The 127,010-nt window shown below is 49.7% G+C and overlaps 2 protein-coding genes across 3 annotated transcripts; both read left to right on the top strand.

The window, feature by feature from the left end:
• Positions 1 to 12,822: 12,822 nt before the first annotated feature.
• LOC116958349 (uncharacterized) lies at positions 12,823 to 59,585 on the top strand. Of its 2 annotated transcripts, none has more exons than XM_032980906.2 (8): positions 12,823 to 12,922; positions 22,538 to 22,679; positions 25,891 to 26,066; positions 34,480 to 34,552; positions 50,030 to 50,114; positions 51,446 to 51,580; positions 55,344 to 55,454; positions 58,596 to 59,585. In XM_032980906.2, the coding sequence occupies exons 1-8, from the start codon at positions 12,862 to 12,864 to the stop codon at positions 58,668 to 58,670; spliced, it is 858 nt and encodes a 285-aa protein (XP_032836797.2). In that variant the 5' UTR covers positions 12,823 to 12,861; the 3' UTR covers positions 58,671 to 59,585. The 2 variants fall into 2 exon arrangements, with proteins under 2 accessions (XP_032836797.2, XP_032836798.2); XM_032980907.2 differs by lacking the exon at positions 12,823 to 12,922 and adding an exon at positions 22,355 to 22,442.
• A 3,950-nt stretch (positions 59,586 to 63,535) lies between these two features.
• On the top strand, positions 63,536 to 121,396 carry LOC116958337 (uncharacterized). The gene is made up of 11 exons (XM_032980892.2): positions 63,536 to 63,611; positions 76,354 to 76,450; positions 94,813 to 94,883; positions 96,380 to 96,674; positions 97,728 to 97,842; positions 100,456 to 100,581; positions 101,195 to 101,321; positions 108,054 to 108,167; positions 110,899 to 111,435; positions 112,663 to 114,315; positions 115,679 to 121,396. The coding sequence occupies exons 3-11, from the start codon at positions 94,844 to 94,846 to the stop codon at positions 116,341 to 116,343; spliced, it is 3,672 nt and encodes a 1,223-aa protein (XP_032836783.2). The 5' UTR covers positions 63,536 to 63,611; positions 76,354 to 76,450; positions 94,813 to 94,843; the 3' UTR covers positions 116,344 to 121,396.
• The last annotated feature ends 5,614 nt before the right edge of the window (positions 121,397 to 127,010 follow it).

Here is a 127,010-nt window from a genome sequence, read left to right as displayed (position 1 = left end):
TATGGGTCTCTGTGCGAGTCTATGGGTCTCTGTGTGAGTTTGTGGGTCTCTGTGTGAGTCTATGGGTTTCTGTGTGAGTTTGTGGGTCTCTGTGTGATTCTGTGGGTCTCTGTGTGATTCTGTGGGTCTCTGTGTGAGTCTATGGGTTTCTGTGTGAGTCTATGGGTCTCTGTGTGAGTCTATGGGTCTCTGTGTGAGTCTGTAGGTCTCTGTGTGAGTCTTTGTGTGAGTCTATGGGTCTCTGTGTGAGTCTATGGGTCTCTGTGTGAGTCTCTGTGTGAGTCTATGGGTCTCTGTGTGAGTCTGTAGGTCTCTGTGTGAGTCTCTGTGTGAGTCTATGGGTCTCTGTGTGAGTCTATGGGTCTCTGTGTGAGTCTATGGGTCTCTGTGTGAGTCTATGGGTCTCTGTGTGAGTCTGTAGGTCTCTGTGTGAGTCTCTGTGTGAGTCTATGGGTCTCTGTGTGAGTCTATGGGTCTCTGTGTGAGTCTCTGTGTGAGTCTATGGATCTCTGTGTGAGTCTGTGGGTCTCTGTGTGAGTCTGTAGGTCTCTGTGTGAGTCTCTGTGTGAGTCTCTGTTTGAGTCTATGGATTTCTGTGTGAGTCTATGGGTCTCTGTGTGAGTCTATGGGTCTCTGTGTGAGTCTATGGATCTCTGTGTGAGTCTATGTGTGTCGGTGTGAGTCTGTGGGTCTCTGTGTGAGTCTGTAGGTCTCTGTGTGAGTCTATGGGTCTCTGTGTGAGTCTATGGGTCTCTGTGTGAGTCTATGGGTCTCTGTGTGAGTCTATGGGTCTCTGTGTGAGTCTATGGGTCTCTGTGTGAGTCTCTGTGTGAGTCTATGGGTCTCTGTGTGAGTCTATGTGTCTCTGTGTGAGTCTCTGTGTGAGTCTATGGATCTCTGTGTGAGTCTGTGGGTCTCTGTGTGAGTCTGTAGGTCTCTGTGTGAGTCTCTGTGTGAGTCTCTGTGTGAGTCTATGGATTTATGTGTGAGTCTATGGGTCTCTGTGTGAGTCTATGGGTCTCTGTGTGAGTCTATGGGTCTCTGTGTGAGTCTATGGGTCTCTGTGTGAGTCTATGGGTCTCTGTGTGAGTCTGTAGGTCTCTGTGTGAGTCTATGGGTCTCTGCGTGAGTCTATGGGTCTCTGTTTGATTCTGTGGGTCTCTGTGTGAGTCTATGGATTTCTGTGTGAATCTATGGATTTCTGTGTGAGTCTATGGGTCTCTGTGTGAGTCTGTGGGTCTCTGTGAGTCTATGGGTCTCTGTGTGAGTCTATGGGTCTCTGTGTGAGTCTATGGGTCTCTATGTGACTCTGTAGGCCTCGGTGTGATTTTATGGGTCTCTGTGTGAGTCTATGGATTTCTGTGTGAGTCTATGGGACTCGGTGTTCTTCTGTGGGTCTCTGTGTGAGTCTATGGGTCTCTGTGTGAGTCTATGGGTCTCTGTGTGAGTCTGTAGGTCTCTGTGTGCGTCTGTAGGTCTCTGTGTGAGTCTATGGGTCTCTGTGTGAGTCTATGGGTCTCTGTGTGAGTCTATGGGTCTCTGTGTGATTCTGTAGGTCTCTGTGTGAGTCTATGTGTCTCTGTGTGAGTCTGTAGGTCTCTGTGGGCACTGAGAGCCACCAGAGGGCATCACGCAGCCGTGTGCTGTGTAACTTGTCGTACTGTGCGTTTACTGAATGCCATTTTTGTTGAAAACTCATTTGTCCCCAAAAAAGATTGCAAATTTGCTTTATAACTAATAAAATATTGGAAATATTGCTGCCCGGATCTCAATGTGAGTCTATGGATTTATGTGTGAGTCTATGGGTCTCTGTGTGAATCTATGGATCTCTGTGTGAGTTTATGGTTTCTGTGTGAGTCTATGGGTTTCTGTATTAGTCTATGGGTCTGTGTGAGTTTATGGGTTTCTGTGTGAGTTTATAGGTTTTTGTGCGAGTCTATGGGTTTCTGTGTGAGTCTTTGGGTTTCTGTGTGAGTCTGTGGGTCTCTGTGTGAGTCTGTGGGTCTCTGTGTGAGTTTGTGGGTCTCTGTATGAGTCTGTGGGTCTCTGTGTGAGTCTGTGGGTGTCTGTGTGAGTCTGTGGGTCTCTGTGTGACTCTATGGATCTCTGTGTGAGTCTGTCGGTCTCTGAGTCTATGGGTCTCTGTGTGAGTCTGTGGGTCTCTGTGTGAGTCTGTGGGTCTCTGTGTGAGTCTGGATTTCTGTGTGAGTCTATGGATTTCTGTGTGAGTCTATGGGTTTCTGTGTGAGTCTGTAGGTCTCTGTGTGATTCTGTCGGTCTCTGTGTGAGTCTATGGATTTCTGTGAGTCTATGGGTCTCTGTGTGAGTTTGTAGGTCTCTGTGTGAGTCTGTGGGTCTCTGTGTGAGTCTATGGATTTCTGTGTGAGTCTGTAGGTATCTGTGTGAGTCTGTAGGTCTCTGTGTGAGTCTATGGGTCTCTGTGTGAGTCTATGGATTTCTGTGTGAGTCTATGGGTCTCTGTGTGAGTCTATGGGTATCTGTGTGAGTCTGTAGGTCTCTGTGTGAGTCTGTAGGTCTGTCCTCCAGACAGTCTCGTCCCTTCACCTGATGAAGGCCGCTTGTGTTGTGGCCGAAACGTCGTGATTTTTGTTGTTTTATTTTTTACCTACGTGACTTTACCCAATAGAACCAAAGAGTATGGATCCTAGCAGTCACGAAAGCTTTAAATCTAGAATTCGTGATGGGAGTTGACTCGATTTAGATCATTTTGCCGCTGTTATGAATGCCCGAATGATTTCAGACACTTTGTTGAGCGGCGGTCATTATTTGTGGTGGCCAGGTCGCTTGTTAACAATCGATTTAATTAAAGACCTTAATCTATACGCCTCAAAAATCCCTCTGGGGTACTTCCCGACAAGGTAAGAAAGCTGACATTTGCTACACAGGCAGCTTGTAGGACACAAACAACAGCGAGAAACATCAAAAAATCTGGGAGTTTTCATTTTAAGACCCCCAAATGTCGATGTTTAAGTGTCCCGTAAACACGTTTGTGCCTGGTGTCATTCGGAAACCGTTCAAAATACAACATTGCAGGGTTTTTTCGTTTGATAGAGCCTGAGACGGCAAATAAAATTAAAGCGAGAACCACCACACTGGGGTTGTATCTTTTATTGTTTTTGAGATATTTCGGATCCAAGTGAGTGTTTGAACGAAAAAATGCACGGCGTTTAAGATGATGTTCACATTTGAATAATTCGAAAACAGTAAAAGAAAGAGCAGAGCTTCCGCTCCTATAGGTGGGTGGACGTCGTTAAATAGAAGTCCATCGAGTCGTCAACAGTCTTTTGATTTGTGGATAGATACCAAATGTTGTGCAGTAGTTGATAGTGGTCTGGTCGTAGGTAAGCAATTGTAACACAAACTAATATCAGCTTCATTGCTATAGTTATTGACAACTTTAGCCTGGCGAAGATAGCCCTTTATGAACGAATACGAGTTTTGAAACTGATACTCCAGCTGTTATGGAGTGACTAATGCTGCCAGCTATGGCTGCAAAGTTTGGTCGTACATGTTATGTAAATCGTTTATTGTTAAATTTGAATCACAGTTCCTGTGATCACTATTACGTTGTTTTTATAGCTTTATTTTGGTGATTTTTAAAACGTTTTGGATTAGCCATATTTGTTTGTTGTAGTACAGAGTTAGACTGATAACTTGAATTTAAATTGTCTCATGGTTGTTATTGTTTGACTTGCATCCCGCTGGGATTTTTGCACACAGCATCGATACGCGGTGCTTTCTCTGGAAGACTTTGCTGCTTTTTTTCCTGGATTGTTCTGTTTGCGCGTCGTCACTTTAAGACGTTTCTTGTTCATGTTTTTGTTTGTTGCGGTTGCACCCGAGCCAAGAGCCGAATGGCTCACAGGGCTACACCTAATACATGAACTGAACTGAATAAGTTAACAGCCCAGTAGGTTTTGCCTGGTGGGATATTCTTGTGCGGGGAAATTGAGTTATCACGTCCACACGGCGTACAGCCGTTTCAATACGGGCAACAAAAACATTCTCTCTCACCTGAAGACGATTGCTTGTGTTGCGATCGAAACGTCGCGATATTTTTTATTATTATTTTTCTATCTACGTGACTTTACCGAAAGACCCATAGAACATTAATTCCTGCAGTCACGGAAGCTTTAAGTCAAGAAAAAACTGTTGTGTCTACGTGTTTGTGTTTCTCCATTGTCGTGAAGCTTTGTAAATGAACGTTGAGATTTATAAGGGCACGGCGTGACCCAATACGGTCTGAATTGGTCTGTAATAGGGTAGGGCACTGATTAAGGGTTGACAGGTTTGTAGTATTTTGATTTAAAGCTTTCGTGACTGCAGGGATTCATATTCTTGATTCTTTAGGTAAAGTCACGTAGAAGGGAAACAATAAAATAATAAAAGTATAAAACAATAAAATTATCACGACGTTTCGACCGCAACACAAGCAATCATCATCAGGTGTGAAAACCACAGCAAGAAAATTTGAAAAAAAAGTGGCGGTTTTTTAACGTTATCACCACGGAGAGCGATTTGACAGTTTGTTCAGATGGACGAGTCCATCTATGTTCGGAAAAAAGGAGGGGGGAGACGAAAAATAATGGATGCCGTCTGAAAGCCACCTTAAGCGTGAACAATCAATTAAGACCTGAAATGGTTTATCAAATCCTTCCAATGATTGCTAAGCCAGAATCCATCTTCTCGGTTGAAATTGTCTCTGTGTTTGCATATGTGGATAGCCTCATGAACGAATCTCTCATGGTAGCCAGATGGCTTGCAAAGAACCTCCGTCTTGGAGAAGTCAATGTCATGTGAGCCTACTGAATTATAACAATGATCTGCCATGGCCGAGGTGTTGGTCCTACCGTGTTTAAGGTCTGCTTTGTGTTCACGAATGCGGTCCGAGACATGTCGTTTGATTTCTCCAATGTAACTACTACCACAGAGGCAACTTAGTTTGTAGACGCCAGGGTACTGTATGTCCGGAATCACATCTTTTACAGACGGAACCAGTTCACGGATTTTATGTAATGTGTTGAATCGGACCTGGATCTTGTGTTTATTCAAGATTTTGGAGATCTTTTTTTGTGATCCCGGCAATGTAGGGTAAAGTGATGGTTTTTAAAGGCTCCTCAAGAGGGTCCTTCTTCATGGTTGGAGTGATAGCTTTACGGATTGTGTAGTCGGAATAACCATTAGCCTTAAGAGCTTGGTGTACGTGCTTGAGTTCACTGGCTATGTGTTTCTGGTCGGATATGCATTGGGCTCTATGGTGCAGAGTCTTGATGAGGGAATTCTTCTGGGATGGATGGTGGTGGGAATCCGGTTTCAGATAAGCATCCATATGGGTAGCTTTCCTGTAGACAGAGTGGCTCATTGAACCATCAGGTCTCTTTTTTATTAGGACATCCAAAAAAATAAGCTACCTTTACAAACTAAGCTGCTTCTGTGGTAGTAGTTACATTGGAGAAACCAAACGACATGTCTCGGGCCGCATTCGTGAACACAAAGCAGACCTTAAACACGGTAGGACCAACACCTCGGCCGTGGCAGATCACCGTTATAATTCAGTAGGCTCACATGACATTGACTTTCTAAGACGGAGGTTCTTTGCAAGCTATCTGGCTACCAAGAGAGATTCGTTCATGAGGCTATCCACATATACAAACACAGAGACAATTTCAACCGAGAAGATGGATTCTGGCTTAGCAATCATTGGAAGGATTTGATCAACCATTTAGGGTCATAATTGATTGGTCACGCTTAAGGTGGCTTTCAGACCGCATCCATTATTTTTTGTCTCCCCCCTCCTCTTTTCCGAACATAGATGGACTCGTCCATCTGAACAAACTGTCAAATCGCTCTCCGTGGTGCTAACGTTAAAAAAACGCCACTTTTTTTTTCAAATTTTCTTGCTGTGGTTTTCACACCTGCTGACGATTGCTCGTGTTGCAGTCGAAACGTCGTGAGAATTTTATTGTTTTATATTTTTATTATTTTATTGTTTCCCTTCTACGTGACTTTACCGATAGAACCAAGAATATAGGTTTGTAGTAGTGTAGAGTATAGTGTAGTGTACAGTAGTGCAGTGTATAGTAGTGTAGTGTACAGTGTAGTATACAATAGTGTTGTGTATAGTGTAGTGTACAGTATAGGATGAACGTTGAGATTTATAAGGGCACGGGGTAACCCAATATGGTGTGAAGTGGTCTGTAATAAGGTCGGGCGCTGATACGGGGCTGACAGGTATGTTGTAGTGTAGTGTATAGTGTAGTGTATAGTCGTGTATAGTGTGGTGTATAGTATAGTGTAGTGTACAGTATAGTGTATAGTGTAGTGTATAGTAGTGTAGTGTATAGTGTAGTGTATAGTAGTGGATAGTATAGTAGTGTAGTGTATAATGTAGTGTATAGTAGTGTAGTGTATAGCATAGTGTATAGTGTAGTGTATAGTGTAGTGTATATAGTATAGTGTAGTTTATAGTGTAGTGTATATAGTGTAGTGTATAGTGGTGTAGTTTATAGTAGTGTAGTGTATAGTATAGTGTATACAGTGAGGGAAAAAAGTATTTGATCCCCTGCTGATTTTGTACGTTTGCCCGCTGACAAAGAAATGATCAGTCTACAATTTTAATGGTAGGTTTATTTGAACAGTGAGAGACAGAATAACAAGAAAATCCAGAAAAACGCATGTCAAAAATGTTATAAATTGATTTGCATTTTAATGAGGGAAATAAGTATTTGACCCCCTCTCAACAGAAAGATTTCTGGCTCCCAGGTGTCTTTTATACAGGTAACGAGCTGAGATTAGGAGCACTCCCTTTAAGAGTGTGCTCCTAATCTCAGCTCGTTACCTGTATAAACGAGTGTACTCCTAATCTCAGCTCGTTACCTGTATAAACGACACCTGTCCACAGAAGCAATCAATCAATCAGATTCCAAACTCTCCACCATAGCCAAGACGAAAGAGCTCTCCAAGGATGTCAGGGACAAGATTGTAGACCTACGCAAGGCTGGAATGGGCTACAAGACCATTGCCATGCAGCTTGGTGAGAAGGTGATAACAGTTGGTGCAATTATTCGCAAATGGAAGAAACACAAAAGAACTGTCAATCTCCCTCGGCCTGGGGCTCCATGCAAGATCTCACCTCGTGGAGTTGCAATGATCATGAGAACGGTGAGGATTCAGCCCAGAACTACACGGGAGGATCTTGTCAATGATCTCAAGGCAGCTGGGACCATAGTCACCAAGAAAACAATTGGTAACACACTACGCCGTGAAGGACTGAAATCCTGCAGCGCCCGCAAAGTCTCCCTGCTCAAGAAAGCACATATACATGCCCGTCTGAAGTTTGCCAATGAACATCTGAATGATTCAGAGGACAACTGGGTGAAAGTGTTGTGGTCAGATGAGACCAAAATGGAGCTCTTTGGCATCAACTCAACTCGCCGTGTTTGGAGGAGGAATGCTGCCTATGACCCCAAGAACACCATCCCCACCGTCAAACGTGGAAGTGGAAACATGCTTTGGGGGTGTTTTCCTGCTAAGGAGACAGGACAACTTCACCGCATCAAAGGGATGATGGATGGGGCCATGTACCGTCAATTCTTGGGTGAGAGCCTCCTTCCCTCAGCAAGGGCATTGAAAATGGGTCGTGGATGGGTATTCCAGCATGACAATGACCCAGAACACACGGCCAAGGCAACAAAGGAGTGGCTCAAGAAGAAGCACATTAAGGTCCTGGAGTGGCCTAGCCAGTCTCCAGACCTTAATCCCATAGAAAATCTGTGGAGGGAGCTGAAGGTTCGAGTTGCCAAACATCAGCCTCGAAACCTTAATGACTTCGAGAAGATCTGCAAAGAGGAGTGGGACAAAATCCCTCCTGAGATGTTTGCAAACCTGATGGCCAACTACAAGAAACGTCTGACCTCTGTGATTGCCAACAAGGGTTTTGCCACCAAGTACTAAGTCGTGTTTTGCAGAGGGGTCAAATACTTATTTCCCTTATTAAAATGCAAATCAATTTATAACATTTTTGAAGATTGCTTTTTTCTGGATTTTTTTGTTATTCTGTCTCACTGTTCAAATAAACCTACCATTAAAATTATAGACTGATCATTTCTTTGTCAGTGGGCAAACGTACAAAATCAGCAGGGGTTCAAATACTTTTTTCCCTCACTGTAGTAGTGTAGTGTATAGTTTAGTGTAAAGTAGTATATAGTGTAGTGTATAGTGTAGTGTATAGTAGTGTATAGTGTAGTGTATAGTGTGTAGTGTATAGTGTAGTGTATAGTGTAGTGTAAAGTAGTGTATAGTGTAGTGTATAGTGTAGTGTATAGTGTAGTGTATAGTGTAGTGTAAAGTAGTGTATAGTGTAATGTATAGTGTAGTGTATAGTAGTGTATAGTGTAGTGTATAGTAGTGTAGAGTATAGTGTAGTGTATAGTATAGTAGTGTATAGTGTAGTGTATAGTAGTGTACTGTATAGTGTATAGTAGTGTGTAGTGTATAGTGTATAATAGTGTAGTGTATAGTAGTGTATAGTGTAGTGTATAGTAGTGTAGTGTATAGCGTAGTGTATAGTATAGTGTATAGTGTAGTGTATATAGTGTAGTGTATAGTGGTGTAGTGTATAGTAGTGTAGTGTATGGTGTAGTGTATATAGTGTAGTGTATATAGTGTAGCGTATAGTGCAGTGTATAGTGTAGTGTATAGTGGTGTAGTGTATAGTGTACTGTATAGTGTAGTGTATAGTGGTGTAGTGTATAGTGTAGTGTATAGTGGTGTAGTGTATAGTGTAGTGTATTGTATATAGTGTAGTGTATATAGTGTAGTGTATAGTGGTGTAGTGTATAGTAGTGTAGTGTATATAGTGTAGTGTATAAAGTGTAGTGTATAGTGTAGCGTATAGTGGTGTAGTGTATAGTGTAGTGTATAGTTTAGTGTATAGTGTAGTGTATAGTGTAGTGTATAGTAGTGTAGTATAGTAGTGTAGTGTATAGTAGTGTAGTGTATCGTGTAGTGTAGTGTATAGTGTAGTATATAGTAGTGTGTATAGTAGTGTATAGTAGTGTAGTGTATAGTAGTGTAGTGTATAGTAGTGTAGTGTATAGTAGTATAGTATAGTAGTGTATAGTAGTGTATAGTAGTGTAGTATAGTAGTGTAGTGTATAGTAGTGTAGTGTATAGTGTAGTGTATAGTAGTGTAGTGTATAGCAGTGTAGTATATAGTAGTGTAGTGTATAGTAGTGTAGTGTATAGTGTAGTGTATAGTGTAGTATATAGTAGTGTGTATAGTAGTGTAGTGTATAGTAGTGTAGTATAGTAGTGTATAGTGTAGTGTATAGTAGTGTAGTGTATCGTGTAGTGTATCGTGTAGTGTATAGTGTAGTGTATAGTAGTGTAGTGTATAGTGTAGTGTATAGTAGTGTAGTGTATAGTAGTGTATAGTGGTGTAGTGTATAGTAGTGTAGTGTATAGTAGTGTAGTATAGTAGTGTATAGTAGTGCAGTATAGTAGTGTAGTGTATAGTAGTGTATAGTACTGTAGTGTGTATAGTAGTGTAGTATAGTAGTGTAGTGTATAGTAGTGTAGTATAGTAGTGTAGTGTATAGTAGTGTAGTGTATCGTGTAGTGTATAGTAGTGTAGTGTATAGTGTAGTGTATAGTGTAATATATAGTAGTGTGTATAGTAGTGTAGTGTATAGTAGTGTAGTGTATAGTAGTGTAGTGTATAGTGTAGTGTATAGTAGTGTATAGTAGTGTAGTGTATAGTAGTGTAGTGTATAGTAGTGTAGTGTATAGTGTAGTGTATAGTAGTGTATAGTAGTGTAGTGTATAGTAGTGTAGTGTATAGTAGTGTAGTGTATAGTGTAGTGTATAGTAGTGTATAGTAGTGTAGTGTATAGTAGTGTAGTGTATAGTGTAGTATAGTAGTGTAGTATAGTAGTGTAGTGTATAGTAGTGTAGTAGTGTATAGTGTAGTGTATAGTGTAGTGTATAGTAGTGTAGTGTATAGTAGTGTAGTGTATAGTAGTGTATAGTGTATAGTAGTGTAGTGTATAGTTGTGTAGTATAGTAGTGTAGTGTATAGTAGTGTAGTATAGTAGTGTATAGTGTAGTGTATAGTAGTGTATAGTGTAGTGTATAGTAGTGTAGTGTATAGTAGTGTAGTGTATAGTAGTGTATAGTAGTATAGTAGTGTATAGTAGTATAGTAGTGTAGTATAGTAGTGTAGTATAGTAGTATAGTAGTGTAGTATAGTAGTGTAGTGTATTGTAGTATAGTAGTGTAGTATAGTAGTGTAGTATAGTAGTATAGTAGTGTAGTGTATAGTAGTATAGTAGTGTATAGTGTAGTGTATAGTGTAGTATAGTAGTGTATAGTAGTGTAGTGTATAGTGTAGTGTATAGTGTAGTATAGTAGTGTAGTGTATAGTAGTGTAGTATAGTAGTGTAGTATAGTAGTGTATAGTGTAGTGTATAGTGTAGTGTATAGTGTAGTATAGTAGTGTAGTGTATAGTAGTATAGTAGTGTAGTAGTGTATAGTAGTATAGTAGTCTAGTAGTGTATAGTATAGTAGTATAGTATATAGTAGTGCATAGTATAGTAGTATAGTAGTGTATAGTAGAGTATAGTAGTGTAGTATAGTAGTGTATAGTAGTATATTAGTGTATAGTAGTATAGTAGTGTATAGTAGTATAGTAGTGTATAGTAGTATAGTAGAGTATAGTAGTGTAGTAGTGTATAGTGTATAGTAGAGTATAGTAATGTAGTGTAGTAGTGTATAGTATAGTAGTGTATAGTGTATAGTAGTGTATAGTAGTGTAGTAGTGTATAGTAGTGTATAGTATAGTAGTATAGTATATAGTAGTGCATAGTAGTATAGTAGTGTATAGTAGAGTATAGTAGTGTATAGTAGAGTATAGTAGTGTATAGTAGAGTATAGTATAGTAGTATAGTAGTGTATAGTGTAGAGTATAGTAGTGTAATAGTGTATAGTAGTATAGTAGTGTATAGTAGTGTAGTGTATAGTAGTATAGTATAGTAGTATATAGTAGTGTAGTATAGTAGTGTATAGTAGTATAGTAGTGTATAGTGGTATAGTAGTGTATAGTGGTATAGTAGTGTATAGTATTGTAGTATAGTAGTGTATAGTATAGTGTAGTTGTGTATAGCATAGTAGTGTAGTAGTATAGTAGTGTATAGTATAGTGTAGTAGTATAATAGTGTATAGTATAGTGTAGTAGTATAGTAGTATAGTAGTGTATAGTAGTGTAGTATAGTAGTGTATAGTGTATAGTAGTGTTATAGTATAGTGTATAGTGTAGAGTATAGTAGTATATAGTAGTGGTATAGTATAGTGTATAGTAGTGTCGTGTATAGTAGTGTAGTATAGTAGTAGTGTATAGTAGTGTAGAGTATAGTAGTATATAGTAGTGGTATAGTATAGTGTATAGTAGTGTAGTGTATAGTAGTATATAGTATAGTAGTGTAGTAGTGGTGTATAGTAGTGTATAGTAGTATAGTAGGGTAGTAATGTATAGTGTAGTGGTGTATAGTAGTATAGTATATAGTAGTATAGTAGTGTATAGTAGTATAGTATATAGTAGTGTATAGTAGTAGTATAGTAGTGTATAGTGTAGTGGTGTATAGTGTAGAGTATAGTAGTATATAGTAGTGGTATAGTATAGTGTATAGTAGTGTAGTATAGTAGTAGTGTATAGTAGTAGTGTATAGTAGTGTATAGTAATGTATAGTATAGTAGTATAGTAGTGTATAGTAGTATATAGTAATGTATAGTGTAGTAGTGGTGTATAGTGTATAGTAGTGTAGTATAGTAGTAGTGTATAGTAGTGTAGTGTATAGTAGTGTAGTAGTGGTATAGTATAGTGTAGTGGTGTATAGTAGTGTAGTGTATAGTGTAGTGGTGTATAGTGTAGTGGTGTATAGTAGTATAGTAGTAGTGTATAGTAGTGTAGTGTATAGTAGTATATAGTAGTGTATAGTAGTATAGTAGTAGTGTATAGTAGTGTAGTGTATAGTAGTATAGTAGTGTATAGTAGTATAGTATATAGTAGTGTATAGTGTATAGTAGTGTAGTAGTGGTGTATAGTATAGTAGTGTATAGTATAGTAGTGTATAGTGTAGTGGTGTAGTAGTGTATAGTAGTAGTGTAGTAGTGGTGTATAGTATAGTAGTATAGTAGTGTATAGTAGTATAGTATATAGTGTATAGTAGTGTATAGTAATGTATAGTGTAGTAGTGGTGTATAGTGTATAGTATAGTGTATAGTGTAGTAGTGGTGTATAGTAGTATAGTATATAGTAGTGTATAGTATAGTAGTGTAGTAGTGGTGTATAGTATAGTGTAGTGGTGTAGTAGTGGTGTATAGTGTATAGTAATGTATAGTATAGTAGTGTATAGTGTAGTAGTGGTGTACGGGATGAACGTTGAGATTTGTAAGAGCACGGGGTGAGCAATGCGGTGTGAAGTGGTCGGGCTCTGATTCGGCGTTGACGAGTTTGTGATGGTTCAATGGTTGTCTATTTGTGTCTGAGTAGCTCTCTCTCCCCCCCCACCTCTACTGGACATCTGCGGCACGCAAAGAGCTTCATAGCTCTTCGGATTCCCGCTGCGTTGCGAGGCCTGCAGATTCCCAGATTCTGTGATCGCTGAAAGAATCGATCCGTTAAGATAAATCGGCACAGAGAGAATCGAGCCGATACATAAAATCGAATCGGCACCGCCGAAACGTGCACGAGAATTGATTTTTTCTTTACAGGAAACGATACAGACATTGAATGACTCGAGAGTCGATACAGCTCCGGTGCGAATCGAGAATCGGTACGGCGAATGTGGGAATCGTTAATCGATTCCTCAGTGGAGGTGCCGCCGAATTTGAAGGCGTTTGGCGGTAAGCGGAGAGCGATGTAGAAAATAGTTAGTGAGGTAGTTAGTGAGGTAGTTAGTGAGGTAGTTAGTGAGGTAGTTAGTGAGGTAGTTAGTGAGGTAGTGAGGTAGTTAGTGAGGTAGTTAGTGAGGTAGTTAGTGAGGTAGTTAGTGAGGTAGTGAAGTAGTGAGGTAGTTAGTGAGGTAGTGAGTGAGGTAGTTAGTGAGGTAGTTAGTGAGGTAGTGAAGTAGTGAGGTAGTTAGTGAGGTAGTTAGTGAGGTAGTGAAGTAGTGAGGTAGTGAGGTAGTTAGTGAGGTAGTTAGTGAGGTAGTTAGTGAGGTAGTTAGTGAGGTAGTTAGTGAGGTAGTGAAGTAGTGAGGTAGTTAGTGAGGTAGTGAGTGAGGTAGTTAGTGAGGTAGTTAGTGAGGTAGTTAGTGAGGTAGTTAGTGAGGTAGGTAGTGTGGTAGTGAGGTAGTTAGTGAGGTAGTTAGTGAGGTAGTTAGTGAGGTAGTTAGTGAGGTGGTGAGGTAGTTAGTGAGGTAGTTAGTGAGGTAGTTAGTGAGGTAGTGAGGTATTTAGTGAGGTAGTTAGTGAGGTAGTGAAGTAGTGAGGTAGTTAGTGAGGTAGTTAGTGAGGTAGTGAGTGAGGTAGTGAAGTAGTGAGGTAGTTAGTGAGGTAGTGAGTGAGGTAGTTAGTGAGGTAGTTAGTGAGGTAGGTAGTGTGGTAGTGAGGTAGTTAGTGAGGTAGTTAGTGAGGTAGTTAGTGAGGTAGTGAGGCAGTTAGTGAGGTAGTTAGTGATGTAGTTAGTGAGGTAGTTAGTGAGGTAGTTAGTGAGGTAGTGAGGTAGTTAGTGAGGTAGTTAGTGAGGTAGTTAGTGAGGTAGTGAGGTAGTTAGTGAGGTAGTTAGTAAGGTAGTTAGTAAGGTAGTGAGGTAGTTAGTGAGGTAGTTAGTGAGGTAGTTAGTGAGGTAGTTAGTAAGGTAGTTAGTAAGGTAGTGAGGTAGTTAGTGAGGTAGTTAGTGAGGTAGTTAGTGAGGTAGTTAGTGAGGTAGTTAGTGAGGTAGTAAGGTCTTTAGTGAGGTAGTTAGTGAGGTAGTTAGTGAGGTAGTTAGTGAGGTAGTTAGTGAGGTAGTGAGGTAGTTAGTGAGGTAGTGAGTGAGGTAGTGAAGTAGTGAGGTAGTTAGTGAGGTAGTTAGTGAGGTAGTTAGTGAGGTAGTTAGTGAGGTAGTTAGTGAGGTAGTGAGGTAGTTAGTGAGGTAGTTAGTGAGGTAGTTAGTGAGGTAGTGAGGTAGTTAGTGAGGTAGTTAGTGAGGTAGTTTGTGAGGTAGTTAGTGAGGTAGTTAGTGAGGTAGTGAGGTAGTTAGTGAGGTAGTTAGTGAGGTAGTTAGTGAGGTAGTTAGTGAGGTAGTGAGGTAGTTAGTGAGGTAGTTAGTGAGGTAGTTAGTGAGGTGTTTAGTGAGGTGTTTAGTGAGGTAGTTAGTGAGGTAGTTAGTGAGGTAGTTAGTGAAGTAGTGAGGTAGTTAGTGAGGTATTTAGTGAGGTAGTTAGTGAGGTAGTTAGTGAGGTAGTGAGGTATTTAGTGAGGTAGTTAGTGAGGTAGTTAGTGAGGTAGTTAGTGAGGTAGTGAGGTATTTAGTGAGGTATTTAATGAGGTAGTTAGTGAGGTATTTAGTGAGGTAGTTAGTGAGGCAGTGAGGTATTTAGTGAGGTATTTAATGAGGTAGTTAGTGAGGTAGTTAGTTAGGTAGTGAGGTAGTTAGTGAGGTAGTTACTGAGGTAGTTAGTGAGGTAGTTAGTGAGGTAGTGAGGTAGTTAGTGAAGTAGTTAGGTAGTTAGTGAGGTATTTACTGAGGTAGTTAGTGAGGTATTTAGTGAGGTAGTTAGTGAGGTAGTGAGGTCTTTAGTGAGGTATTTAATGAGGTAGTTAGTGAGGTAGTTAGTGAGGTATTTAGTGAGGTAGTTAGTGAGGTAGTTAGGTAGTTAGTGAGGTAGTTAGTGAGGTAGTTAGTGAGGTAGTGAGGTATTTAGTGAGGTAGTTAGTGAGGTAGTGACGTATTTAGTGAGGTAGTTAGTGAGGTAGTTAGTGGGGTAGTTAGTGGGGTAGTTAGTGAGGTAGTTAGTGAGGTAGTTAGTGAGGTAGTTAGTGAGGTAGTGAGGTAGTTAGTGAGGTAGTTAGTGAGGTAGTTAGTGAGGTAGTGAGGTAGTTAGTGAGGTAGTTAGTGAGGCAGTTAGTGAGGTAGTTAGTGAGGTAGTTAATGAGGTAGTTATTGAGTTAGTGAGGTAGTTAGTGAAGTAGTTAGTGAGGTAGTTATTGAGTTAGTGAGGTAGTTAGTGAAGTAGTGGGGTCGTTTGTGGGGTAGTGAGGTAGTGAAGTAGTGAGGTAGTTAGTGGAGTAGTTAGTGAGGTAGTGAGGTAGTTAGTAAGGTAGTGAGGTAGTTAGTGAGGTAGTTATTGAAGTAGTTAGTGAGGTAGTGAGGTAGTTAGTGAGGCAATTGGTGAGGTAGTTAGTGAGGTAGTTAGTGAGGTAGTTATTGAGTTAGTGAGGTAGTTAGTGAAGTATTGGGGTCGTTTGTGAGGTAGTGAGGTAGTGAAGTAGTGAGGTAGTTAGTGGAGTAGTTAGTAAGGTAGTGAGGTAGTTAGTGAGGTAGTTAGTGAGGTAGTTAGTGAAGTAGTTAGTGAGGTGGTGAGGTAGTTAGTGAGGTAGTGAGGTAGTTAGTGAGGCAGTTAGTGAGGTAGTTAGTGAGGCAGTTAGTGAGGTAGTTAGTGAGGTAGTGAGGTAGTTAGTGAGGCAGTTAGTGAGGTAGTTAGTGAGGCAGTTAGTGAGGTAGTTAGTGAGGTAGTGAGGTAGTTAGTTAGGTAGTTAGTGAGGCAGTTAGTGAGGCAGTTAGTGAGGTAGTTAGTGAGGTAGTTAGTGAGGCAGTTAGTGAGGTAGTTAGTGAGGTAGTTAGTGAGACAGTTAGTGAGGTAGTGAGGTAGTTAGTGAGGCAGTTGGTGAGGTAGTTAGTGAGGTAGTTAGTGAGGTAGTTATTGAGTTAGTGAGGTAGTTAGTGAAGTATTGGGGTCGTTTGTGAGGTAGTGAGGTAGTGAAGTAGTGAGGTAGTTAGTGGAGTAGTTAGTAAGGTAGTGAGGTAGTTAGTGAGGTAGTTAGTGAGGTAGTTAGTGAAGTAGTTAGTGAGGTGGTGAGGTAGTTAGTGAGGTAGTTAGTGAGGCAGTTAGTGAGGTAGTTAGTGAGGTAGTTAGTGAGGCAGTTAGTGAGGTAGTTAGTGAGGTAGTGAGGTAGTTAGTTAGGTAGTTAGTGAGGCAGTTAGTGAGGCAGTTAGTGAGGTAGTTAGTGAGGTAGTGAGGTAGTTAGTGAAGTAGTTAGGTAGTTAGTGAGGTATTTACTGAGGTAGTTAGTGAGGTATTTAGTGAGGTAGTTAGTGAGGTAGTGAGGTCTTTAGTGAGGTATTTAATGAGGTAGTTAGTGAGGTAGTTAGTGAGGTATTTAGTGAGGTAGTTAGTGAGGTAGTTAGGTAGTTAGTGAGGTAGTTAGTGAGGTAGTTAGTGAGGTAGTGAGGTATTTAGTGAGGTAGTTAGTGAGGTAGTGACGTATTTAGTGAGGTAGTTAGTGAGGTAGTTAGTGGGGTAGTTAGTGGGGTAGTTAGTGAGGTAGTTAGTGAGGTAGTTAGTGAGGTAGTTAGTGAGGTAGTGAGGTAGTTAGTGAGGTAGTTAGTGAGGTAGTGAGGTAGTTAGTGAGGTAGTTAGTGAGGCAGTTAGTGAGGTAGTTAGTGAGGTAGTTAATGAGGTAGTTATTGAGTTAGTGAGGTAGTTAGTGAAGTAGTGGGGTCGTTTGTGGGGTAGTGAGGTAGTGAAGTAGTGAGGTAGTTAGTGGAGTAGTTAGTGAGGTAGTGAGGTAGTTAGTAAGGTAGTGAGGTAGTTAGTGAGGTAGTTATTGAAGTAGTTAGTGAGGTAGTGAGGTAGTTAGTGAGGCAGTTGGTGAGGTAGTTAGTGAGGTAGTTAGTGAGGTAGTTATTGAGTTAGTGAGGTAGTTAGTGAAGTATTGGGGTCGTTTGTGAGGTAGTGAGGTAGTGAAGTAGTGAGGTAGTTAGTGGAGTAGTTAGTAAGGTAGTGAGGTAGTTAGTGAGGTAGTTAGTGAGGTAGTTAGTGAAGTAGTTAGTGAGGTGGTGAGGTAGTTAGTGAGGTAGTGAGGTAGTTAGTGAGGCAGTTAGTGAGGTAGTTAGTGAGGCAGTTAGTGAGGTAGTTAGTGAGGTAGTGAGGTAGTTAGTGAGGCAGTTAGTGAGGTAGTTAGTGAGGCAGTTAGTGAGGTAGTTAGTGAGGTAGTGAGGTAGTTAGTTAGGTAGTTAGTGAGGCAGTTAGTGAGGCAGTTAGTGAGGTAGTTAGTGAGGTAGTTAGTGAGGCAGTTAGTGAGGTAGTTAGTGAGGTAGTTAGTGAGACAGTTAGTGAGGTAGTGAGGTAGTTAGTGAGGCAGTTGGTGAGGTAGTTAGTGAGGTAGTTAGTGAGGTAGTTATTGAGTTAGTGAGGTAGTTAGTGAAGTATTGGGGTCGTTTGTGAGGTAGTGAGGTAGTGAAGTAGTGAGGTAGTTAGTGGAGTAGTTAGTAAGGTAGTGAGGTAGTTAGTGAGGTAGTTAGTGAGGTAGTTAGTGAAGTAGTTAGTGAGGTGGTGAGGTAGTTAGTGAGGTAGTTAGTGAGGCAGTTAGTGAGGTAGTTAGTGAGGTAGTTAGTGAGGCAGTTAGTGAGGTAGTTAGTGAGGTAGTGAGGTAGTTAGTTAGGTAGTTAGTGAGGCAGTTAGTGAGGCAGTTAGTGAGGTAGTTAGTGAGGTAGTTAGTGAGGCAGTTAGTGAGGTAGTTAGTGAGGTAGTTAGTGAGACAGTTAGTGAGGTAGTGAGGTAGTTAGTGATAAGTGAGATATTTAGTGAACTAGCGAGCTGGTTAGTGAGATGGTGAGCTAGTTAGCAAGCGGGTTAGCTAGCTAGTTAATGAGCTAGTTGGCTAGCTAGCTGGGATAGCTAGCTAGTTAGTTAGCTAGTTAGAGAGCTAGCTATGATAGCTAGCTAGTTATCAAGTTAGGTAATGAGCTAGTTAGCGAGCTAGTTAGCGAGCTAGTTATCGAGTTAGGTAATGAGCTAGTTAGCTAGCTAGTTAGCGAGCTAGTTAGCGAGCTAGTTTTCAAGTTAGTTAATGAGCTAGTTAGCTAGTTAATGAGCTAGTTAGCGAGCTAGTTATCGAGTTAGTTAATGAGCTAGTTAGCTAGCTAGTTATCGAGTTAGTTAATGACCTAGTTAGCGAGATAGTTAGCGAGCTAGCTAGGATTGCTAACTAGTTATTGAGCTAGTTATTGAGCTAGTTAGCGAGTTGGTTAGCGAGTTAGCGAGCTAGCTAGGATAGCTAGATAGTTAGCGAGCTAGTTAGCGAGCTATTTATTGAACTAGTTAGCGAATTAGTTATTGAGCTAGTTATTGAGCTAGTTAGCGAGTTGGTTAGCGAGCTAGTTATTGAGCTAGTTAGCGAGCTAGTTTTCAAGTTAGTTAATGAGCTAGTTAGCTAGTTAATGAGCTAGTTAGCGAGCTAGTTATCGAGTTAGTTAATGAGCTAGTTAGCTAGCTAGTTATCGAGTTAGTTAATGACCTAGTTAGCGAGATAGTTAGCGAGCTAGCTAGGATTGCTAACTAGTTATTGAGCTAGTTATTGAGCTAGTTAGCGAGTTGGTTAGCGAGTTAGCGAGCTAGCTAGGATAGCTAGATAGTTAGCGAGCTAGTTAGCGAGCTAGTTATTGAGCTAGTTAGCGAGCTAGTTATTGAGCTAGTTATTGAGCTAGTTAGCGAGTTGGTTAGCGAGCTAGTTATTGAGCTAGTTAGCGAGCTAGTTAGCGAGTTGGTTAGTGATCTTGTTAGCTAGTTAGCGAGCTAGTTAGCGAGCTAGTTAGCGAGTTGGTTAGCGAGTCGCGCAACGTCGTGAAGCTTACGCAGCTTTGTGTATAAGTTGTGAACGGTTTAGACGCGGATACGACAGGCCTCGTGACGTGCGGTCAGTCACGTCTCTGTCTCTCTGTGTCTCTGTCTGTGTCTCTCTGTCTGTGTCTCTGTCTGTGTCTCTCTGTGTCTCTCTGTGTCTCTCTGTCTGTGTCTCTCTGTGTCTCTGTCTGTGTCTCTCTGTCTATTTCTGTCTGTGTCTCGCTGTCTCTGTCTCTCTGTGTCTCTATCTGTCTCTCTGTCTGTGTTTCTCTGTGTCTCTCTGTCTGTCTGTGTCTCTCTGTCTGTCTGTGTCTCTCTGTGTCTCTCTGTCTGTGTCTCTCTGTCTGTGTCTCTCTGTCTGTCTGTGTCTCTCTGTCTGTGTCTCTCTGTCTGTGTCTCTCTGTCTGTCTGTCTCTCTGTCTGTGTCTCTCTGTCTGTGTCTCTCTGTCTGTGTCTCTCTGTCTGTGTTTCTCTGTCTGTGTCTCTGTCTGTGTCTCTCTGTCTGTCTGTGTCTGTCTGTGTCTCTCTGTCTGTGTCTTTCTGTCTGTGTCTCTCTGTCTGTGTCTCTCTGTCTGTGTCTCTCTGTCTGTGTCTCTCTGTGTCTCTGTCTGTGTCTCTCTGTCTGTCTGTGTCTCTCTGTCTGTGTCTCTCTGTCTGTGTCTTTCTGTCTGTGTATCTCTGTCTGTGTCTCTCTGTGTCTCTGTCTGTGTCTCTCTCTGTGTCTCTCTGTCTGTGGCTCTCTGTCTGTCTGTGTCTCTCTGTCTGTGTCTCTCTGTGTCTCTCTGTCTGTGTCTCTCTGTGTCTCTGTCTGTCTGTGTATCTCTGTCTGTGTCTCTCTGTGTCTCTGTCTGTGTCTCTCTGTCTGTGTCTCTCTCTCTGTCTGTGTCTCTCTGTGTCTCTCTGTCTCTCTGTGTCTCTGTCTGTCTGTGTCTCGCTGTCTCTGTCTGTGTCTCTCTGTGTCTCTGTCTGTGTCTCTCTGTCTGTCTGTGTCTCTCTGTCTGTCTGTGTCTCTCTGTGTCTCTGTCTGTGTCTCTCTCTGTCTGTGTCTGTCTGTCTGTGTCTCTCTGTCTGTGTCTCTCTGTGTCTCTCTGTCTGTCTGTGTCTCGCTGTCTCTGTGTCTCTGTCTGTCTGTGTCTCTCTCTGTCTATGTCTCTCTGTCTGTGTCTCTCTGTGTCTCTCTGTCTGTGTCTCGCTGTCTCTGTCTCTCTGTGTCTCTCTCTGTCTGTCTGTGTCTTTCTGTCTGTCTGTGTCTCTCTGTCTGTGTTTCTCTGTGTCTCTCTGTTTGTCTGTGTCTCGCTGTCTCTGTGTCTCTCTCTGTCTGTCTGTGTCTCTCTGTCTGTGTCTCTCTCTGTCTATGTCTCTCTGTCTGTGTCTCTCTGTGTCTCTCTGTCTGTCTGTGTCTCGCTGTCTCTGTCTCTCTGTGTCTCTGTCTGTGTCTCTCTGTCTGTCTGTGTCTCGCTGTCTCTGTCTCTCTGTGTCTCTGTCTGTGTCTCTCTGTCTGTCTGTGTCTCTCTGTCGGTGTCTCTCTCTATGTCTCTCTGTCTGTCTGTCTGTGTCTCGCTGTCTCTGTCTCTCTGTGTTTCTCTCTGTCTGTCTGTGTCTCTCTGTCTCTCTGTGTCTCTGTCTCTCTGTGTCTCTCTGTCTCGCTGTCTCTGTCTGTCTGTGTCTCTCTGTCTGTCTGTGTCTCGCTGTCTTTGTCTCTCTGTGTCTCTGTCTGTGTCTCTCTGTGTCTCTGTCTGTGTCTCTCTGTGTCTCTTTGTCTGTCTGTGTCTCTCTGTCTTTGTCTCTCTGTATCTCTCTCTGTCTGTGTCTCTCTGTCTGTGTCTCTCTGTGTCTCTCTGTCTGTCTGTGTCTCGCTGTCTATGTCTCTCTGTGTCTCTCTCTGTCTGTCTGTCTCTCTCTGTGTCTCTCTGTCTGTCTGTGTCTCGCTGTCTCTGTCTCTCTGTGTCTCTCTCTGCCTGTCTGTGTCTCTCTGTGTGTGTCTCGCTGTCTCTGTCTCTCTGTGTCTGTCTGTGTCTCTGTCTGTCTGTGTCTCGCTGTCTCTGTCTCTCTGTGTCTCTCTCTGTCTGTCTGTGTCTGTCTGTGTCTCTCTGTCTGTGTCTCTCTGTCTGTGTCTCTCTCTCTGTCTCTCTGTGTCTCTCTCTGTCTGTGTCTCGCTGTCTCTGTCTCTCTGTGTCTCTCTCTGTCTGTCTGTCTCTCTCTGTGTCTCTCTGTCTGTCTGTGTCTCGCTGTCTCTGTCTCTCTGTGTCTCTCTCTGCCTGTCTGTGTCTCTCTGTGTGTGTCTCGCTGTCTCTGTCTCTCTGTGTCTGTCTGTGTCTCTGTCTGTCTGTGTCTCGCTGTCTCTGTCTCTCTGTGTCTCTCTCTGTCTGTCTGTGTCTGTCTGTGTCTCTCTGTCTGTGTCTCTCTGTCTGTGTCTCTCTCTCTGTCTCTCTGTGTCTCTCTCTGTCTGTGTCTCGCTGTCTCTGTCTCTCTGTGTCTCTCTCTCTGTTTGTGTCTCTCTTTCTGTGTCTCTCTGTGTCTCTCTGTCTGTGTCTCTCTGTCTGTGTCTCTCTCTCTTTCTGTGTGTCTCTCTGTCTCTCTGTCTGTCTGTGTCTCGCTGTCTCTCTCTCTGCCTGTCTGTGTCTCTCTGTGTGTGTCTCGCTGTCTCTGTCTCTCTGTGTCTCTGTCTCTCTGTGTCTCTGTCTGTGTCTCTGTCTGTCTGTGTCTCGCTGTCTCTGTCTCTCTGTGTCTCTCTCTGTCTGTCTGTGTCTGTCTGTGTCTCTCTGTGTCTCTCTGTCTGTGTCTCTCTCTGTCTCCCTGTGTCTCTCTCTCTGTCTGTGTCTCGCTGTCTCTGTCTCTCTGTGTCTCTCTCTCTGTTTGTGTCTCTCTTTCTGTGTCTCTCTGTGTCTCTCTGTCTGTGTCTCTCTGTCTGTGTCTCTCTCTCTTTCTGTGTGTCTCTGTGTCTCGCTGTCTCTCTCTCTCTGTGTCTCTCTCTGTCTGTGTCTCTCTGTCTGTCTGTGTGTCTCTCTCTCTGTCTGTGTCTCTCTCTGTCTGTCTCTGTCTGTCTCTCTCTGTGTCTCTCTGTTTCTTTCTGTCTTTCTGTTTCTCTATCTCTCTCTGTCTGTCTGTGTCTCGCTGTCTCTCTGTGTATCTTTCACTCTCTATGTGTCTCTCTCTCTGTGTGTCTCTCTCTGTGTCTCTCTCTCTGTCTCTCTCTGTGTCCGTTGTCTCTCTCTGTCTCTCTGTGTCTCTGTCTGTCTCTCTGTGTGTCTCTCTCTCTGTGTCTCTCTGTGTCCGCTGTCTCTCTCTCTGTCTCTCTCTGTATCTCTGTGCCTCTGTCTCTATCTACCTCTGTCTCTCTGTCTCTCTCTCTGTCTGTTTCTCGCTGTCTCCCTGTGTCTCTGTCTCTCTCTCTCTGTCTCTCTCCGTGTCCGCTGTCTCTCTCTGTCTCTGTCTGCCTCTATCTCTCTGTCTCTATCTCTGTCTGTCTGCCGTTCTCTGTCTCTCTCTGCCTCTCGTGGCCGTCAGGTTCATGATGGCCACGTCACATTCGTAGTGACCGTCAGGCATCGCCAGAGGTCGGGATCGAACCCACGACCTCCTGTACACCAGGCGAGGTAGTTAACATCTCCTAGCCGCCGTGGCACCCACGCAGCCGACGACGATTCGGTTCGCGATGGCGCTGCCATCCGCGCCCTCTTTGCCCTCCCAGGTCACGCCCGGGAGGTGCAAACGATGACGACGCCGGGGAGATGCGCCGCACGCCACTCCCGGCTGCGCAGACGCCTGGCCCAGCTGGGCTACGACCAGCACCTGGGCGAGGAGAGCCTGCGGCTGGCGGAGTGCCTCTTCAGGTACCACCTCGCCCGCCCGCCCGCCCGCCCGCCCGCTCGCTCGCTCGCCCGCTCGTCCGCTCGCTCGTCCGCTCGCTCCGTCACGCCACGACGATCTTTTTGGAGCGCTCCGTCGGTTCGGTGACGTTGCACTTCCGATATCCCCTCGCCCGCCGCAGGTGTCGGGAACAGCGGCTGTTGGAGCAGAAGGGGGTTGCGTGCGGATGCTCGGGTTCGCCCACCCGTTCGGGACTTGCACTCCAACCTGTGGTTTTTCATTTGGGCTTGCGCACAGGAGCATCGACTCCTAAGGGAATCGATAGACTCGTAGACGCACGCAGGCACGGCATGCAGACCCTAAGTCTCATCCTCCGGTCTCCACGCCTTTGTGTCTCTGTCTCCATATGCGTGCCTCCGTGTCTGTGTATGTGTCTTCGTGTCTTCGTGTCCGTGTGTCTCTGTTCTTCGTGCTTTTGGAGTGATGATTGATATCCTCTTCATGCTTTCGGAGTCCGTCACTCTCTGCTCACGATCATTAGGGACCTTCATGATGGTGAGCAGGCCCAGGTAAAAATATGAGGCCGGGAGTCAGAGCCATTCCCTGTTCAGCTTGGGGTTGTGACAGAGTTGTACTCTGGCTCCCACATTATTTAACATCTATTTTGACCACGTAATTCGTGAAGCCTTCGATGGCTGTACCGGAGGAATTTCCATCTGGTACAGATACAATGGGAGGCTGATTGATGCCTGGGTGCGGTCAAGGGATGGCTCCCTGTTGCTCAACCACGTTATGTATGCCGATGATTTGGTAATAGCTGCTCATTCAGACGAGGAGTTGGAGACGCTGCTGCTGAGACTGGAGCGTGCCACTAAGAGGTGGGGTTTTACCATCAGCCCCACCAAAACTAAGCACCTGCCTGGGTATTTTGTACCATCGGACACTCCACCCCCACAACTCCCAATCGGTGATGGGGCAGTTGTGGAGAGAGTGGAGAGTTTCCCATACCTGGGCAGTGTGCTCATGACCGGCTCCGGTTTGACAGCAGAGGTCTCACTCCGAATCAGTCGAGTGGCATCTTTTCAGCTACCTGGCCTGTTGCTCCACATGAAGGTTTGGGTCTTCTCGGCCATGGTCATGCCCTCTCTTAATGCTTATGAAACGTGGACCCGCCTAATGTAAAATCTTCACCGGTTAGAAGCATGCAGGCTGGCCTGCCTACGATCCATCCTGGGTTTAACCAGGCTGGATTGTGTGAGGAGCTCACAAATCTTTGAAAGATCTGGGCAAGGTCCCATCAGTGAGCTCCTCCGGCAGGCAAGGCTGCGTTGGCTGGGTCATGTAGCCCACATGCCCAGCCACCGCATGCCTAAACAGTTTTTGTTCTGCTGGATAGAGGGGGCTAAACGGGCGCGGCACGGGCTAGAGAAGAGATGGAGTGATGTGGTACAGGAGGACGTGGAGCTGAGCGGACTTGCTGATGACTGGTACCAGCGGTGTCAAGATCGGTCTCTTTGGAGGGCAGAGGAGCGATGCTCACAACAACGAGCGGAGCGCCGGGTTGCTAAAGCACAGCAGGTTGGCACAGTAGTGGGCACAGGTGGTGCATCAGCCAGTCATCTCAGTCAGTCGACCCGTGGCACCTGCTGGGTCTGCCCCGTGACCTCCTGCCAGCGGGCGTTCGACACTTCACGTGGCCTCAAGGTGCACATGGCCTGGCACAAGCGTCGTGGTGATGTCACCGCCACTTAGTGGCGAATGGCGGTTGTTGTTGTTGTGTCTGTCCATGGCTCCGTGTCTCTGTGTGTCTGTCTCTTTATCTCTCACCGTCTCTCGGTCTCTCTGTGCCTCCTCGTCCCTGCGTCTCTACATCGCCCGTCTGTCTCTCTGAGTTTATCTCTGGGTCTCCGTGCCTCCATCTGCCCCCTCTCGGTATGTCTCCGTGTCTCTCTGTGTGTCTCTCTGTGTGTCTCTCCGTGTGTCTCCGTGTCTCTCTGTGTGTCTCTCCGTGTGTCTCCGTGTGTCTCCGTGTGTCTCTCCGTGTGTCTCCATGTGTCTCCGTGTCTCTCCGCATGTCTCTCCGTGTGTCTCCGCATGTCTCTCCGTGTGTCTCCGCATGTCTCTCCGTGTGTCTCCGTGTCTCCGTGTGTCTCCGTGTGTCTCTCCGCGTGTCTCTCCGTGTGTCTCCGTGTCTCTCCGTGTGTCTGTCCGCGTGTCTCTCCGTGTGTCTCTGTGTGTCTCTCCATGTGTCTCCGTGTGTCTCTGTGTGTCTCCGTGTCTCTCCGTGTGTCTGTCTGTCCATGCCTCCATGTCTCGTGTGTCTGTCTCTTTATCTCCACGTGTCTCTCCACGTGTCCCTCCACGTGTCTCTCTGCGTGTCTCTCCACGTGTCTCTGTGTGTCTCTCCACGTGTCTCTCCGCGTGTCTCTCCACGTGTCTCTCCGCGTGTCTCTCCACGTGTCTCTCCACGTGTCTCTCCGCGTGTCTCTCCACGTGTCTCTCCACGTGTCTCTGTGTGTCTCTCCGCGTGTCTCTCTGCGTGTCTCTCCACGTGTCTCCACGTGTCTCTCCGTGTGTCTCTCCGCGTGTCTCTCCACGTGTCTCTCCGTGTGTCTCTCCGCGTGTCTCTCCGCGTGTCTCTCTGCGTGTGTCCGCGTGTCTCTCCACGTGTCTCTCCGCGTGTCTCTCCGCGTGTCTCTCTGTGCGTCTCTCCACGTGTCTCTCCGCGTGTCTCTCCGCGTGTCTCTCCGCGTGTCTCTCCACGTGTCTCTGTGTGTCTCTCCGCGTGTCTCTCCGCGTGTCTCTCCGCGTGTCTCTCTGCGTGTCTCTCCGCGTGTCTCTCTGCGTGTCTCTCCGCGTGTCTCTCTGCGTGTCTCTCCGCGTGTCTCTCCGCGTGTCTCTCTGTGCGTCTCTCCACGTGTCTCTCCGCGTGTCTCTCCGCGTGTCTCTCCGCGTGTCTCTCCACGTGTCTCTGTGTGTCTCTCCGCGTGTCTCTCCGCGTGTCTCTCCGCGTGTCTCTCTGCGTGTCTCTCCACGTGTCTCTCCACGTGTCTCTCTGCGTGTCTCTCTGCGTGTCTCTCCGCATGTCTCTCCGCGTGTCTCTCCACGTGTCTCTCCGCGTGTCTCTCCGCGTGTCTCTCCGCGTGTCTCTCCGCGTGTCTCTCCGCGTGTCTCTCCGCGTGTCTCTCCACGTGTCTCTCCGCGTGTGTCCGTGTGTCTCCGCGCGTGCCGCAGGGATCTCGTGCGCACCACGGAGGCGCTGGGAGCGGAGCGCGAAGCGGCGCGCCTCGCTGAGGAGCAGCTGCAGCGCGAGAGGGAGGAGCGCGAGAGGGAGGACGACGACGAGGTGGCGGAGGAGGTGGAGCGGGAGATGAACGTGCGGAGGGCCACCTCCGATCGGCATCACAAAGGTTCGCGGGAGCCCATTCCCAACCTTGGCAGCCGCGTGACCCTGCGTCTGGTCCACGTTGAAGGTGGCCCTGGTCGTAGCTGGGATCCGTCCCGAGGTCGGTCTGCTCAGGGCAGACTCCTGCTGCAGGGAATTTCATTACGAAAAGAACGAGCATGGGTTTGTTAAGCTTTGCAGCAGGAAAACAGCAGGAGTTAGCTGTGTTAAGATGTTCAAACAGCAAAGGGATTCAACCTTTCGCAAGGATTCATCTGCTTGGTTCTTTCGCTAAAGTTCACGTAGAAGGGAAATAATAAAATAATAAAATAATAAACAGTAAAATTACATTTCCATTTAAAGCTTTCGTGACTGCAAGGATTCATCTTCTTTGGTTCTTTCGGTAAAGTCACCACCACGTAGAATGAGAATGAAATAATAAATTGATAAAATAAAATAACACAATAATATTCTCACGACGTTTCGGCCACAACACAAGCGGCCTTCATCAGGTGAAGGGACGAGACTGTCTGGAGGACAGCGCTGGAGCGACAAGCCACGCTCAGATCGCGACCTTTAAGCTGTGTCAGAAGAAACAAAGCGCCTTGACAAAGGAATTAGCATATAATTTAGCATTGAAATGGCCGAGTGACCAGTCACTAGCTAATCACTCAGTTATTTCAATGCTAAATTCGCCTAGTTATTTCAATGCTACATTCTCCTGTTTGATTTGTACTAGGTGCCTCGGTGAATGTGTATGCTCTGACTTTAAACATAGCTATTTCTGTGACCAGTTACAAGCTAATCACTTAGCTATTTCAATGCTAAATTCTATGCTAATTCCTTTGTCAAGGGGTGCCTCTGCGGATGTGTATGCTTTAACTTTAACATAGCCATTTCTGTGACCAGTCACAAGCTAATCACTCGGCCATTTCAATGCTAAATTCAATGCTAATTCATTTGTCAAGGCGCTTTGTTTCCTCTCACACAGCTTAAAGGTCGCGATCTGAGCGTGGCTCTTTCACTCCAGCGCTGTCCTACCAGACAGTCTCGTCCCTTCACCTGATGAAGGCCGCTTGTGTTGTGGCCGAAACGTCGTGAGAATTTTATTGTGTTATTTTATTTTACCGATTTATTATTTTATTCTCATTCTACGTGGTGGTGACTTTACCGAAAGAATCAAATAAAATAAAATTCTCACGACGTTTCGGCCACAATGCAAGCAGCCGTCCGGCTGAGAATTTTATTTTTTGTTATTTTATTGTTTCCCCTTCTACGTGGCGGTGACTTTACCGAAAGAACCAAAGAAGATGAATCCCTGCAGTCACGAAAGCTTTAAATCGAAACTTGCGCAAGGAATCATGGTTACTGCATTGACCACACACAGTGCTTGAGGTGAACATGCAAACAAACATGGCTCTGATGATGTTTGATGCATTGTCTTTGAAGCTGATTGGCCTACATTAGAGCCAGTAGCAGACTTCTTCATGGCCTAGTCTGACCAGCAGTGTCTCACCATCAGTGTCTCACCAGCAGTGTCTCACCACCAGTGTCTCACCACAAGTGTCTCACCACAAGTGTCTCACCACCAGTGTCTCACCACCAGTGTCTCACCAGCAGTGTCTCACCAGCAGTGTCTCACCACCAGTGTCTCACCACCAGTGTCTCACCACCAGTGTCTCACCACCAGTGTCTCACCACCAGTGTCTCACCACAAGTGTCTCTCCACAAGTGTCTCACCACAAGTGTCTCACCAGCAGTGTCTCACCAGCAGTGTCTCACCAGCAGTGTCTCACCACAAGTGTCTCACCACCAGTGTCTCACCAGCAGTGTCTCACTACCAGTGTCTCACCAGCAGTGTCTCACCACCAGTGTCTCACCACCAGTGTCTCACCACCAGTGTCTCACCACCAGTGTCTCACCAGCAGTGTCTCACTACCAGTGTCTCACCACAAGTGTCTCACCACCAGTGTCTCACCACCAGTGTCTCACCAGCAGTGTCTCACCAGCAGTGTCTCACCACCAGTGTCTCACCACCAGTGTCTCACCAGCAGTGTCTCACCACCAGTGTCTCACTACCCAGTGTCTCACCACCAGTGTCTCACCACCAGTGTCTCACCAGCAGTGTCTCACCACCAGTGACTCACCACCAGTGTCTCACCACCAGTGTCTCACCAGCAGTGTCTCACCACCAGTGTCTCACCACCAGTGTCTCACCACCAGTGTCTCACCACAAGTGTCTCACCACCAGTGTCTCACCAGCAGTGTCTCACCACCAGTGTCTCACCACCAGTGACTCACCACCAGTGTCTCACCACCAGTGTCTCACCAGCAGTGTCTCACCACCAGTGTCTCACCACCAGTGTCTCACCACCAGTGTCTCACCACAAGTGTCTCACCACCAGTGTCTCACCAGCAGTGTCTCACCACCAGTGTCTCACCACCAGTGTCTCACTACCCAGTGTCTCACCACCAGTGTCTCACCACAAGAGTCTCACCACCAGTGTCTCACCACAAGTGTCTCACCACCAGAGTCTCACCACCAGTGTCTCACCACCAGTGTCTCACCAGCAGTGTCTCACCACCAGTGTCTCACCACCAGTGTCTCACCACCAGTGTCTCACCACCAGTGTCTCACCACCAGTGTCTCACCAGCCGTCTCACCAGCAGTGTCTCACCACCAGTGTCTCACCACAAGTGTCTCACCACAAGTGTCTCTCCACCAGTGTCTCACTACCCAGTGTCTCACCACCAGTGTCTCACCAGCAGTGTCTCACCACCAGTGTCTCACCACCAGTGTCTCACCACCAGTGTCTCACCACCAGTGTCTCACCAGCAGTGTCTCACCACCAGTGTCTCACTACCAGTGTCTCACCACAAGTGTCTCACCACAAGTGTCTCACCATCAGTGTCTCACCACAAGTGTCTCACCACAAGTGTCTCACCACCAGTGTCTCACTACCAGTGTCTCACCACCAGTGTCTCACCACCAGTGTCTCACTACCCAGTGTCTCACCACCAGTGTCTCACCACCAGTGTCTCACCACCAGTGTCTCACCAGCAGTGTCTCACCACAAGTGTCTCACCACCAGTGTCTCTCCACCAGTGTCTCTCCACCAGTGTCTCACCACCAGTGTCTCTCCACCAGTGTCTCACCAGCAGTGTCTCACCAGCAGTGTCTCACCAGCAGTGTCTCACCAGCAGTGTCTCACCAGCAGTGTCTCACCACCAGTGTCTCACCACCAGTGTCTCACCACCAGTGTCTCACCAGCAGTGTCTCACCACAAGTGTCTCACCACCAGTGTCTCACCACCAGTGTCTCACCACCAGTGTCTCACTACAAGTGTCTCACCACCAGTGTCTCACCACCCAGTGTCTCACCACCAGTGTCTCTCCACCAGTGTCTCACCACCAGTGTCTCTCCACCAGTGTCTCACCACCAGTGTCTCACCAGCAGTGTCTCACCACCAGTGTCTCACCAGCAGTGTCTCACCACAAGTGTCTCACCACCAGTGTCTCACCACCAGTGTCTCACTACCAGTGTCTGACCAGCAGTGTCTCACCACCAGTGTCTCACCAGCAGTGTCTCACCACCAGTGTCTCACCACCAGTGTCTCACCACAAGTGTCTCACCAGCAGTGTCTCACCACCAGTGTCTCACCACCAGTGTCTCACCACCAGTGTCTCACCACCAGTGTCTCTCCACCAGTGTCTCACCACCAGTGTCTCACCACCAGTGTCTCACCACCAGTGTCTCACCAGCAGTGTCTCACCACCAGTGTCTCACCAGCAGTGTCTCACCACCAGTGTCTCTCCACCAGTGTCTCACCACCAGTGTCTCACCACCAGTGTCTCACCACCAGTGTCTCACCAGCAGTGTCTCACCACCAGTGTCTCACCACCAGTGTCTCACCAGCAGTGTCTCACCACCAGTGTCTCACCACCAGTGTCTCACCACCAGTGTCTCACCAGCAGTGTCTCACCACAAGTGTCTCACCACCAGTGTCTCACCACCAGTGTCTCACTACAAGTGTCTCACCAGCAGTGTCTCACCACAAGTGTCTCACCACCAGTGTCTCACCACAAGTGTCTCACCACAAGTGTCTCACCACCAGTGTCTCACCACCAGTGTCTCACCACAAGTGTCTCACCACCAGTGTCTCTCCACCAGTGTCTCACCAGCAGTGTCTCACCACCAGTGTCTCACCACCAGTGTCTCACCACCAGTGTCTCACCAGCAGTGTCTCACCACCAGTGTCTCACCACCAGTGTCTCACTACCAGTGTCTCACCACCAGTGTCTCACTACCCAGTGTCTCACCACCAGTGTCTCTCCACCAGTGCCTCACCACCAGTGTCTCACCACCAGTGTCTCACCACAAGTGTCTCACCACCAGTGTCTCACCACCAGTGTCTCACCACCAGTGTCTCACCACCAGTGTCTCACCACCAGTGTCTCACCAGCAGTGTCTCACCACCAGTGTCTCACCACCAGTGTCTCACCACCCAGTGTCTAACCACCAGTGTCTCACCACAAGTGTCTCACCACCAGTGTCTCACCACCAGTGTCTCACCACCAGTGTCTCACCACAAGTGTCTCACTAACCAGAGTCTCACCACCAGTGTCTCACCACCAGTGTCTCACCACAAGTGTCTCACCACCAGTGTCTCACCACCAGTGTCTCACCACCAGTGTCTCACCACCAGTGTCTCACCAGCAGTGTCTCACCACCAGTGTCTCACCACAAGTGTCTCACCACCAGTGTCTCACCACCAGCGTCTCACCACCAGTGTCTCACCAGCAGTGTCTCACCACCAGTGTCTCACCACCAGTGTCTCACCACAAGTGTCTCACCACCAGTGTCTCACCACCAGTGTCTCACCACCAGTGTCTCTCCACCAGTGTCTCACCACCAGTGTCTCACCACAAGTGTCTCACCACCAGTGTCTCACCAGCAGTGTCTCACCAGCAGTGTCTAACTACCAGTGTCTCACCACCAGTGTCTCACCACAAGTGTCTCACCACAAGTGTCTCACCACCAGTGTCTCACCACAAGTGTCTCACCACCAGTGTCTCACCACCAGTGTCTCACCACCAGTGTCTCACCACCAGTGTCTCACCAGCAGTGTCTCACCACCAGTGTCTAACTACCAGTGTCTCACCACCAGTGTCTCACCACCAGTGTCTCACCACCAGTGTCTCACTACCCAGTGTCTCACCACAAGTGTCTCTCCACCAGTGTCTCACCACCCAGTGTCTCACCATCAGTGTCTCACCACCAGTGTCTCACCACCAGTGTCTCTCCACCAGTGTCTCACCACCAGTGTCTCACTACCCAGTGTCTCACCACAAGTGTCTCTCCACCAGTGTCTCACCACCCAGTGTCTCACCACAAGTGTCTCTCCACCAGTGTCTCACCACCAGTGTCTCACCACCAGTGTCTCACCAGCAGTGTCTCACCACCAGTGTCTCACCAGCAGTGTCTCACCACCAGTGTCTCACCACAAGTGTCTCACCACCAGTGTCTCACCACCAGTGTCTCACCACAAGTGTCTCACCACCAGTGTCTCACTACCCAGTGTCTCACCACAAGTGTCTCACCACCAGTGTCTCACCAGCAGTGTCTCACCAGCAGTGTCTCACCACCAGTGTCTCACCACCAGTGTCTCACCACCAGTGTCTCACCACCAGTGTCTCACCACCAGTGTCTCACCAGCAGTGTCTCACCACCAGTGTCTCACCAGCAGTGTCTCACCACCAGTGTCTCACCACAAGTGTCTCACTACCAGTGTCTCACCAGCAGTGTCTCACCACAAGTGTCTCACCACCAGTGTCTCACCACCAGTGTCTCACTACCAGTGTCTCACCAGCAGTGTCTCACCACAAGTGTCTCACCACCAGTGTCTCACCACAAGTGTCTCACTACCAGTGTCTCACCACCAGTGTCTCACCACCAGTGTCTCACCACAAGTGTCTCACCAGCAGTGTCTCACCACAAGTGTCTCACTACCAGTGTCTTACCACCAGTGTCTCACCACCAGTGTCTCACCACCAGTGTCTCACCAGCAGTGTCTCACCAGCAGTGTCTCACCACCAGTGTCTCACCACAAGTGTCTCACCACCAGTGTCTCACCACCAGTGTCTCACCACCAGTGTCTCACCAGCAGTGTCTCACCACCAGTGTCTCACCAGCAGTGTCTCACCACCAGTGTCTCACCACCAGTGTCTCACCAGCAGTGTCTCACCAGCAGTGTCTCACCACCAGTGTCTCACCACAAGTGTCTCACCACAAGTGTCTCACCACCAGTGTCTCACCACCAGTGTCTCACCACCCAGTGTCTCTCCACCAGAGTCAGACCAGAAACCAATGCCAAGGGTTAGCGCAGGAACTTGATTCCTTGCAAAATCTATTATCCATTTAGTGTTTGAACATTTGAACACAACTCCTGCTGTCTTATTGCCATAAAGGGTAAAGCCTCTGCACTTCTCTCGCTGTATTTGTTCCACCTGAGGACCATTGCTTGCGTTGCGATCGAAACGTCGTGATAATTTTATTATTTTTCTATCTACGTGGCTTTCCCAGAAGACCCAAAGAATATCAATTCCTGCAGTCACGAACACTTTAAGTGAACAGGTCACAAACCAATTCTTATTTTTGGTTCTATTGGGTAAAGCCACGTAGGTGAAGATAAAATAACAAAAAATCACGACGTTTCGGCCACAACACAAGCGGCCTTCATCAGGTGAAGGGACGAGACTGTCTGGAGGACAGACTGTCTGGAGGACAGTCTCGTCCCTTCACCTGATGAAGGCCGCTTGTGTTGTGACCGAAACGTCGTGATTTTTTGTTATTTTATTTTCACCTACGTGACTTTACCCAATAGAACCAAAGAGTATGGATCCTAGCAGTCACGAAAGCTTTAAATCTAGAATTCTTATTTTTTCATACTTTGATAACTGCCGTAAAAGGTCCCAGGGAATTGAATGTTTTTCATTTAACTTTGGTTGACCGTAAACTTTTGTTGGCGGAGTATTCTCGATTCCTCGTGTGATGCCTTTATGCTCATTTATCTTTGCTGCTGTTGCACTTTGCTGCTGTTGCACTTTGCTGCTGCTGCTGCAATTCGCTGCTGCACTTTGCTGCTGCGCTTTGCAGTTGTGCTTTATATTATTATTTTTTGCCACTATTGGAAATGCCAGGTCAGTGACTCTTGCAGAGGGCACTCCGTCCTTGAGGCCTCCAGAAGAGACCGCACCTGGTGAAGCACAATGAGCCTGAACCGCTACTGACGATGATGCAGCTACTGCTGCTGATGATGCTGCTGCTGATGATGATGATGCTGATGATGATGATGCAGCTACTGCTGATGATGATGCAGCTACTGCTGATGATGATGATGCTACTGATGATGCAGCTACTGCTGATGATGATGCTACTGATGATGCAGCTACTGCTGATGATGATGCTGCTGATGATGCAGCTGCTACTGCTGATGATGATGATACTGCTGATGATGATGATGCTGCTGATGATGCAGCTACTGCTGCTGATGATGCAGCTACTGCTGATGATGATGATGCTGCTGCTGATGATGCAGCTACTGCTGATGATGATGCAGCTACTGCTGATGATGATGCAGCTACTGCTGATGATAATGCAGCTACTGCTGATGATGCAGCGACTGCTGATGATGATGCAGCGACTGCTGATGATGATGCAGCTGATGATGCAGCTACTGCTGATGATACTGCTGATGTGATGCTGATGATGATGCATATACTGTTACTGATGCTGCTGCTACTGCTGATGATGATGCTACTGCTGATAATGATGCTGCTGCTACTGCTGATGATGAGGCAGCTGATGATGCATATACTGCTGATGATGATGCTACTGCTGATGATGATGCAGCTACTGCTGATGATGCTGCTGATGATGCATATACTGCTACTGATGCTGCTGCTACTGCTGATGATGATGCTACTGCTGATAATGATGCTGCTGCTACTGCTGATGATGAGGCAGCTGATGATGCATATACTGCTGATGATGATGCTACTGCTGATGATGATGCAGCTACTGCTGATGATGCTGCTGATGATGCATATACTGCTACTGATGCTGCTGCTACTGCTGATGATGATGCTACTGCTGATAATGATGCTGCTGCTACTGCTGATGATGAGGCAGCTGATGATGCATATACTGCTGATGATGCAGCTACTGCTGATGATGATGCTACTGCTGATGATGCTGCTGCTACTGCTGATGATGATGCTACTGCTGATGATGCTGCTACTGCTTATGATGATGCTACTGCTGCTGATGATGATGATGCTACTACTGCTGATGATGATGCTACTGCTGATGCTACTGCTACTACTGATGATGCTGCCACTGCTGATGATGATGCTGCTTCCGTGTTGATGCCGCACAGTGGGGAGCCTCGCGGCCTCTGGAGGCCCCGATGTGGACCGCGTCGCCACCCTCCTGGAGAAGACGTGCATACGGTAACGCGGGGGGCGGTGAGACGCGGCCCTGGAGAAGGCTGCTGCTGTCTTTGGTGTAGGCCAATCAGTTGCCAAGGACACTGGCGTCACAGATTCATTGTCATGCAAAGCGACCGTGGGCACGTGAAGAGACCGAGGTTTACGATTACTGAGTAAAACTCCACTATCTACACAATGTACATCATCGACGTGAAATGTAATAACTTAAATATCTTGGGAACGGTCGCCAGTCAGTTGTTGTAATTGTCATTTGAATTCAGCAAATCCATGATAGACAGAAGCAGACATCTAAAAAATTGTAGACCACTTTCATACACTACATCATACACTACACTACTACACTACACTATACACTACACTACTATACACTACACTATACACTACACCACTATACACTACACTATACACTGCACTACTATACACTATACTACTATACACTACTATACACTACACTACTATACACTACACTATACACTACACACTATACACTGCACTACTATACACTACACTACTATACACTACACTACTATACACTACACCACTATACACTACACTATACACTACTATACACTGCACTATACACTACACTATACACTACACTACTATACACTACACTACTATATACTACACTAATATACACTACACTACTATACACTACACTATAGACTACACTACTACTATACAATACACTACACTACTATACACTACACTATACACTACACCACTATACACTACACTGCTACACTACACCACTATACACTACACTGCTACACACTACATCACTATACCACTATACACTACACCACTATAAACCCTTCACCTGATGAAGGCCGCTTGTGTTGTGGCCGAAACGTCGTGAGAATATTGTGTTATTTTATTTTATCAATTTATTATTTCATTCTCATTCTACGTGACTTTACCGAAAGAACCAAAGAAGATGTGTGAGCTCCTCACACAATCCAGCCTGGTTAAACCCAGGATGGATCGTAGGCAGGCCAGCCTAAATGTTTCTAACCAGCGAAGATGTTGCATTAGGGGGGTCCACGTTTCGCAAGCGTAGAGAAGGGAGGGAATGACCGTGGCCGAGAAGACTTGAAGCCTCGTGCGGAGCGACAGACCAGGTAGCTTCCACACAGCATTACGCAACCGATGAAAAGATATTGCCGCTCGACTGATTCGGAGTGAGACTGGAGCCACTATACACTACACTACTATACGTACACTAATTATACACTGATTATACACTACACCACTATACCACTATACAGTCATAACACATTTCTTTAGAGCTGCTTTATGTGCTTAGTTTGTTGTCCTTCCCCCGCACCTCCGGTGAGCTACGGTCGACTCCGTAAGGCGGTACCGGTCCCAGCGTACGCACAGACGAAGAGTGGAGTTTCTGAACGCTCACCCCACTCAGCACCCACGGCTGTCCACCGCAGCAGCATAACGGATAGGGGCACGTGTGGTGGGGATGGTGGGGTAAAGTGTGGGTAAGTTCCGCATCTTCCAAGACCTTCCGGTCGGCGTTGCAAGTGGGAGCGATTTTTATGCCACTCGCTGCAGAGCCAGTCGTGGGCGTTCCACGTTCCTATGGCCGGGACCGAGTCTATCCGTGGGACAACCAGTGGGCTCATTGTATTGACGCTGGAGGGATGACGTTGACTTGTCGATGGTGAGGGTGGTGAGTGCAGTCTATGGTGAGTGATGCTGTGTGTAGTCTATGGTGAGTGGTGCTGTGTGTAGTCTATGGTGAGTGATGCTGTGTGTAGTCTATGGTGAGTGGTGCTGTGTGTAGTCTATGGTGAGTGATGCTGTGTGTAGTCTATGGTGAGTGGTGCTGTGTGTAGTCTATGGTGAGTGGTGCTGTGTATAGTCTATGGTGAGTGGTGCTGTGTGTAGTCTATGGTGAGTGATGCTGTGTGTAGTCTATGGTGAGTGATGCTGTGTGTAGTCTATGGTGAGTGATGCTGTGTGTAGTCTATGGTGAGTGATGCTGTGTGTAGTCTATGGTGAGTGATGCTGTGTGTAGTCTATGGTGAGAGTGGTGAGTGGTGCTGTGTGTGGTCTATGGTGAGTGATGCTGTGTGTAGTCTATGGTGAGTGGTGCTGTGTGTAGTCTATGGTGAGAGTGGTGAGTGATGCTGTGTGTAGTCTATGGTGAGTGATGCTGTGTGTAGTCTATGGTGAGAGTGGTGAGTGGTGCTGTGTGTAGTATATGGTGAGAGTGGTGAGTGGTGCTGTGTGTAGTCTATGGTGATAGTGGTGAGTGATGCTGTGTGTAGTCTATGGTGAGTGGTGCTGTGTGTAGTCTATAGTGAGAGTGGTGAGTGATGCTGTGTGTAGTCTATGGTGAGTGATGCTGTGTGTAGTCTATGGTGAGAGTGGTGAGTGGTGCCGTGTGTAGTCTATGGTGAGTGATGCTGTGTGTAGTCTATGGTGAGAGTGGTGAGTGGTGCTGTGTGTAGTATATGGTGAGAGTGGTGAGTGGTGCTGTGTGTAGTATATGGTGAGAGTGGTGAGTGGTGCTGTGTGTAGTCTATGGTGATAGTGGTGAGTGATGCTGTGTGTAGTCTATGGTGAGTGATGCTGTGTGTAGTCTATGGTGAGTGATGCTGTGTGTAGTCTATGGTGAGAGTGGTGAGTGGTGCTGTGTGTGGTCTATGGTGAGTGATGCTGTGTGTAGTCTATGGTGAGTGGTGCTGTGTGTAGTCTATGGTGAGAGTGGTGAGTGATGCTGTGTGTAGTCTATGGTGAGTGATGCTGTGTGTAGTCTATGGTGAGAGTGGTGAGTGGTGCTGTGTGTAGTATATGGTGAGAGTGGTGAGTGGTGCTGTGTGTAGTCTATGGTGATAGTGGTGAGTGATGCTGTGTGTAGTCTATGGTGAGTGGTGCTGTGTGTAGTCTAAAGTGAGAGTGGTGAGTGATGCTGTGTGTAGTCTATGGTGAGTGATGCTGTGTGTAGTCTATGGTGAGAGTGGTGAGTGGTGCCGTGTGTAGTCTATGGTGAGTGATGCTGTGTGTAGTCTATGGTGAGAGTGGTGAGTGGTGCTGTGTGTAGTATATGGTGAGAGTGGTGAGTGGTGCTGTGTGTAGTATATGGTGAGAGTGGTGGGTGGTGCTGTGTGTAGTCTATGGTGATAGTGGTGAGTGATGCTGTGTGTAGTCTATGGTGAGTGATGCTGTGTGTAGTCTATGGTGAGAGTGGTGAGTGGTGCTGTGTGTAGTATATGGTGAGAGTGGTGAGTGGTGCTGTGTGTAGTCTATGGTGATAGTGGTGAGTGATGCTGTGTGTAGTCTATGGTGAGTGGTGCTGTGTGTAGTCTATAGTGAGAGTGGTGAGTGATGCTGTGTGTAGTCTATGGTGAGTGATGCTGTGTGTAGTCTATGGTGAGAGTGGTGAGTGGTGCCGTGTGTAGTCTATGGTGAGTGATGCTGTGTGTAGTCTATGGTGAGAGTGGTGAGTGGTGCTGTGTGTAGTATATGGTGAGAGTGGTGAGTGGTGCTGTGTGTAGTATATGGTGAGAGTGGTGAGTGGTGCTGTGTGTAGTCTATGGTGATAGTGGTGAGAGATGCTGTGTGTAGTCTATGGTGAGTGATGCTGTGTGTAGTCTATGGTGAGTGATGCTGTGTGTAGTCTATGGTGAGAGTGGTGAGTGGTGCTGTGTGTGGTCTATGGTGAGTGATGCTGTGTGTAGTCTATGGTGAGCGGTGCTGTGTGTAGTCTATGGTGAGAGTGGTGAGTGATGCTGTGTGTAGTCTATGGTGAGTGATGCTGTGTGTAGTCTATGGTGAGAGTGGTGAGTGGTGCTGTGTGTAGTATATGGTGAGAGTGGTGAGTGGTGCTGTGTGTAGTCTATGGTGATAGTGGTGAGTGATGCTGTGTGTAGTCTATGGTGAGTGGTGCTGTGTGTAGTCTATAGTGAGAGTGGTGAGTGATGCTGTGTGTAGTCTATGGTGAGTGATGCTGTGTGTAGTCTATGGTGAGAGTGGTGAGTGGTGCCGTGTGTAGTCTATGGTGAGTGATGCTGTGTGTAGTCTATGGTGAGAGTGGTGAGTGGTGCTGTGTGTAGTATATGGTGAGAGTGGTGAGTGGTGCTGTGTGTAGTCTATGGTGATAGTGGTGAGTGATGCTGTGTGTAGTCTATGGTGAGTGGTGCTGTGTGTAGTCTATAGTGAGAGTGGTGAGTGATGCTGTGTGTAGTCTATGGTGAGTGATGCTGTGTGTAGTCTATGGTGAGAGTGGTGAGTGGTGCTGTGTGTAGTATATGGTGAGAGTGGTGAGTGGTGCTGTGTGTCGTCTATGGTGATAGTGGTGAGTGATGCTGTGTGTAGTCTATGGTGAGTGGTGCTGTGTGTAGTCTATAGTGAGAGTGGTGAGTGATGCTGTGTGTAGTCTATGGTGAGTGATGCTGTGTGTAGTCTATGGTGAGAGTGGTGAGTGGTGCTGTGTGTAGTATATGGTGAGAGTGGTGAGTGGTGCTGTGTGTAGTATATGGTGAGAGTGGTGAGTGGTGCTGTGTGTAGTCTATGGTGATAGTGGTGAGTGATGCTGTGTGTAGTCTATGGTGAGTGATGCTGTGTGTAGTCTATGGTGAGAGTGGTGAGTGGTGCTGTGTGTGGTCTATGGTGAGTGATGCTGTGTGTAGTCTATGGTGAGTGGTGCTGTGTGTAGTCTATGGTGAGAGTGGTGAGTGATGCTGTGTGTAGTCTATGGTGAGAGTGGTGAGTGGTGCTGTGTGTAGTATATGGTGAGAGTGGTGAGTGGTGCTGTGTGTAGTCTATGGTGATAGTGGTGAGTGATGCTGTGTGTAGTCTATGGTGAGTGGTGCTGTGTGTAGTCTATAGTGAGAGTGGTGAGTGATGCTGTGTGTAGTCTATGGTGAGTGATGCTGTGTGTAGTCTATGGTGAGAGTGGTGAGTGGTGCCGTGTGTAGTCTATGGTGAGTGATGCTGTGTGTAGTCTATGGTGAGAGTGGTGAGTGGTGCTGTGTGTAGTATATGGTGAGAGTGGTGAGTGGTGCTGTGTGTAGTATATGGTGAGAGTGGTGAGTGGTGCTGTGTGTAGTCTATGGTGATAGTGGTGAGTGATGCTGTGTGTAGTCTATGGTGAGTGATGCTGTGTGTAGTCTATGGTGAGTGATGCTGTGTGTAGTCTATGGTGAGAGTGGTGAGTGGTGCTGTGTGTGGTCTATGGTGAGTGATGCTGTGTGTAGTCTATGGTGAGTGGTGCTGTGTGTAGTCTATGGTGAGAGTGGTGAGTGATGCTGTGTGTAGTCTATGGTGAGTGATGCTGTGTGTAGTCTATGGTGAGAGTGGTGAGTGGTGCTGTGTGTAGTATATGGTGAGAGTGGTGAGTGGTGCTGTGTGTAGTCTATGGTGATAGTGGTGAGTGATGCTGTGTGTAGTCTATGGTGAGTGGTGCTGTGTGTAGTCTATAGTGAGAGTGGTGAGTGATGCTGTGTGTAGTCTATGGTGAGAGTGGTGAGTGGCGCCGTGTGTAGTCTATGGTGAGTGATGCTGTGTGTAGTCTATGGTGAGAGTGGTGAGTGGTGCTGTGTGTAGTATATGGTGAGAGTGGTGAGTGGTGCTGTGTGTAGTCTATGGTGATAGTGGTGAGTGATGCTGTGTGTAGTCTATGGTGAGTGGTGCTGTGTGTAGTCTATAGTGAGAGTGGTGAGTGATGCTGTGTGTAGTCTATGGTGAGTGATGCTGTGTGTAGTCTATGGTGAGAGTGGTGAGTGGTGCCGTGTGTAGTCTATGGTGAGTGATGCTGTGTGTAGTCTATGGTGAGAGTGGTGAGTGGTGCTGTGTGTAGTATATGGTGAGAGTGGTGAGTGGTGCTGTGTGTAGTATATGGTGAGAGTGGTGAGTGGTGCTGTGTGTAGTCTATGGTGATAGTGGTGAGTGATGCTGTGTGTAGTCTATGGTGAGTGATGCTGTGTGTAGTCTATGGTGAGTGATGCTGTGTGTAGTCTATGGTGAGAGTGGTGAGTGGTGCTGTGTGTGGTCTATGGTGAGTGATGCTGTGTGTAGTCTATGGTGAGTGGTGCTGTGTGTAGTCTATGGTGAGAGTGGTGAGTGATGCTGTGTGTAGTCTATGGTGAGTGATGCTGTGTGTAGTCTATGGTGAGAGTGGTGAGTGGTGCTGTGTGTAGTATATGGTGAGAGTGGTGAGTGGTGCTGTGTGTAGTCTATGGTGATAGTGGTGAGTGATGCTGTGTGTAGTCTATGGTGAGTGATGCTGTGTGTAGTCTATGGTGAGAGTGGTGAGTGGTGCTGTGTGTGGTCTATGGTGAGTGATGCTGTGTGTAGTCTATGGTGAGTGGTGCTGTGTGTAGTCTATGGTGAGAGTGGTGAGTGATGCTGTGTGTAGTCTATGGTGAGTGATGCTGTGTGTAGTCTATGGTGAGAGTGGTGAGTGGTGCTGTGTGTAGTATATGGTGAGAGTGGTGAGTGGTGCTGTGTGTAATCTATGGTGATAGTGGTGAGTGATGCTGTGTGTAGTCTATGGTGAGTGGTGCTGTGTGTAGTCTATAGTGAGAGTGGTGAGTGATGCTGTGTGTAGTCTATGGTGAGTGCTGCTGTGTGTAGTCTATGGTGAGAGTGGTGAGTGGCGCCGTGTGTAGTCTATGGTGAGTGATGCTGTGTGTAGTCTATGGTGAGAGTGGTGAGTGGTGCTGTGTGTAGTATATGGTGAGAGTGGTGAGTGGTGCTGTGTGTAGTCTATGGTGATAGTGGTGAGTGATGCTGTGTGTAGTCTATGGTGAGTGGTGCTGTGTGTAGTCTATAGTGAGAGTGGTGAGTGATGCTGTGTGTAGTCTATGGTGAGTGATGCTGTGTGTAGTCTATGGTGAGAGTGGTGAGTGGTGCCGTGTGTAGTCTATGGTGAGTGATGCTGTGTGTAGTCTATGGTGAGTGATGCTGTGTGTAGTCTATGGTGAGTGATGCTGTGTGTAGTCTATGGTGAGAGTGGTGAGTGGTGCCGTGTGTAGTCTATGGTGAGTGGTGCTGTGTGTAGTCTATGGTGAGTGGTGCTGTGTGTAGTCTATGGTGAGTGATGCTGTGTGTAGTCTATGGTGAGTGATGCTGTGTGTAGTCTATGGTGAGTGGTGCTGTGTGTAGTCTATGGTGAGTGGTGCTGTGTGTAGTCTATGGTCAGTGATGCTGTGTTTAGTCTATGGTGAGTGGTGCTGTGTGTAGTCTATGGTGAGTGATGCTGTGTGTAGTCTATGGTGAGTGATGCTGTGTGTAGTCTATGGTGAGTGGTGATTAGTGATGGTGTGTGGAGTCTATGGTGAGTGGTGCTGTGTGTAGTCTATGGTGAGTGATGCTGTGTGTAGACTATGGTGAGTGATGCTGTGTGTAGTCTATGGTGAGTGGTGCTGTGTATAGTCTATGGTGAGTGGTGCTGTGTGTAGTCTATGGTGAGTGGTGCTGTGTGCAGTCTATGGTGAGTGATGCTGTGTGTAGTCTATGGTGAGTGATGCTGTGTGTAGTCTATGGTGAGTGGTGCTGTGTGTAGTCTATGGTGAGTGGTGCTGTGTGTAGTCTATGGTGAGAGTGGTGAGTGATGCTGTGTGTAGTCTATGGTGAGTTATGCTGTGTGTAGTCTATGGTGAGAGTGGTGAGTGGTGCTGTGTGTAGTCTATGGTGAGAGTGGTGAGTGGTGCTGTGTGTAGTCTATGGTGAGAGTGGTGAGTGATGCTGTGTATAGTCTATGGTCAGTGATGCTGTGTGTAGTCTATGGTGAGTGATGCTGTGTGTAGTCTATGGTGAGTGATGCTGTGTGTAGTCTATGGTGAGTGATGCTGTGTGTAGTCTATGGTGAGTGGTGCTGTGTGTAGTCTATGGTGAGTGATGCTGTGTGTAGACTATGGTGAGTGATGCTGTGTGTAGTCTATGGTGAGTGGTGCTGTGTGTAGTCTATGGTGAGTGATGCTGTGTGTAGTCTATGGTGAGTGGTGCTGTGTGTAGTCTATGGTGAGTGGTGCTGTGTGTAGTCTATGGTGAGTGATGCTGTGTGTAGTCTATGGTGAGTGGTGCTGTGTGTAGTCTATGGTGAGTGATGCTGTGTGTAGTCTATGGTGAGAGTGGTGAGTGGTGCCGTGTGTAGTCTATGGTGAGTGATGCTGTGTGTAGTCTATGGTGAGTGATGCTGTGTGTAGTCTATGGTGAGTGATGCTGTGTGTAGTCTATGGTGAGAGTGGTGAGTGGTGCCGTGTGTAGTCTATGGTGAGTGGTGCTGTGTGTAGTCTATGGTGAGTGGTGCTGTGTGTAGTCTATGGTGAGTGATGCTGTGTGTAGTCTATGGTGAGTGATGCTGTGTGTAGTCTATGGTGAGTGGTGCTGTGTGTAGTCTATGGTGAGTGGTGCTGTGTGTAGTCTATGGTCAGTGATGCTGTGTTTAGTCTATGGTGAGTGATGCTGTGTGTAGTCTATGGTGAGTGATGCTGTGTGTAGTCTATGGTGAGTGATGCTGTGTGTAGTCTATGGTGAGTGGTGATTAGTGATGGTGTGTGGAGTCTATGGTGAGTGGTGCTGTGTGTAGTCTATGGTGAGTGATGCTGTGTGTAGACTATGGTGAGTGATGCTGTGTGTAGTCTATGGTGAGTGGTGCTGTGTGTAGTCTATGGTGAGTGGTGCTGTGTGTAGTCTATGGTGAGTGGTGCTGTGTGCAGTCTATGGTGAGTGATGCTGTGTGTAGTCTATGGTGAGTGATGCTGTGTGTAGTCTATGGTGAGTGGTGCTGTGTGTAGTCTATGGTGAGTGGTGCTGTGTGTAGTCTATGGTGAGAGTGGTGAGTGATGCTGTGTGTAGTCTATGGTGAGTTATGCTGTGTGTAGTCTATGGTGAGAGTGGTGAGTGGTGCTGTGTGTAGTCTATGGTGAGAGTGGTGAGTGGTGCTGTGTGTAGTCTATGGTGAGAGTGGTGAGTGATGCTGTGTATAGTCTATGGTCAGTGATGCTGTGTGTAGTCTATGGTGAGTGATGCTGTGTGTAGTCTATGGTGAGTGATGCTGTGTGTAGTCTATAGTGAGTGGTGATTAGTGATGGTGTGTGGAGTCTATGGTGAGTGGTGCTGTGTGTAGTCTATGGTGAGTGATGCTGTGTGTAGACTATGGTGAGTGATGCTGTGTGTAGTCTATGGTGAGTGGTGCTGTGTGTAGTCTATGGTGAGTGGTGCTGTGTGTAGTCTATGGTGAGTGGTGCTGTGTGCAGTCTATGGTGAGTGATGCTGTGTGTAGTCTATGGTGAGTGATGCTGTGTGTAGTCTATGGTGAGTGGTGCTGTGTGTAGTCTATGGTGAGTGGTGCTGTGTGTAGTCTATGGTGAGAGTGGTGAGTGATGCTGTGTGTAGTCTATGGTGAGTTATGCTGTGTGTAGTCTATGGTGAGAGTGGTGAGTGGTGCTGTGTGTAGTCTATGGTGAGAGTGGTGAGTGGTGCTGTGTGTAGTCTATGGTGAGAGTGGTGAGTGATGCTGTGTATAGTCTATGGTCAGTGATGCTGTGTGTAGTCTATGGTGAGTGATGCTGTGTGTAGTCTATGGTGAGTGATGCTGTGTGTAGTCTATGGTGAGTGGTGATTAGTGATGGTGTGTGGAGTCTATGGTGAGTGGTGCTGTGTGTAGTCTATGGTGAGTGATGCTGTGTGTAGACTATGGTGAGTGATGCTGTGTGTAGTCTATGGTGAGTGGTGCTGTGTGTAGTCTATGGTGAGTGGTGCTGTGTGTAGTCTATGGTGAGTGGTGCTGTGTGCAGTCTATGGTGAGTGATGCTGTGTGTAGTCTATGGTGAGTGATGCTGTGTGTAGTCTATGGTGAGTGGTGCTGTGTGTAGTCTATGGTGAGTGGTGCTGTGTGTAGTCTATGGTGAGAGTGGTGAGTGATGCTGTGTGTAGTCTATGGTGAGTTATGCTGTGTGTAGTCTATGGTGAGAGTGGTGAGTGGTGCTGTGTGTAGTCTATGGTGAGAGTGGTGAGTGGTGCTGTGTGTAGTCTATGGTGAGAGTGGTGAGTGATGCTGTGTATAGTCTATGGTCAGTGATGCTGTGTGTAGTCTATGGTGAGTGATGCTGTGTGTAGTCTATGGTGAGTGATGCTGTGTGTAGTCTATGGTGAGTGATGCTGTGTGTAGTCTATGGTGAGTGGTGCTGTGTGTAGTCTATGGTGAGTGATGCTGTGTGTAGACTATGGTGAGTGATGCTGTGTGTAGTCTATGGTGAGTGGTGCTGTGTGTAGTCTATGGTGAGTGATGCTGTGTGTAGTCTATGGTGAGTGGCGCTGTGTGTAGTCTATGGTGAGTGGTGCTGTGTGTAGTCTATGGTGAGTGATGCTGTGTGTAGTCTATGGTGAGTGGTGCTGTGTGTAGTCTATGGTGAGTGATGCTGTGTGTAGTCTATGGTGAGAGTGGTGAGTGGTGCCGTGTGTAGTCTATGGTGAGTGATGCTGTGTGTAGTCTATGGTGAGTGATGCTGTGTGTAGTCTATGGTGAGTGATGCTGTGTGTAGTCTATGGTGAGAGTGGTGAGTGGTGCCGTGTGTAGTCTATGGTGAGTGGTGCTGTGTGTAGTCTATGGTGAGTGGTGCTGTGTGTAGTCTATGGTGAGTGATGCTGTGTGTAGTCTATGGTGAGTGATGCTGTGTGTAGTCTATGGTGAGTGGTGCTGTGTGTAGTCTATGGTGAGTGGTGCTGTGTGTAGTCTATGGTCAGTGATGCTGTGTTTAGTCTATGGTGAGTGATGCTGTGTGTAGTCTATGGTGAGTGATGCTGTGTGTAGTCTATGGTGAGTGATGCTGTGTGTAGTCTATGGTGAGTGGTGATTAGTGATGGTGTGTGGAGTCTATGGTGAGTGGTGCTGTGTGTAGTCTATGGTGAGTGATTCTGTGTGTAGACTATGGTCAGTGATGCTGTGTGTAGTCTATGGTGAGTGATGCTGTGTGTAGTCTATGGTGAGTGATGCTGTGTGTAGTCTATGGTGAGTGATGCTGTGTGTAGTCTATGGTGAGTGGTGCTGTGTGTAGTCTATGGTGAGTGATGCTGTGTGTAGACTATGGTGAGTGATGCTGTGTGTAGTCTATGGTGAGTGGTGCTGTGTGTAGTCTATGGTGAGTGATGCTGTGTGTAGTCTATGGTGAGTGGTGCTGTGTGTAGTCTATGGTGAGTGGTGCTGTGTGTAGTCTATGGTGAGTGATGCTGTGTGTAGTCTATGGTGAGTGGTGCTGTGTGTAGTCTATGGTGAGTGATGCTGTGTGTAGTCTATGGTGAGAGTGGTGAGTGGTGCCGTGTGTAGTCTATGGTGAGTGATGCTGTGTGTAGTCTATGGTGAGTGATGCTGTGTGTAGTCTATGGTGAGTGATGCTGTGTGTAGTCTATGGTGAGAGTGGTGAGTGGTGCCGTGTGTAGTCTATGGTGAGTGGTGCTGTGTGTAGTCTATGGTGAGTGGTGCTGTGTGTAGTCTATGGTGAGTGATGCTGTGTGTAGTCTATGGTGAGTGATGCTGTGTGTAGTCTATGGTGAGTGGTGCTGTGTGTAGTCTATGGTGAGTGGTGCTGTGTGTAGTCTATGGTCAGTGATGCTGTGTTTAGTCTATGGTGAGTGATGCTGTGTGTAGTCTATGGTGAGTGATGCTGTGTGTAGTCTATGGTTAGTGATGCTGTGTGTAGTCTATGGTGAGTGGTGATTAGTGATGGTGTGTGGAGTCTATGGTGAGTGGTGCTGTGTGTAGTCTATGGTGAGTGATGCTGTGTGTAGACTATGGTGAGTGATGCTGTGTGTAGTCTATGGTGAGTGGTGCTGTGTGTAGTCTATGGTGAGTGGTGCTGTGTGTAGTCTATGGTGAGTGGTGCTGTGTGCAGTCTATGGTGAGTGATGCTGTGTGTAGTCTATGGTGAGTGATGCTGTGTGTAGTCTATGGTGAGTGGTGCTGTGTGTAGTCTATGGTGAGTGGTGCTGTGTGTAGTCTATGGTGAGAGTGGTGAGTGATGCTGTGTGTAGTCTATGGTGAGTTATGCTGTGTGTAGTCTATGGTGAGAGTGGTGAGTGGTGCTGTGTGTAGTCTATGGTGAGAGTGGTGAGTGGTGCTGTGTGTAGTCTATGGTGAGAGTGGTGAGTGATGCTGTGTATAGTCTATGGTCAGTGATGCTGTGTGTAGTCTATGGTGAGTGATGCTGTGTGTAGTCTATGGTGAGTGATGCTGTGTGTAGTCTATGGTGAGTGGTGATTAGTGATGGTGTGTGGAGTCTATGGTGAGTGGTGCTGTGTGTAGTCTATGGTGAGTGATGCTGTGTGTAGACTATGGTGAGTGATGCTGTGTGTAGTCTATGGTGAGTGGTGCTGTGTGTAGTCTATGGTGAGTGGTGCTGTGTGTAGTCTATGGTGAGTGGTGCTGTGTGCAGTCTATGGTGAGTGATGCTGTGTGTAGTCTATGGTGAGTGATGCTGTGTGTAGTCTATGGTGAGTGGTGCTGTGTGTAGTCTATGGTGAGTGGTGCTGTGTGTAGTCTATGGTGAGAGTGGTGAGTGATGCTGTGTGTAGTCTATGGTGAGTTATGCTGTGTGTAGTCTATGGTGAGAGTGGTGAGTGGTGCTGTGTGTAGTCTATGGTGAGAGTGGTGAGTGGTGCTGTGTGTAGTCTATGGTGAGAGTGGTGAGTGATGCTGTGTATAGTCTATGGTCAGTGATGCTGTGTGTAGTCTATGGTGAGTGATGCTGTGTGTAGTCTATGGTGAGTGATGCTGTGTGTAGTCTATGGTGAGTGGTGATTAGTGATGGTGTGTGGAGTCTATGGTGAGTGGTGCTGTGTGTAGTCTATGGTGAGTGATGCTGTGTGTAGACTATGGTGAGTGATGCTGTGTGTAGTCTATGGTGAGTGGTGCTGTGTGTAGTCTATGGTGAGTGGTGCTGTGTGTAGTCTATGGTGAGTGGTGCTGTGTGCAGTCTATGGTGAGTGATGCTGTGTGTAGTCTATGGTGAGTGATGCTGTGTGTAGTCTATGGTGAGTGGTGCTGTGTGTAGTCTATGGTGAGTGGTGCTGTGTGTAGTCTATGGTGAGAGTGGTGAGTGATGCTGTGTGTAGTCTATGGTGAGTTATGCTGTGTGTAGTCTATGGTGAGAGTGGTGAGTGGTGCTGTGTGTAGTCTATGGTGAGAGTGGTGAGTGGTGCTGTGTGTAGTCTATGGTGAGAGTGGTGAGTGATGCTGTGTATAGTCTATGGTCAGTGATGCTGTGTGTAGTCTATGGTGAGTGATGCTGTGTGTAGTCTATGGTGAGTGATGCTGTGTGTAGTCTATGGTGAGTGATGCTGTGTGTAGTCTATGGTGAGTGGTGCTGTGTGTAGTCTATGGTGAGTGATGCTGTGTGTAGACTATGGTGAGTGATGCTGTGTGTAGTCTATGGTGAGTGGTGCTGTGTGTAGTCTATGGTGAGTGATGCTGTGTGTAGTCTATGGTGAGTGGCGCTGTGTGTAGTCTATGGTGAGTGGTGCTGTGTGTAGTCTATGGTGAGTGATGCTGTGTGTAGTCTATGGTGAGTGGTGCTGTGTGTAGTCTATGGTGAGTGATGCTGTGTGTAGTCTATGGTGAGAGTGGTGAGTGGTGCCGTGTGTAGTCTATGGTGAGTGATGCTGTGTGTAGTCTATGGTGAGTGATGCTGTGTGTAGTCTATGGTGAGTGATGCTGTGTGTAGTCTATGGTGAGAGTGGTGAGTGGTGCCGTGTGTAGTCTATGGTGAGTGGTGCTGTGTGTAGTCTATGGTGAGTGGTGCTGTGTGTAGTCTATGGTGAGTGATGCTGTGTGTAGTCTATGGTGAGTGATGCTGTGTGTAGTCTATGGTGAGTGGTGCTGTGTGTAGTCTATGGTGAGTGGTGCTGTGTGTAGTCTATGGTCAGTGATGCTGTGTTTAGTCTATGGTGAGTGATGCTGTGTGTAGTCTATGGTGAGTGATGCTGTGTGTAGTCTATGGTGAGTGATGCTGTGTGTAGTCTATGGTGAGTGGTGATTAGTGATGGTGTGTGGAGTCTATGGTGAGTGGTGCTGTGTGTAGTCTATGGTGAGTGATTCTGTGTGTAGACTATGGTGAGTGATGCTGTGTGTAGTCTATAGTGAGTGGTGCTGTGTGTAGTCTATGGTGAGTGGTGCTGTGTGTAGTCTATGGTGAGTGGTGCTGTGTGCAGTCTATGGTGAGTGATGCTGTGTGTAGTCTATGGTGAGTGATGCTGTGTGTAGTCTATGGTGAGTGGTGCTGTGTGTAGTCTATGGTGAGTGGTGCTGTGTGTAGTCTATGGTGAGAGTGGTGAGTGATGCTGTGTGTAGTCTATGGTGAGTTATGCTGTGTGTAGTCTATGGTGAGAGTGGTGAGTGGTGCTGTGTGTAGTCTATGGTGAGAGTGGTGAGTGGTGCTGTGTGTAGTCTATGGTGAGAGTGGTGAGTGATGCTGTGTATAGTCTATGGTCAGTGAAGCTGTGTGTAGTCTATGGTGAGTGATGCTGTGTGTAGTCTATGGTGAGTGATGCTGTGTGTAGTCTATGGTGAGTGATGCTGTGTGTAGTCTATGGTGAGTGATGCTGTGTGTAGTCTATGGTGAGTGATGCTGTGTGTAGTCTATGGTGAGTGGTGCTGTGTGTAGTCTATGGTGAGTGATGCTGTGTGTAGACTATGGTGAGTGATGCTGTGTGTAGTCTATGGTGAGTGGTGCTGTGTGTAGTCTATGGTGAGTGATGCTGTGTGTAGTCTATGGTGAGTGGTGCTGTGTGTAGTCTATGGTGAGTGGTGCTGTGTGTAGTCTATGGTGAGTGATGCTGTGTGTAGTCTATGGTGAGTGGTGCTGTGTGTAGTCTATGGTGAGTGGTGCTGTGTGTAGTCTATGGTGAGTGATGCTGTGTGTAGTCTATGGTGAGTGATGCTGTGTGTAGTCTATGGTGAGTGATGCTGTGTGTAGTCTATGGTGAGTGATGCTGTGTGTAGTGTATGGTGAGTGGTGCTGTGTGTAGTCTATGGTGAGTGGTGCTGTGTGTAGTCTGTGGTGAGTGGTGCTGTGTGTAGTCTATGGTGAGTGGTGATTAGTGGTGCTGTGTGTAGTCTATGGTGAGTGGTGCTGTGTGTAGTCTATGGTGAGTGGTGATTAGTGATGCTGTGTGTAGTCTATGGTGAGTGGTGCTGTGTGTAGTCTATGGTGAGTGGTGCTGTGTGTAGTCTGTGGTGAGTGGTGATTAGTGATGCTGTGTGTAGTCTATGGTGAGTGGTGCTGTGTGTAGTCTATGGTGAGTGGTGCTGTGTGTAGTCTGTGGTGAGTGATGCTGTGTGTAGTCTATGGTGAGTGGTGCTGTGTGTAGTCTATGGTGAGTGGTGCTGTGTGTAGTCTATGGTGAGTGGTGCTGTGTGTAGTCTATGGTGAGTGATGCTGTGTGTAGTCTATGGAGAGTGGTGCTGTGTGTAGTCTATGGTGAGTGGTGATTAGTGATGCTGTGTGTTGTGCCCTCCAGCATTCGCGACCTACAGGGAGAGCTTCAGCGCTTGAGGGCAGAGCTGAGAAGGTCGGAGACCAGAGCCGCTGACCTTGACTCCCAGGTTCGCCTCGACTCCCAGTCCATTTTGCCCTCACAACGACGGAGATCCCCAGGGTGGCCCGGGGCAAGAGCTGTGAGCGAGCAGCACCGTTGAAGGCCGGAACGGCACACGAGGGGGAGGGTGGCCAGCACCACACCCGGCCGCCTTTGTCTCCCCCGGTGGCGATGCACCGGATACTGATTTGAGGCTGCGGCGACCTAGGGGAGACCCAGGACTGGGTTCGTAGCGCTAACCGCTGATGAAGGCTGGAACGGCGGCAACTGTGGGAGGGGGGGAGGGGTGCCGTGGCCGAGCGCCCCTTCCGCCCGGCCGCCTTTGTCTCCCCCAGCGTCAACGCGTTTTGCACCCTTGCAGCAGGAACTCACCTGTGAGGCCGAGTCATCCGAGGGGAGGCCGAGTCATCCGAGGGGAGGCCGAGGTCAGTTCGGGAATTCGCTGTCACTGTGTACAAGGGACAGCAGCAAGGAAGCAGCCCCAGGCCACGCCAATACAATTTGACATGAAAGAGAAAGGTGGTGATGGAGACTCCATGTTAACCACAATCGTGACGACGGAGATCATTTTGATGGCTAGGGTTGGTAGTGGTGATGTGGGTTGGCCATGATGATGAAGATGACTACGATGACAAATGATGATCAATACATTAATGACCGCTAAGACGATGATGATTAGGATGATGAGGATGATGATGATGACGACGATGATGACGACGATGATGACTACGGTAATAACGATGATGACGACGGTGATGATGACGATGCTAGATTTAAAGCTTTCGTGACTGCTAGGATCCATACTCTTTGGTTCTATTGGGTAAAGTCACGTAGGTGAAAATAAAATAACAAAAAATCACGACGTTTCGGCCACAACACAAGCGGCCTTCATCAGGTGAAGGGACGCTGTTCTCCAGACAGTCTCGTCCCTTCACCTGATGAAGGCCGCTTGTGTTGTGGCCGAAACGTCGTGATTTTTTGTTATTTTATTTTCACCTACGTGACTTTACCCAATAGAACCAAAGAGTATGATGACGACGATGATGACTACGGTAATAACGACGATGACGACGGTGACGACGGTGATGATGACAATGATGACTACGGTAATAACGACGATGACGACGGTGATGATGACGATGATCACTACGGTAATAACGATGATGACGACGGTGATGACTACGGTAATAACGACGATGACGACGGTGATAATGACGACGATGATGACTACGGTAATAACGACGATGACGACGGTGATGATGACAATGATGACTACGGTAATAACGACGATGACGACGGCGATGATGACGACGATGGTTACGACGACAACGCCGCCAGGTGCGATTCCTGACGGTGGCCAAGGAGGAGGCATCGTCGCGCTGCGAGGCCGACCTCCGGGAGCGAACCGCGGCGCTGCGACGAAGCGAAGCCTGCGCTCGTCAGCAGGCCGAGAAGCTCGCCGCTCACGTGGAGGTGAGGCCCCCGGCCCCTTGCCTGGCCCCTTGCCCGGGGGCAGCTGCCGGCACGCAGCGGGCGTGCGACCAACGGACTCGACCACTTCTGGCGTGAGAAGGGCCCCCGCCACTGCGCTGGGGCGAACGACAGCAGCTCGACCAGGTGGCCGTCATCATCATCATCATCTAACCTCGCAGTGCACCTATAGCCACCTCGACCCTATAGGTCAGCCCTATAGCCCTAACCCTGTAGTGCACGGGTCCCCGACCCCCGGGCCGCGGACCGGAACCGGTCCTTGGCCTGTTAGGAACCGGGCCGCACAGCAGGAGGTGAGGGCGGTGAGTCTGCGCGTGGCCCGCCCGTGATTTTATTTACCACTTCCGTCCGCGCCTCTTTCCCGCACTGTGCCCTTGTCTCAGTCAAGTGGTATTGGTAAGCCCACAAGCTCTAACCCCTAGTAGCCACAATGAGTAAGCCCACAAGCTCTAACCCCTAGTAGCCACAATGAGTAAGCCCACAAGCTCTAACCCCTAGTAGCCACAATGAGTAAGCCCACAAGCTCTAACCCCTAGTAGCCACAATGAGTAAGCCCACAAGCTCTAACCCCTAGTAATCACATTTAGTAAGCCCACAAGCTCTAACCCCTAGTAGCCACAATGAGTAAGCCCACAAGCTCTAACCCCTAGTAGCCACAATGAGTAAGCCCACAAGCTCTAACCCCTAGTAGCCACAATGAGTAAGCCCACAAGCTCTAACCCCTAGTAGCCACAATGAGTTAGCCCACAAGCTCTAACCCCTAGTAGCCACAATGAGTGAGCCCACAAGCTCTAACCCCTAGTAGCCACAATGAGTAAGCCCACATGCTAGAACCCCTAGTAGCCACAATGAGTAAGCCCACAAGCTCTAACCCCTAGTAGCCACAATGAGTAAGCCCACAAGCTTTAACCCCTAGTAGCCACAATGAGTAAGCCCACAAGCTCTAACCCCTAGTTGCCACAATGAGTTAGCCCACAAGCTCTAACCCTAGTAGCCACAATGAGTAAGCCCACAAGCTTTAACCCCTAGTAGCCACAATGAGTAAGCCCACAAGCTCTAACCCCTAGTAGCCACAATGAGTAAGCCCACAAGCTCTAACCCCTAGTAGCCACAATGAGTAAGCCCACAAGCTTTAACCCCTAGTAGCCACAATGAGTAAGCCCACAAGCTCTAACCCCTAGTAGCCACAATGAGTAAGCCCACAAGCTCTAACTCCTAGTAATCACAATGAGTAAGCCCACAAGCTCTAACCCCTAGTAGCCACAATGAGTAAGCCCACAAGCTCTAACCCCTAGTAGCCACATTGAGTAAGCCCACAAGCTCTAACCCCTAGTAGCCACAATGAGTTAGCCCACAAGCTCTAACCCTAGTAGCCACAATGAGTAAGCCCACAAGCTCTAACCCCTAGTAGCCACAATGAGTAAGCCCACAAGCTCTAACCCCTAGTAGCCACAATGAGTAAGCCCACAAGCTCTAACCCCTAGTAGCCACAATGAGTAAGCCCACAAGCTCTAACCCCTAGTAGCCACAATGAGTAAGCCCACAAGCTCTAACCCCTAGTAGCCACAATGAGTAAGCCCACAAGCTCTAACCCCTAGTAGCCACTATGAGTAAGCCCACAAGCTCTAACCCTAGTAGCCACAATAAGCAAGCCCACAAGCTCTAACCCCTAGTAGCCACAATGAGTAAGCCCACAAGCTCTAACCCCTAGTAGCCACAATGAGTAAGCCCACAAGCTCTAACCCCTAGTAGCCACAATGAGTAAGCCCACAAGCTCTAACCCCTAGTAATCACAATGAGTAAGCCCACAAGCTCTAACCCCTAGTAGCCACAATGAGTAAGCCCACAAGCTCTAACCCCTAGTAGCCACAAGGAGTAATAAACAAACGTTGCTGGAGAGCTTCTTTGAAAAGGGAGAAAGACCCAATGATGACTCTCCTCCCCGCCCATGAAAAAAATGTCTTCCACGAAACCGGTCCCTGGTGCCAAAAAGGTTGGGGACCGCTGCTGTAGTGCACCTATAGCCACCTCGACCCTATAGCGATGGACCCTATAGCCCTAACCCTGTAGTGCACCTATAGCCACCTCGACCCTATAGCGATGGACCCTATAGCCCTAACCCTGTAGTGCACCTATAGCCATCGTCATCATCGTCATCATCATCATCATCGCGTGGGAATTCATAGCAGCAGGCAACTACTCTGAGCGCGTGGTGATGTTGATTCTAAACGCGGAGGGAAAATCCGGCGGAGGAGCCGGAGACAAATCCACGCAGGGACCACCACGGGGAGAGAGACGCAGACTCCAAATATACAGCAGCAGCAGCAGGCATCGTCAGGGTTGGGGTCGAATCTACGACCTCCTGTACACCAGGCGAGGTAGTCAACATCTCCTAGCCTCCATGATGATGAGAGAGAGAGAGAGATTCAGACTTCAAATATACAGCAGCAAGCATCGTCAGGGCCCGGAATCGAACCCAGGACCTCCTGTGTACCAGACGAGGTAGTTAACATCTCCTAGCCACCGTGATCATGATGAGAGAGGGAGACACAGACTCCAAATATACCGCAGCAGCAGGCATCATCATGTTTGGCATTGAACCCACGACCTCCTGTGTACCAGGCGAAGTAGTTAACATCTCCTAGCCACCGTGATGATGACGAGAGAGAAAGATGCAGACTCCAAATATACAGCAGCGGCAGGCATCATCAGGGTTGGGGTCGAATCTACGACCTCCTGTACACCAGGAGAGGTAGTTAACATCTCCTAGCCACCGTGATGATGAGAGAGCGAGACGCAGACTCCAAATGTACAGCAGCAGGCATCGTCAGGGTTAGGCTGGAACCCACGACCTCCTGTATACGAAGTGAGATAAGTAAACATCTCCTAGCCACCGCATACGTATGTTCAACTTCTTTCGCAGCGTCCATAGCCAACCGAAGCTACGTTGGCTACGTACGGCGGTGCAACAGAAGCTCTACAAACACACACACACGGCAACAAACTAAACACAAAAAAAGCAGCAAATTGGGTTATCAATTTTAGATTCGAAAGTGCACAGCAGTATACAATTATGTCTGTCGCCTGATGAAGCTGGTTGCAATGACTGGCGAAACGTCGTTCTCAGATTGTAAATGTCGTTTCTTGGCTCTCCAACACACTACCAGTTAGTGCTCTACTCGTAACGAATTGGCAATGCTCTGTTTACGTAACACGGCACTTTACTAATTGGCCATGTCGGGCGGTGGCAGGATTAACGACACAATATTCACGCGATCTTACCCAACGAAACCTGCATTATGGAGTATGCCTGGGTTCAACCACAGGTTGGTCTTTCATTCTTCCAGGTGTTAGTGCGACTCGCGCTATTTGTTATTTGCCAGGCAAGGCCCACCGAGCCCGCTGCGGCGCTTGTTCAGAGTCGACCTGGCTCCCACCGCGTGGTGACGGTAGTTCATCGTCGATCATGGCTGATACTGCCGCCACCGCCGCCACCACCACCACCACCACCACACGTGGGGATCATTTGTAGTAGCAGCAGCTGCTGCTATAAATGATCGAACCCAGGGCCTCCTGCGTATCGGGGGGTGGGGTAAAGCGGTGGGCACTGCGGCCTCCTCAAAGGCACGTGGCGACCGTTGGAAGAGAGCGCACGGGTCCGGAGCTCGCTCCACGGAGTTGTCTCCGGCGAGCGAGCTATCGCAGGGCTGTGCAAATCGTCATCAACGTCGCCCTTTGCCCCCAGACTCTGAAGGGAGAGCTGCTGGAGTCCAAGGAGCAGAACGAGACGCTTCGGATGAGGATGCAGGACTTTGTCACCGAAATCTCGCATGTGGAAGGCATGCTGGGCGTGCGGGTGAGTGGGTGGGTGAGTGGGTTAGTGGGTGAGCGAGTGGGCTAGTGAGTGGGTGCGTGAGCGAGTGGGTGCGTGAATGAGTGAGTGAGCGAGTGGGTCAGTGAGTGGGCGAGTGGGTGCGTGAGCGAGTGGGTGCGTGAATGAGTGAGTGAGCGAGTGGGTCAGTGAGCGAGTGGGTGCGTGAGCGAGTGGCCTAGTGAGTTGGCGAGCGAGTGGGCGAGCGAGTGGGTGCGTGAGCGAGTGAGTGAGCGAGTGGGTCAGTGAGTGGGCGAGTGGGTCAGTGAGTGAGCGAGTGCGCGAGAGAGAGTGGGTGAGCGAGTGGGTGGGCGAGTGAGCGGGTAAGTAAGTGGGCGAGTGAGCGAGTGGGTTAGTGAAGTAGTGGGTGAGCGAGTGGGCTAGTGAGTTGGCGAGCGAGTGGGCGAGCGAGTGGGTGCGTGAGCGAGTGGGTGCGTGAGCGAGTGGGCGAGCGAGTGGGTGCGTGAGCGAGTGGGTGCGTGAGCGAGTGAGTGAGCGAGTGGGTCAGTGAGTGGGCGAGTGGGTCAGTGAGTGAGCGAGTGCGCGAGAGAGAGTGGGCGAGCGAGTGGGCGAGCGAGTGGGTGGGCGAGTGAGCGGGTAAGTAAGTGGGCGAGTGAGCAAGTGGATTAGTGAAGTAGTGAGTGAGCGAGTGGGTTAGTGAGTGAGTGAGCGAGTGGGTGAGTGTGTGGGCGAGTGAGTGAGTGAGTGGGCGAGTAGGTGATCGAGTGGGTGAGTGAGTGAGCGAGTGGGCGGGTGAGCGAGTGGGCAGAGCGTGAGTGAGTGAGTGATAGAGTGAGTGAGTGGGCGAGTCGGTCAGTGAGTGTGTGCAAGTGAGTGGGCGAGAGAGTGGGTGAGTGAGTGGGTGAACGAGTGGGTGAGTGAATGACCGAGTGGGTGAGCGAGTGGGCAGGCGAGTGGGTGGGCGAGTGAACGGGTGGGTGAGCGAGTGGGTAAGTGAGCAAGTGGGCGCGTGAGTGAGCGAGTGGACAAGTGAGTGGGTGAGCGAGTGGGTGGGCGAGTGAGCGGGTGGGTGAGCGAGTGGGTAAGTGAGCGAGTGGGCGCGTGAGTGAGTGAATGAGTGAGCGAGTGGATGAGTGAATGACCGAGTGGGTGAGTGGGCGAGTGAGTGAGTGGGTGAGTGAGTGAGTGAGCGAGTGGATAAGTGAATGACCGAGTGGGTGAGTGGGCGAGTGAGTGAGTGGGCGAGCGAGTGAACAAGTGAGTGAGTGAGCGAATGGGTGAGTGAGTGAGTGAGCGAATGGGTGAGTGAATGACCGAGTAGGTGAGTGAGCGAGTGGGTGAGTGAGTGAGTGAGCGAATGGGTGAGTGAATGACCGAGTAGGTGAGTGGGCGAGCGAGTGGGTGAGTGGGCGGGCGAGTGCGTGGGCGAGTGAGCCCGTGGGTGAGCGAGTGAGTGTGCGAGCGAGTGGGCACATGAGTGAACGAGTGGGCGAGCGGGTGGGCGAGTGCGTGGGCTAGCGAGTAGGTGGGCGAGTGGGTGAGCGAATGGGTGAGTGAGTGAGTGAGTGAGCAAGTGGATGAATGAATGACCGAGTGGGTGAGTAGGCGAGTGAGTGAGTGGGTGAGTGCGTGAGTGAGTGAGTGGGCGAGCGAGTGGACAAGTGAGTGAGTGAGTGGATGGGTGAGTGAGTGAGTGAGTGCGCGAGTGGGTGAGTGAATGACCGAGTGGGTGAGTGGGCAAGCGAGTGGGCGGGCGAGTGGGTTAGTGAGTGAGCGAGTGGGCGAGCGAGTGGACAAGTGAGTGAGTGAGCGAATGGGTGAGTGAGTGAGTGAGTGAATGACCGAGTGGGTGAGTGGGCAAGCGGGTGGGCGGGCGAGTGGGTTAGTGAGTGGGCGAGTGTGGGAGAGCGAGTGGACAAGTGAGTGAGTGAGCGAATGGGTGAGTGAGTGAGTGAGCGAGTGGGTGAGTGAATGACCGAGTGGGTGAGTGGGCGGGCTAGTGGGTGGGCGAGTGAGCCCGTGGGTGAGCGAGTGGGTAAGCGAGTGAGTGGGCGAGCGAGTGGGTGAGCGAGCGGGTGGGCGAGTGCGTAGGTGAGTGAGTAGGTGGGCGAGTAGGTGGGCGAGTGAGCGAGTGAGTGGGTGGGCAAATGAGTGAGTGGGCGAGTAGCTGGGTGAGTGGGTGAGTGAGTGAGTGGGCGAGTGAGTGAGTGAGCGAGCGAGTGAGTGAGTGAGCGAGTGGGTGAGTGAATGACCGAGTGGGTGAGTGGGCGAGCGAGTGGGTGGGCGAGTGAGCGGGTGGGTGAGCGAGTGGGTAAGTGAGTGAGTGGGCGAGCGAGTGAGCGAGTGGGTGCGTGAGTGAGCGAGTGGGTTAGTGAGTGAGCAAGTGGGTGAGCGAGTGGGCGAGCGGGTGGGCGAGTGAGCGAGCGAGTGGGTGAGTGCGTGGGCGAGCGAGTGGGCGGGCGAGTAGGTGAGCGAGTAGGTGGGCGAGTGAGCGAGTGAGTGGGTGGGCAAGTGAGCGAGTGAGTGAGCGAGTGGGTTAGTGAGTGAGCAAGTGGGCGAGTGAGTGAGCTAGTGGGCAAGTGGTTGGACGAGTGGGCGAGTCAGTGGCTGGGTGGGTTAGCAAGTGAGTGAGCAAGTGGGTGAGTGAGTGGGCGAGTGAGTGGGCGAGTGAGTGGGCGCGTGGGTGAGCAAGTGGGCGAGCGGGTGAGCGGGTGAGCGAGCGGGTGGGCGGGTGGGTGAGCGGGTGAGCGAGCGGGTGAGCGAGCGGGTGAGCGGGCGAGCGAGCGGGTGAGCGAGCGGGCGAGTGAGCGGTGGAGCGAGTGGGTGAGCGAGTGAGCGAGTGGGTGTAGTAGGTAAACGAGTGGGTGAGCGGATGGGCGAGTAGGCGAGCAAGTGGGTGAGTGAGTGGGCGAGTGAGTGGGCGCGTGGGTGAGCAAGTGGGCGAGCGGGTGAGCGGGTGGGTGAGCAAGTGAGCGAGTGGGTTAGTAGGTAAACGAGTGGGTGAGCGGATGGGCGAGTAGGCGAGCAAGTGGGCGAGCGAATGGGCTAGTAAAGGGCGAGCTTGTGGGTGAGCGGGTGAGCGAGCAAGCTGGTGGGCAGGCGAGCGAGCACGCGAGTGGGCGAGTGAGCGAGTGAGTGACCAAAATCCTCACGCTGTCTTTTCAGGAGGAAGAGCACTCCCACCTGCTGGCTTGTTACGGCGATGCCACCTTTCCAGACTCGCTACTGACCAACGTTTAGCCGTCGAAGGTCTCCAACGTGACACGATTTCGGCTCGCGCCGCGTTACGTCGTGCTAGACATCGTCCCACGGGGAATTCACCACGGTTCATTTTGGTTGCCATTAGAGAATTCACCACATTTCGTTTTCGTTGCCATGGAGAATTCACCACAGATCATTTTGGTTGCCATTGGAGAATTCACCACAGATCATTTTGGTTGCCATTGGAGAATTCACCACAGTTCGTTTTGGTTGCCATTGGAGAATTCACCACAGATCATTTTGGTTGCCATTGGAGTATTCACCACAGTTCGTTTTGGTTGCCATTGGAGAATTCACCAGAGTTCGTTTTGGTTGCCATTGGAGAATTCACCACGGTTTGTTTTGGTTGCCATTGGAGAATTCACCACAGTTCGTTTTGGTTGCCATTGGAGAATTCACCACAGTTCGTTTTGGTTGCCATTGGAGAATTCACCACGGTTTGTTTTGGTTGCCATTGGAGAATTCACCGCAGATCATTTTGGTTGCCATTGGAGAATTCACCACGGTTTGTTTTGGTTGCCATTGGAGAATTCACCACGGATCGTTTCAGGCAGAGGAACCCCATTGCAAGCGTTGCACAAACATCAAATTCCCGGTGGGAATTTGTAACGAACCAACTAAGAACGGAACGTGAGCTTGAAGTGTCACCTCCTGAGGCCAGTTCTTCAGATTGGAGTCTTGAGTGCGGGCCTCGGGACCAGAGTCTTAATTGAGAGCCAGATTCACGGTCTGGACCGGTGCTCTCCACCAAAGGCCACCGGCGGGGTCCCCCCCCCCTACCCAGTGGTCGCCCCCGCGGTTGCCTTGCGGTGAGGAGCACCGCCGTCGATTGTGGCTCGGGTCTTGGAACGTGATTTAAGATGGCGCGCTATGTGGCGGCGGCGGTGGTGGCGGCGGTGGTGGTGGTGGTGGTGGTGGCGGCGGTGGTGGTGGTGGTGGTGGTGGCGGCGGTGGTGGTGGCGGCGGTGGCGGTGGTGGTGGTGGTGGCGGCGGTGGTGGTGGCGGTGGTGGCGGTGGTGGTGGTGGCGGCGGTGGCGGCGGTGGCGGCGGTGGTGGCGGCGGTGGTGGTGGTGGTGGTGGCGGTGGCGGTGGTGGTGGTGGCGGTGGTGGCGGTGGTGCGTGTCGATAAGGGGGTGGGCCACGTCTGGTGGCGCACTGCAACGCCGCGCCAGCTGCTACCACGCCAACGCTTGTTCACGGAGACGCGTCGTGGCGTTTCCGCTGCTTCCCGAGTGGATTTTTTTTTTGCTTGTTTGCAGACTGCTTTGAGATTTAAAATCGATTGCTGTAAAAGCGGGTGAATGCGTTTGAAAGAATTGCCGATTCTTTGAATAAACAAAAAGTGCGCTGTGATTTGCAATGTCGTTGATTTCCTGATCGCAGTTTTCGTTTTACCGTCGCAAACCCGGTGGGACTGAACAGAACTAAAAGTCGAGCGTGGATCTTACCTCCTCGGAAGCGCCTTGGCCCGAAACGTCGCCTCTTGTTACGTCTTTCCTTTGAAGGCCACACAAAGACAAAGGTCCCCCGTATAGCCTGTGACATACTGTAGGGGCAAGTGCTGCCAGCAAGCACCTATGGAGGCCGGCACCGTGGCACACGAGAGGGTGGGTGGCCAGCACCGCGCCCGGCCGCCTTTGTCTCCCCGGTGGCGATGATTTTACGCACCGCACCGGGTCGACTGTGTGCTGCGTGCGTGCTGAGATCTCGAGTCGATCATTCGGCGGGCGCCGGATTTGTAGAAACGGATGATCGCCAAATCATTGCACATTATTGTATGACGTTCATTGCTTTTTGACGCGTTACGTGTCATTTTTGTTCAGCGTTCTTAAACGTGCGCTATTTTCTTTAAACCTATCTACGCGACTCCACCGAAAGACCCAAAGAACAAAGGATATGTGTGTGGATACTCTTGTATTCTTTCGGTAAAGTCACGTAGGTAGAAATAATAGTCGTTTCGATCGCAACAGCAAGCGATCGTCTTCAGGTGAGAGAATCAGGCTGTAGGGCATCTCTCGCAACCGCTGGCCCCCATCTTGCCCGATGCGGCCACCGCCCACTCCCTCCCTCCCTCCCGGGTCAATATAATGCCTCGTCCACAGCAGTCTGATTCTCTCACCTGAAGACGATCTTTTGTTTTTTTCTACCAAAGTGACTTTACCGAAAGAATCAAAGAGTATGGATCCATACTCTTTGGTTCTATTCGGTAAAGTCACCACGTAGGTAAAAAGTAAAACAACAAAAATCACGACGTTTCGGCCACAACACAAGCGGCCTTCATCAGGTGAAGGGACCAGGCTGTCTCGAGGACAGCGCTGGAGTGAAACACAGCCACGCTCAGACCGCGACGTTTAAGCTGTGTGCGAGGAAACTAGGTGCCTTGACAAAGGAATTAGCATAAAAATTAGCATTTGATTGGCCGACTTAGCACATGCCGTTTGGCGCGGGGGGGGGGGGAGTTTACCTATTGATGGTGTGAAAAGGGAATTTTTAAGAGCTGCGAAAGTTTGGGGTAGCTCTTAAAAATTCCCTTTTCACACCGTCAATAGGTAAACTCCCCTTCGCCCCCCCGCGCCAACCGGCAAGTCCACCCGCACGTACACCACCTCTATGCTAAGTCGGCCAATCAAATGCTAATTTTTATGCTAATTCCTTTGTCAAGGCACCTTGTTTCCTCGCACACAGCTTAAAGGTCGCGGTCTGAGCGTGGCTGTGTTTCACTCCAGCGCTGTCCTCGAGACAGCCTGATCCCTTCACCTGATGAAGGCCGCTTGTGTTGTGGCCGAAACGTCGTGTGATTTTTGTTGTTTTATTTTTTACCTACGTGACTTTACCGAATAGAACCAAAGAGTATGGATCCTTGCAGTCACGAAAGCTTCAAATCTAGAATTGAGTATGGATTCCTTAGGTCACGAAAGCTTCAAATCAACGTGTGTACTGTGTGACATTGGCATAAATCAACACAAATGGACAACAAAAAAGAAATATCCCGCTTTAAAAGAGTTGCTGTGTTTACTGTACCCTTACCACGCCAATCTCGACGCCGACTCCTCATCACGGGGGTGATGCAAGGCTGTAATTGTAATATATGTTGGTGGGGGGGAGACACATCAATGTTCAAAATGTCCCCCCAAATATGTTGCTGTAAAATAGATTTCTGTTTATATGATTGTGATTATGGTTGTATTAATCCCTAATCTCTGCCCATTACATACAACGAAACAAGAAAATGTAAAAAAAGAAAACACAGCAATGTAATACAATACATATTAGACATTGTTAATAATAAATAAAATTCAATCCCATGTGTTAGTGAACTTTTTTTTATATTTTAGGCAGGAAATGGCAGGAAATTCGTTTTCAAATTTAGATTTTGATTTCTGGGGGGGGGACCCCAAGACCCCATGGAAGATTTGGGCCCCCCCCCACCAATGTTGACTCCATGGCTATGGCCTTGGGGTGATGTGTATCTACGTGCAGTATTTTCATTGTTGGAAGTTGAATGTATGTAGTGTAGAATATACCCTGTATAATATTTGACGCTGAAATCGAGCTTAGCTCCTCCACGCACACGGTGGCTGGGATCGCGGGACCTGGTCACAGCCTTTGCAGCGGATTTGCCGGATCCGCCCGGGATCGCCGGATAATGTTGGAAGTGGCAGCCGGATAATCGACGGTGATCGACCGTATTCTGGGACGGGAACACGCGGATTAGAGAACACAGGTTAGAGACATCATCATCATCATCCACAAGTGGATAGACCTTGGTGGTGACGTCGGCAGGCACACTGCGTGACGCTGCCGCATGCGGGTGACATCACAGATGTGATGTCACCGCTCATTTGCCGTACAAAATATATCCATTATTGCGCGCCCCCCGCCCCCACCAAAATACAAAAGTCTATTTTTATAATTGTTGCATGGTGTACAGTCTGGAAGCTACCCACATGGCAAATTTCAAGTTTGTTGCATGTCGGGAAGTACGCTAAACATTTAGAACAGGCGCGCATTCACAAATTTCCCTTATATATGTTGATAAACATAGTGAATAGTTTAAACTATAAACACTCAATTGTAGATTTAAAGCTTTCGTGACTGCAAGGATCCATACTCTTTGGTTCTATTGGGTAAAGTCACGTAGGTAAAACATAAAATAACAAAAATCGTGATTTTTCCCATGTGTTAGTGAACTTTTTTAATATTTTAGGCAGGAAATAATAAAAATCGTGATTTTTGTTATTTTATTTTTTACCTACGTGACTTTACCCAATAGAACCAAAGAGTATAAACGCTCAACTGTAAACTATGCATATAGTTTCGTGACTACGTCACTATACACATCGTCAGGGACTTGGGGACTTGTGACCTAGCAGTGGATAGAACCCGGCTAGGTGGTGGTGATTGTCCACGTGGTACCCACGTGGTTCTGGGGGCCAGGGGGGCGTCTCAGACCTGAAAGGGGAGGGGCGGGAGAGAGTGGGTTTGATGACGTCATGTAACTTTTTAATGGGTTCGGGGGGCTCAGACCTTAAGGGGGGCGGGAGCGTGTTGAGGTCGCATGACGTCACATGCCCTGTTATGGGCCGGAGGGGGTGACTTGATGGAGGTGAGGTAGGGGCGTGATGACGTCACACGTCCTTTTATGGCGAGGGGGGGGCGGTGGAGGTGATTGGGGAGGTGGGGGAGGGGGTGGGGCGGGGTGGGGTAGGTGAGGGAATAGGGGGCGGTGTGTTAGAGGGGGCGGGGCGGTGTGGAAGAGGGGGCGGGGCGGTGTGGAAGAGGGGGTGGGGCGGTGTGTTAGAGGGGGCGGGGCGTAGTGGGAGAGGGGGGGGGGCCTATGGTGGTGGTGGCGAGGATTTTGTTTTTACCTCACAACCCCGCGGCGTTCGTCCGCTCGCGCGCTCCTTCCTCACGCCGGGGGTGAGTTCACAATCATAAACTTTGTGTTTATAATCATGCTGCGTGTTAAACTACTCTGATGATAAACTTTGTGTTTATAATCATGCTGCGTGTTAAACTACTCTGATGATAAACTTTGTGTTTATAATCATGCTGCATGTTAAACTGCTCTGATGATAAACTCTGTGTTTATAATCATGCTGCATGTTAAACTACTCTGATGATAAACTTTGTGTTTATAATCATGCTGCATGTTAAACTGCTCTGATGATAAACTTTGTGTTTATAATCATGCTGCGTGTTAAACTACTCTGATGATAAACTTTGTGTTTATAATCATGCTGCGTGTTAAACTACTCTGATCATAAACTTTGTGTTTATAATCATGCTGCGTGTTAAACTACTCTGATGATGAACTTTGTGTTTATAATCATGCTGCGTGTTAAACTACTCTGATCATAAACTTTGTGTTTATAATCATGCTGCGTGTTAAACTACTCTGATGATAAACTTTGTGTTTATAATCATGCTGCGTGTTAAACTACTCTGATGATAAACTTTGTGTTTATAATCATGCTGCGTGTTAAACTACTCTGATCATAAACTTTGTGTTTATAATCATGCTGCGTGTTAAACTACTCTGATCATAAACTCTGTGTTATAATATAGTAGATTAACACAGAGTAGCAGCAGTATTAACGTTGTGTTAATAATCATAGTAGTTTAACACGCAGCAGTATAAACTTTGTTTATAACCATAGTGGTTTAACACGCAACATTAGCAGCAGTATAAACTTTGTGTAGTTTAACAGAGCAGTGAGAGCTTTCGCCACCAATATTATCGATAATAAGCGATAATCTATTTGTGTTTGTCTGGGTTAGATCGCGTATCAATATAAATGTGTCTTTAAAACCGCCGCCACCCGACACAGCCAATTTAGTAAGCTAAGTTACATTGTTAAGTTTAACTTAATTAAGTTTAACTTAGTTAAGCACTAACCGTCTGTTGTTGTTGTTGTTGAGTGTTAGAGAGTTGTTAAATAGTCCACGACGTTTCGCGGGTTATTTGGAAGCCGCCTCAAGCAGGCAACAGAGTTGTGGAGAAATTCCTCCGCCCGCCACTTTAAACTTCATTTTATAAATAACCAAATATTTTTATATATATAGTTTTAAACCCGCAATTGCTTGCGCTTTAACAAATTGCATATCTCGTCGATGCGAGACGTTAGTTCGTTATTTACGGCTCGGATAAATTTAATTTTTACGTCGTTTGTGTAACAACGGGCGCCGCTTGGCATTCTGAGGCGAATAATTTCTGGGAAAAAAAATTTAGTTTAAATTTTTTGTGACTTGACGAGAATAAATGTGTAAAGGCAACGTGGTTGTCGTGGTGTCGTTTTACTTGTTTCAAATAATTGTGCAAAAAAGTGATGAAGTCGAGGTAAAGGCGCAGCCCCTGCAAGCTGTTAGCCCGCACTCAGTGATGCGTGTACTTGGTCTACTCTTCCACGCCCACGTGATGCCATTGGAAGGGAGTTGGCCCCCATACCTTAAACCCCACCACCACCAATACCCGGCGCCTGTGCCAGGCTAGGTGCACTTTGAAGGAGCCACGTGAAGTGTCAAAGGCCGGCAGGAGGTCACGGGACAGACCCTGCAGGTGCCATGGGTTGACTGCTGTGCCAGGCTAGGTGCAGGTCACGGGACAGACCCAGCAGGTGCCATGGGTTGACTGCTGTGCCAGGCTAGGTGCAGGAAGAGGTCACGGGACAGATCCAGCAGGTGCCATGGGTTGGCTGCCGTGCCAGGCTAGGTGCAGGAGGAGGTCATGGGACAGACCCAGCAGGTGCTATGGGTTGACTGCTGTGCCAGGCTAGGTGCAGGAGGAGGTCACGTGACAGACCCAGCAGGTGCCATGGGTTGACTGCTGTGCCAGGCTAGGTGCAGGAGGAGGTCATGGGACAGACCCAGCAGGTGCTATGGGTTGACTGCTGTGCCAGGCTAGGTGCAGGAGGAGGAGGTCTCGGTACAGACCCAGCAGGTGCCATGGGTTGACTGCTGTGCCAGGCTAGGTGCAGGAGGAGGAGGTCTCGGTACAGACCCAGCAGGTGCCATGGGTTGACTGCTGTGCCAGGCTAGGTGCAGGAGGAGGAGGTCTCGGTACAGACCCAGCAGGTGCCATGGGTCGTCTTACTGAGACGACCGGTAGATGCACACCAGCTGTACCCACTACTGTTCCAGTTTGCTGCGTTGTAGCCGCCCGGCGCTCCGCTCGTTGTTGTGAGCGTCGTGCCTCTGGCCTCCGTTGTTGCTGGAGGGCGACTACCTCCATCCAATTACCCCACCATCACCATCACCACACCGAGACCTGCCGATCACAGAACCCATTTACAATATAGGTGGTGGTAAAAGGGGGGATGATTTAATTAACTTATCCCATGCCTCTAAACTTGTGACCTCTGGATTGCAAGTCCAGCATGATACCGACCATTATCATCACTGTGGCCACCTCTCGGCACATGTTACATGCATGTTACGTGCACGCGATAAAGCTTACTTCGTTTTTGCATCTTTTTGATCTACGGTGTCGGTGCATTTCACGTTTTGCCTTCTGAGTAGGCAAACGAAGAATTTCCACCACGTGGCTCAGAGGGCTGTCACACAGGAGACGAATGGAAAAAGGCATTTTGCGTTACAAAAAATTACGATAACAACGTAGCGCCACTGACCTGCGTGGGGAAGTATGGTCAAACGACCCCCGTTTACCAACAGGCATGGGAAGGCCTTCATCCAGCAGTGGATTGGCAAGGGCCCACGATTCATTATTACACCAATATTGAATATACTTTGCATAACCTTGTTTTTTTACATTGTATTTGCAAAAGTAATATTTAAGTTAGTTTAACATGTAGCAGGCTTTTCACGACCAATATCCATAATCCAGTTTTTTTTCAATGGTTTTACTTAACCTGATTCCTCTTTGGGTCAAATCTTGTGATCAAAATTTCGTCCACTTCCCATTGTCCAATCAATTCCACATTTTGCACACGTACTCAGATCCGGTGACAATGCATGCCTATATCAAAATCGGAATCAATTAATCAATTAATTCGCTACTTCAAAGGAATTAACAGTTTGTATGGACGCCTTTTTATTTATATATATTTGTGTAGGTCAAAAACGCAGCGGTCCCTAAACTGTAGAATCGGCTCGCAAAAAAACGCAGGCGCCGCGTGTCTCAGGCGCCATTGACGCACTTCTCGACCGTGAGTTAAACGAAGTTAATAAAACCGTTGTTTTTAAAAAAAACCTTCTTAAACGAGTTTATTTTGGGTTAAACCCACCACCATCCAACACAGCCAATTTGTGAGTTTCGACATGTAAACAAAACGTGGGCAATTCGTTGCTTGCTCAGCATTAACCGATTGTGTGTTGGGAGTGTAAAATTGTAAATGTTGTGAGTTTACCCTGTAACACACCGGTGTGCTGAACTGGTAACGAATTGGCACGTTTTGTTTATGTGTCAAACCTTACTAATTGCCTGTGTCTGGTGGTGGTGAATTTTGGGGAGCGATAGTGTAGCGGTGGTGGTGAGTTTTGTGGAGCGGTAGTGTAGCGGTGAGTTTTGTGGAGCGATAGTGTAGCGGTGGTGGTGAGTTTTGGGGAGCAGTAGTGTAGCGCTGGTGGTGAGTTTTGGGGAGCGGTAGTGTAGCGGTGGTGGTGAATTTTGGGGAGTGATAGTGTAGCGGTGAGTTTTGTGGAGCGATAGTATAGCGGTGGTGGTGAGTTTTGTGAAGCGATAGTGTAGCGGTGGTGGTGAATTTTGGGGAGCGATAGTGTAGCGGTGAGTTTTGTGGAGCGATAGTATAGCGGTGGTGGTGAGTTTTGTGGAGCGATAGTGTAGCGGTGGTGGTGAGTTTTGTGGAGCGGCAGTGTAGCGGTGGTGGTGAGTTTTGTGGAGCGATAGTGTAGCGGTGGTGGTGAGTTTTGTGGAGCGGCAGTGTAGCGGTGGTGGTGAGTTTTGTGGAGCGATAGTGTAGCGGTGGTGGTGAGTTTTGTGGAGCGATAGTGTAGCGATGGTGGTGAGTTTTGTGGAGCGATAGTATAGTGGTGGTGGTGAGTTTTGTGTAGCGGTGGTGGTGAGTTTTGGGGAGCGGTAGTGTAGCGGTGGTGGTGAGTTTTGTGGAGCGGCAGTGTAGCGATGGTGATGAGTTTTGTGGAGCGATAGTATAGTGGTGGTGGTGAGTTTTGTGGAGCGGTAGTGTAGCAGTGGTGGTGAGTTTTGGGGAGCGGTAGTGTAGCGGTTAGCGCGCTGCGCTATGAACCTGCGAACAGGGTTCGATTCCCGCTCATGGCCAACACCGGTGACGATTATCTGAACCGGTCCCGGGCCTCCCCTAGGTCGACTCATCCTCAAATGAGTACCTGGTGTGGTGTGTAAACATCGCCACTGGGGAGACAAAGGCGGTCGGGCGTGGTGCTAGCTACCCACCCCCTCGTGTACCGTTCGAGCCTTCATAGGTGCTCGCTAACAGCACTTGCCCCTACAGTCGGTTAAGGCTATACGGGGGATCTTTGTCTTTGTTTTTTTAGTTTAACGACACATTTATGTTTACGGGATCTAGCCCAAAATACCTCTTGTGGATAATTTTTGAGTTCCTTTTTAAAGTTAACAATCGTAGTGTATACGCGTGGCCCCTTTCTCAAGCCACTGCTGGATGAAGGCCCTCCCCAGGCTGTGTTGAGTCACGTTGAGTCACCGTGCTGTAAGCACGTAGTGTGAATGGTTGGTGGGTGGGTGGGGGAGTAAAAAATCCAGGACCTTGGCCTGGAATTGAACTCGGGCTGCCGAATGTGTGCCGCGTATTTCGGGCTGTCGGATCCGGGAAAGAACGCGAGTTTCGGCAGACGTCTCGTTCAACAGGGGCCGTGTCTAAGTGGAGCGGAGGTTTCCGTGCAAGGGAGACTCCTTGCAGTAGATGGGAGCCCACATCAGAGTGCGTGGACCCAGGGCGGATGTCGGACGCGGACCCCCGGGGGTCGAATTGATGGAATAAAGAGGTGGATTGGAGAGAGCCGGGTGGGAGGGCTCCCTTTGGGAAGAGGAACTTCACGAGGAAAAGTTACGGGCGGTTCAGTTCTCTTCCTCGTGAGGAGGAACTTCACAAGGAAAAGTTACGGGCGGTTCAGTTCTCTTCCTCGTGAGGAGGAACTTCACCAGGAAAAGTTACGGGCGGTTCAGTTCTCTTCCTCGTGAGGAGGAACTTCCCGTGGAACAGTTACGGGCGGTTCAGTTCTCTTCCTCGTGAGGAGGAACTTCACCAGGAAAAGTTACGGGTGGTTCCGTTCTCTTCCTCGTGAGGAGGAACTTCCCGTGGAACAGTTACGGGTGGTTCCGTTCTCTTCCTCGTGAGGAGGAACTTCCCGTGGAACAGTTACGGGCGGTTCCGTTCTCTTCCTCGCGAAGAGGAACTTCACCAAGAAAAGTTATGGACGGTTCAGTTCGGCCGGGTTTTTTGTCCGTCAAGGCCCATTGAGCTCGGCAGCTGTTCTGCAATGGCTACCCAAGGATACCTTAAACAAAGTCGTTGTTTTTTTTTGTATCAGTGCGTACCGCCTGCTACGGCAATTCTCGTCTTTTTTCATGGCAGAAAAATGCCAATGTTTGCGGTCTCCTTGCCGCGACGAGAGGGGCTTCAGAGGAGCGTTGGTGTCGTGTTGCTGTCCCATTGAAGGAACAGACTACAGCGGTGTTCTGTATGGTCAATAGATTGGTTAGCAAGGCCACAATCGCATCACTGTCTTGTGTATTTCACGTATCTCTGTGAGGCTCTATGTATCTTTGTGTCTCTGGGTTTACTGTGTGGTCCATTGATTTTGTGGCAAGGCCACAATCGCACTACTTGTGGCTTGTGTCTTTAATTTTCCATTTATGTATGTGCGTGAAGTATGTTGAACTTCTTTCACACCGTACATAGCCAACCACGCTAATCGGAGGTCAAGGAGATGGGCACATCGCCCTGGTGATGTTCTAATGTGGTTGATGGTTCTACTACCGGTATCTTCGAGGAGAAATATCAAAGGCAGCAGGTACGATGTTTGGATCACTAAAAATGTAACAATTAAAAGTAACATTGCAGTCAGTTTATCTCGGGCAATGTCCATTGAGCTCGGCAACTCTTTAAATGGTGACCCAACACCGTGCTTTCTAAGGTAGGTCTTGGTTTTTTCAATCCGTGCGTACTGCCTGTACTGTATGGTGGTTCATTTGTGGCAAGCACTTTGTGCATGTGTAGTGAGCGCGACCTTACAACATATTTGTTCCAGAGACTGCTGTACCACGCTGCAGCTCGACGATGTGTTTGCCAGACATCCCGTAGAGTGGCGAGTTGCAATAATCGAGCAATGATAATGCAGTGGCGGCCGAGGAATAGTGTGCATCTGAGAGGGCTGTCTGCTGAGGAGGAGATGGAGCAGTGAAATCAGCCTGTTGTGCAGGCTCCGGGTGGATTCTTACATCGCAGGAACGTGACAGATGGCAGTGGCTTGGGAGAGATCTTCATCCAGCAATGGATTGACCGTGGCTCATGGTTATGGTGAAAATAAACTCGGGGAAAGCTTTGGTGTAAGTGCGAGGCTTTTATGGGCAAAGTCAGGACTTATTATTTCATTGATCATAATTCCATAAGTTAAAGTTAACCTTTGGGCAGTTCAACACTCATTTTACTGGATATTATTAGAGTAGTGGCAATACAAATCCTCGTTTAAACGGCATGAGATGATTATCATGATAGATTAGTGACCTTGAAAATTGGCTTAGAGTCCACGGAGATCCAATTATATATTTTTTGTCCTATGGAGAAATGGGGACCGTATCCACGTCAGAGTGAGTTGACATCGGTAAAATAAGAATCTACGCAGAAGAGCCCCCCTGAAAAAGAGTGATGTAGGCTCAGAGCTATACCTGGCCAAATAAACATAGTTGTTAGAGTGGTTTCGTTTCGTTTTTGGGAGACCTTGAGCAGTGAGTGGACTGATGGACGGCTAGCATAGCGTAGTAACGGATCAGAGTTAGCCGTCAGTGGGTATAGCTCACCCTATACGATCGCTGTATCCACAGAGTAAAATGTAACCTTTGCACGCAGCCCGTTAGTGTAAGGCTGTGTGTGCAATAAGTCAAATGCGCCAACATGCTGCGATAGAAAGATCGGGCATCCACTTCCGACTTTGAATAATGCCTCAACAATAACTCTGTGTGTGTTCACCGTACAGCAGCCAACAGTGTGACGCGCGTTGCGTGTGAGCGACGGACAAAGTATTTAATGGGGAGTTTTGTGCCAGCTGAGAAGGGTTTTAGCTGGAGCATCCATGTTGTGTTTGTTGTTCTTCCCCCGCAAGTCGGATTAGCCGCGGTTGGCTACATACAGTGGTGCCGACATAAGTTCAGCATACAAAAAAAACATCTGGGGTACAGATTGATCCCGGACACCTGATCTCCAGCATTTCGACCCTGAAGTCTGGTCTCAAGACTCCGATGATGAAACCCAGTCCCCTTGATTATCAGTCTCAGTCTCACAGGGTCACTTGATGGTGTCTTGCAGGTAGCTCTGTGGTATCTGCTCCTCCGTGGGGCCGTTCTATCACACAGGGGAGGGTCGCGCTGCTCTGAGAGAACCGAATGGACTCTTCGTGACGCTTATAAGAGTGAAATTGGGATAGAATCCTTTTTTTAAAGACTCTTGATTCTAAAACACAATCACCCCGACCAAGCCTCGACGAAGACTCTCATTCTGAACCTCAGTCCTCCTATTCTTGCGTAATCATTGTTGGGGGTGGGTGTGGTGGGATGAGATGTAAAGGCCAGCTGTCCGTTATGTGCGAGTTGCACCACAGAACGGCTGGCAAACAGAGTTGAATGGAGGAGTCACCTTTCCTTCGACAAATACTTGTTACGTCCGACGGGAAGATGGGAACGTACGCTGAACTCGAGCCGTAGGTGGACCCAACCCTTTGGCAACACTTGACGTTCGGCCACTTCAGTTACGCCAAGGAAAGTGTACTCTCAGGGTGGGTGGCAGGGGTGGTTCGTAATGACTGTGTCGGCAAGTCAGCGAGCAACTGTTCAGGTCCTTAGTAAGGCATCAAGCCCTGGGGCTTGATGAGTAATGTTTGTCGTCTAACAGTCAAACCTCTGTTTTAATTCTCAAAGCTTGAATATTTGTCCCAAATTTTAGTGTAAAGTGTAAAACTAAATTTGGAGTAACTGGTCTGAGACCATCGATTCGCTACACCCGGGGACCCGGTTTAATCACAACTCAGTCTGTGTGAGTCTATGCGTCTCTGTGTGAGCCTATGGGTCTCTGTGTGATTCTGTGTGTCTGTGTGAGTCTATGAGCCTCTGTGTGAGCCTACGGGTCTGTATTAGTCTGTGTCTCTATGTGAGTTTGTGTGTCTCTATGAGTCTGTGTGTCTCTATGAGTCTGTGTGTCTCTTTGTGAGTCTACAGGCTCTATTGGTCTCTGTGTGAATTTGTGTCTGTGAGTCTATGGTCTCAGTGTGAGTCTATGGGTCTCTGTGAGTCTATGGGTCTCTGTGTGAGTCTATTGGTCTCTGTGTGAGTCTATTGGTCTTTCTAAGTCTATGGGTCTCTGTGTGAGTCTATAGGTCTCTGTGTCAGTCTATGGGTCTCTGGGTCTCTGTGAGTCTATTGGTCTCTCTGAGTCTATGGGTCTCTGTGTGAGTCTATGGGTCTCTTTGTGAGCCTATGGGTCTCTGTGTGAATCTTTGAGTCTCTATGCGAGTCATTGGTCACCATCAACTCTAAAGTTTAGAACCCGGTTTACTCGCAGGCGCCTGCCCGGATTAAAACTCAGGCTCTGAGTGGTGCCTGCTCTCTCTGAGTAGCCTGGCTGCCTCCTACTGTCACAATTATCAGCCATGTTTAGTCTGTTTCTGGATCCAGGCCTCATCAACCCATTGGCAGCTCGCTGTATTCTTCTCCGCTTGCTCCGGTTTCGTCCTAAATGTAAACATTAAGTTATCGGCGTCTTCTTACCGTGTGGCTGCTGATGTAGATGCAGAGCAACACCTCCAATTTCACATTCGGGTGGCCGAGCCAGACAACCACGGCACCAGGAGCGGCAGCGGCAGAGTATGCCTCCATGATGTCTCCTTCGTATTTGTGGATGGGGGTGTTGCGTCGTTATACGTTGCACTGCGGTGTCTGTTCTGGATGACCACAGTCGCCATACTAATGCATCAGGTATCCGCATCTACTGCCACGGTTTGTGCGGTGGATGCGGGTTTAGGGTGGACCATGAGTAGCTTCGTGAAAGATCAGAACCAGGGTTCTTAATTGGCTGAGGACACCTTAATGCGTAGAAGATAGAGCTCCAGATGTTGCGGACTCGGTAGTAGCGGAGCGGTGTGTCTCTTCGATCCCTCCCACCCCTCCCTCCCCCTCCCTCCCTCCCTCCCTTCTCTCCCTCCCTCCCTCCCCTCTCTCTCCCTCCTCCCCTCCCTCCTCCCCTCCTCCCTCCCCTCCCTCCCTCCTCCCCTCCTCCCTCCTCCCTCCCCTCCCTCCCCCTCTCCCCTCCCCTCCCTCCCTCCCTCCCTCCCTCCCTCCCTCCCTCCCTCCCCTCCCTCCCCCCTCCCTCCCTCCCTCCCTCCCTCCCTCCCTCCCTCCCTCCCCTCCCTCCCTCCCTCCCTCCCTCCCTCCCCCTCCCTCCCCCTCCCTCCCTCCTCCCTCCCTCCCTCCCCTCCCTCTCTCCCTCCCTCCTCTCCCCTCCCTCTCTCCCTCCTCCCTCCTCCCTCTCTCCCCCCCTCCCTCTCTCCCCTCCCTCCCTCCCTCCTCCCTCCCTCCCTCCCTCCCTCCCTCCCTCCCCTCCTCTCCCTCCCCTCCCTCCCCTCCCCTCCCTTCCTCCCTCCCCTCCCTCCCTCCCCCCTCCCTCCCCTCCCTCCCCCCTCCCCTCCCCTCCCCCCTCCCTCCCCTCCCCTCCCCCCTCCCCTCCCCCCTCTCCCCTCCCTCCCCTCCCTCTCTCCCTCTCCTCCCTCCCTCCTCTTCCCCTCCCTCCTCCCCTCCTCTCCCCTCCCTCCTCTCCCCTCCCCTCTCCCCTCCCCCTCTCTCCCCCCTCCCTCTCTCCCTCCCTCCCTCCCCTCCCTTCCTCCCCTCTCTCCCTCTCCCCTCCCCTCCCTTCCTCCCCTCCCTCCCCTCCCTCCCTCCCCTCCCTCCCCCTCCCTCCCCTCCCTCCCTCCCTCCCTCCCCCCTCCCCTCCTCCCTCCCTCCCTCCCCTCCCTCCCTCCCCTCCCTCCCTCCCCTCCCTCCCTCCCTCCCTCCCCTCCCTCCCTCCCTCCCCTCCCTCCCTCCCCCCTCCCCCCTCCCCTCCCTCCCCCCTCCCCTCCCTCCCCACTCCCCTCCCTCCCCCCCTCCCTCCCCTCCTCTCCCCTCCCTCCTCTCCCCTCCCTCCTCTCCCCTCCCTCCCTCTCTCCCTCCCTCTCTCCCTCCTCTCCTCCCTCCCTCCCTCCCCTCCCCTCCCTCCCTCCCTCCCCCCTCCCTCCCTCCCTCCCCCTCCCTCCTCCCCCCCTCTCCCTCCCCCCCCTCTCCCTCCCTCCCCCCCCCCCTCCCTCCCTCCCCCCTCCCTCCCTCCCTCCCCCCCTCCCTCCCTCCCTCCCCCCCCTCCCCTCCCCCCTCCTCCCTCCCTCCCCTCCTCTCCCCTCCCTCCCCTCCCGGGCACCGAGTCCACGTCGCGATGCCCGCACGAGTTCTCTTCTGGGCGGTGAGCGTCAAACGCCGTGCACCAACCCTCACGGTTTGTACACTCCACAGTTGTGCGTCAAGCAAGCCGCGTCTGCCCGCCGGCCTCGGTTCGCGTGGTTGCTTTGTGCGTGGTCGTGCCAATTGATCGGCCACGGCTTTGCAGCCGTCTGCTAGAGAGAGAGAGAGACACTTGAATTTTGCCTCGTTAAGCACAAGAGCCACTTCGATGTATGGCAGCTGATGCGGACACTTGATGATGATGATGATGACGCTATAAATTTCCACACGATAAGCCACTTTGTTGAGCTAGCATTTGTGGTGGTCGGGTTGCGCCTGAAAAGTTAGTTAATATCTCGGTGGGCTTTGCCTGGAAGGACGGGGATGGTTTAGTGTTGTGTTTGTATGTTTTTGGTGATTTGTGTTACCTGTCCTGTACTTCTCACTACTACTATCGTGTTGTAGTACTGTTGTTGTAACATGCTTACCTGCTCCCTGCTGGAAATCGGTGAAAAAGAGTCCTTCATAGCTGATCGGATTACTCTCGTATAAATAAATATTCTGATTCTGCGCGGCAGACTGTGGTCACCACCCGAAAGAAAACCATGGACCGTTGTGATGCACCCTCGGTTGTCACACAGACGGCTCGATTGTAGCGCAAACTTGGTTGTAAAGCAAACTCGATTGTAGCGCAAACTCAGTTGTAGCGCAAACTCAGTTGTAGCGCAAACTCAGTTGTAACGCAAACTCGATTGTAACGCAAACTCGGTTGTAACACAAACTCAGTTGTAACACAAACTCGGTTGTAACACAAACTCGATTGTAGCGCAAACTCAGTTGTAGCGCAAACTCAGTTGTAAAGCAAACTCAGTTGTAACACAAACTCGGTTGTAACACAAACTCGATTGTAGCGCAAACTCAGTTGTAACACAAACTCAGTTGTAACACAAACTCAGTTGTAAAGCAAACTCAGTTGTAACACAAACTCAGTTGTAACACAAACTCGGTTGTAACACAAACTCGATTGTAGCGCAAACTCAGTTGTAGCGCAAACTCAGTTGTAAAGCAAACTCAGTTGTAACACAAACTCGGTTGTAACACAAACTCGATTGTAGCGCAAACTCAGTTGTAACACAAACTCAGTTGTAACACAAACTCAGTTGTAAAGCAAACTCAGTTGTAACACAAACTCAGTTGTAACACAAACTCGGTTGTAACACAAACTCAGTTGTAAAGCAAACTCAGTTGTAACACAAACTCGGTTGTAAAGCAAACTCGGTTGTAACACAAACTCAGTTGTAACACAAACTCGGTTGTAACGCAAACTCAGTTGTAACACAAACTCGGTTGTAACACAAACTCGGTTGTAACACAAACTCGGTTGTAACGCAAACTCAGTTGTAACACAAACTCGGTTGTAACACAAACTCAGTTGTAACACAAACTCGGTTGTAACACAAACTCAGTTGTAACACAAACTCGGTTGTAACACAAACTCAGTTGTAACACAAACTCGGTTGTAACACAAACTCAGTTGTAACACAAACTCGGTTGTAACACAAACTCAGTTGTAACACAAACTCAGTTGTAACACAAACTCGATTGTAACGCAAACTCGGTTGTAACACAAACTCAGTTGTAACACAAACTCAGTTGTAACACAAACTCGGTTGTAACACAAACTCAGTTGTAACACAAACTCGGTTGTAACGCAAACTCAGTTGTAACACAAACTCAGTTGTAACACAAACTCAGTTGTAACACAAACTCAGTTGTAACACAAACTCAGTTGTAACACAAACTCGGTTGTAACACAAACTCAGTTGTAACACAAACTCAGTTGTAACACAAACTCGGTTGTAACGCAAACTCAAGTTGTAACACAAACTCAGTTGTAACACAAACTCGGTTGTAACACAAACTCGGTTGTAACACAAACTCAGTTGTAACACAAACTTGGGTTGTAACACAAACTCAGTTGTAACGCAAACTCGGTTGCCCGGTTCACAGAGGAGGAGGTGTCATCATCATCATCACAGCCAGACACAGCTGCTCCGCTATTCCTGTCTCCGCAGCCATCTGGCTCAACCAACCACCTCAGCGCAAGGTGACAGCCATTGTCTCCACACCCTACGTCAGCCACACGAGGCTCACACCGAGACCCATAGACTCGCATAGAGACCCATAGACTCGCATAGAGACCCATAGACTCGCACAGAGGCCTGTAACTTTACGCACTGGAGCGTACACTGAAAACTTCTGTGTCAATAACCTGCGTGGCCTTAAAGGAAAAATAAATAGACAACGTTTCGGGCAATGGCCCTTCCCACAAGACGGGCAGGTTTACAAACCCACTCGGGAGCGATCCACCAACCCTCCTTGGGCATCGCGTTACCACCCACAGTGCCAACGCGCGAGAGCGCGAGAGCGAGCGTGGACTCGTCGGTAGAATGCGTCCCTCCCTCTCCTCCTGGGTCGGGTGCTCCCAATGCAAAACGACGCTTGGCAATGAGCCCGGTATTGGGAATTCCACATTTACTGCCGTGGATCGGGCGGGCAAGTCCGTCTTGTAACGCAGACACTGCCGACTTCCCACAAAGTGGTACTGATTTTATCTCCTTTGGAGTGATGGGTGGTCTGAGTTGAGTCCACACCCTCCCCTGTTCCAATGTCTGGCGCTGGTGCAGTCCCACTGAGGGCCCTGAGTGGGAATAATAATTGAAGGCCACTTCCTTTCAATCCTATAAAGTCCGAGTGAGAAGGCAGACGAGATATCGACAAGAGGCAGTGACGAGAGCGATGTGAGGTGAGAGAAGAGATGTGGACAGGACAGAGGGGGTGTAGCTAGACCGTGGACACGTGGACGATGATGGAGATGGGGAGAGAGGTGATTACAGCAGGCACGCTGGAGATGAGAGTGGCGCATTTGGAGTTTTTGTTGCTTTTTTTTAATCGGTTCAGTTGTAGGTTTTAGCATTTCGTTTTTAATGCCGGGTTTGACTGCCATGCGACAAGCATCATTCTCAAATTTTGACTTAAAAACTTTCGTGACTGCAGGAATTCATATTCTTTGGTTCTTTCGGTAAAGTCACAGATTAAAATAAAATAAAAAATATATTTAAAAAACCACTAATGTAGACTCTAGCCTGGTTCTTAATCGGAGTGAGTGTACTGGCAATCTATAATGTTGACTGTAGCCTGGTTATTATGTTTGGTGAGTGTACTGTTAGTCTGTAATGTAGACTGTAGCCTGGTTCTTAACCTCCGTGAGCGTACTGGCAGCCTATAATGTAGACTTATTATTGGTTCCTTCAGAAATAAAAATAAAATAAAGGAAGGAGCCATCTGAGGATCCCATCAAAACCATCACCTTGCCATACATAGCAGGAGTAACCAAAAATATTTCCAAAATCATGAGCAAACACAAGATCCAAGTCCGATTTAACACAGTGCATAAAATTCGTGATCTGATCCCATCTGTGAAGGACAAGATTCCTGACATGCATTACCCCGGCGTCTACAAACTAAGCTGTATCTGCGGCAGCAGTTACATTGGGGAAACTAAGCAACATGTCTCGGACTGTGTTCGTGAACACAAGGCAGATCTGAAACACGGTAGGACCAATACCTCGGCCGTGGCTGATCATTACTTTAATGCGGCTGGCTGACACAAAATTGATTTCTCTAAGACAATGGTACTTTGCAAGCCTACTGGCTTGCAACAAAGATTCGTTCATGAAGCCATCTATTTTTACAAATACAGAGACAATTTCAACCGAGAGGCAGGTTATAAACACGGCAATCATTGGAAAGATGTCATCAACCACTTTGGGTCATGACTTGATTTGTGTTTTCTTGTCAACCTCCACCATCAGCAGTGTGGCTGTGTGGAGCGAGGTGCAATGATTGCCTGGTGGCCCTTTGATTGGTGTAGTTGTTTGTTTTCTCCAACATTAATATTAGCTGCCCGCCCATGCTGCTGACACACTTTGACTACGCCCATCTCTAAACCTTTATGAACAGTTTGCCTTTAGAGGCTAACCCCCTTTTTCTGATGACGACCGCTTGTGTTGCGATCGAAGCGTAGTGGTTTTTATTTGTATTACTGAAAGACTCCCAGTACACTCGCTCAGGTTAATAACCATTGCTACAGTCTACATTATAGACTGCCAGTACGCTCACCGAGGTTAATAACCATTGCTACAGTCTACATTATAGACTGCCAGTACACTCACTCAGCTTTATAACCAGGCTACAGTCTACATTATAGACTACCAGTACACTCACTCAGCTTAATAACCAGGCTAGAGTCTACATTATAGACTACCAGTACACTCACTCAGCTTAATAACCAGGCTACAGTCTAGATTATAGACTACCAGTACACTCACTCAGCTTAATAACCAGGCTACAGTCTACATTATAGACTGCCAGTACACTCACCGAGGTTAATAACCAGGCTACAGTCTACATTATAGACTACCAGTACACTCACTCAGCTTAATAACCAGGCTACAGTCTACATTATAGACTGTCAGTACACTCACTCAGCTTAATAACCAGGCTACAGGCTACATTATAGACGACCAGTACACTCGCTCAGCTTAATAACCAGGCTACAGTCTACATTATAGACGACCAGTACACTTACTCCGATTAAGAACCAGTCTACAGTCTACATTAGTGTTTTTTTAGTTAAAAAAATGTGTATTCACTTTATTTTTTTATTTTCTATCTACGTGACTTTACCGAAGGAACCAAACACTAAGTATCACTCTCACATGCAGAGCGGGTGGAGGAGCACCGTCCTCCAAAAGTGGCAGTGCTCAGCAACCGGTGTGCTCTGCCAAAGGCTCTCAGCAGCAAGGGTTGTACTGCGGTAAATGTCAGTGATAGGATGGAGCAGCGGTTCCTCTTAGCCTAGAGTGCACGCACTCCAAGGGGGTGCATGATGCCCTTTCTGGGGGTGCGAGACATGGCCCGAATTTATTTAGAAGGCAAAATATCAAAACACAAGTTAAGCATGGTGCCACGTAAGTACAACTTACTTTGTTTCATCAAACCCTAAATATTTATGAACATTGTCCACTTTTTTTTTTACAATCGAGAACCAAAAGGGGGGTGGCAGTAAAGGTTAAGAACCACTGGGGTAGGGTGAGAACTCGACAGCTCGCACGCCGGGACAGACCGAAGTCTCCCCCTCTCCGGCAGATACCCATCGGACCCCCACGCCCCCCCATGCCCCCCACACCTCTCAGCTCCCCTAGCAGTGGAACCCACAAACGTCAAGCAAGCACTGAAAGTGTGCGCGATAGAGTGAGCTCGCTCGCTCACTCACTCACGAGAAGGAGGTCGGGAGCTCTGTGTGTGTGTGTACTTATGCGGCGGTAGTGTAGCGGTTAGCACTCTGCGCTACGAACCTGGCGACCCGGGTTCGATTCCCGCTCACGGCCAACACCAGTGACGATTATTTGAACCGGTACCGGGCCTCTCCCCTAGGTTGGCTCGGCCTCAAATAAGTACCTGGTGCGGCGTGTAAACATCGCCACTGGGGAGACAAAGGCGGTCGGGCGTGGTGTTGGCCACCGACCCCCTCGTGTGCCGTTCCGGCCTTCATAGGTGCTCACTAACAGCACTTGCCCCAACATTATGTTAAAGGCTATACGGGGGACCTTATTCTTTATACTGTGTTAAACTTCTGTTCCACCGTTCTTAGTCTGCCGTGCTAATGTGTTGTGTGAACTCGTGGCCACTTTAAGCGACTCTTAGATGGTAGCCCTCTTGCACAGACCAATCAGTTTCCACGACAGCCCACAGATTATCAGAGCGTGTTTTACCACAAGCTTAATGCAGAGACGCGATGCCTTGCAAAATGTTTCTATTTGGTTTTTGAACATCTTAACACAACTCCTGTCTCATTGCCAGCAAGGGTAACAAAACCTCTTCTTTGTTTTTCATAATTTTGACAGTACTGGCCAAAAATGTCCCATAGATGTAACTGCTCTCCCCGTGCTGTCCGCCTTTTGGCGTTGTTCTCTGGTCTGACACTGGTGGTGAGATAACCCACAAAGAAGGCTGCTGTCTCTGGTGTAGGCCAATCAGTTTCAAAGACAATGCATATAACATTATTATTATCAGACCTACGTTTTGTTTTCCGTTTTGCCCCAAGTAATGTGTGGCCAATGTAGACACTTGATGTCTTGCAATCGGGGTGTGTGTGTGTGTGTCTGTGCGTTTAAACATCAATACGCAACTCCTGTTTTAGTGCCGGAAAGGTTACAGATGCCGTTTCTTATTTTGTTCATCGTTTGACTGCACTGACGCAATATTGTTGTTATTTGTAACCCGTGCTCAAGGTGGCCTTTGTTTGCTCGTGCGAGTCGCAGTGACAACTTTGGTCTCCGCAGACATCGGTTCGACTGTCGCGGGACAAACGCCGCTGGCGGTGGCTGGGTTGGTGGAGGTCCGAGCGGCACCACGGCTACCACCGCCTCCATCTCCACCACCACCTCCACCACCACCATCTCCACCACCACCACCTCCATCTCCACCACCACCACCACCATCTCCACCACCACCACCTCCATCTCCACCACCACCACCGCCTCCATCTCCACCACCACCTCCATCTCCACCACCACCACCATCTCCACCACCACCACCACCTCCATCTCCACCTCCACCACCACCACCACCTCCATCACCACCACCACCACCACCACCTCCATCTCCACCACTACCACCACCTCCATCTCCACCACCACCTCCATCTCCACCTCCATCTCCACCACCTCCACCACCACCTCCATCTCCACCTCCATCACCACCTCCACCACCACCTCCATCTCCACCTCCATCTCCACCACCACCGCCACCACCACCACCACCTCCACCACCACCGCCACCACCTCCATCTCCACCTCCATCTCCACCTCCATCTCCACCACCTCCACCACCACCTCCATCTCCACCTCCACCACCACCATCTCCACCTCCACCACCACCACCACCTCCATCTCCACCACCACCGCCACCACCACCACCTCCACCACCACCACCTCCATCTCCACCACCACCTCCATCTCCACCACCACCACCTCCATCTCCACCACCACCACCTCCATCTCCACCACCACCACCTCCATCTCCACCACCACCACCACCTCCATCTCCACCACCACCTCCATCTCCACCACCACCACCACCTCCATCTCCACCACCACCTCCATCTCCACCACCACCACCGCCACCTCTCTCCCCCCACGTGAGAACGCGAGAGCACGGCATACAACAATGCGCAGTGAAACGAAATCCTCCTCGCTCCTCGGCCGAGCGACTCGCACTGAGCCCCCGCGCTAAGTGGCGGGGGGTAGAGGGGGGGGAGCCATGAATGATTGATGCACCGACTCGTGCATAATTTATTGCCATCTGTGCGGCGTGCGTTCGTGTGTGTGTTTGTGTGTGTGTGCGTGTGTGTGCGTGTTTGTGTGTTTGTATGTGTGTGTGTTTGTGTGTGCGTGTGTTTGTGTGTGTGTGTTTGTTCGTGTGTCTGTGTTCGTGCGTGTGTTTGTTCGTGTGTGTGTGTTCGTGTGTGTGTTTGTTCGTGTGTGTGTTTGTTTGTGTGCGTGCGTTTGTGTGTGTTTGTGTGTGCGTGTGTGTGCGTGTGTTTGTGTGTGTTTGTGTGTGCGTGTGTGTGTGTGTTTGTTCGTGTGTGTGTTTGTTCGTGTGTGTGTTTGTTCGTGTGTGTGTTTGTTTGTGTGCGTGCGTTTGTGTGTGTTTGTGTGTGCGTGTGTGTGTGTTTGTGTGTGCGTGTTCGTGCGTGTTCGTGCGTGTTTGTCCGTGTTTGTCCGTGTTCGTGCGTGTGTTTGTGTGTGTGTGTTTGTGTGTGTGTTTGTCCGTGTTCGTGCGTGCGTTTGTGTGCGCGCGCGCGCGCATGCGTGTATTTGTGTGTGTGTTTGTGTGTGTCTACGAACCTGGCAACCCGAGTTAGATTCCCGCTCACGGCCAACACCAGTGATTGCGATGATCTGAACCGGTCCTGGGCCTCTGCTAGGTCGACTCAGCCTCAAATTAGTACCTGGTGTGGTGTGTAAACATCGCCGCTAGGGAGACAAAGGCGGCCGGGCGTCATGCTGGCCACCCACCCCCCTCGTGTGCCACAGTGACGGCCTGCATAGGTGCTCGCTAACAGCACTTGCCCCTGCAGTCTGTTGAGGCTGTAACCGGGGGGATCTTTGTCTTTGTACGTGCGGGGAGTGGTGGCACAGCGGTTAGCGCCCTGCGCTCCGAACCGAGCCAATTTAATTTGACCCGGGGTTAGATTCCCGCTAGCAACTCGGTGGCGAGTTACATCTTCTCAACTCGCATCGCTGCCCCAGACATCTCCCCGGGGGCGAACCGGACCATAAGTGCGTATCTGGCGCGGTGCGTATTAAACATCATCGCCGGGGAGACAAAGGGGGCCGGGGATGAGGGGTCCCCCGTCACCACACCCGACGCAGGTGAGCTCCGTTGCCAACCATCACGGCGGCCGCTTGCTAACACAACGCGCCCCCTCCCCCCACGCATTGTAAGGCTACACGGGCGAGCTTTGTCTTTGTGACGTGGTGGTGGGGGTGGTGAGGGTAGAGGGGTGGTGGTAGGGGGGTGCTGGTGAGGGTAGGGGGGGGGGTGGTGGTAGGGGGGTGCTGGTGAGGGTAGGGGGTGAGGTTAGGGGGGGTGGTGGTGAGGGTTGCGGGAGTAGGGGGGTGATGGTGAGGGTAGGGAGGGCTAGGGGGGTGAGGGTAGGGGGGGGGGTGGTAGGGGGTGCTGGTGAAGGTAGGGGGGTGGTGGTAGAGGAGTGGTGGTGAGGGTAGGGGGGGGTGGCAGGGGGGAGCTGGTGAGGGTAGGGGGGTGGTGGTGGGGGGGGTGGTGGTGAGGGTAAGGGGGTGGTGGTGAGGGTAGGGGGGATGGTGGTGGGGTGGTGGTGGTAGGGGGATGCTGGTGAGGGTGCGGGGTGCTGGTGAGGGTAGGGGGGTGGTGGTAGGGGGGTGCTGGTGAAGGTAGGGGGGTGGTGGTAGAGGGGTTCTGGGGGGCACGGTTTCTGACAAATCATTGCGTCTCTCGTCTCTCCCCCTCGCTCGTGGCGGTTTTCCTTTTGAGGGGCAATCTCGCGATTGTGAATCTCCGGCTCGGCGGTTAGCGCCCGGGGGTTGCCGTCTTATAGAGTCAGCTGATATGTGGGGAGGAGGAGGGGGGGGTTAAAGGCGCGAGCCCCCACCACCTCTTGCGACGTGCTCGCTTCACGCCGCTCCCAAGTGCCACCAGGTCGGGGGCCGTCCGCCACAGTGGCCACGTGCCGCCCCGACACCCCCCCCACCCCCCCATGAATTCAGTGACCTGCATTCGATTCGTTTCTGAACGCGAGTGGCCGGGGCGACACCTGAACCACCGCTTCTACCCCCCCCACTCCCCCCCCCCACTCCCCCCCCCACTACCCCCCCACACCCCCCACTATTTTACCACCAACCCGCGCTGACCGTTGTGGTGAAGTATGCTCCAAATCCCCCCATAGAGATATCTTAAGAGACGGAGGCCACAGTGGTTGTAACGGGCGATTTGGTTCAATTCCCACTGTTGAAACAATGGCGCGGGAGGCCTCCATCCAGCAGCGGATTGACAAAAGGGGCGTGGGTGTTAGGACGTAATGGGATAATGGGGAGACACTGTTAATGAATAGCGGTCTCTTAAACCGGGGGCGGGTCCGGGTCTCATGTTGCCACCCAGGTACGGTTTCCCTGGCTCCTGATAGCAGATCGCCTCCTCGTGTTGCTGTCTAAATGCCCGGCTATTTATAGCCCAGACGATTGCGGGGACGCCACGGACGCCGCCGCCCGCGACCCTCGATGTCCAGCGCGATCTGGACTCGAACCGCGGCGGTCTCAAAGGCGGTTCCTGTTACCGGCACGCTCACGCACATTCACAGGCGAGCTGTGATTCAAAGCAAGTCATCTTATTCGTAATAAAGGCTTTTGGGTTTGAGCGCTTAAGTATAAATGCGTCGCAAACCCTCCACCACCCAAAACGGGCCAGCAGTAAGAAATTGTGTCACGTTAACAAAACGCCAATTAGTTACTTCTTCAGCGCCAGCGGTGTGTTTGAAGACTGAATCCACAACATTTAGAATTTGAGTTGTACGACGTTTCGCAGGTAATTACATCCAGCATCTTCGGACGATTTGCCAGACTAGTGAAGCCATCCACCTGCTTCCGGTCTTAGTGCAGGACGACGTCATCATTGAACCCCATCAGGTTTCGAGATCAGAGGCGGAGGTGGGGGGTATTGTAATTATATAAGCCTACGTGTGAAACAAGTCATCTTAGTTCACCCGCAACGTGTAGCTCGGCTCACGCACCACTGGAATCCTCCCCCCTTCCCCCATACTTTGTAAACAATTCCCGTGCAACTGGCTAAACGAGATTCACCTTCATCGTCATCGAGTGTAAACAAACGTAAACATGAACTCAATACCGTGGTAGAGTAGGGGGGGGGGGGTTCAGCTAGCGGTGCATCCCCCGGTCATCTCAGTCAGCCAACCCATGGCACCTGGGTCTATCCCGAGACCTACAGTCAGCGAGCCTTTGACACTTTACGTGGCCTCAAAGTGCACCTGGCCTGGCACGGGCGCCGTGGGGATGTCACCGTCACTTAGTGGCGAATGGCGGCTGTATTGGTATTGACCTTTAAAGGAAAAAAAAATAACACAATAGGCGAGGTCTCGTTGCAATGTTCCCCTTCCGCATAGCGCACTCATCACAATTTATCTGTCTGTGCTCTGTGTTCCATTGGCAATGCAGCAGCAGTAGCAGCGTCACCGCCCAGCAATGCGCTTGAACCTGGCTTTCAGGTGTGGGTGAGGTTGGTAATAGCCTTGGCCCGGTCACTCAATCAATAACCGCACACACACAAATATTGCAGCGAAGGTGGTACAGTTGATCATCATCGATTATCCGACGGTCTCGGGCCAAGCTGGCAAAATCGTCAAAACCGCTCCAAAGGCTGTAACCGGTCCGGCGATCGTAAAACACACATCATGGTTGTGTTGACACAACAAAGCAGTAGTACTACGACTAGTTGTAGTACGAGAATACAACCATGATACTAGTAGTACTAGTAGTCGTACTGCTACGTACTACTGCTAGTACTACTGCTAGTAATACTATGTAGTACTAGCAGTAGGTACATGATGCAGAGTCTTCGAGATTGGAGTGGCAAGTACGGTACAGTAAATAAGATTAACTTTTTACAGTAGCATACCTATTTTTGTCAATTCGTATGTTCATTCATGCCAATTCCATATATAAGAATGCGCAAAAAAATGTAGCTATTACAAGTTATGGTTTAGCGATTATCCGGCATAAAAAATAATCGGATTCTTTCAGCCTCCAAAAATGACGACAATTACAGTTTTTTGTGACGAGCCACGGATCACCCCGCGGCACCCCGTGGCACCCCGTGGGACGGGTCGTCAGTATCCAAGAGGTCACAGGAGGCAATGTAACCAAGACATCTTCTTGAATAACTATTGACATATAGCGAAGGGTGTTATACAAAGAGGCAGAGTCGTGTCAATCGTTTTTTTTTGTCGTAAGGCGAGAGATAAATTAACCACCAGAGGTTCACATTTCGAGAGATTTTTTGTTTTCCCCCAACAGAGAGTGGCATTGCAAGGGAATGCAAAGCGGCGTTGTTCTCCGATGCTTGATCGGAGACAGTTTGTATTTTAATCAGCTTCAGCTGGGCAGGGCCTACAATAACCTGAATCCCAGTCCTGGGCCGTGGGGAGGGATTTATTGAATATACAGGGTGCTTAAAAATAATTTTAACACTTCTGAGAATTTGCAACAATACCACGAGAAATGTGCCTCCGGGCTCTGTAGACCACCTGGAGAAGATTCCAGGCACGTGTTGACAATGTTGGCGAACAAGTGGGAGACTCTTTGACTTTTTGAAGCTATTAATATTACATTTGTTATCATGTTACAGCGTATTATTAATTATCAGGTTTTTTTTCTCATTAAAAACGATAGTTCCAAATAAGTGGTAAATATTTTTGTGAGCACCCTGTATATAGAAGGCCGATTGAAGAAGGCCCTGGCAACCGTGGTTCCATGGTGTTCACCTGCTCACGCGTTACAGGTGAACAACTCAACACTGCGCGTGCGTGTGTGGCCTTACAAGGTAAAGCGTACGATAGGCGACGTTTTGGGCAACGACCCTTCGTCAGGGCGCACTCGTCAAACACTGGACTTGGAGGGAAAGGTGTTTGGTCGGCCACGTTTCGGTGCTATGCCACACACACACACACACGTTGTGTTGTTATTGACACGGGACGTGTTGAGTTGTTATTGTTGTTGGCTGTGTTGGTGCGCCGCTGCCATCGCAGCAGCAGCAACTAGTTTGCTCAATTACTGTACTCTGAATATTTTTTTGCTTTTAGAATCTGAATATTTATTTGGATCGGAGGAGGAATCCGATGAGCTATGAAGATCTCTTGTCACAGATGTCCAGAAGGGGCACGGGGTCAGAACGTTTGAACAACAAACACAATACTCACAGACACGCAAAGCCCACCGAGGTATTAACTCACTTCCATACTTGACATTAAGTGCCGAGACAATAGAACAATTATTTTTACCTTCTTTGGTTCTTTCGGTAAAGTCACGTAGAATGAGAATAAAATAATAAATTGATAAAATAAATATTCTCACGACGTTTCGGCCACAACACAAGCGGCCTTCATCAGGTGAAGGGACGAGACTGTCTGGTAGGACAGACAGACAGTCACAACACAAGCGGCCTTCATCAGGTGAAGGGACGAGACTGTCTGGTAGGACAGACAGACAGTCTCGTCCCTTCACCTGATGAAGGCCGCTTGTGTTGTGGCCGAAACGTCGTGAGAATATTATTGTGTTATTTTATTTTATCAATTTCTTATTTTATTCTCATTCTACGTGGTGGTGACTTTACCGAAAGAACCAAAGAAGATGAATCCTTGCAGTCACGAAAGCTTTAAATCGAAATTTATTTTTACGATTTTCCCTTTCCTTTCCTCCAGCCGACCCCCTGCCGTGGTGTTTAAATTAATGAAGAGGCGATGCAGTTGCCACCGCAGCATCTGTGGCCCCGCTGTGCTTGCGCCAGGCCAGGAGCGCCGGTTCCGTTTTTCCATTCGAATGCAGATGGTCTCGTTGACGAGCTGAGATTTGCATGATAAAGGATCCCCCCCCCCCCCACTCTTCACCCCTTCGGGGGGCCGGCGCCCGTTGACATCTGCTACCGCGTTTTTAAATACACCTCCAGCGCCACCACGGCCAGGCCCTGACTCCTCCTGGCGCCTCCGAGCCCTTTCCTTCCTTAGAGAACGGAGAAAACTGTGCACGTTACAAGTTGAGATCATCATCATCATCAGCTGTACCATCATGACCAACACTACCACCTTCCGCACCACCATCATCACCAATACCAGCTGCTCACCATGACCATAATAACCACCACCAGAACAACACCAACCACTTTCATCACCAACATCAACATCTCACTGTCACCACCACCATCGTCACCACCACTGCTATCATCACCACCTCCCCCCATCACCACCACCACCTCCCCCCATCGCCACCTCCCCCATTACCATCACCACCACCACCATCATCACCACCACTGCTATCATAACCAACTCCCCCCATCGCCACCGCCACCTCCCCCCCATCACCACCACCACCACCACCTCCCCCATCGCCAACACCACCTCGCCCATTACCATCACCACCACTTCCCCCATCACCACCGCCACCTCCCCCATCACCACCATCAACACCCCCCCCATCCACCTCCTCCCCCCATCGCCGCCACCACCACCCCCTCCACCCATCTCTCACCTCATTCTGAATACACATTTCGCCTGCTCTGGCCTCCACTGAGCAGTTGTAAAGGCATCAAGTTGCGTAGCTCTTTGCGGTTGTGTTAATCTAGAAAGCTGTCCCATTTCCTGGAGAAGCTCCCAGGACGTGGGGCGAAACATCGGACGTCGTGCCGAACAACAACACACAGTACAACCTGAAAACGCATCGGTGAGCTTCACAGCCGTGAGGGAGTTTGCCTTTGCGCGTGCGTGGGGAGCGGTGGCGCAGCGGTTCGCGCGCCGCGCTATGAAACCCGGTGACCCGAATTCGATTCCTGCTCCGTGTCTTCTATTTGCACCGATCCTAGGTCGACTCGGCCTTTAATTAGTTCCTGATGCGGTGCGTTAACATCGCCACTTGGGAGACAAAATCTGCCGTGTGGGGGTGTTGCTGGCCACTGACCCTTTGGTGTGCCGTGCCGGCCTTCAGAGGTGCTCGCTTAACAGCCCTTGCCCCAACAGCATGCTAAAGGCTATATGGGGGATCTTTGTCGTGGAGGGTATATATATTCTGATTGTGGTAAGTGGTGGTGTTGAAAGTTAGAAAACATGTACCGTGCTTCAAGGCAGGCTGCTCGAACTAAATTCCTGGCCATGGATCTTTCTCCCTTACTCCCTCTGCTTCCACGCGTCTCTCTGCTTCCACGCGTGTCTTTGCCTCACTGGCCCTGCGTCCCTCTGTTTCCATGTCCCGCTGTGTGTCTACGAGTCTCAATGTGCGTCTACGAGTCTGTATGTCTACGAGTCTCAATGTGTCGTTACGAGTCTCAATGTGTGTCTACGAGTCTCAATGTGTGTCTACGAGTCTGTGTGTCTACGAGTCTCAATGTGTGTCTACGAGTCTCAATGTGTGTCTACGAGTCTCAATGTGTCGCTACGAGTCTCAATGTGTGTCTACGAGTCTCAATGTGTCGCTACGTGTCTCAATGTGTGTCTACGAGTCTCAATGTGTCACTACGAGTCTGTGTGTCTACGAGTCTCAATGTGTCACTACGAGTCTCAATGTGTCTACGAGTCTCAATGTGTCACTACGAGTCTCAATGTGTCACTACGAGTCTCAATGTGTGTCTACGAGTCTCAATGTGTCACTACGAGTCTCAATGTGTGTCTACGAGTCTCAATGTGTGTCTACGAGTCTCAATGTGTGTCTACGAGTCACAATGTGTCGCTACGAGTCTCAATGTGTCGCTACGAGTCTAGATGTGTCACTACAAGTCTAAATGTGTCACTAAGAGTCTCAAAGTGTGTCTACGAGTCTCAATGTGTCACTACAAGTCTAAATGTGTCGCTACAAGTCTAAATGTGTCACTACAAGTCTAGATGTGTCACTACGAGTCTCAATGTGTGTCTACGAGTCTCAATGTGTCACTACGAGTCTCAATGTGTGTCTACGAGTCTCAATGTGTCGCTACGAGTCTCAATGTGTGTCTACGAGTCTCAATGTGTCTACGAGTCTCAATGTGTCACTACGAGTCTCAATGTGTGTCTACGAGTCTCAATGTGTGTCTACGAGTCTCAATGTGTCGCTACGAGTCTCAATGTGTCGCTACGAGTCTGTGTGTCTACGAGTCTCAATGTGTGTCTACGAGTCCCAATGTGTGTCTACGAGTCTCAATGTGTGTCTACGAGTCTCAATGTGTCGCTACGAGTCTCAATGTGTCGCTACGAGTCTCAATGTGTGTCTACGAGTCTCAATGTGTGTCTACGAGTCTCAATGTGTCTACGAGTCTGTGTGTCTACGAGTCTCAATGTGTCGCTACGAGTCTCAATGTGTGTCTACGAGTCTCAATGTGTCGCTACGTGTCTCAATGTGTGTCTACGAGTCTCAATGTGTCACTACGAGTCTGTGTGTCTACGAGTCTCAATGTGTCACTACGAGTCTCAATGTGTCTACGAGTCTCAATGTGTCACTACGAGTCTCAATGTGTCACTACGAGTCTCAATGTGTGTCTACGAGTCTCAATGTGTCGCTACGAGTCTCAATGTGTGTCTACGAGTCTCAATGTGTCTACGAGTCTCAATGTGTCACTACGAGTCTCAATGTGTGTCTACGAGTCTCAATGTGTGTCTACGAGTCTCAATGTGTCGCTACGAGTCTGTGTGTCTACGAGTCTGTGTGTCTACGAGTCCCAATGTGTGTCTACGAGTCCCAATGTGTGTCTACGAGTCTCAATGTGTGTCTACGAGTCTCAATGTGTCGCTACGAGTCTCAATGTGTCGCTACGAGTCTCAATGTGTGTCTACGAGTCTCAATGTGTGTCTACGAGTCTCAATGTGTCTACGAGTCTGTGTGTCTACGAGTCTCAATGTGTCGCTACGAGTCTCAATGTGTGTCTACGAGTCTCAATGTGTGTCTACGAGTCTCAATGTGTCGCTACGAGTCTCAATGTGTCTCTACGAGTCTCAAATGTGTGTCTACGAGTCTCAATGTGTCGCTACGAGTCTCAATGTGTCGCTACGAGTCTCAATGTGTCGCTACGAGTCTCAATGTGTCGCTACGAGTCTCAATGTGTCGCTACGAGTCTCAATGTGTCGCTACGAGTCTCAATGTGTGTCTACGAGTCTCAATGTGTGTCTACGAGTCTCAATGTGTCGCTACGAGTCTCAATGTGTCTCTACGAGTCTCAATGTGTGTCTACGAGTCTCAATGTGTCGCTACGAGTCTCAATGTGTCACTACGAGTCTCAATGTGTGTCTACGAGTCTCAATGTGTGTCTACGAGTCTCAATGTGTGTCTACGAGTCTCAATGTGTCTCTACGAGTCTCAATGTGTGTCTACGAGTCTCAATGTGTGTCTACGAGTCTCAATGTGTGTCTACGAGTCTCAATGTGTGTCTACGAGTCTCAATGTGTGTCTACGAGTCTCAATGTGTGTCTACGAGTCTCAATGTGTGTCTACGAGTCTCATTGTGTCACTACGAGTCTCAATGTGTCACTACGAGTCTCAATGTGTCGCTACGAGTCTCAATGTGTCGCTACGAGTCTCAATGTGTCGCTACGAGTCTCAATGTGTCGCTACGAGTCTCAATGTGTCACTACGAGTCTCAATGTGTGTCTACGAGTCTCAATGTGTCACTTCGAGTCTCAATGTGTCGCTACGAGTCTCAATGTGTCGCTACGAGTCTCAATGTGTCACTACGAGTCTCAATGTGTCACTACGAGTCTCAATGTGTCGCTACGAGTCTCAATGTGTGTCTACGAGTCTCAATGTGTGTCTACGAGTCTCAATGTGTGTCTACGAGTCTCATTGTGTCACTACGAGTCTCAATGTGTCACTACGAGTCTCAATGTGTCGCTACGAGTCTCAATGTGTCGCTACGAGTCTCAATGTGTCGCTACGAGTCTCAATGTGTCACTACGAGTCTCAATGTGTGTCTACGAGTCTCAATGTGTCACTTCGAGTCTCAATGTGTCGCTACGAGTCTCAATGTGTCGCTACGAGTCTCAATGTGTCACTACGAGTCTCAATGTGTGTCTACGAGTCTCAATGTGTGTCTACGAGTCTCAATGTGTCACTACGAGTCTCAATGTGTGTCTACGAGTCTCAATGTGTCACTACGAGTCTCAATGTGTTTCTACGAGTCTCAATGTGTGTCTACGAGTCTCAATGTGTGTCTACGAATCTCAATGTGTCGCTACGAGTCTCAATATGTCTCTACGAGTCTCATTGTGTGTCTACGAGTCTCAATGTGTGTCTACGAGTCTCAATGTGTCGCTATGAGTCTCATTGTGTGTCTACGAGTCTCAATGTGTCGCTACGAGTCTCATTGTGTGTCTACGAGTCTCAATGTGTCACTACGAGTCTCAATGTGTCACTACGAGTCTCAATGTGTGTCTACGAGTCTCAATGTGTCACTACGAGTCTCAATGTGTGTCTACGAGTCTCAATGTGTGTCTACGAGTCTCATTGTGTCACTACGAGTCTCAATGTGTGTCTACGAGTCTCAATGTGTCGTTACGAGTCTCAATGTGTCACTACGAGTCTCAATGTGTCGCTACGAGTCTCAATGTGTTGCTACGAGTCTGTGGGAAATAGTTGGGTGGCCAGCTATACGGGAGCATCATCTGTGCAACAAATCGGATCAACTCAAAACTCATGATGCGCTCACAGTGTTGCGTAACGAGTGTGTGTGTGTCCCGTTGGCAGGTGATTATCCACTGTAGTGAACGATTAGTAAGAGCCCCCTCTGTTGTGCGTGGAGATGAATGGCCTGCCTTGTGAGCCGCTGCGTGCGTTGTAATAACATACATACATACACGCACGTGCGTGCGTGCTTGTGTGTGCGCGTGTACGTGTGTGTACGTGCGTGTATGTGTACGTGTGTGTGTACGTGTGTGTGTACATGTGCGTGTGTGTACGTGCTTGCGTGCGTGTATGTGAGCGTGTGTGTGTGTGTGTATACGTGCTTGCATGTGTGTGTCCGTGCTTGCGTGCGTGTATGTGAGCGTGTGTGTGTACGTGTGTGCGTGCGTGTATGTGAGCGTGTGTGTGTACGTGTGTGCGTGCGTGTATGTGAGCGTGTGTGTACGTGTGTGTGTACGTGCTTGCGTGCGTGTGTGTGTACGTGCTTGCGTGCGTGTATGTGAGCGTGTGTGTGTGTGTACGTGCTTGCGTGCGTGTATGTGAGCGTGTGTACGTTCGCGTGTGTAAAGAAATGCACGATGAAGAGGAAAAAACGGCATATAGGAGGTCGTGGGTTCGATCCCGACCCTGACGCCTGCTGCTGTATATTTGGAGTTTGCGTGTCTCTCTCTCTCATCATCAAGGTAGTAAGATGTTAACTACCTCGCCTGGTATATAGGAGGTCGTGGGTTCCATCCCGACCCTGACGCCTGCTGCTGTATATTGGAGTTTGCGTGTCTCTCTCTCTCATCATCAAGGTAGTAAGATGTTAACTACCTCGCCTGGTATACAGGAGGTCGTGGGTTCGATCCCGACTCTGACGCCTGCTGTATATTTGGAGTTTGCGTGTCTCTCTCTCTCTCATCATCAAGGTAGTAAGATGTTAACTACCTCGCCTGGTATACAGGAGGTCGTGGGTTCGATCCCGACTCTGACGCCTGCTGTATATTTGGAGTTTGCGTGTCTCTCTCTCTCATCATCAAGGTAGTAAGATGTTAACTACCTCGCCTGGTATACAGGAGGTCGTGGGTTCGATCCCGACCCTGACGCCTGCTGTATATTGGAGTTTGCGTGTCTCTCTCTCTCATCATCAAGGTAGTAAGATGTTAACTACCTCGCCTGGTATACAGGAGGTCGTGGGTTCGATCCCGACTCTGACGCCTGATGCTGTATATTTGGAGTTTGCGTATCTCTCTCTCTCTCATCATCAAGGTAGTAAGATGTTAACTACCTCGCCTGGTATACAGGAGGTCGTGGGTTCGATCCCGACCCTCATGCCTGCTGCTGTATATCTGGAGTTTGCGTGTCTCTCTCTCTCATCATCAAGGTAGTAAGATGTTAACTACCTCGCCTGGTATACAGGAGGTCGTGGGTTCGATCCCGACTCTGACGCCTGCTGTATATTTGGAGTTTGCGTGTCTCTCTCTCTCATCATCAAGGTAGTAAGATGTTAACTACCTCGCCTGGTATACAGGAGGTCGTGGGTTCGATCCCGACTCTGACGCCTGCTGTATATTATAGTTTTCGTGTCTCTCTCTCTCATCATCAAGGTAGTAAGATGTTAACTACCTCGCCTGGTATACAGGAGGTCGTGGGTTCGATCCCGACCCTGACGCCTGCTGCTGTATATTTGGAGTTTGCGTTTCTCTCCCTCTCTCTCATCATCAAGGTAGTAAGATGTTAACTACCTCGCCTGGTATACAGGAGGTCGTGGGTTCGATCCCGACCCTCATGCCTGCTGCTGTATATCTGGAGTTTGCGTGTCTCTCTCTCTCATCATCAAGGTAGTAAGATGTTAACTACCTCGCCTGGTATACAGGAGGTCGTGGGTTCGATCCCGACCCTGGCGCCTGCTGCTGTATATTTGGAGTTTGCGTTTCTCTCCCTCTCTCTCCGCCCGTGGTCGTGTGGATTTTCCTCCAGGTCCTCCGTTTGTTTTTCTCAACATTTAGAAACGTGCTCTAAGAGCATTTGGCTGCTATAAATTTCCATGTGACGACGATGAGCCACTTGTTTGAGATTTCGTTGTGTTGATAGGCCAGGTCGCTTCTGAAAAAGAGCCTATATCGGTATGCGGGGCCTTGCCTGGGAAAATACTTTACCGAAAGAACCAGAGGGAATGGATTCCTGCAGTCACGAAAGCTTCAAATCAAGAAAGAAATAGGAAAGTTTTTAGTTTTAGTTGCCCTGTTGGGCAGTCGCAGTAAAGGGGATCGCCGAAAGGGTGCGAGCCGAGGTGAAGGTTTTGCTGTTGCTAGTTTTAGATATTTATTTATTTTGCCGAGGGAATTAAAACCGAGAGCCCCCCCCTCCCATTCTCTTGGCGCGAGGAGGAATTTGGTTCTCTCACTCTCCCTCCCTCTGTCTCTCCCCCCCCCCTCCCGTCTCTCCTTTCTTATTGCAGTGAAGCCGATGTCGCTGTAGCAACGGCTGCCATGGAGACACGGGCCGGCCCTTGTGAAGCGGAGACCCCGAGTGAGCGAAGGGGGCAGTGGCGTCGGCACTCCAGCGCACGGCCCCACCGCCACCCACCCTCATGGGGATTTTCATCAATTGCGGCGTTTAATGTGATGCCCACTCCTCGCCCCCCCCAGCAGTTTCGTACAAACAACAACAACAACGGCCCCTCTGCCGGCGTGTCGTCGTGTGTGTGTGTGTGTGTCTGTGTGTGTGTGTGTCTGTGTGTGTGTGTCTGTGTGTGTGCGTGTCGTCTGTGTGTGGCATCGTCTGTGTGTGTGTGTGTCGTCGTCTGTGTGTGCGTGTCGGTAGCGTAGTGTTCAGCGCCGCTGCGCGACAAACCTGGCAGAGGCCCGAGTTCGATTCCAGCTCACGGCCCTCTCTTAGGTCGACTCGGCCTCAAATGAGGACCCAGTGCGGTGCGTAGTAAACATCGCCACTTTGGGAGACGACGGCAGCCGGACGTGGTGCCGGCCACTCGCCCCCCTTCGTGTGCCGTGCCAGCCTTCATCGGTGCTAATCCCTGACAGCACTGGCCCCAGCAGTTTGTAAAGGCTATACGGGGGGGGATCTTTGTATTTGTCCGTGGACGGTGCTGGCCACTCATCTTCCTGTGTGCCACAGTGCCGGCTTTCATAGGCGCTGCTACTCGCGAACAGCACTTGCCCCAACAGCCTGTTAGGGATATAAGGGGGCGATCGTTGCTTGCCTGGTATAGGGAGCGGTGGCGCAGCGGTTAGTACACTGCACTACGGATCCGGCGATTCCCGCTCACTGCCACCAGTACACCGGCGATGATTGCCTGAAGCGGTCCTGGGCCCTCCCGCCAGGTCAACTCGGCCGTAAATGAGTAGCCGGTGCGGTGTGTAGCCCGTGTCACTCGCCGACAAGCAACTGGCCCCAACAGCCTGTGCCAGGCTACATAGTGGGGGGCTCGCACCGAAGACTCGGCGCCTTGGTCATTAACACCGCTGTCCAAGTTGTGTCCGATAGACCTTGGGTTTCAGGATATTTTTTTGCAGCGGTAATCGCGATTGCCGTGGATGGCACACTGTGCTGCCTGGCCCACGGCCGGCGTTATCGGCGAGGTACAGCTCAGCGTTCACACCCCGAGATATTGGAGAAGCTCATCCCTCGAGATTCTACGGCTTCCACGCCACGACCCATTGCTTAGCAACCTCGGTGCCAAAAAATAATGATCATTGATTTGAGTTTTGAATTGTTGCGTATGGGGTGAATCGCTACAGTTTTCACTCTCGCTCTCCCTCTCTCCTCCTCTTGTTCTCCCTTTCACACCCCCCCACCTCTCACTGTCCCCTTTACACTCTCCCCCTTTCTCTCTCCCCCTCTCACTCTCCCCCCGCTCTCCCTCACTTTCCCCTTCACTCTCTCCCCCTCTCACTCTCCCCTTCACTCTCTCCCCCTCTCACTCTCCCCTTCTTCACTCTTCCCCTCTCTCCCCCGCCCTCTCTCCCCCGCGTCGCTCGCTCGCTCGCTCCCTCCCGGGTTCCCAGCCAAGAAGAAGCGCTTCCTCTCGTTCAAGCGCCTATTCCGAGGGAGCGGTGCCTCCCGGGACGATGAGGCCGCAGCGGCGCCGGCGTCCTCCTCCTCCTCGTCATCAGCCGTGGTGTCTCAGCTCCGCCGGCTCAAGAAGAAGCACAGGGCGGGTGACGCGGCGCTCCCGCCGCGGTCGGCCTCTGTGGCCGCCGGAGACGTGAGGCTCCGGCCGAGCCACTCGGCGGGCGACGTGAACCACGCCGAGGTCCGGGAGCACGGCTCGGCCGGCTCCGGGGACGTCTCACACGTGGGGTCCGTGGCACCTCCAACGCCCTCCCTCCCTCTCCCCCTCCCTCTCTCTCATCACTCCCTCTCCTCCCTCCCTCTCCCCTCTCTCCCCCCTCCCTCCCTCCCTCCCTCTTCTCCCTCCCTCTCCCTCTCCCTCCCTCTCCCCTCTCCCTCCCTCTCCCCCATCCCTCCCTCTCCCTTCTCCCTCCCTCTCCCCCCTCCCTCTCATCCCTCCCTCTCCCCCCTCCCTCTCATCCCTCCCTCCTTCTCGTTCCTCCCACTCCTACCTCCCTCTCCCCCCTCCCTCCCTCTCCCCCCTCCCTCTCGTTCCTCCCTCCCTCTCCTCCCTCACTCCCACTCATGCCTCCCTCTCGTTCCTCCCTCCCTCACTCTCCTCCCTCTCCCCCCTCCCTCTCGTTCCTCCCTCCCTCTCCTCCCTCACTCCCACTCATCCCTCCCTCTCATTCCTCCCTCTCATCCCTCCCTCCCTCACTCTCCTCCCTCTCATCCCTCCCTCTCGTTCCTCCCTCCCTCACTCTCCTCCCTCTCATCCCTCCCTCTCGTTCCTCCCTCACTCTCCTCCCTCACTTCCTCTCCTCACTCCCTCCCCTCTCCTCCCTCCTCCTTTCCCCTCCCCTCTCTCTGCTCCCCTCTCTCTGCTCTCCTCCCTCCTTTCCCCCCTCCCTCCACCACCAAGCAACAAAGCCTATCAAATCCTTCACAATCAGAATCTTTATCCTGGAGAAATCCGATGAGCTATGAGGCTCTTTTTCACGAACGTCCATTAGTGGGCACGGGGCCGCAAAGTGACGAGCCAATATGCCGTTTGGTTGATCTAATCAGCATTAATGGAGCAACGTCTGAAAGCGAGCGACCGTCTGACACATTTTCCCCGCCGTTCCACTGGAGGTCGCGACCGGCATCGCCTTCGCGCGTGCCCACAGAAGCTCGGCTACTCGAGAGAGCGGCCGCTTCTGTTGATAAACCAGATCCGTGGGCAAAGATACTCGCCGCAGAGTAGCCGACGATGACAACTTTCCTAACCCTGACCCTCCTCCTCCCACTCCCTGCGCCCAGGTCTCCGAGTCTGGGCAGCCGAGCTCTGTCTCACGACAGCGTCTTCTTCTTCTTCGCAGACACTTCTCCTGGTGGCAACCAGGACAGCGTCTACACTGGCTCGAGGACCACGGAGGTCTTGCTCGCTCTCACTCGCTCACTCGCTCATTCACACGCTCACTCGCTCATTCACACTCACTCACATGCTCACTCACTTAAACACGCTCGCTCAGTCGCACGCTCATCCGCTATCTCGCTCACATGCTCACTCACTCACAAAGCTCTCGCTCGCTCACTCAAACACGCTCGTTCACTCGCCTGCTCTCACTCGCTCGCTCATCCACCCGCTCACTCGCTCATCCACCCGCTCACTCGCTCACTCACACGCTCTCACTAAAACACGCTCGCTCACTCACCCGCTAACTCAAACGCTCGCTCACTCACCCGCTCACTCACTCACACACTCGCTCACTCGCCCACTCGCCCACTCACTCACGCATGCGCTCGCTCACTCAAACACGCTCACTCATGCTCTCGCTCACTCACACGCGCACACTCACGCGTGCACACTCACTCGCTCTCAATCATGCTCTCACTCGCGTTGTCACTCAAACTCGCTCACTCACTCGCTCACTCGCTCACTCACACTCTCACTCAAACATGCTCGCTCAAACACGCTCACTCAAATATGCTCACTCACACACTCTCACTCACACGCTCACACTCACTCACTCACACTCACTCACATGCAATGACTCACTCAAACACGCTCACTCGCTCATTCACTTGTTCACACGCTCTCATTCATGCTGTCACTCAAACATGCTCAATCACTCGCTCACTCACTTACACACTCTCAGTCACACGCTCACACTCACTCGCTCACACTCACTCACATGCGATGACTCACTCAAACACGCTCACTCACTAACTCGCTCACTCACTCGCTCACTCACTCGCTCACACGCTGTCACTCATGCTGTCACTCAAACATGCTTGATCACTCGCTCACTCGTTCACTCACATGCTCACACTCACACTCACATGCTATGACTCGCTTAAACACGCTCGCTCACTAACCTGCTCACTCACTCACTCGCTCTCACTCATGCTGTCACTCAAACACACTCGCTCACTCACCCGCTCACTCACTCACTTGCTCACACGCTCTCACTCACGCTGTCACTCAAACATGCTCGCTCACTCACTCACACGCTCTCGCTCACTCGCTCGCTCACATTCACTCGCTCACACACCCTCACGCTGTCACTCAAACTCGCTTGCTCACTCGCTCGCTCACACTCACTCGCTCACACACTCTCACGCTGTCACTCAAACTCGCTTGCTCACTCGCTCGCTCACACTCACTCGCTCACTCACTCAAACATGCTCACTCACTCACACGCTATCGCTCACTCATACGCTCCCACTCACTCGCTCACACACTCTCACGCTGTCACTCAAACACGCTCGCTCATTCACTCGCTCACTCACTCACATGCCCTCGCTCACTCACACGTCCTTGCTCACTCGCACGCTCACACTCGCTCACTCGCTCACACTCGCTCACTCGCTCACTCACTCACTCACTCGCTCTCACTCAATGCTATCACTCAAACATGCTCGATCACTCACTCGCTCACTCACTCGCTCACTCACTCACTCGCTCACTCACTCGTTTACTCACTCCCTCGCTCACTCGTTCACTCACACACTCACTCACTGACACGCTCACATTCACTCGCTCACATGCTCTCACTCACGCTCTCACTCACGCTGTCACTTAAACCCGCTCGCTTATTCACCCGCTCGCTCACTCAGACACGCTCACTCAAATACGCTCACTCAAACACGCTCACTCACACGCTCACTCATACGCTCACACTCACTCACATGCTCGCACTCACTCGCTCACATTCACTCACTCACATGCTTTCACTCACACTCACTCACATGCTCTCACTCACTCACATGCTCTCACTCACTCACTCACATGCTCACTCACTTACATGCTCACTCACTCACATGCTTACTCACTAACACGCTCACTCACACACTCTCGCTCACGCTTTCACTCAAACAATCTCGCTCACTCACTCATTCACTGGCTCGCTCACTCACTCACTTGGTTGCTCACTCACCCACTCACTCACTCACCCACCCACTCACCCACTCACTCACTCACCCACCCACCCACCCCCTCACTCACTCACTCACCCACCCACTCACTCACTCACCCACCCACTCACCCACTCACTCACTCACCCACCCACCCACCCACTCACTCACTCACCCACCCACTCACTCACTCACTCACCCACTCACTCACCCACTCACTCACTCTGTCACTTGCTCACTCACTCACTCGCTCACCCGCCCGCTCTCACTCACTCAAACGCTCTCACTCAAACATGCTTACTCACTCGCTCATACACTCTCACTCATGCCCTCGCTCAAACACGCTCGCTCACTCACCCGCTCGCCCGCTCGCTCGCTCATTTGCTCGCTTGCTCACTCACTCACTCAAACTCGCTCGCTAAAATATGCTCACTCACTCACCAGCTCTCGCTCGCTCACTCACTAACTCGCACGCTCACATGCTCATTCACTCAATAACCCACATGTTGACACACTCTCGCTCACTCACGAGCTCGCACACTCTCATACGTTCTCTCTCGTTCACTCACTTGCTCACATGCTCTCATGTTCTCACTCAGTCACTCACTCGCTCACTCGCTCACTGTGCCAGGGCGCCGCCCCCCCCGCAGCGCCGGCTCTGGCCCACCTCCTGCTGGACAGCAGCGCCGCGCGCCACAAGATGGCCGTGCGGCCGCGCAACCAGAGGGCGTCCTCCAAGCACCGCGCGGCTGCACGGGTGAGCAGGGGGGGGGGCCCCGAACAATGCTGGGAACGACGTTTGTGAGTGGCGCTTGCGGGTGACGCTCATGAGTGACGCTCGTGATTGACACCCATGAGTGATGCTCGCCAGTGCTGCTAGCGGTGCTCATGAATGGCGCTGGTGAGTGACACTCACCAGCGACGCTCGCCGGTGCTGTTGGCGACGCTCGTGAGTGGCGCTCGTGAGTGACGCTGAGGAGCCGTGCTCGACACTACCGTGAGCTACGCCCTTGAGTGGCGCTGGTGAGTGACTCTCGTGAGTGACACTCATCAGTGACACGCGACGGTGCTGTTAGCTACGCCCTTGAGTGGCACTGGTGAGTGACTCGTGAGTGACACTCATCAGCGACGTGCAACGGTGCTGATAGCTACGCCCTTGAGTGGCGCTGGTGAGTGGCGCTGGTGAGTGACACTCATCAGCGACGCGCGACGGTGCCGTGAGCCACGCTCGTGAGTGGCGCTGGTGAGTGACACTCATCAGCGACGCTTGGACCTGGCTTGGAATGCAGGCAGCTACCACTTAGGGGTTCACCTGCCCCAGACGTGACGGGATGGCAGCGACGATGACGATGATTCATTTGTGTCGCCAGAATTTGCCCAAGAGCTCCGATCGAGGCTTCAGCGAGATGGAGGATGAGGAGGTGTTCCAGCTGGTCAGCACTCCTGTGATGAGACCCACGGATTCCAAGGCCACGTCGGCAGCCTCCACCCAGAGAGGTTTGTGAGGATGTCTCCCTGCGAGCCTGAGCGGCCAAACCAAATGCATTCCGACGGCGGTGCTGGTGGTGGTGGTGGTTGTGTCCACTGCCGCTGTGGTGTAGTGGTCTGAATTATTTTTATTTTATTTTACCAGGTAAGGCCCCACAGAGCTTTGTAGCTCTCTTGAAGAAGCCGCAAATGATTGCTCAACAAAGTGGCTCATCGTGAAGTGGAAATTTATAGCAGCCAAATACTTGAAGCGCACGATGTTGATTCGAAGTGTGGAAGGGAATACCTGAGGACCTGGTGAAAAATCCACACGACCACGGGGACAGAGACACGCAAACTCCAAATACAGTGAGGGGAAAAAGTCTTTGATCCCCTGCTGATTTTGTACGTTTGCTCACTGACGAAGAAATGATCAGTCTGTCATTTTAAAGGTAGGTTTATTTGAAGAGTGAGAGACAGAATCACAACAACAAAATCCAGAAAAACGCATGTCAAAAATGTTATAAATTGATTTGCATTTTAATAAGGGAAAGAAGTATTTGACCCCTCTGCAAAACATGACTTAGTACTTGATGGCAAAACCCCTGTTGGCAATCAGAGGTCAGACGTTTCTTGTAGTTGGCCACCAGGTTTGCACACATCTCAGGAGGGATTTTGTCCCACTCCTCTTTGCAGATCTCCAAGTCATTAAGGTTTCGAGGCTGACGTTTGGCAACTCGAACCTTCAGCTCCCTCTACAGATTTTCTATGGGATTAAGGTCTGGAGACTGGCTAGGCCACTCCAGGACCTTAATGTGCTTCTTCTTGAGCCACTCCTTTGTTGCTTTGGCCGTATGTTCTGGGTCATTGTCATGCTGGAATACCCATCCACGACCCATTTTCAATGCCCTGGCTGAGGGATGGAGGTTCTCACCCAAGATTTGACGGTACATGGCCCCGTCCATCGTCCCTTTGATGCGGTGAAGTTGTCCTGTCCCCTTAGCAGAAAAACACCCCCAAAGCATAATGTTTCCACCTCCATGTTTGACGGTGGGGATGGTGTTCTTGGGGTCATAGGCAGCATTCCTCCTCATCTAAACACATCGAGTTGAGTTGATGCCAAAGAGCTTCATTTTGGTCTCATCTGACCACAACACTTTCACCCAGTTGTCCTCTGAATCATTCAGATGTTCATTGGCAAACTTAAGACGGGCATGTATATGTGCTTTCTTGAGCAGGGGGATCTTGCGGGCGCTGCAGGATTTCAGTCCTTCACGGCGTAGTGTGTTACCAATTGTTTTCTTGGTGACTATGGTCCCAGCTGCCTTGAGATCATTGACAAGATCCTCCCGTGTAGTTCTGGGCTAATTCCTCACCGTTCTCATGATCATTGCAACTCCACGAGGTGAGATCTTGCATGGAGCCCCAGGCCGAGGGAGATTGACAGTTCTTTTGTGTTTCTTCCATTTGCGAATAATCGCACCAACTGTTGTCACCTTAAATTTTGATTTAAAGCTTTCGTGACTGCAGTAATTCATATTCTTAGTTTTTTCGGTAAAGTCACGTTGAAGAGAAACAACAAAATAACAAAATATATATAAAACAATAAAAAATTCTCACGACGTTTCGACCATAACTCAAACGGTCATCATCAGGTGTGTCGGTTTGCATAAATTTATTTTGAAAACGGCATATTTATTTATTTATATATATAAAAATAACGTTTGCGTCACGCGCAACGGTTGGCTGTTTGCCAGGACTAGTCCATCTATTTTTTGAAAAGAGGAGGGGGGAGACGAAATTTGTTTTTATGTATGCTGTCTGAAAGCCACTGTAAGCGTGAACAATCAATCAAGAACTGAAATGATTTATCAAATCTTTCCAATGATTGCTAAGATAGAATCCATCTTCTCGGTTGAAATTGTCTCTGTGTTTGTATATGTGGATAGCCTCATGAACGAATCTCTCATGGAAGCCAGATGGCTTACAAAGAACCTCCGTCTTGGAAAAGTCAATGGCATGTGAGCCTACTGAATTAGAACAATGATCTGCTACGGCCGAGGTGTTAGTCCTACCGTGTTTAAGGTCTGCTTTATGTTCACGAATGCGGTCCGAGATATGGCGTTTGGTTTCTCCAATGTAACTACTACCACAGAGGCAACTTAGTTTGTAGACACCAGGGTATTGTATGTCCGGAATCACATCTTTTACAGACGGAACCAGATCACGGATTTTATGTAATGTGTTGAAACGGACCTGGATCTTGTGTTTATTCAAGATTTTGGAGATCTTTTTTGTGATCCCAGCAATGTAGGGTAAAGTGATGGTTTTGAAAGGCTCCTCAAGAGGGTTCTTCTTCATGGTTTGAGTGATAGCTTTGCGGATTGTATAGTCGGAGTAACCATTAGCCCTAAGAGCTTGGTGTACGTGCTTGAGTTCACTGCTTATGTGTTCCTGGTCGGATATGCATTGGGCTCTATGATACAGAGTCTTGATGAGAGAATTCTTCTGTGATGGATGGTGGTGGGAATCCGGTTTCAGATAAGCATCCGTATGGGTAGCTTTCCTGTAGACAGAGTGGCTCATTGAACCATCAGGTCTCTTTTTAATTAGGACATCCAAAAAAGGTATCTTGCCATCTATTTCGACTTCCATGGTAAATCTGATGGCTGGGTGTATGGAATTGATGTGGTCGAAGAATTGGTCTAGAGCAGGCCGGCCATGTGGCCAGATGACAAAAGTGTTATCCACGTACCTCTTCCATAAGGTTGGGCGCAGAGTGGCAGTCTGGATGGCGTCAGTCTCAAATTTCTCCATGAAAATGTTAGCTATAACTGGAGAAAGGGGGGAGCCCATTGGGGTGCCCTCAGTTTGTTTGTAGAAAGTTCCATTCCAAGTGAAGTATGTATTGGTTAAACAGTGTCTCACCAGGGGGGGTACCTCAGTGTTTAGTCCTTGATGAACCAAGTCTTCAATGATTGCAATGGTGTCAGGTACAGGAACCTTGGTGAATAAGGAAACTACATCAAAACTGACAAGCAGGTCGTCTGGGGACAGGGAAATACCCTTGATTGTTGATACCAGGTGAGTAGAATTTTGTACCGCAGAGGTGGTCTTTCCAGTGAAAGGACGCAGGATTTCAGACAAAAAACGAGCTAGTTTGTAGGTGGGGGAGCTGATGGTAGAGACTATGGGACGAAGAGGTGTATCAACTTTATGTATTTTTGGTAAGCCGTATAATCTTGGTGGCCTGGCAGCAGAAGGTTTCAACGAAAACTGTTTAGATTGATCAATTAATGCGGTTGAATCAGAAATTATTTTGTTGGTTTGTGTGACGAGGCTGTTGGTGGGATCTCTTTTTATTTTTGTATAACTACCATCGTCGAGTAATTCTTTAATTTTGTTGTTGTATTCTATTTTATCCATGATAACAGTAGCATTGCCTTTGTCAGCTGAGAGAACTACAATATCATTCCTCTTTTTTAATTTATATAATTCAAAACGCTCATCTTTGCTGAGGTTGCTAGCTGGCATCTTAGCGTTTTTGAGGGTTGCAGCGATTTCAGATCTTGCTACGTCTGCAGCGATGTGACCCAGGCCCCTGAGAGCAACGTCTACTTGGGCAATTATATCATTAACTGGTATGTGTTTAGGTGTGACTGCAAAGTTTAGACCTTTAGCTAAAACGGATTTCAGACCATCGGAAATAGAACTGTTACTGCGATTAATTACGACTTTATTAACGTCTAACTTTTTGGTGTGTGGGTCCGGTCTTTTGTTGAAGAGGAGGTTAAATTTGGAAATCAGGTTTTCCTTACATTTGGTCGACATAGTAGCAGCTGAAGAGGCAGTCATATTGTCTACATGTTCCCAATCCGATGTGGACATTATTGCCGTCAATGATAAGTGTGATTTGTAGAGTGTCTTGTCTAACTGATCTAGTTCTGTGCGTATAAGTCTGATTTTTTCTGAGATAAGAGCTAAGCTAGTTTTGAAAAGAATTCGTTTCGCATTAGAAGAAGTTATAGTAGCAGAGGTGAGTGTAAATGCGATTGGTATTACCCCAGAGTCGCGGCATCTCTTCAGGAAGGTGAGAGACTCGATCAGCTGAGCTTTCTTATCCCGGAGTTTGTTGAAGGATCTTAAAGTTATGTGAAAACCCTCCCCGTAGAGGCGATTATATAAATTAAAAAAGAGGAATGATATTGTAGTTCTCTCAGCTGACAAAGGCAATGCTACTGTTATCATGGATAAAATAGAATACAACAACAAAATTAAAGAATTACTCGACGATGGTAGTTATACAAAAATAAAAAGAGATCCCACCAACAGCCTCGTCACACAAACCAACAAAATAATTTCTGATTCAACCGCATTAATTGATCAATCTAAACAGTTTTCGTTGAAACCTTCTGCTGCCAGGCCACCAAGATTATACGGCTTACCAAAAATACATAAAGTTGATACACCTCTTTGTCCCATAGTCTCTACCATCAGCTCCCCCACCTACAAACTAGCTCGTTTTTTTGTCTGAAATCCTGCGTCCTTTCACTGGAAAGACCACCTCTGCGGTACAAAATTCTACTCACCTGGTATCAACAATCAAGGGTATTTCCCTGTCCCCAGACGACCTGCTTGTCAGTTTTGATGTAGTTTCCTTATTCACCAAGGTTCCTGTACCTGACACCATTGCAATCATTGAAGACTTGGTTCATCAAGGACTAAACACTGAGGTACCCCCCCTGGTGAGACACTGTTTAACCAATACATACTTCACTTGGAATGGAACTTTCTACAAACAAACTGAGGGCACCCCAATGGGCTCCCCCCTTTCTCCAGTTATAGCTAACATTTTCATGGAGAAATTTGAGACTGACGCCATCCAGACTGCCACTCTGCGCCCAACCTTATGGAAGAGGTACGTGGATGACACTTTTGTCATCTGGCCACATGGCCGGCCTGCTCTAGACCAATTCTTCGACCACATCAATTCCATACACCCAGCCATCAGATTTACCATGGAAGTCGAAATAGATGGCAAGATACCTTTTTTGGATGTCCTAATTAAAAAGAGACCTGATGGTTCAATGAGCCACTCTGTCTACAGGAAAGCTACCCATACGGATGCTTATCTGAAACCGGATTCCCACCACCATCCATCACAGAAGAATTCTCTCATCAAGACTCTGTATCATAGAGCCCAATGCATATCCGACCAGGAACACATAAGCAGTGAACTCAAGCACGTACACCAAGCTCTTAGGGCTAATGGTTACTCCGACTATACAATCCGCAAAGCTATCACTCAAACCATGAAGAAGAACCCTCTTGAGGAGCCTTTCAAAACCATCACTTTACCCTACATTGCTGGGATCACAAAAAAGATCTCCAAAATCTTGAATAAACACAAGATCCAGGTCCGTTTCAACACATTACATAAAATCCGTGATCTGGTTCCGTCTGTAAAAGATGTGATTCCGGACATACAATACCCTGGTGTCTACAAACTAAGTTGCCTCTGTGGTAGTAGTTACATTGGAGAAACCAAACGCCATATCTCGGACCGCATTCGTGAACATAAAGCAGACCTTAAACACGGTAGGACTAACACCTCGGCCGTAGCAGATCATTGTTCTAATTCAGTAGGCTCACATGCCATTGACTTTTCCAAGACGGAGGTTCTTTGTAAGCCATCTGGCTTCCATGAGAGATTCGTTCATGAGGCTATCCACATATACAAACACAGAGACAATTTCAACCGAGAAGATGGATTCTATCTTAGCAATCATTGGAAAGATTTGATAAATCATTTCAGTTCTTGATTGATTGTTCACGCTTACAGTGGCTTTCAGACAGCATACATAAAAACAAATTTCGTCTCCCCCCTCCTCTTTTCAAAAAATAGATGGACTAGTCCTGGCAAACAGCCAACCGTTGCGCGTGACGCAAACGTTATTTTTATATATATAAATAAATAAATATGCCGTTTTCAAAATAAATTTATGCAAACCGACACACCTGATGATGACCGTTTGAGTTATGGTCGAAACGTCGTGAGAATTTTTTATTGTTTTATATATATTTTGTTATTTTGTTGTTTCTCTTCAACATGACTTTACCGAAAAAACTAAGAATATGTTGTCACCTTCTCACCAAGCTGCTTGGCAATGGTCTTGTAGCCCATTCCAGCCTTGTGTAGGTCTACAATCTTGTCCCTGACATCCTTGGAGAGCTCTTTGGTCTTGGCCATGGTGGAGAGTTTGGAATCTGATTGATTGATTGCTTCTGTGGACAGGTGTCTTTTATACAGGTAACAAGCTGAGATTAGGAGCACTCCCTTTAAGAGTGTGCTCCTAATCTCAGCTCGTTACCTGTATAAAAGACACCTGGGAGCCAGAAATCTTTCTGATTGAGAGGGGGTCAAATAATTATTTCCCTCATTAAAATGCAAATCAATTTATAACATTTTTGACATGCGTTTTTCTGGATTTTTTGTTGTGATTCTGTCTCTCACTGTTCAAATAAACCTACCATTAAAATTAAAGACTGGTCATTTTTTTGTCAGTGGGCAAACGTACAAAATCAGCAGGGGATCAAATACTTTTTTCCCTCACTGTATACACCAGGCGTCAGGGTCGGAATCTGACCCACGACATCCTGCATACCATGCAAGGGAGTTAACATCTCATAGCTACCGCGGCACCCTTCTAAATCCACACATCATCGTTATCATCATCGTTGCCTTTTCCTGCGCCCTTCCAGTTGGCCGGGGTCTGTCAGCGACATCCCTGTCCACCGCCACGGCACCGCTGGACGTGGGCGGGGAAGCGGCGGCCGCGTCGCTTGCGTTGAGCCACACGCCTTCGGACAAACCCGGTGAGCCTCTGCTTCCAACCGCCGCTCGCCTTGTTTCAGGCACCGCCAAACACGCGATGCCAATAGCATGATCGGGTGGCATGGGTTGACTGACTGAGACGGCTGGCCCAGATGCACACCAGCCGTGCCCCCCCTTCCCCCCCCACTACTGCGCCAACTCACTCTCAGGGTCTCACTCTGGCACTCACTCACTGTCTCACTTAGCCTCACTCTCTCACTCACTTTCACAACAACCGCCATCTGCCACTAAGTGGCGGTGACGTCACCACGGCACTTGTGCCAGGCTATGTGCACATTTAGACCTAGGTGCCCTGGGTCGACTTTGGAACACCTGTGCCACCTACTGCACCAACTCGCTGTGTTTTTTTCCGCCCGGCGCTCTGCCCGTTTTTGTGAGCGTCGCCCCTCTGCCCTCCACTATTATTGCTGGAGGGCGACTGCCTCCAACTGCCCAGTAATGTCCCTTCACGAGCCTCCTCCTCCCTCCTCTACAGCGGCCGATCTTGACACCGCTGCTGTCAAAACCACACACCCGCACGTCCGTTAATCTTCTACACACAGTCTCGCGGGCAGTAAAAGCACACGGTTAATTAAGATCTCACGCGGGGTCCGGGCCAACCGTGTTTGCTATTTGTCGAGTCAACACAACGCACGGTGGTGTCGTGCAGCTATCTCAGACGGGGTTCACCTGTTTAAATACAACGCCTAGAATGGACTCCCATGCCTCTAATACCACCACTGCTGCTACGCACGACGCCTGTATGCACGACGCCTTTACGCAGACAACGGAACAGAATGTAGCGCAACGCACGTATTCTTGAGGGCGTTCTTGAGTTGATTTGTCTTGTGCCATGAAATGGGACCTTTTTGCCAGTATCAAAGCATGAATGAATAAGAATCGGTTTTACCCTTACCGGCAATAGCACCTGTTTTATTACTGGCCGCAAAGAAGGCTGCTGTCTTTGGTGTCGGCCAATCAGTTTCAAAGACAATGCATTTATTATCACAGCATGTCTGTTTGCATGTTCACCACAAGTACGTGTGGTTGATGCAGACTTGATTCCTTGCAAAAGGTTTCTATTTGGGTTTTTGAACATCTCAACACTTCCTGTTTTATTGCCAGAAAGGGTACATACCGATTCTTATTTTTTCATACCTGTTGTGCAACGTGAATGTTGAACTTCTTTCGCCACCATACGCAGCCAACCGTGCCACTCGGTTGGCTGTGAGAGTGCACTGGACACGTGTGAAAAAGAGCTTCATAGCTCATCGGATTCCTCCTGCAGACTAAATAAACATTCTGACTTTGATGGTCCTGAGTATCCGGTTACCCCGGCTATTTTTTTACCATCGGTCATATCCACGCACTCCATTTAACAAAGGTGCTGTGGGACAATAAAAGCGGGTCTATGGCTGCATCACCGATCTTCCCAATATTAGCCAATCAAATGAAGGAGGAGGCGTGTCACATCATAACTCGATCCGTGGATCGATTTTCAATAAATCGACGCGGTGATTAACCCGCAAATTACGATTATTTTTTTGACATTTGTTTATTGTGAATCGATTGAGCGGAATCGATCACAATTAACCTCGATTAACGATCCACAGTGACTACATGTGGGCAAAGACGCCCCCTTCGGCCAAAGCCACGCCCACTTTGTCCCATATATTGTGGGCAAATCTCTGAGCGGCAATTTTGTCGGGTGTACGATTTTATCGTTTTTACATCGCCCTTCGCAATGACACTTTCATAGAAGCACAACATTACATAAATGAATGTAAGTTACATGGAACAACAAGCCTACAAATTCGTTAAAAGTAAAAAAAAAACATGAAAGAAGTTATAACATGCATCTTCAGCATTAGGTTGTGAACACCTCAACGCCTCCCTTGTCAGGTTGGTTTTCGTGGTGCATTGCACGTTAGCGATATGTGAACCGGCAGCGCTGCATCTTGAACACCCTACAAGGGAGATCCGTGATTCGTGAGCAGCAGCAGCAGCAGCAGCAAAGACAAAAGCACTGCAGAGAACGAGTCCAGGATTCTTAAGGAACGTTGCACAACCAACGAGGAACCTGACGGTCGGAAACAAAATGCGCGAGTCAAAAGCGGCGCAAGTGGAGTGTGGAAAAGTTAGTTCGCTCTTTATTTAAGTCTAAGTAAGGCATATGTGGTGAGATAATAATATTATTTGATACTTATAATTACTCATTTACCAAGAGTCCTAGGACTCTTTCGAGGGGGATCCTGCTACATTGGGTTTTAAAAACGATGGAAAAGATGCTATCAACCAATTAATTGTGAGTTTATGCATATGGGAGGGAAACCAGAGTGCGAGGGAGCAACACTTTATCCCGTAATAAATAGAGCAGATGGAGATTACTCCACGCACTCTGCTGGTGTACCGCCCTCCTAACAGAGCCAGGTGTATGACTGCTCGACACCGACCCACGGGTAGAAGGGAGTGAGATGGAACAGATGTAGATTAGTCCACACACTCTGCTGTCTACCGCCTTCTCGTAGAGGCAGGGGTATGGCTCCTCGACGCCCACAGGAAACGAGTTTCACACCAACCGTTTCTTCCTCCACGGCGCTGGTTTACAAGCCACGATTCCGCTCAATCGATTCACACCACCACCACCACCGCGGCCGCTCTGGCTACTGATGGCTCGTACTTTCGGCGCGTGCACTCCCTCTTTCCGTGTCTCCCCGACTCCCAATTTGACAGCCGCGCAGTTTCGCTCCACTCGGCTGGGGATCCAACCTTCGCTACCGCCCTCTGCAGCCGCGGCCCCCGTTGCTGCCTCCTCGGGACCCTCCAACCTGCGAGAAACCAAAGAGGCGTCGGCGGCAGAAACAGCTGTGGCGGTGGTTTACGACGAGGTGAAGCTGGTGCCAGTGTCCCATGTGGACGTACCGCACACGGCCATCTTGGTGACGGACTCGCAGCTGAGGAGCGAGAGGGAGGCGGCGGAGGCCTCTGTTCGGCAACAGGAGGAGAGGAGAGGGCGCAGCGGTGGTGGTGGCAGCGGTGGTGGTGGTCATGGAGGTGGTGGTCATGGAGGCGGTGGTGGTCATATTAGTGATGTTGGAGGTGGTGGCAGTGCTGGTGGTGCTGGCGGTGGTGGTGGTGGTCACGGAGATGGTGGTCATAGTGGTGGTGGTGCTGGCGATGGCGGCAACGGTGAGGTGAGACGAGGTTTCGGCAAAGAACAGGAGGCGAGGAGAGTGAAACTGTCGACTCCGGGAGGAGACATTGTTCCCAGTAAGTTTGGTATGAAGCTATTATTTCACATCGTTGTTTCATTGAGAGGTTAACTCACAACACCACCTCTGTAAGGTATATAGGGTGCTACGGTGGCTGGAAAATGTTAACTACCTCACGTGGTATACAGGATGTCGTGGGTCTGATCCCGACCCTGACACCTGCTGTATATTTGGAGTTTGCATGTTTCTCTCTGACCATGTGGATTTTTCTCCGTGTCCTACTTCTATTTCCCTCCGTGTCCTACTTCTATTTCCCTCCACATTTAAAAACGTGCGTTTATAATATTTGACTGCGATAAATGCCCACTCGATAAGCTGCTGCGTTGAGCTATTGTTTGTGATGGCCAGGTCGCTTCTGAAAAAGAGTGTCGGCCTTACCTGGTAAAATAAAACTAGTTATAGTAATTTATTATATTATAGGCACCGCTTTGTGGGAAGTCAGCAGTGGTTGTTGTGCAGCAGAGTTCTTGGTGTGGAGCAGAGATGAGCAGCAGAGGGCGCTTGAGGCAACTTTCCACTCTTGTGCCGTTTTGTCGGATACGGCAGCAACTATCTCCAGCCCTACTCCCCCCCCCACACAAAGGCTGTACGTGTATTGTCGGTGGGCTATAATAGTCAAATTAAGAATAAAATGTATTTTTTTATTTAAAGCTTTTGTGACTGCAGGGATTCATATTCTTGGTTCTTTCGGTAAAGTCACAATAAAATGTATACTCGTCAACATAGATTGGGTACACAGTTAGCCGATGGACTGGTGGGGTGAAGCGTGGGTACTACCACCTCTTTCAACACCGTCCAGCCAGCGTGGCAGAGTTGGCAACAATCTCGTTTATCCTCAGTGAAGCTGCAGGTTAGTGCTGGGTGCAACCGCATTTGCAAATATGATTTGTATTGAGGGGCTACTGTGTGTTGCATTGCTGTGGTCTGCGAAATACGTTCTATATAAATGCAATGTAAACTTATTTACTTAATCTATTTTACGTATTATTTATTTTTCCTGACCCACCTCTTTATAAGTAAAACTTATTTCGACCAGTACGTAGCCAACCGTGCTAATCATCCTACACAGATGTCCTACTGGACGTCGGTAAAAAAGAGCTTCGTAGCTTATCTAGCGGTGTCCTGAGCAGGCAACGACCACACTCCATATTGTTTTGGCACCACTACCACCACTGCCCCCATACTTCCCCTGTACTTGACCTGCTGCGTGACTCCTCGCCTCCAGACGGCCGCCGCCCCCCCGCCGCCGCCATCGCCGCCGCTCCAAGCGCACGCACGCCGAGGAGCGCGAGGCGGCAGGAGCACGAGACGACGACGATGAGGAGGAGCGACGCTGTGGTGACGCTCACGGGCAGCGGCCACACCATCGTCACGACGCCCGGGGGCCTCACCGTGATCCCCACGGGCCGCGCCGCCGCCGCCATCGTTAAGAGCAGCAGCGAGGAGAACCTCCACAGGGGCCTCCGTTTCTCCCTGGCGGCCACGCCGCCGGCCGACTCCCCGACCGTACGGCACCCTCCGCTGCGCAAAGCCACCTCGGTGGGCGCCAAGTTCTCGGTCGCGTCGGCCTGGGACCGATCGTGGAGTTTGGATTTCGGAGAGTCGCCGTTGGCGGGCAGCGACAAATCGCCGCCCTCGGGCACGGAGGCGGCTCCCGGAGGATCGCGGCTGTCGGCTGGCGCCGGTGGGGTGCCGTCCTCGGGCGCGGATGTCGGCGAGGCGCGGGCGGCTAACGACAAGTCAACGGCCTCGGATCCGCGCGTGGCTACCGTTGAGTCTCCGTCACCGAGTGGCGTTTGGTCATCGTTCTCAGATTTTGAAGCCGACGCTGGAAATTCGCCATCGTCGTGGGCGCCCGCGGGGAAGCCCGAGGCGGTGGCGCCGACAGCGGTCGGCGCTCGAACGCCACGTGCCGGCAAGGACAAGCGCGCCACCTGGCCCAAATCGGACGCCAGCTTTGCCGCGGCCGTCGGGAGCATCGGGCGGCAGGAGTCGGGGAAGACGAGGGCGGGGGAATCTCAGTCGACGGTGGGAGAGAGGCAGAAGCGCCGGTGCGAGTTTGGGAACGTGCGAATTGTCGAGTTTGGGGGGACGGAGGGCGACGCGAACGGCGGACGGACAACGACGACTTCCGTTGCCTTCGCCAAGCCGGGCGACGACGATGACGAGGAGGAGGAGGAGGCAGCGGTGGTTGTGACGGCCGGAACAGCGGGAGAGGGGGCGTCACCGTTCGGTGTGCGCCTGCGCCGCACGTCCTACTCGCTCAAGTTCAATCAGGACCGCGTGGCGGAGGAGAGGAGGGTGCGCAAGCGGCACAGCACCGGCGGCGAGCAGCTCAGCGTGGCGGTGGTGGCGAAGGACTGCACGGAGGCCGCTCGGAAGGGCGGACCGCGGGTGGTGGGAAATTCGCCAACCGCGAGGACGCCGGGGAAATCCGTGGTGCCCTCGGCCGGACGCGATGGGGTCCCGCTCACCGACAAGACCAGAGCGGCCAGGGGCGTGGCCGGGGGCGTGGTCGGGGGCGTGGCCGGGGGCGTAGCCAGAGCCGGGCTCGGCACCGTGGACAGGTCCCCGAAGGCCGGCGCGCTTCCCGCCCGCGAGGCCATGACCCTGTCATCGCCGTCACCACTGTCACCGTCGTCACCGCCGCCACCGGAGCAGGAGGAGGAACGGGGAGTACAGCCCTTGGCGGCTTTGGTGGTGGCAAAGGCGAAGGTCGCCTCGCCGGATTTTTCAGCGATCGCTGAGAAAGCCGTGGGGGGCGCGGCGAGGCGGGGCGAGGGGAGGGGGGCGCGAGGGGGGCCCGCAGAAAGTGTGGCGGCGGCGGCGGGCGGCGGCGAGCACAAGTTGGACTCCCGCACGGGGAGCGCCGCTGCGGGTCAGTGCCGCTATGGCCTCGGTCCCACTCGGTTTCCCCCCTCACCTTCCCCCCCTTTCACGTTTTACCCTGATTCTGTGACCGGCACTGTGTCGTAAGGTGAACAATCCGGAGGGTGGATCTCACGGAGTTGCCGTGAGAATTAACTTGCGTGAAAACTAGTTGAGTTGTAACACTCGGCATTAGTTCTCTCCTTTAGATTCGATAAAAAAAATGTTTGTCTTTCCCCCTCAACCGTATCTGGATTGCACCGACCGGCGTGGTGTTAGGAATCCATCGGGAAATCTCCCAGAGCGTTCCATCACACAACGCATGAGGGAACGGTCCACGGAAGTGGATATCGCACAACTGCCTCTGAGATTCAGCCTCGTGACCTATAAACTAAACCATTTTTTTAAATTTTACCACATAAGGCCCCACTGAGGTACTGTGTCGCTCTTTTTCTGAAGCGACCTGGCTTATCGCAAGAGGTGACTCGACGAAGTGGCTTTTCATCCATAATAAAGGTTTTTGGGTTAGATCGCATTATTTACAAATGTGGCGAATTGCTCGATGGTGCTGGATGTAATTACCAGCAAAACGTCGTACTCAAACTGTAAATGCTGTGGATTCACTCTTCAACACACCGGTGGGCTAAAGTAGTGAACTATTTGTCTTTTGTCAACATGACACTTTTTTGCTGATTGGCCTGTGTCGGGTGGTGGAGGGTTACGACACATTTATAAACAACGCGATCTGACCCAAAAACCTTTATTATGAATAATATTGGTCACGAAAGCCTACGTGTTAAACTGGCTGATCATCGTGTGGAAATCTACAGCGGTAGCCAAATGATGTTGATTCTAAATTTGGAGGCGAAAACCAGAGAACCTGGAGAAAAATCCATAATGGAGGAAATGAAGAGCCAATGGGAGGAGGGGGGTGGAGCTAACAGGGGCAGGACCAATGTATGATGTATGTACAGTACGTTGTATGTATTGTCGCACCGTACGTAGCCAACCGCGCTAGTCGGAGGTGCGGGGGGAAGGACGACAAACTAAACAGGAAAAGCAGTTCTTAAAGTAATGAGTTTTCAATGTAGATATAAAAGTGCACAGCTCCCAGTGGCTTCCTAATATGGGAAGGGAGAGCATTCGAGACGGCCGCGGAAGCGCGTCTGGAAGTGCCGCGCGATGATCCAGTGCCGGCCGTCTTTGTTCGCTGGTTAGAAAATGGAAGGAGGGGTCGAGCGACGACTGCCGCCGTGACGGCTGCCATCGTGATAATCGCCGCGGGGACGATGACTGCTGCCGTAACGACGACTGCCGCCCTGACAACTGCCGCTTGTCTCTACCCGCGTCCCCTCTCCGATTGTGCGTCACAGTTCCCGCTCCGGACCCCGCTGCCGCCGCTCCGTCCACGCCCCTCCACACCCCTGCGCAGGAACCCACGTGGATCACGCTCGCCCGGCGCAAACAGCGCGGCTTCGCCGAGCAACGCGACCAACAGCAGCCTCAGCAACAGCAGCAGCAGAATCAGCAGCAGCAGCAGCGGCAACAGCAGCAGCAAAATCAGCAACAGCAGCGGCAACAGCAGCAGCGGCATCAACAACAGCAGCGGCAGAATCAGCAACTGCAGCAGCAGAATCAGCAGCTGCAGCGGCAACAGAATCAGCAGCAGAATCAGCAGCTGCAGCGGCAACAACAGCAACAGCAGCATCAGCAACAGCAGCAGCGGCAGCGAAGGGTAGGGCAAGAGCCGATGTCGGCGGCCGATGGAGGAGTGGAGTGGCGCCGAGCGCCGCCCGCTCATGCCTTCCTCGGCTCCCAGTCGAGGCAGAGCGGGGCAGGAGCAGCTCGCGGCGGTGGCCACCGGCGGCCGGCGGCGCCCTCCGGCACAGAGCGGTCGCCAGCGCCCAACGTTGCTGCTTCCGCTTCTCCTGCGGCACTAGCGGTGGTCGCCAGCGCCGCTAGCGCCGAGCCCACGTGGCTGGCGCTTGCCAAGAAGAAAGCTCAGGCCTGGAGCGACAGGCCTCAAGTGCTGACCTGAGTGGCTGACTTTACGATCACGAGTGTTTGTTTTTTTTTTGTAGTTTTTATCAATGGTTTTTATCGTGAACGTTTTTTTTTCTTTTTAAATGACGATCGGTTGAAGAGGAAGATGAGAAGGGAGAGGTGGAGGAGGAGGCGGAGGAGATGCCGGCTCTGCGCGGTGGATTTAGCAACATGGGGAAAACAAACGGCTTGAACGCATTACTGCCCCGGAAAGGTATGGTTGCCACCTCTGAGGTACATGAACCCGGGACGTATCCCGGGGCGAATAAGGAGAGTAATCTGGCGACAGCGGGAGGGGAGAACTGCACGTACAACTTGAGTGGGGCATTTTTGCTCAACTCGCACAAAGCAACGTGGGAACTTGAATTGTCCCGGGGAAGACGTCCAGATTTCTCCGGCCCGCTACCTCAACGCGAGGGGGGCAGCACCACGGCTGAAGACGTGCAAAGAGTCACCGATGGCAGGGGGCCCACACTCCTCGCAGCTCGGCCCCTGTGGCCTATCGACTCCCGCCTGACTGACCCAGGGCCGACCAACCCTGGTCCGTGCAGCGACGCGGTGATTCCGTAATCTTAAAATCGGTTAAGTTTGTGTTTTTATTTTTAAACGCTCGCATGCATGCGTACGACCGCGCGGAGGGGGGGGGGCGGGGGTTGGGGTGACAATGTATTTGCACAGCTGTCAACCCATACGCTTTACCCCGTATTCTTGTACAGGGAAATTGAAGTGTCAGGTCCATACGGCGTCCAGCCGTTTCAATACGGAAAACAAAAACATTGTCTATTTGTGTTTCTCCCTTGTGATGGGACTTTGTAGGATGACCGTTGAGATTTATAAGGGCACTGAGTGACCGTTAAGGTCTGAATTGGTCTGTAATAAGGTAGGGCACTGATAAGGGGTTGACAGGTATGCATTTGTGTTCGATTCGTGCTGTATGCTGTGGGTCCACGTGAACCCTCTCCCTCCAGCCGCTAGAGACGCTACATCCAACGCGGCGTTTAAAATAATTTAAATTGTGAATCAAATCGCGAACCCCCCTGGCATCGTGGTCACCTTGTGTTCATAGCCCTCAGTGCTGCACTCGGCTTTCGAGTACTATAAAAGTTTGGGAAGGGATCTCTTGTTGTGCGATAATTGACGACTGTCTAGAGACCATCAGCCCCACTACATTTGAGAACCAGTTTAATTACACTACTCTGCAAGTCACTTGGTAACCAGGCTGAGACTATCAACTCTCTCTTGAGCACTGGCGGAGCCAGTGGGGGGGGGGGAAGGGGGGGGTGGCACGTTGCCCCCCCAATGATCCGATCGAAATCCCTAATTCGATCGGATCATTGGGGTTTGTTAGTAATAAGTCAGCATTTTGCGACCCCCACTGCCACTGTGTAGCATATTATTACGTGCCAGGGACTCTATAAGATGATAGAACAATAGTCTGAGTCCATAATTGGCAATAAATAACGGCAAAGCAGTTATAAGTGACTCACAGAATTGTCCGCAGTTGCGTATACAGTACACGACTTCTCTGAAGGCATTCACCTTCAGCGGGCGCGATGCTGATCACACAACGCGGTTCGAATTCGACCCTCGATCGATGGCTGCGCCATCGCCGCACACACGTCGAATAAAAAGCAAGGGACAAGTCCTTATTTACTGACAACTCATTTTTCTTTTTTTTCTTCTTTGGTTCTTTCGGTAAAGTCACGTAGTAATTTTTCATTGCTGGAGGGGTTGCCCCCTTACCTGAAAATCCTGGCTCTGTCATTGCTCTTGAGAACCCGGTCTAATCATAGTTGAGTCTACGTGATGATCTGCGTGAGTGTATGGGTTTCTACGCGAGTCTATGGGTTTCTACGTGAGTCTATGGGTTTCTGCGTGAGTCTATGGCTCTGTGTGCGACTCTATGAGTCTCTATGCAAGTGACTGGTGATTGGGCTAAGACCATCAACCCCCTCTGCACTCGAGACCCCGGCGTAATTGGTGTGCTTAGGCAGCTGAAACCCGCATGGGAATGTGGGGTCTCAGCGTTCTCGACTTCTCTGACTCGGCCATTGTGGACTCCTTGAGCTACCGTTCCCTCAATCGGCCTGTCTGTACACCTGCAGGGAGATTCCTTTATCACCGGCACTCGCTGGGATGTGTCGGTCAAATCATTACCCGTTCTCGTATTCTCTTGATAATAAGATGCTCGTTGGTATCCTCTAATTATATATCTTTTAATTTGCGGGTACGTCTTATCATCCTGAAAATGCACCCTCTCTCCCGGAAGATGTGATCTAGTCGAGTTGTTGATTAATAATGTGGAGTGAAAAAAAGCAGAAGACCCGGAGAAAATCCACGCGACCACCACGGAGAGAGCAGACTACAAATATACAGCAACAGCAGCAGGCATCGTCAGGGGTCGAAATCGACCCCACGACCTTCTGTATACCAGGCGAGGTAGTTAACATCTCCTAGCTACCATGGTGATGGTGATGAGAGAGAGACGCAAACTCCAAATATACAGCAGCAGGCATCAGGGTCGTGACTGACCCCACGACCTCCTGTATACCAGGAGAGGTAGTTAACATCTCCTAGCTACCATGGTGATGAGAGAGAGAGACGCAGACTCCAAATGTATTGCAGCAGGCATTGTCAGGGGTCGTAATCGACCCTACGACCTCCTGTATACCAAGCGAGGTAGTTCACATCTCCAAATATACAGCAGCAGGCGTCGTTAGGGTCGTGATCGACTCCCCCACCTCCTGTATACCAGGCGAATTAGTTAACATCTCCTAGCCACCGTGGTGATGATGATGAGAGAGACGTAGACTCCAAATATAGAGCAACAGGCGTCATTAGGATCGTGATCGACTCCACGACCTCCTGTATGCCAGGCGAGGTAGTTAACATCTAGCCACCGTGGCAGTTTCCTCCGCTGCAATTAGCGAACCCACCCAGAGAGACAGCAGAGACCGGGCATCAGCCGTCAGAATCATTTTCTGGTAAACATTGCTAAAAAGTGATTATCGTCCGGAAGGTGTGGCGGTGGTGTTGTTCAGAATCGTCTTCTGGCGATATAAAACGCGCTTCTTTACCAGAGTGCATCTTACTTTGGTGGAGCACTGTATAAACATGGAGATGTACGCGCATTTTAATTCAGGCACCACAGAATGTTACGGAGAAACAAAAGCGTTTATAAACCTTGCCTGTGGGAACGTGAATTTTTTTTAATATTCCTTAAACCAGAATACAAAAATTAGGGTCCAGCTATGTTGAAATAGACCGGTCAATTCCAATTTTGTAATATATTTTTTTTACATTTTGGAGGAAATCCTACCTGCTGTGCTTCCTTCTGTAGATGCCACCTTAATCAAAAGGCCAACGCCGTCCGCACGTCCAAATGTTGGGGGCGGCATTATTTCTATCGATGGGTACTGGGACACAATTGTAGAAATTCCACATTTGCTTCTGACGAGTCCGGTCTGTCTGTCTGTCTGACGGCCACTGTTGACTTTCCCACTAAAGTGATATGCATTGTATTGACCTTGTAGCGATGATGATGTTGGTTATTATATTGCTTCATTATAGATTTTTTTTTTTAGAATAAATCAGATGCCTGCCAACTGCCTGGTGCTGCTGCTTGTAGCTCCGAGCGAAACGTTCGTTCCCAGGGCGTTGTTGGAGGCGCTAACGGTGGTGGCGGTGCTCACGCAGTGCCGACGATCCGGCACTTCGCTTGCTCACCACGTAACAACTTTTTCAACTGGCCCTGTCGGGTGGAGGAGGGTTAATACGACACAATATTTTTACTTGCGTGACGTCCTCACCCCAAAACCAAAAAAACAATGAATTCCGAAACTTTCTGTCGGCCACGAAAACCTGCGACGTGTTAAACGCTGCTGCTGCTGCTGCTGATGTTGTTGATGATTATACTTTCCCTAATTCACTCCTGAGTCGGCATCGGAGAAGAGGAAAGAAAGAGCAACCATGTTACACAAAGACAAAGATCCCCCGTGTAGCCTTAACATACTGTAGGGCAAGTGCTGTTAGGGAGCACCTATGAAGGCCGGAACGGCACACGAGGGGGTGGGTAGCCAACACCACGCCCGGCCGCCTTTGTCTCCCTAGTGGCGATGTTTACACACTGCACCAGATACTCATTTGAGGCTGAGGCGACCTAAGGGGAGGCCCATACCCGGTTCAGATAATCGTTATTGGTGTTGGCCGTGAGCTGGAATCGAACTCAGGTCGCGGGGTTCATAGCGCATCGCGCTGACCGCTACATCACCGCTCCCCGCAACCCTTACACACACGCATGCACCAAGGCACCTACATAGTCTCGAATGATGCCCTTTAGTTATCCAGTAGAGCCTGCTAAGTCTCAAGACTCGTCTTCGGGAGGGTGTTGCTACATCGGGATGTATAGGACCTTGAACTTCATTAAACGTGTTTAGCTTCCTAGCTTGTGAAACTCAAAACGATCATGCAGACGGGTTTCATGAGCCCATCTTAGGCGGTTGCGGCCATGCTGCTGCTGCACGTGGCTTCCTGTAGTGATCCAATGGCTGTAGATGCAGCAGCAAGGGTTGGTGGATCACAACCAGATGGGCTGTGAAACTCCTTCCCTTCTACGCATCAAGGAGGAGCCGTACCCAGGCTCTGTGTTGAACTTCTTTTGCACCGTACGTAGCCAACTGTGCTAATCGGAGGTGCGTGGGAAGGACAACAAACTAAACACAACAAGCAGTTCTAAAGAAATTAGTTTGTCAATCTAGATTATTTAAAAGTGCACAGCTCCAGTGGTTTCCTAATATCGGAAGAGCGTTCCAGACGACCACAGAAGTGCATCTGAAAGCGCGCGATGTGGCGACCATCTTTGTTCGATGGTTAGCCTAAAGCCGCAGTGATAATGACCGGAGTTTGCGTGACGGTTTATGCTCCTTGACGAGATCAGCTAGGCAGTGAGTGTGTGAGAGAGTGAATGAGCGTGAGAGTGAGTGTAATAGGCACCGAGAGTAAAACAGTGAGAGTGTGAGTGAGAGCGGGACAGTGAGCGTGAGAATGAGCGAGTAAGATGTGTGGATGTGTGTTTAACTTCTTTCGCACCGTACGTAGCCAAATCTGCTCGTCGGAGGTGTGGGGGAAGGACAACCAAACGCAACAAGTAGGTCCATCTGTATGGGATAGAGTATTGCCCCCTCGCACGCGTGGGGTTGCTTCAGGTGCTCCGGCTTCCCCTTACATATATGTCAGGCTGTTCAAAACAGCCAATTGAAAACATGACCACAGATGAGTACAAAGTTGTCATCAGAGCAGACAGGACACGTGAGCGTGAGCGCCGCCTTAATGTCCCGACCACAAATGAGGTTGCAATTCTCATAGTTGGCAACGAATTCCAGACTAGGGATATTGTCTTGCATAAGAGAACTCCTGCAGGTGCAGATTCTTCCCAAATAATTGAAGAGAGTTACAGAGCCGGTGATTCTCTGAAATATCCTCTTCTGTTTGCCTTGGGGAAGGATGGCTACCACTTCCAGGGAGTTCAAGGCCACAAGGTTACTGCCGTGCAATTTTATGCCTTTTGACTGATGGTAAGAGAACGAAGAGTCCAACCGCTTGCTTCGATGTGGACCTCTCTTCCACCAGTTTCTTGTCGTGAGAAACTTCTATATTTCAAACTTAGGGTGGGGAATTATGAACGCTTGGGAGATGGAAATGATAGAAATCCAGACATTGGACAACTGACCATCCTCCCATCCTCCATTACTGGTGGTCCCAGATACATGTAAGATAAGACGCAAGATGGCATGACATGTCAGAAACTACGGCACTCCAGATCTGTTCATAACCTTCACCTGCAAGCCAAATTGGCCTGAAATAAGACCAGAGTTGCTACCTGGTCAAAGCCAAAAGCTAGAACTAACCAGGAGGCCAGAGTTTTACATAAAAAAGAATAATACTCATGAACTTTGTAAGACATAAAAGTTAATTCTTTTGTGAAGTGCACTGATACATGTAATCGATTGAGTGGCAAAAAACAATAGGTGGGTGGTTCCCTACTGCCCACTGCTGTCAATAACATTCAATGCCTACCTCAATGTAGAATACTGCAATTCTGTAAAGGCAATTCAATAAATCTGCAAGTATGTCAACAAAGGAAGCGACTAGGTGTTTGCCTTACAGAGAGGTGGGGCATCAGTGAACACGAATGATGAAGTAAAATGCTATTAAATGGGGTCGCTACATCAGCAACAATGAAGCTGTGTGGAGGATTCTGGAGTTTCCATTTCATGAGCGGTAACCCCGAAGTTGCGCACTTATGTGTCCACTTGGAAAATGATCAACGTGTCTTCAATGGTAGCAATGCCCAAGAAATAGCACAAAATCCTCCTGCTTCGTCAGCAAGATCAATTTGCACGGACATTGCTGTATTGGCAGGTGCCCCAGGTACTACACTTGGCATCCAAACAAAACATGGCAGAGATGAAAACGTGGTGCAGCGCGGTTTCTGACCATCCTGTAATCTTCTCTAATGCAGCACTAGGGGCGTGTTTACACCACAGTCCATTCCAGTAACTCAAGAGTGTTTTATTTAAATCTTCGCTTACTTTTGCACTCCGTAACATGCCCATCCTCCTCCCAGTACCTGAGAAGTGTTAATGGCATGCGTGGAACATTCCATGAGGCATGCCAGAGGAGGGGGCTTCTTGAAAATGAGAGCCACTGGAACACTACCCTGGCAGCAGCAGCAGCAACCAAATATCTGCCTTCAAAGTGAGAAATATGTTTGCTGTGCTTATCACAACCCGCTCTCCCTCCACTCCCAGGCTATTGTGGGAAACTCACAAATACTGCTGTATGGCTGAGGACATTCTGCAATGGGCTACACAAGACAGCTCTCATGTCAATTTTGCAGTACATTAATGACATGTGCAATCAATTGCTATTTTTTGATTGAGGACAAGGTCATGTCTGTAGTCGGGAAATATTTGCAGCAGTTGCAGCTTGGACTTTCGGTGCCACAAACAGGTGATTTCCAACAGGCTCGGCAGGGAAATGTTGCAGGAAAAATGCTACAATGCCACCCAGTTGGGACAGGAGGTTATGTTGGGGAGGCTGCCCCCTGCCTCCCCGTTCTCCTATGACCCACCATTCTCCGACTCTCCCCCCCTCGCTGCTGCCCCTCGTGGCATGATTTAAATGGCTGTACTAACCACCTTGCGAATACACCGCTGTGCCCCTCTCGTACACGCTAACCACGAGCTGCCCAGTGGCGAGAGCACCCATGCGGGCAGAATACACAGGCTCACAAGTTAACGTGCGCGGCGAGCGTGCACGCGCGGGCAAAATATACGCTCGTGCGAAAACACCGGACACCACAACGCGCAGGCTCACCACACCACGCACCCCTCTCTGTATCCGCAGAGACAACACAACAAGGTTTAATGTCTACTGGTGATTTATTCTCCGCTTAATGAAGTTAATCTCGTGTCAGTGCGGGTTAGCAGGGCAAGTCTACCCTATCTCCCAGTGGTCTAGGTCCCAATTTGCCTTGTCTCTCCCTACTCTCCTTAACGGATATTCCCTCTTGGCTTTACCTCTCTCCTCCGTACTTACGATCCGCTCTAGAGGTGTAGGTAGTCGCGGAGAGGCGAGGCTGCACGTGGCTTTGGCTGGGAACTGGACCTGGCTGCTCTGCGACCCGTCTCACGGACGTTCGAGTAGCAGGGGACGATGACTCCTCGGTCCCTCACTCCAGAAGACCCCGAACACAGAGAGAGCTTGCTTCTCATTTTCGTCCCTTTTCATCCCCCTACTTCAAAGCTAACGCGCCGCGAACCCGCTGGCCTCTCGTCCAATCCGGAGCCTCGGATTTCCCGCTTTTGGCCAATCGGATAATCCCCCTCTCCGACGCCCGCCCCTCATTGTTTACCCAACGTGTGCAAGTTCGAGGTCACTGCACACATTGTGCGAAACGAGGGCCCCTCCCCTCCATTGTTTAACCAAGTGCACGGCATCCTCTTGTACCGCCCCACCCCCCTCCTGCCTGCCGATCCGCGTGTGCCTTGGGTGTTTCCTCATTGCGGTTCTCAGTGAGTTTGCCGTGGCCATACAATTTTAAGTTAATCCACGGCGCCGCAGTGTCATTCGGCCTGGGGGGGGTCTGCCATTTCCCTGGCCCTGAGAAACCGTGGAGCACCCCCACGAGGGGGGCCCTCGGGTAAAAGCTCCGGGGCAGGTGACCCCCCACACGAGGCCCTACGTGAGTGCAGGTGTGTGTTCATGTGGGGGGTGGTGGGAGAAGCGCTGTGACGGAAGCCAGGTGGCTTCTCTGCTGCAGCACGGCTCCCACGGAGCGGCTTCGCTGTCGTGGCACCACATAGCCCCCCGAGGTGCCAGTCCCCGTCCCGGGTTGACTGGAGCACCTCGCCTGGGTTGCCCCCACGAGGTATCATCGCGGGGTCCGCGGGACTCGCCCAGCCCTCTCTTCCACCAGTTTCTTGTCGTGAGAAACTTCTATATTTCAAACTTAGGGTGGGGAATTATGAACGCTTGGGAGATGGAAATGATAGAAATCCAGACATTGGACAACTGACCATCCTCCCATCCTCCATTACTGGTGGTCCCAGATACATGTAAGATAAGACGCAAGATGGCATGACATGTCAGAAACTACGGCACTCCAGATCTGTTCATAACCTTCACCTGCAAGCCAAATTGGCCTGAAATAAGACCAGAGTTGCTACCTGGTCAAAGCCAAAAGCTAGAACTAACCAGGAGGCCAGAGTTTTACATAAAAAAGAATAATACTCATGAACTTTGTAAGACATAAAAGTTAATTCTTTTGTGAAGTGCACTGATACATGTAATCGATTGAGTGGCAAAAAACAATAGGTGGGTGGTTCCCTACTGCCCACTGCTGTCAATAACATTCAATGCCTACCTCAATGTAGAATACTGCAATTCTGTAAAGGCAATTCAATAAATCTGCAAGTATGTCAACAAAGGAAGCGACTAGGTGTTTGCCTTACAGAGAGGTGGGGCATCAGTGAACACGAATGATGAAGTAAAATGCTATTAAATGGGGTCGCTACATCAGCAACAATGAAGCTGTGTGGAGGATTCTGGAGTTTCCATTTCATGAGCGGTAACCCCGAAGTTGCGCACTTATGTGTCCACTTGGAAAATGATCAACGTGTCTTCAATGGTAGCAATGCCCAAGAAATAGCACAAAATCCTCCTGCTTCGTCAGCAAGATCAATTTGCACGGACATTGCTGTATTGGCAGGTGCCCCAGGTACTACACTTGGCATCCAAACAAAACATGGCAGAGATGAAAACGTGGTGCAGCGCGGTTTCTGACCATCCTGTAATCTTCTCTAATGCAGCACTAGGGGCGTGTTTACACCACAGTCCATTCCAGTAACTCAAGAGTGTTTTATTTAAATCTTCGCTTACTTTTGCACTCCGTAACATGCCCATCCTCCTCCCAGTACCTGAGAAGTGTTAATGGCATGCGTGGAACATTCCATGAGGCATGCCAGAGGAGGGGGCTTCTTGAAAATGAGAGCCACTGGAACACTACCCTGGCAGCAGCAGCAGCAACCAAATATCTGCCTTCAAAGTGAGAAATATGTTTGCTGTGCTTATCACAACCCGCTCTCCCTCCACTCCCAGGCTATTGTGGGAAACTCACAAATACTGCTGTATGGCTGAGGACATTCTGCAATGGGCTACACAAGACAGCTCTCATGTCAATTTTGCAGTACATTAATGACATGTGCAATCAATTGCTATTTTTTGATTGAGGACAAGGTCATGTCTGTAGTCGGGAAATATTTGCAGCAGTTGCAGCTTGGACTTTCGGTGCCACAAACAGGTGATTTCCAACAGGCTCGGCAGGGAAATGTTGCAGGAAAAATGCTACAATGCCACCCAGTTGGGACAGGAGGTTATGTTGGGGAGGCTGCCCCCTGCCTCCCCGTTCTCCTATGACCCACCATTCTCCGACTCTCCCCCCCTCGCTGCTGCCCCTCGTGGCATGATTTAAATGGCTGTACTAACCACCTTGCGAATACACCGCTGTGCCCCTCTCGTACACGCTAACCACGAGCTGCCCAGTGGCGAGAGCACCCATGCGGGCAGAATACACAGGCTCACAAGTTAACGTGCGCGGCGAGCGTGCACGCGCGGGCAAAATATACGCTCGTGCGAAAACACCGGACACCACAACGCGCAGGCTCACCACACCACGCACCCCTCTCTGTATCCGCAGAGACAACACAACAAGGTTTAATGTCTACTGGTGATTTATTCTCCGCTTAATGAAGTTAATCTCGTGTCAGTGCGGGTTAGCAGGGCAAGTCTACCCTATCTCCCAGTGGTCTAGGTCCCAATTTGCCTTGTCTCTCCCTACTCTCCTTAACGGATATTCCCTCTTGGCTTTACCTCTCTCCTCCGTACTTACGATCCGCTCTAGAGGTGTAGGTAGTCGCGGAGAGGCGAGGCTGCACGTGGCTTTGGCTGGGAACTGGACCTGGCTGCTCTGCGACCCGTCTCACGGACGTTCGAGTAGCAGGGGACGATGACTCCTCGGTCCCTCACTCCAGAAGACCCCGAACACAGAGAGAGCTTGCTTCTCATTTTCGTCCCTTTTCATCCCCCTACTTCAAAGCTAAC

This window comes from Petromyzon marinus, assembly GCF_048934315.1.
Source record: "Petromyzon marinus isolate PM22_M1 ecotype Great Lakes invasive population chromosome 76 unlocalized genomic scaffold, UKy_Petmar_22M1.pri1.0 chr76_unloc.3, whole genome shotgun sequence".
NCBI classification, from domain to species: Eukaryota; Metazoa; Chordata; class Hyperoartia; order Petromyzontiformes; family Petromyzontidae; genus Petromyzon; species Petromyzon marinus.
This window is presented reverse-complemented; position numbering and strand designations above follow the sequence as displayed.

Coding starts and splice junctions, on each gene's coding strand:
- LOC116958349 (XM_032980906.2), top strand. CDS start 12,862: ATGTGGGAATCGTTAATCGATTCCTCAGTGGAGGTGCCGCCGAATTTG. Junction 22,680..25,890: donor CTGGCGGAGTGCCTCTTCAG/GTACCACCTCGC, acceptor CGCGTGCCGCAG/GGATCTCGTGCGCACCACGG. Junction 50,115..51,445: donor CCGCTGACCTTGACTCCCAG/GTTCGCCTCGAC, acceptor CAACGCCGCCAG/GTGCGATTCCTGACGGTGGC.
- LOC116958337 (XM_032980892.2), top strand. CDS start 94,844: ATGGAGACACGGGCCGGCCCTTGTGAAGCGGAGACCCCGA. Junction 97,843..100,455: donor CTGGCTCGAGGACCACGGAG/GTCTTGCTCGCT, acceptor TCACTGTGCCAG/GGCGCCGCCCCCCCCGCAGC. Junction 114,316..115,678: donor CACGGGGAGCGCCGCTGCGG/GTCAGTGCCGCT, acceptor TGTGCGTCACAG/TTCCCGCTCCGGACCCCGCT.